Genomic DNA, 103,114 nt, shown 5'->3' on the forward strand with positions numbered 1-103,114 from the left:
CTCCTCCACACACCCTCTGTAATTACAACGCAAGAGCTCCGTACGCACAAGTGCTAATCAGACACTTAATAAGCCCTCAGAATACGGCCCCTCAGGAATTCCGTAAAGAGGGCGCCTTAAAAAGGGGAGGGGTGCGTGCGCCCCCTCCCTCCCACCATTTTTCTCTTTCTTTCTTTTGTTTAAACAAATAAATAAAGAGGGCGCGCGCGGTGCACTCCCCTCTGGATCCGCCACTGTGGATTTACGACAGTCTTATTTCCTTTAAACCCATGATCGATGTCACCACTTGAATCACGTGTCAATCTGGATAAGAAAGACAATAAAGAAGAAGATAGGAAGACAATCACAAGCCACGTTCTGGTCTTATGATGGTAATCACCATTTAAAAAAAACTGGGCAAAAATAATGAAATAAGAACGAAAATCACTCGACTGTATGGGCATGACAATAGGCACCAATCTGATATATCTATTCATACATTGTCATACGTGAGGATTACTGCATATCAGTTTTATTTGTCGGAATGTTGTCGAAAAGTGATAAAACCGGCTTTCTAAGAGGGTTTTAAACACTTTCACCATAATACCCTTTTTCACTATTTTCTGGACGGGATTGACTTTTGTTTGATATACATGTACTTTATCATTACGCAATATTTCATTTCACTTGATAGATAAACAAACAAAATGTAGCCAACATTATGTTCTAGTCAATGTACCCGTGGAGTGCCAGAAATCCTCTATGGGGATTCACCCAGAAATGGTCAAGGTCACTGGGTCAACGGAGGTCCGGTCCGATCTTGGCCAAACTCGCTGGAAGCATATTTCTAAGTAGGCGTACACCTGGGAATCTCCATATTATAAGTAGGCCTACATAGCGCCCTCTATCGGGTGTCTGATTATATTTCTGGGGGAATCCCCATATTAGTATATTAGTATATACATGTATATTTGTAAATATGTTCTATATCGTTATAGTATTATATTATGTTTATGTTATGTATACGTTTAAGCCTTTATATGCCTCCACGGGGCCAAAAGGTGTTATTCTCAATAAAGTTCAAGTTCAAAGTTCAAAGTTCAGTAAGCCTACATAGCGCCCTCTATCGGGTGTTTGATTATTGCAGCTGACGAAGATTAGTTATTTGACCTTTGACCCCAGTGACCTTGACCTTTTCAAAAATGAACCCCTTAAGGGCAATTTCGCGGTCAACCTGCATCCACCCACTAAGTTTGATGGAGATCGGATTAAGGACCTGGGAGGAGTAGAGGAACAAACAGACAAACGTTGCTCAAATTATAGTATGATGATTCCTCAGATTGCTCAGCAAGACGGCGGCATTGAACGATGATCTCACAAATGCACCAGTAGAATTATTTTGTCAGCTTGTTTATCCATCTCTTAAACTTGAATTCTTGGTTTTATCTTGTGAGTGAAGGTGCAGTTTTCGTACGCGAGGTGTCAGCCCACAAGAGCAATACTCAGGACGTAATTGTCTGAGATTCTTTGGCGCGGAGGAGTCAAAAGGCGAAAATACTGATGATCCCGTTTGCCATATTGTGAACATGGTGAATGTGAACGAAATCCTCAAAATATCTCTCACTTTCAACTCATGCATAACAACCATAATGCCAAGTTATTTCTTATACTTGTCTTTTCTATTTCAGTCAGATCTTAATGTACTCTTCTGTTACATGACTATGCAATACCCATGTGTTACTTGTACTAAGGCACTTGGAAACGACCAGAGAGGGTTACAATGCACCTACTGCTAAGCCTTGGTCGCACACAACATGTGCAGGAGGACAAAATGAAAAATCTATTAAATATGATGATGTACAATACGAATTGTTGGACCGGAGAGGTATATATATGTATATATATATATACATATATATATATATACACGTGTATGATATTGAAACAAAGAAAGGGAAAACTGACCAGAAACAAATAATAAATAGGGAAAACTTTGAGCAAAGAAGATGGGTTTTCATCCCGATGAAAACCCATAATCTTTGCTCAAAGTTTTCACTATATATAATAAGTGTATTATATATATATATATATATATATATATATATATATATATTATGTATATAAAGATAAAAAGAAAAAAAAGTAATTTAAATTTGTAGCTTTAAAGCCACAGTTCCAATATGTTAAGTGTGTGCCTTGGTGCGACAATGATCTGACCTGATGGCCATGTTTTGAGAAACTTCAGAAAGGAACAGAAAAAAATAAAATAAAATCTTGCACTGTACGTGCAGTTTCTAGATGTAATTGCTTGAGCGATGATTTCCCAATCTACACTACAACTGCACATACCTTTTCTTGATTTAAGAGAGCTATCATCTTCTACGTACATTAGTAATTGCTTTTAGATTTATCAAAGCCTGTCTCAGAGTCTGTCGAACAGTGGTCAACTCCAAACTTTCCTCCGAATCTATAACGTGCGGGGTCCCTCAAGTCTCCCTTTAGAACCACTACTCTTTATAATTAATTTCATATTAATGATTAGGTACAACATGTCAAAGTCTGTAAAGTGCAACTATATGATGATGATGCCGTTTTATATTTATTTTTTGTCATTCCTAAGTATCCAATATTGAACTTGCTCTTAATTTGGATTTGGAAAATCTGTATAACTGGATGTGTGAACTGCCAGAAACAGTATGTATGCTAATTGGAAGCAACCACATGATGTTCAAACAAAAATGTTTTACGAGTCTCTTTACATAACACCTCCCTGATTCAAGTTCGGCATTTTAAATACTTAGATCTGTGGTGTGATGAAAATTTAAACTGGCAATTTCATATTGAAAGTAGGTTGATAAGGATTGGAAAAATGGTAGGTTTTCTGGGTAGATTAAGACACTCTGTAAGTGAATCGATTTTGAAATTAATTTACAAATCATTGATTCTTCCTTATTGTGATTGTGGAGACACCATAATATAGGTCATCCTCGCTCAAGAAACACCTCGATAAAGTACAAAAATTACAGAATAGGGCTGGTCGAATTATATTGAGATTACAACCTGATTCTCATGTTTCTGTTCTTGACAATGCACAACGCCTTAAACTGGCAACTTCTTGACCAAAGAAGATAGCATCACTCTCTTACTTTTATGTTTAAGATAATGAACAAACTTAACCCCTTCATATTAAAAAGAAAAAAATGGATTTGAATTTATAACTCATTCTTATCCCTCTTGTTGTGGACAAAAGTTACGACTACCCAAACCTAGAACTGAATAGATCATTAATATAGATATGCTAAGGAATATAATGACCTTCCCATGGATCTAAAGATTTTCCCCAGTGTTCATTCATTTGAATCTAAAATAAGTATGTTTTAAGGTTACTACCCCGTTTATCTAATTTGTATTTGTTGATGAGAAAGAGCTAAATTTTTAGTACAGGTTATTATAACTTATGATTTATTATATTTCCCCTTTTTTTCCCGTGTATCATTTTCTTTTGTCATTTGCTTGTATCAACTGTAATATCCGATTTTGTTGTTGTTGTGTGTTTTTTTTTTTCTCCCAATATATGTACTTCATATTTTCACGTTTTCAACTTATGTATTTCATAATTCCATATTCTATTTGTATTTTTTCATGTTCTGGACCCCATGGAAGACCAGTGATGCCATGTTGGCATCGCTGAGTATGGGTCATTCAGCCGTTGTTGTTTTTATACGGAAAATGAAATCAATCAATCAATCAATCAGACGCATTCCCCCCCCCCTTTTTTTTTTTAGTCTTCACGTCAATTCAAGTGGTGCAACTTTTTGTTGGTTTTGTGATGCACGTTCACATAGGGTCACATCTTTGTATATAGCGCCCACAATGGGTGACCTTGGGAAATTTCAAATGTAGGGTCATGTAGAGTTTGAGCTGCTCGATCAACCCATGTGCCAAATATGATACATCAAATAATAAAGAAGTTATATATATGGTGGGGTCATTTGATATTTTTATTCTTTTGTTATTTGTCTCCCATTGCGGATGACAATACAATACAAGGATGTACAGCCTTTGTCACAGCTACCTTTGCACACAATATTTTGCATGTTTAAAGGTCCAGTTTACCTTTGGGAGCAGTGATTTAAAAAATGTTCAAGATATCACATTTGATGCATATGTGTAGGTCTGTAGTATCATAAAACATCCTACCATATGAAATATTTGCCATAAAACCTAAAATATAAGGAGATATCAGGGTTTTTCTCAATAAACCGTAACTGTACACGGTTTAGTCTGGAAACATTTTTATTATAACTATTGTTCACATTTTGTGTATTTAACAACACTTAACATCGATTATACGGATTCAAATTTCGACAGTGGTTGTTTCTATCCCTAACTCACATTTTAGAACTATTTTAAAGCACTAATGCTTTCATCTGCAAATGGTAAATTATGCCTTTAATGGGCAGTGGAAACAATTCGGTCGTGTATTCGAAGCATTGAGAGCGACACGGTGTCTGCATGAATAACATCTGTTTGCAATTATTATACCGACACATTTTGCAGGAAGTTACTGTATTACCACTGCCAACGCATACCAGAGTCATTATGTGCAAGCATTGTGACGATCCTTTGTTATCGGGTGGTGCATGCACACTGGAAAACCACACAAATCTTTTTCTGATCATGGACCATGGACTGATCTTGTATAGTTTTACAGCTATTATTCATCTGTCATGTCTGTCTCTCCACTGTCTTCCAAACTGTATGGCCTGAATTCACGAAGGCGGTACTATCTTTGTCCATGGTTTAAACCGTGGACAGAGACCGTAGTTTTTGTATGGGACGCCAAGTGTCGCATGGCCTATTTCGTTACAAAATCAGTCATTTTGTCGACGAAATGACGAAATAACATTTATAGGCCATGCGACACCTGGCGCCCCATACAAAACTACGGTCTTTGGCCATAGTTTAAACCATGGACAAAGATTTACCACCTTCGTAGTTCGGGCCTATGCGTCAATCCCCAGTAACTGCTGTAAACTGTTTCTTGTGTTACTGCCCGCCATTTTCGGGGTTTTGGTCACGTGACATTATACGCCTGATAACGAGTGGTAGCCAAAGAGGTTCTATTACATATAGAACCTCTTTGGTGGTAGCACCACAGTCGATCACACCTGCGAGTAGTTCCAGCAATCCAATCACCGTGAAGGCAAACTCGAAGGAATGTCTTTGGAGCAATGCACCTGCACAGTGGCAGTAGGGCAATAGGGAAATATATTATATATATATATATATATATATATATATATATATATGTATATATATTATACTAAGTTTATATATCACATACATACAAGAGGTTACTTCCAAAAATCCCTTGAAAAATGATGGATTTAGCGCCTTTTGGAAGCAAGCTCTTCTATACATAAATGTTGTGGCAGCCCATTACTCATTGCTACTCATCTACACGAGACTGCATGCATTTTGCATACCGCTTCACATTGCAACTGACGTTTGATCTCTACCGGCGTTACCAACATAATTCACACACACACACACACACACACACACACACACATACACGCACACACATCTTTTAAACACACCGTTACGCACGCATACACATTAAAATAATTGAATTTGATTACATACACGACATTTGCTACACCCCCTCCCCCGACCAAAAAAAAAAAAAAAAAAAAAAAAAAAATGATGTTACAGGTGTTACAAAAAAAAAAAAATATTGCCTACTTTTAATCCTTAATATTTCTAAAAACCTATATTTTATATCAGATGACAATGACATTGATATGAACAATAAATGAATAGTGTAAAATTTTTGTTGAAGGTGATTTAAAATGAAAGCATCAATCAGTTTCATTGAATTCAAGATTTATTTTTTTATTTACGGTTCAGATTTTGCTCTATTTTCACTACCCTTCTGTGCAAAACTTTAACTTTGCACAGGGGTCAATATTGGTGTGTATAGAAGTGTATGGTTAACAACCAAACAATAGTCCTGGACAATACATGCTCTATTCATACTGTATATATATTCATGAGAAATTCTACTACCACAGCTAGTCTTTATTCATCCTGAAATGTGGTGTATGCAAGCACACGAAAACGAGATGTTTACCTTTTTCATGTGCATGCATTTTACCCTTTACCATGAATTCAGACTAGCAGTGCCCAGTAATCCATTATGAATTATTGATAAACAGTGGCGGATCCAGTCTAGGGGGGAGCGCACCGGGCGCCCCCTCCCCCTTTATTTTTTTTAAATAAAAGAAATAAAAAGAAAAAAATGGGGGAGGGTGCGTGCGCCCCCCCCCCCCCCACTTAAATTTTCTAAAGGCGCCCCTTCTTTACGGAATTCCTGGAACCGCCCCTGATAAAGCATTCATGTGCCTTGGAGGGAGAGACAAGAAACCTAGTCAGCAGAGCTCTAAAAAAGGTGGTGTTCATGGTATTCATGTTTTCAATCTGAATCAGTTTATTGTTCAGGGTCATTGTAAGCATACATTGGTTACTGTGTAAAGTTCAAGTTTTGTAAAGAGGGTTCAAATTTGACCGAAATCTGGAAATTAATGACTTTCAAATTAATCATGTATACAATGAAATTTAATCATACTTTCATATTCAAATCACAGCCAACACAATCGTACACTATTCAGCTATTAATCATATCAATGATAGTGCTGTCTGATTTATATTTTTTGAATTATTAAGGATCAAAAATGAGAAAGGCTTTTTGTAACACCTAGCCTAGTCCTATCTCAGCACCGAACTTGAAATCACCCACTGTCTAAAAATTCCTATAAGGACTCTGTCGTTATTTTATACAAGTGTGCCATCTACGGTCAATGTTAGCATTATCGCCGTCGATGGTTCTATTACTTTCTTGTTCCGGTGTAGCCCCCCCCCCCCCCCCCCCCAAAAAAAAAAAGATCGCAGCATACAATGTTGTACTTCTTGTCACAGTAGGCCCTACATGCATTTCCCTTTGCTATAATGTTGCACTGTTTTTAACTATGTATATGTAAATGTTTTAATCATAATTGCATTTTTGTTGGGGATGAAATCAATTAGAGAAAAATTGAATTCTAAAAAAAAAAAAATACACGTCAAACGTTCAATTCAATCCTTGATATTGCGACTTTTAAAAATCATTATCATCTATAGCTTTCAGTAATAAATGTTGTTTCCTGTTGCCTCCCTGGTTGTATATACGTAATAAGCCAGTGCACAGTTAATTTGAACAGGGAGCCTGATTTGAACATGTGCAGATAATGCAGGCCTTCTCTTAGAATTGACCCGTAACTGAAGTATTTAAAACTTGGGTAAGTTTTTATGAAAACTATGCAATAAAGTACTATGTGCATACATGATTAAATCAGGCTGAATTACAGGTGAATTTGTATTCTTATCAACCAAATCACAAAAAGACTTTCAGCACTTACCACTTACCACTTATTACAGGTCAAATTACCACCTTTAGTTTAGCTATTTTTTATCTGCTCCTCTGAAAGATTATTCCACTTCTTTCGCCTCAAGAAAGAGAAAACGAACAATCCCTATATTTTCAAAGGTCACTGAAGACTAGCGGCAACGGTTACTGTGAACTGGTTTATACTTGAAACATGGAGCTACTTTGCAGTACGTCTTTCCAATCTTTCAGTAGGCATATAATGAATAGCGCCCTCACTTGGGTCTTCGGCAGACTTTTACCATGCTTTCACCTGTCCAAGTTTGTCTCCTATACGCGCCATTACAAGAAGTGGTGTGAAGTCTTATATTATTGTCCATGCCCATGTGACAAAGGTTTGCTTTTGCTGTAAACACAAGAACAAGTCTTGCGTCCTGATATTCAGGGAAGAGAAGATTCAAATAACGTCATCAGCTTTCATCTAGAAGTTTATACCGTCTGCACGAAAAGGCTACTTCCACTATTAATATTTCAAATCAGATGTCCTTCCCTGTGCATTTATTATTTACTTCAGAAAGCTCCACTCAAAACAAAGAAAGAAAAAAAGAAAGAATGGAAGGAAGGAAACAAGTCATCTAGACAGTTTTACGTAATAAATTGGAGGTCGAGAACGCAGCCATCATTATTGTTGATGCATCGTGGAATATCATTTTAACTGCATGTATATAATTATCATGCATGCACGCATTTATATGCATTACACACGTGCTGAGTTTATGCGTGTGTGTGTCTGTGTTGGCGTACATATCCATACATCGTTTCATTATGTTATTTTCAAATCCTTCCCAAAACAGCACGAGCGATGTCAAAGAGAGTTCGAATGAAAGGCGGAAATTAAGAGAGGGGACGTAATCACACAGCAGAGAAATGTATTGTTATCGCTATTAATAAAATGGAAGGGAAGGGGTAAGCTAAATAAAAGGGGAAACAGAGAGAGAAGAGGAGAGAGAGGGAAAGAAAAAAAAAAGAACTACTAGCAAGAGAACGGGTGTTAAAGTGGCAAAGGGGAGGTAAACAAAAGCCGTCTTGTTTCCGGTTCTATTCCGGTGAGCTACTCAGCAAGACTGTTAAATGAGTGTCCATTTAAGTAGGCCATTTTAATGCAGCACCCCATAGGATTATGGTGTTCTTGTGACCATGGTAACGGGGTATCATCCATTCCGAACAACACCCCCTCTACCATTGTACCGCCCCTGCTTGCATTTAAAGGAGCGATGAGGCTGAATCGCGAAGCTATTAACTCTGTATAAACAAATTCAAGGAGGAAATAAAAGGGCACAGGGAGTGGAGAATCTGTCAGCGTGAGACAATCTTACGGGGAAGAGAAGGGGAAAAAAGACAAAGTTGGGATATAAAAGACTCACTGGGTACTGCTAGGGCTTCTGCAAGCTGTATTTTGGCCTGAACTGGTAGGTGATTGCTTTGAATGCACCGATCAAGAGGAGAAATACAGGTGCCAAATCAGATTGTATATACTTTCTTTCCTCCCCCCCCCCCTTTTTCTTTTAGCTCGAGTGACGTAACTTTGATACTGTAAAAATGCCAGTGCCTTTAAGAAAGATTGAACGCGTCGAATGGTGAATAACAGATCAAAAGAGAGCTTTCGTTTGATTCCAGCCGACAATAATAACAACAACAAAATACCAATCATAATGATAACAAGACACTACCCCCCCCCCCAAAAAAAAAGAGGGGGTACCAACCAGTATGGTGTAATTTGCGTCACACCAGCATGATGCATGCTATTATGTCATAATATTAGCTTCGTAATAATAGTCATTATGCATAATTATTTCCAAGACGGCAGTGTCGTGCGCAAAACGTGAAGTCATAGTGAAAATATGCTTCTTTTTTTAACACACCGGGCAAAATTAACCTCTTCTTTATATCAGCGAATTTCCGGACTCTTTTGATAGTCATTGGTCGCCATTTAGTTGAGAGAATACATTATGCTTTTTTGAAATATTACCGGAAACATTTGCTGATCTATTACGTTCTTTTTTTTTCTGAGTGAGTGTTTCATTTTCTTTTTTTCTTTCTTTACTGGTTCTGATTAAATTTATTCGGGTCCTCTCTCTTGCCTCTCCAAATGCGATTATCAGAAAACAAAGTCGTTGATTAAAATCACTAACTGTAAGATCTTATGTAAATAAGGAGATATTGCTTTTTCAGGGGCGATTATTTGCAACGATTCCGCGGTCATCAGAAACAAAATCTTTGATTAAAATCACTCACTTTGATGTGAATGAGGAGACAGTATGCTATGTATACAGGGTTGGTCATTTTCAACAACTTTTGGTAATAGTTTTTCAAGGAACATAATATGTATATGTCTTGGTGTCTCAATACAATGCTTTCCGGAATATGACAATTTGTAACATTAGCTATAAAACATCATCACATGCGGTTCATGTCGCAGCAAAGTAAATTGCTAATTAAAGGACAAAATTCACCTTAATAAACATGTTTATTGAGAGAATGTTGCAACATCAGTAGTACATATCAGTGAAAATTTGAGGAAAATCAGACAATCTATTCAAAAGTTATGAACTTTTAAAGTTTCTTCGCGGTCACTGCTGGATGAGGAGACTGCTACAGTATGATTTCACATGCGTAGAACGATATAAGGAAAATGTAAGGAGAATTCCACAAAATTTATTTTTATTTCTGAAAAAGTACACATTAAAGATTCCTCGATTTGTTTCTGTGACGTATATGGGTGGTTTTTTTTTTCTTCATTATTCCCCTTGCCTTCTGAAAGACGCAAGTCAAGTGCTCTTTTATTAAGCAAGAAAAGTGAAAATATGTTGAATTTTCTTTCTGTTTTCTGTATATCCGAATCGTTCTACACAATAATGTGACATCACAAGCTGTAGTAGTCTTCTCATACAGCTATAGACGACACTGAAACTTCAAAAATTCATAACTTTTGAACGGATTACCGGATTTTCCTCAAACCTTCACTGATGACTTGTGTTCTACTAGTATACCGTGAGTACATTGCTGTATTTTCTCAATGCACATGGGTTAAGGTGAACTTGTCCTTTAATTCACTCTTCCACCCATTCATGACTTTGGATGGATTATCACTACGAGATTCTAACGGTTAGAAAGGTTAACTTGAGGTGACGTTCAGATGTCCCTTGGAAGAAACAAGTGAAGAAAAAGTGGGAAAAAGTAAGGAGATGAGAGACGAATGGGGGGGGGGGGGCTGGATGTTGATCGGATGGGCAAAATGCGGTCCTTAGTAAAACCGCGCTGGAAGAGAATTGGGTTTAATTAGTTCAGGTGTGCCGCTGGGTTGAGTGGGGGTATTATCATGCTGTGGGAAAAAGAAATTGCCTAACTGAACTCCGTTGCTGAGCCGTTACAGTCGTTTCAATGAGTATTAATCCCAAGTCTTTTCGTCCCAATTTCAATGTCGCTCAATTACAAGACTCGCTGTGAATAGAGAAGGGGGATTAAAGGGTACTTACTTGAGGTTGCAGTCTTCCTCGAAGGTTTAGAGCCAAAGGGGAAAAAAAAAGGAGAAGAGGAAAAAAAAAGAGAAAAGAAGAAGAGAGAGGGAATCTTGCGGTATATTCATCAAACACCATCTCCTGTTTAAAGTGTACAAAATTACTAGATGAATCTTGAGCTTCTACTGTTTGTTTTGTCAGGCCTTTTTTTCACCCATCACTACATCCCACCTCCGTTGGTGGGAGCAAACAAGTTGGTCAAGTCAAATAACAGTCGATTTAAAATGTATCAGTAAGGTAGCCAATTCATTGGTATGATGGGATTTTGACATGATTCCACGCTCTTTAGTTTTACTTATTGTTATATAATGTTCCTGAGATTCGGTTTGGAGGGTTCGTTTTATATTTCATTACAATCTATAGATTGTTTGATTTGTTTATCATCAATGTGTGTAAGGAGGGCCCTACAACATAAATGTGTTTATGTGTATGTGTGTTGTTAGTTGCTATCTAGCGTTTCTAACGCTGTCATGGCTGTAATTTTTGGCGTGTGTTGTGTCGTTTTGTTTTGTTTTGTTTTGTTTTGTTTTGTTTTGTTTTGTTTTTGCGGGATACTATTCCCCCCCCCCCTTATAGGCATAATACCGTGAGGAGGCTTTATGGCAGAAAAATTGAGAAGATCCCGCCCTTTTGCAAAAAAAAAAAAGACGGTTTTGGCGTTCATGTATATTGCAAACGCTATCATGAAGTATACACGTATTTATTTCCTTTACTTGAATTTCACTCTGGTGATTTGAGAGCAGTGGCTTAGACTTGGTTGTTGATTCCTGGCAGCTTGGTACCAGGTCAAAAAACAACAATCATTATTATTAGAAATGTGTCTATCTCAAAACTCGCATTTCATGAGAGAAACACATACATTATATTTGTGGAACACGACGGACTTGTCCAAGACCAGGGAGGTGAGCTCCCTGCCAAGACATATCATTATAGCTCCACTGTGTTCAAGCCCGCGTGTAAGACGGATTTGCGTGACATGCACTGAGTTGTTAAGTTGTTAAGTTGTTGTTGTTGTTGTTGTTGTTGTTGTTGATGATGATGATGATGATGATGATGTTTTCTATCAGGGGGAGATTGTCATAAAGACAACAATAATGTACTATTTGAATGAAACGAAATGGCAAGACTGTGATCTTGTAAGCGAGCCTTATACAAAATTGGCCCTATACATCTTTGTTACGACAGAGGTCGGCAGAGGTGGGGGGGGGGGGTGGTAGGTTGAGATGGTTAGTAGGATTTTCTTCTTATAAACAAAAGGGACAGATGTCAGATGATATTATAATAATGTGATTGTAAAAGTTATTGGGAAGAATGGTAGACGGTTTGACAATGTACCTATATTATTTTGAAAGGGGTTAAAGGGATGGTATTGGTTGAGATGAGGATTCAGTTTTTAACCTTTTGCAAGATACTAAGAAACCACTTGATATGAAATCGTAGAGAGTATATAAATATAAAAGGAAATCAGAGCTTATTTGATGAAAATCTATGTTGATATGGCTGGGATATCGAAAAAACAAATTAAAACAAAGTGATCCTAACAAAAAGTGGGTCCCACCTTTTTTTAGGATCGCATTCTTTCAGATGTCAACTAATTCAAAGCCAATGGGGATGTTGAAGGGGGGATTTCAAAGAAAAAACGTATCCTATAATGCAGTGAGTTTACTGCAATGATTCTAACACACATTTTGTAGCAAAAAAGAAACTGACGTATTACCTCATGGCAAACTTTAACAAAAGCATTTGTAATTGGTCGTCGTGGCACGGGTTTAGGTTTGTTTCTGTTTATTTTCCTCCTTTTACCTTATTTGCAAATTCAATACAAAATGTGCTATAGTGTAGCAAACCTTTCTTTTTCTTGTATTATACGGACATCATTGGTTTCTAATTAAATGACCAATTGTTAGGAACTGTATGCAACTTAGAGTAAAGTCGTACAAGTTCTAATCATATAGGCAACAGAATGTAACTGACTGTTTCTCGATTTGTAATATTTTATATCACATTTTATTTTGTTTTGTTAGTTCTGCCTTTCCAAACGCCTTGACCACAGTTATTCATTGTAATTCCACTCATTCATGACTGAAATATATACTTTTAATACAGCTGTCTATCATCAATGATTGTTTCTGAGTTTATGATTTGCAGGCCCCCACCCCTTACACCGTATACTGTGGTGACAGTATAGGCCTTGTGTCATTCGACAACACAGGATGACTTTCATCAGCCTAGTGTTGCGTGCAGTTTACATCATTACTGTGTAATGTAACGTTTTTGTTTCCCGATTATTTGTGTGCCTGTATAGTCTGCCTCTGTGGGCTTCCGTTACTTTAATTTATACTTTTTGTTCTTTTGTACAATTCCAATGTAATTTATGGAGTAGCCAGCATCTTTCTTTCGTAATATGAAATTTACGTTATAGATTACGCACTTATTTATATTTTCCTATTTCAAGTGTATGTTCGTTCATAATTTTTGCATTACATTGATTTGTTGCAATTGTTGTATCTGATTTTTTTTTTATAAATGTGATAATGGAAAAAACAATATACACCTGATTTCATTTTGAATTTGAATCACTGCGCATTGGCACTCTTATCTACATATTAATTATCTATACAGTAAGAGCGAATGAAAGAATCATACGAGATTGAGCATGCGTGTTCATTTGTTGAAGGAAAAAAATAGCATTATTATAGCATGATTTGTAAAGTGCGGAGGTCGTAGCTGGATTGATAGCCTACCGCAAGGACACCACACCCTTTCCATTACGATCCGAACAACAATTATAATTTACATCAGCCAGAAAACACGTGACCATTCTAATTAGACCGGCACGATCCTAAATCATCATCATAGTTTTTAATAGAGCCTAATCATTGATCGAGTGTATTGACCTCACAGGTTCATTGTCCCCACATTTTGACTCGCATCTCCGCAGCAAACACAAAAAGACTGCAATGTTGATTATGTTCGTTGAAATAACGATGCGGACATGCTATTCCGATCAGGGGAGGGATAGGAAATTTCCCAATTACGAGTGGAAGTGGGTCGTTAAAAAGTTACCCGATACGCGAAATGGGACAAGACGCGATATGATTGGGACATGTTAGGTGAGATCAACAAATCGATACACGATCATCCTCATGCCCGGTAAACAACTCTTAACCGGTCAATAATTCCCGCATTGGGTCTCTCCTCCTTATTCAAGGGCGTTCCGAGCCTTGACGACGGCCGGAGCGCGGAAGTGAGAAATCGGTGTTACCGAAAGTGCAGAAAAGCCCCAAACGCTCGGATAAACAGCGCTTCCTCCCGCAAATTTAATTTCTTCATTAGAGCTTCCGCCGCTAACCGCAACGATAGATCGCGATTGGCCTTTCCACAATTACGTCTACAATTCTTCTGTCGGAAGATGTTTCATGAAAGAATGATATTATAATTCAAACCTGGATTTGATTTTACTTCTGTCGTGAGCCTCCTACTCAGCGAATGTAGTTTCGCAGCTCGCCGAGGGGTCGCAATTTCTTGAGAAGAGCTTTGTTGCGCAATAGCGCGCAGCTCAACACCTACGTACATTCCTTTACATCACCGTTGTCTCATCCGTTGGTCTTTCGGCCGTGCATTATCTGCGTAGTTGGCGTGTGCTGAGAAGGCTTGCTCGCCCGCACGTTGGCCGCATCGGTGTCATCTCGCTCATTCACATATACACTGAGTTTTCCGACCCAAGGACAGAACTATCCTGCATGGAATTGGGGAGGTTGCGGGAGTCTTGATGGAGCACGTAGGTTCTAGCAGTGCACGAAATTAAGGAATTATGTCACCTGATCAAATGGGTGCAAAAAATATATAAATTTGTGGCAGTTAAGTGAAACAGTAAGACTTAGAGTATTACAAAAGAGCCGAATTGGTTGAAAGTTTGCCCCAGTGATTTTCAGTCAGAGCTCGGGTGAGGCACCGCGCGGTCAGCATCGGCGGAAGAGACGGCTGTTTTCTGGGTATGCAGCTGCGGATAGAGTGGACTACGTATATCGTTGCTATACCGGTACCCCTTTATCGAATTTGAACAGCTGTGCAGTGAAATTCTCCCCAACACGTCAAATCAGTTATTGGATGATGGAATCAATTATGACTGCTCCACCGAAACACCTGGTGAGTATGAATTCCATGTATATATCACTCAAAACAACATCTTAAATTCTTATGATCTCATTCAAGATCTTGTCTTGATTTGCGTTGTGACTTACGCTTTACATTGCAATCCAAAGTTTGTACAACCAGTTTGAGGGTCAAACTGGTGCTATAAAAATGTTAAGTTGTTTTTGTTTTTGTTTTTTAATTTCTCTAGCCAGTTACTGCATATTTTTTTTATTTTCTTTCTTGGCTTTGATACCTGTTTAATTGTATTCTATGCCAAACAATCTTTCCCAGTTTTTCCACCTCATCACCCCCCCCCCCCCCCCCACACACACACACATCCATTACAGGGCCTATCTTGTTCTCTTACATGTATAATTTATGGTGGCTTTAATCTTTTACCTCCATCATAAAACATTTTCCTCCTACTCTTTGTTCCAAGTGAGAGACAGTATTGTCACACATTCAAATAACACTTGCATACTTCCTCTCTGACCAGAAAGAGTTGTTTGAATGTTATTACATAACCCTTGTCATTTGCCATTGGTATGTGGGGTTATGTACTTTTCTATTCTTTTTTTTTTAACTTCTGATTTATTTTTTTCTTTTCATTTTTGTTTCACTTCCAGTCTCCAAGGCACCTGGCCATGTATGAAATGTCACGGCGAGAAATCCTGGAACAGTACATTCACCAGAATGGCCATGAAGAGAGTGATCATCCAGACAAACCGAGGAGAATGAGTGTGGATCCAGCCAGTGATGAGGAACTGGATCGTGAGGAGACGGTTGCCAAGGAGAGGGAAGAAGATGAGAGGAGGCGAGTGATGGAAGAGCAGAGACGCATCATCGAGGAGCAGCGTCGCATTGTGGAGGAGCAGCGGAGGAGGCTGGTGGAAGAGCAGCAGAGGCAGCTGATGGAGGAGGAAGATGAGGAGCGGAGACTTCTCATGGAGGAGCACAGGAGACGTCTTATGAGGGAAGAGAGGGAAGGCATCATTGACAAGAGCCGTGGGGAGGAGGAGGAGGAGGAGGAGGGTAACGAGGAGGAGATGCAGACGCGAGATGAGGAACTGCGGGTCAGACGCGATGCAGCCCAAGCCCACATCGACCTCAACATGATGCGTGCAAACTCACATCTGAAGGAGATCATCAACAAGAACCGGCGATTCGGCTCCCCTCCCGGTCCCACCGAAGACCTGTCCCCGCGACACACCAATGGTAGCATCCATGACAGCGACAGCGAGTCTTACCTCACGCATCGTGCAGCGCATGGCGGTAGTCCAGACCTCCCTCACTCATTTGTGAAAGCCTCACACCCCCTCATCAAGAATGAGGACAGCCTTGAAAAGACGGACATTGACATCGGCTTGAAGGATGACCTCAAAACTACCAGCATGGATGACCGGGATGGAGAGAAACCACAGACAGAGTGGTCATTTGAAGAGCAGTTCAAACAGGTACAGGATGTTGCCATCCCCTCATGGCTATGAATCTTGTAGCAACAGATCTTAGAAATAATGTGCAACACAGTGATCACAGAGCTGTGTGCATATCATCGCGTGAGAATGAAAAGGGTGTAAGTTGCCACTAAACCCACAGTGTTTGAGGCAACTTAACGCCCTTCTCATTCTCAGCCGACGATATAATGACACTTGAAATGTGAAAAAAAAAAAATATATATACAACATTGTAACCTTGTGAATATTGTAAGTTCAATGAAAACAAAGTCTGGCAGCTACAACATTGAATTTTCAGTGGAAGCTCAAGTTAACAATTGATTGTTGTAACTGTAAAAGTTGTTTTGTGAATTGAAAGACTGAGGTAATCAGATTTTCATCTTCAGAGATTCAGCAGGAGCAGCTGTTTAAAGATCTTTCTGTCTTTAAAATATTGTGATAAAATGTTCAGTCTATAGTCACTGCTTATGCAGTGGAACCTCTTTGTAAAAAAAATGTCAGACATTTAAAACAAAGCGCTGTCATAAGGGGGTAATTTTCCAGGCCCCAACTCTTTATATTTCTGTGTTTCTTCTACCCTGATAATATAGTCAGAAACCTTATATGATTTATAAGGTAATTGTCTTTTTTTTTAGTTCTTATTATCATGAAGTTCCCCTTTAACATACAATTAGATTTCTCTTTTTTTTCAGCTCTTGGATTTTTTGTTGGTTAAACAGAACTACAAATTTGTACTGAGCACTGAGGATTAAGTGATAGAATGTTGAAATCAAGTCTATTACTGGGGTGGTAATAATTCAAATACCCTTTGAATGCATAAATACATGTAGATATGATTCATTGCCTTTTTTTTTTTTTCATTCCCCTCATTTCCCCTCATTTTCCCAGCTGTATGAGCTATCGGCAGATCCTAAAAGAAAGGAGTTCTTGGACGATCTTTTTAGCTTCATGCAGAAGAGAGGTGAGTGACAGGTTTTCACTTTTTCAAAGTTTGATGCAGCAATTTCTCTTCATCTTCAAGAACATGTAGTTTTCTTCCAAGTCAAATACACTTTTTTTTTTCTATTCTCTTTTCCCATTTAGGGTTACTTAAATGGGTCAAATACTGATGTTAATAATACAGAAGGGTATTGTAAGCACTATATCCAGTAATCATACATCTCAGTATAGTATCATACATTTTTTTTTCGTATTTTTATTCGATCTTACCAATAAAAATTTGCACAAAATCATGATGTTAGTAACAGCCAGATGTTAGTTGTGATTTAATTAATACAATAGAAGGAAAATTAGTAGGTAAATGAGATGATCCCCCATTAGACCTTTTCTCTTTCAAGATCATCTGATGCAAAACACTTAATTGTATTTGCATCCAGAATTCTAAGCATTCATGGGCTTTTCTAAGATTTTGGATTGCTTGACAATCAGAGATATGCTGGTTGAATATGATATACCTATCTAAAGTGACATGGTAACATATTTATGAAACCACAACATCTGTATGACCAAACCCAGAGGTAGGCATTAATTGGCATTGACAACTCTTCTAAGTGCAAAATCAGATTAATTATGCAAATTTTTTACTCTGAGAGGGGACTACTTATCAGATTTAGCTCGGGCCAGAGGGGACTGAAAATTTATCTATTGATTCAGCATGGCCTTTGATTTCAGTCAGTCCCATCTTGGTCCTCTGGGATGGCAAATTAATGACATGATGTCAGCATGCATCAGATCAATACCAATTAGATGGATGTGCTGCTCTCTCATGAATGCTGCACAATCTGTCGCTGGAAATTGGAATGGAAGTGTACTTGGTATCTGCAGGTGGTATAATAGCAATCTGATTCAATTCCAACCTGGGCAGCTTCCATACTTTTAGCAGAAATGCATACAGAGTTTGCTTTGATGAGCAGGTTAATTCAGAGCATTGCAGTTGAAGTATTAGTGATAATCAAGCATGGTGTTAAAATTGTAAAGAAAAAAATAGTACTGGTAAACAAAACATAACAAATGTGATGTCTTAACAAGAGGCATGGTAGCAGCAAACTTTCAAAGCAAATGAGAGCCAAATATCTCTGTTAGTTAGGAGCTGTGTATAGCATATAACAAATTGAGAATTTGACAACATTTATCTAAGATGAAGATTAGTGTGAAACATTGCCATGTTGAGTTGTTTTTTTTTCTCCATTTCCAATCATATCAAAAGGACAAAAAAAGTTAATACCACCTCATTTTCTTACCTTTGAGCTGTAGGTTGGTCATCAGAAACTTCTGATTAGAATCGCCCATCGTAAAATTTTTCTCTTCTTTCATGTTCATGTGAAAGAATATATCCTGAAACCCAGAATTTGTGGAAAGATTTAATCTACTTTTAATGCATCATCATACATGAATTGCCTGCACAAATTTTGCCAATTTTGTTCATACAAAAAAGAATCACCACCTTCTTTCTATAAACTCATTAACTCCTAAATAAATTCAGCAAGAAACTTTGATAGCCAGTTACCAAAATAGCCAAAAAGTGCCAATCAAACTTATGCTGACAAAGCAAAGTAACATAGAATTTGACAATACATTGATTTTGATATTGTATGATGTCACATCTTCTGGTAGATTGTCTAATGATTTTTTTTTTTTGATTTTTTTTTTTTTTTTTTTTGGGGGGGGGGGGTGCATCTAGGGTTTGGCAAAGAGGGGCATGCTTAGTATCTAGAAAATGGATGAGAATGTTCTCTCAATATCAATGTAGTCATATTTGAGAGAGAGGAGATATTTGAAGCACTTGCTATGTACATCCCCCACAACATTCTTCATCATTGCATTGAGTGTATCATTGTTTACCCTTGGATGGTATCAAATCAAATGTTTTGACCTTCATGAGCACAGATTGTCTTGAGAAAAGTGGAACTGGGGTTGTTCTTTTTCTGCATTTGTGTTTGTGTGTGTGTGTGTGCGTGTATTTATTTGTGTATGTGTAATGTGCTGTATCTAAAGGTTCATCTCATTAACTTGCTTTTTGATGAACATTAGGAAAACACAGACACTTTCACCACACAATGTTTACATCAAATATTGCATTGTTTTCTCAGCATTCAGACAATAAACCTCAGTACAGTATACATCAATGGGTTGTGTTCATGGGAACTTAATGTAAAAGTCTGTTGTAGAAACTTTAATTCAATGTCAGCTAGGTTAAAGATAATAAAAAGTTTTGGTACCTCAAAAGTTTCCCTGAATTTCCGTGTTTCAGGTTAAAGTATCTATCATATAACTAACACTGTGAGACTTACTCGCCCCAAAGTGCTCTCATTTCTTAGTAATCATGCAATTAACTGCGACCAGCAGCCCCATACGCATAGCGACCAGCAGCCCCATACGCATAGCGTAATGGGGCTTCGCATTGTAGCATCCAGGATCATGACAGATTTAGTATCGCGGGCAAATATCAACTTAAAATCTACAAAATTCTTCAATTTGAAGACTTACCAATTAAGTTGAAGTCTTGAAAACAGGCTTCGGGCAACGTTTGGTTCTGCCAATAGTCCCTTTCTGTTCGAATTGATGACTGAATGTGACTCTGTCGAGAGGACCTTGGGAGAGCTACATACACTGATTACTACGGCCAGCGCATACGCACACATCACATGCGAACAAATTTCAAATCCATGAACGGATAAGATGTTTGTGTGCGCATGCGCTGGCCGTCAATTCAGTGTAGCTCTCCCAAGGTCCTCTCGACAGAGTCACATTCAGTCATCAATTCGAACAGAAAGGGACTATTGGCAAAACCAAACGTTGCCCAAAGCCTGTTTTCAATACTTCAACTTAACTGGTAAGTCTTTAGATTGAAGAAATTTTTGGATTTTAAGTTGATATTTACCCGCGATACTAAATCTGTCATGATCCTGTAAGCTACAATGCGAAGCCCCATTTAGCTATGCGTATGGGGCTGCTGGTCGCAGTTAGCTACACAGTGTGCGTATGGGGCTGCACGCTACTGGTCGCACTGATATTCGCACAATACGTGTAATACCTCGCCGCCGCCGTACGGCGGCGGCTCTGGTACGAAACCATTATTGCATGATTACTAAGACATGAGAGCACTTTGGGGCGAGTAAGTCTCACAGTGTTAGTTATATGAAAGGTACTTTAACCTGAAACACAAACTAAGACAAGGAAATTCAGGGAAACTTTTGAGGTAATACCAAAACTTTATATTATCTTTAATCATTTAATGCATATAATAAAAAGCAGGAGTGTTTGTGGTTGTTAGTAAATTTACCATTCCACATTTAAGTATGTTGTAATAGTGTGTACATAGTTGTTGTTTGTTTTTTGTCTTCTTTTGTTCTTCTCTGAAGTTGCTGTTTCTTTTAAGATCCAGGTTCAGTAAGAATCAAAGGGCTTCATTTCAGTGGAATAGTAATTACTCGGCCTAATTGCTAAAACAGAATCTGGCTTGGATGCTGAGAGCATAACTGTAATGGAATATATAATTTGAAAAGTTGAGGTTGTTGTAATAGTGCTGTTATGGCTTGATGTTCATGGACATGAAGACAAAAGAAGGAATTAATTACCAATCAGTGCTGTCAAACCCCCTGTTGGTCCTCGTAATTAGAAATAAATTGATTTCACTGGAAAAAAAAGGGCCAGCACTATCTGAGAGTAGCGTCTCGGATGAAAAGAAATGGATCAAAGAAGAGTTTGATCCAATGTAATGAGGGTGAGACAAGATGCTAAGTGGTGCTCCATGGTCCGTGATAACACCAAGAGTAAACACTGATACCGTGATATTATTAGCAGCATGCATCAAGCATTTTGTGTCAATGTAAGAGAGCTGTTTGACAAAATGTGGAAAATTAAAAAAGTGAGATGTTAGTCTTCACATTGGGGTTTACCATCATGGTATCATTCTAGAGTACCATGAATGAGAGATTATTTTCCCCACTTTCACTGAGTGATTGATGGGACTTTGTGGCAGTTTACTCCATTTTGTTGTAAGGGAACATGATATCCGAGAACAATGGAAGATATAGTTTGAGTCTCACAGGCGTGTGCTAGGTCAGAGCATGTAACAATCAATATCAATGCTAGAGCAACAAAAGGGTCCAGACTGCATACAGACTTTAGCCTTGGGTTCATGGATGAATTCAAGGGTTTTTAAAACCTTCTGCATTGGAAGATAGTTTCCTCCCCTACTAGAAAATCAAGTGCAAGTCTAACGCTTTGTGTTGATTAGCAAGTGCAGGGCTCACACTTACATTGTACATTTACTCTGATGGCCTATTATGGTCACTGTCAAAATATTTGAATTTGAAATTTTGGTGGCCCAAAGTTGAAATATCTTGTCCCGAAATAAAATTTTTGATCCAAGATTTTGATCCAAGAAGGATCAAAGTTTGTCTGTTTTTTCTCCATCTGACAGTGAGGAATTGCAGCAAACCAGCTTAACATGAAAAATTCTTCAAACTTAAGGGCATCTCTCACTCTTGTAATTTACAGAATTGTAGATGGGGTGCCTCAGCGCTTGTCACATTGGATTTTCCAGCGTGCATGAAATGAGAATAGAAACACAATTATCCCAAGAGTTTTTAAGGATTCATACAATCGTTTCCGCCCGGCTTTGGTGGGTAAAAAAAAAATATGCAGAACCCTTATTTGACAGTAAATCAACTCCCTCGATCCTTTGCTTCCCATTCACCGATGTAAGATTTCATGTACTACAGTCGAGTAGAGAGATACACCAACAAAAGATGTAAATTTATCCCTGCTTATCTACAAATTACAGTGGGTAAAGTGTATGGAAGCGCGTTCAATGCAGAGTCGGAAGCACTGCAAAAAGGGGGCTATTTGGAGGCATTTAACTGGTTAGGTTTGACTTAATATTATTCTGGAGAGAAGGAAGACTTCAAAGCAGATCTATGTCATCTTAATTGCATACCCCAAGAAAAGTTTGTTGTTGTACAGAGTTAAACTGGGGCAGCTTTATTCCCAGTTGCCTTTCTAGTGAACTTGTTCAAGTTTTGTGTTTCCGTTTTCACTCAAATACATCAGAAATCGTATTTACATTTATCTGAAGGATCACTCTAGATGCAAAGGCTGCCATTTGTGTACAAAAAGATTTTGTAGTTACATCTACGAAACCAAGGTTCCTTGTCTTCCTCTTCTTTAATAACTTGTGTAGGAGTGTGTGAAACACTTACAATGTAGCTGTGACAGCTTTTCAATATAATTCTGATCAAATTTGAAATAGATCGCGTTCTTTGATATCAGAACTATGTAACTATCACCTGCTATTCATCCTATTCACCCTTATGCTTAGGCAAGTTTCCATTTGGATTTGGGGGACATGCCACATGGATGTACTCCAAATTGTCGCTCATTTGAAAGCAGAGTTCAATTTTATATTCACATTTTGATAGACAGCCAGTATTTGTGGTAGAAATCAAACAGCATATAAATAAAATTTCATATTCAAATTACCCTGTAATATCTTGTCTTTTGCTGCCAGTTTGCAAGCTTCTAACTATAACTGACTGTGAGATGAGCAAGGTTGCACACTCTAATTGTGGCTGTTTAAAGGGGATGGCTAGTAACTGATCAGTGGGAATCAGTGGGAATGCTGGGGGATGATTGTTCCAATTCTTGTGGGATTCATTTAAGAGCACATTATATATTTATTGTTGTGTGAAAATTATTTGCTTCAGAATGGTCTCATATTCAAGTAATGTGCAGTTTAATAGCCCCGTCACTGTACAGGCATGCTATAAAACCTGGAAACATTAAACTGCACATTACTTGAATATGAGACCATTCTGAATCAAATGATTGTCACACAACAATAGATATGTACTCTTAAATGAATCCCACAAGGATTGGAACAATCATCCCCTAGCATTCCCACTGATTCCCACTGATCAGTTACTAGCCATCCCCTTTAATACTGCATAGAAAGAAACATCTACGAACATGGTGTTGTCCTCCGCCATCTTATTTACTGACCGAAAGTGGTTGGCTCTATTTGCTGTTGAGATGTTAGCAGCTTGAATGAATGTGGCACCTGTAAACAGGTACAGGGTGAAATACATAGAGAAACTTTTTTTTTTCCCTCTCCAGTATCAACTGGACGCTAAGCCGGCCAAATTAAGCTTTACCGCAAATTTTTCCTTCTAAGTATCCCCTGTCTGCTACCCATCCAGTGTTAAATCTAAAAGCTAATATGATGATGCCGTCCCAATAGCGCTACTGAAAATTCCTGTTTGTTTGAGTCACCGTGACAGTGGGTGTGTGAAAGGGAATCACACATTCCTCTTCCCCCTTGAGGGTGTTTGATCCGTCCAAAATTTGAGTTTGATTGTTCGGGCCCACTCCGTGTATTATCTCACCTAGCTGGTAGAATCGGCATCCCAAGTTTGCATCGAAGGAGCTCCATGAAAAAAACACGAACTACACCAGTAGTAATCCTCCACTTTCTCCTCTTTTTTTTTTCATTCCCCAAGTGGACTTATTTGTCACAATGGTTGGTGTTTAATCAAGGATTCATCCAGCTTCCCAATCTGAAGAAAGAGGTTTAATCTCTGGTACTATCATCCGGCAAATTTATTCCGCCATTGAGCAGTGGTAGCCACTGGTGGGCCTCTTAAGTTCTTCTTGCCACTGTATCGAGCTGGAATCAAAAGAGCTGTTTACTTCCCTTTGGCTTGTCCCATTTACCCACGTTTCTGGAGGGAAGTGGCTCTCTCTTTCACTTGTCACAAAAAAAAAAGAAAAGAAAAGAAAAGAAGAAACACAAATCACCGCCCAAGAGCTTGTGGTGGAGATGGACAACACAAAACAGAAGGAATTACTTTTCTGGGAATGAAGAGATGCCGTTGAACAATAGATTGGTCTTTGATTGGTAGGAAATACCTTGAGTCAGTTTGTGCAGTGGAAAAAGGGAACACTTTCACATAACATCACAGAATCAAATTGTATGATAAAAGGAAATCAATGAGATGGCATGTTGGTTGATGTGTGGTGGCTGGGAAAGAGACTGGCACTCTCGGCTGAGGTGCTCCATGATGGAAAGGTCTTCATCATTCTCAAAGAATGCACCTGTTAGGCTGCATTTGTGTGGTTTATGATAACATGCAAAGGAGCAGTGACCACAGACTGTTCCATTATACCAGCATAATGGCAATTAATGACTCAGTTCTCTTCTTCACTTCAACATTTGTCAGTCATTCACCCAGCTTAATTAATTACATCAATTGGGAGAACTGGAAGCATAAAGCCCCAAAATGACTCCAGTTGTGGGGGAAAATTGAAAGCTGGGATGGTTTCACAGAAGAAAGAGGAATTGTTGTCAGCCAGTGATCTCACTAAAGATAAGTTGATGCAGTCTAAAAAGCTACCTGATTTCTTGAGGATTCTGAGAATCTCAAATGTTTTTCTTCTTGTTTTGAGGAATACACTAAAAGCACCTGCACACTGGGTGCCCTGTGTGTGTAACCTTTGTGGTCACCACACAAATGGGTAATACTAACGTCGTGCTTGACTATCATTCAGTTGTCATTATAGGTATATCCACAGGCCACTTAGTAGCTGCCCATAGACTGGCAATGATATAATTAAAGGCATACTTTGTCATATATTACTATGGAAAAAAAGGCTTCTCACATAGCATTCCTCCTACAATGTCAAACTATGGAAAATCTTGATAATATCATGTAAAAATGTTACAATTCCCTAATACTATGCATGGGTTGTAACAATATTTGACTCTTGTTTCCTTGTTTTGTTTTGTTTTGTTTTTTCAGTTGCCCCCCTCTTCCATGTAGAAAGTGACATATGTGGGAAAGAACACTTGGACTTAAGATATTCACGCAAATAGGTAGCTGGCATTAGTGGAGGCGTCACTATAAAAGCACATTATATACTGTGGTTATCGATCCTTATCTTCCTACCTCTTACGGCCGAATTAAGCAGTGAATCCCGTCCAGAATCAATACGCTTCAATGCGGGACCATTTTGATCCCCTCTTATCACTCGCTTGGCCCTCCCGCCCGGATGCATTGAACTTGTCAGTGGTCCAGTGCGGCTGAATAGATAATTGATTCCATTCCAGCCAATTCAAAGCTGTTGAGGATTCCTGATTAATCCGTACTGATGGGAAACGTAACAGTTGCCCGCTTCACCTTTTTTTCCTCCATCTTCCCCTGTACGTAATCCCTTTGGAAAGAAAAAGTGCTGTACCACTTCTCCTAATCCCTCCTGAATCCTTCTTTGAATCTATAGATCCCTGGTAAGGACTTTCCCAGATATAAAGGAGGAATGAAAGGGAGATGCCCGTGTCATTGAACCCTGTAAAGCTAATGTCATTAGGGACCTGCTGACTAACTGAAGGGGGCAACTTTCAATTGGTGTTTTTAGCGTGTGAATTAAAACTAAAAAATCAATGCAAGGTATTCAATTTTCAGCAGTCTTTCTGAAGCTTTCAAACCAATAACTTTGTCTTCTGCTGATCATCAGTCTTACCCAGCCCAGTTTGGTCCACCCCCCCCCCCCACACTCTCAAATGCACATTAAAATAATCCAACTTTGTTCCTTAATCTATGCCTGAGACCACCCCCCCCCCCCACCAATCCAAATCGACAATTATGTTCTGTACACTGTGTATTTAAGTACTTATATTTTTCAAACTCATTATTACTCATTAAACTCAGAACAAAAAGAAAGATGTTTTTGAAAAGGGGAGAACATCACTAGAGTCATTCATGCTAATTCATTATTTTATTTTAATTTCTTATTTTTATGTTTTGCAGCCAAGATACAGTACTCTTTAATGTAGATACTGGCACCTTGTTAATTTTGTAAAGGGGGCACTCTTCATTCTTCCGTGAAGCAGTGAGTCATGTCAATGTTATGCAAATCCAGACTTGTGTTATTAGTAATAGTATATTCACAAACAACAGGTGTATACTTTAATACCGTTCTCGTAGGAATATTTGCACCAGTTATGTCCAAGGCTGTCACCGAGAGGATTGCACTTTTCTATCAACAAACAACAACAAAAGCATCATGAATCCATAGTTTATATGTCATTGAACAAGTCTCTTTGATTAGAACTCTGTTTGATCTTATTTTCTTTTAACGATCATTTAGTGGGACGTTTCTGGAGAGTGCTTTGTTGAGAAGTAACCATGTGTTAACCCAGAAAAGACAAAACATCTCCTGGCACTGGTTCTGCAGATAAAAAGTACATGTAGTTGAAGGACTGCAGTAATTACAGTTCTCTTCTTTAATCAACTGCTTTTTTTCTCTCTCTCTCTTTTTTTTTTTCTTACCTTCCTTTTGTCTGCTTCACCTGAGATGGCTGAATTGAAGAAGGGTTCTAAAGTGGCTTCTCTAGAGATCAGAGATCATTAACTAGCAAATCCTCCCCTGGGATAGAGGTGGTTTGGTGATTTAGGCGGGAGGAAAGAGGAGATTACGGGGCCCCAGTTAAACTTGATATCCTCTGATGAAAACCATTAAGTGGAAGTTGCAAAATATGATTATGACACAGGTGTTTTTTGAGAAGTGTTGATTAGTTGTCATTTATAGGCCACGCAAGCTCTGTCTTTTTTAAGATTTGATTAGTCAGATCAAGTGGATTTTTAAGCACTCCTCTCTGTTGCTAGATATGAATTGTTTCAAGAGGGTAGCTATTATATTAATTTTTGAAGTAAAATAGCGAAAGGGGCCCATTTTTTTTTTCAGTAGATTTTCAGTGCGAGTAGAATTTCTACCCCAAAAGAAATAACAAAATATTGTGATTACTAAGCATGCACGTCTTTGCACATGGCAGAATGTGTACGAGGTTCACATTCAAACCAATTTAATGTCTTTTACTTGTCCGTGAATTATACGTCAGAGTGAGATAAAGCAATACCTTTTGCAAGAAAAACAAGTTGCAGAAAAAAATATGCTCGTCAAATTTAGTTCAACGTGGATAATGAACAGATACTACAGACTGTAAACTTGAACTATCACAGAGAAAGAGATACGAGTCAGTTAAGTCTTTCTTCAGTGTTGTAGAAGTTGCTACCAGGGGGAATTGATGTCACTTTTATTTCCATGGATATATGATGGGGAATCAGTTTCAAAGTAATGGAGAGGGCTAATAGGAAACATATTTGTGGATCTAGAAAGTAATTGTCATACTACCCAGATTCACTGGAGGTGCCATGTTTACACTGCTTCCTGCCTGTGTGTCTGCCCAGGGCTGCGAAGACTTATTCCCACCATTACAGTGCCACGCCCATTGGCATGGTTTTGATTAATTCTCCCTTATGTTGAGAGGACGGCGGCTATTTGTCATCATCGCGCTAATTCGTGCCCTCTCCCAAGTTCTGATCAGATGATTGGACGTAGGGTCCTTACCGGATTAATCCTCCGCAAACTGGTGAATGCCTGCCATGAATTGTGGCTAAAATTGAATTACACGCCAGACTAAAGTCTTGATTCCCGATGATGGGCAGGTCGCACTCAATGATATTCGGAAATCTCCGGGAGATGACCTGCACTTTGATTCTGAGGCAGCTTTTGAGAGTGAGAAATCCTTTCTGACTGCAACACAATCTTTGTCAACTAAATTTTTTCAATTTTTCATTGTCAGTATATCCATCATGGCAAGGCACTGGCAGTGTTAGGTGAAATTCCTATTTTCTTCATATCGTTTACACTCTTTGTGAAAATGTTCAGATTAGTTTTTATACTTACCTGACTTATAGAAATGGAATCTCTTTCATCTGAAATTTTGTATGTAATTTGTAGTCTTCAGAAGGAACAGAAAGACAGACATGAAGAGGTGGTACATCGTGCTCTTCTCAAAGGCAATTAGTATCTCTTCCCTCTAGTGTAGAAATCATCAAGCAAGACATCCCTAGATACCAAACAGTGGATCACCCCCACATTATTATTGTTTGTCTCCCTAAATAAAAGGGGGAGGGGGGTACATTCCCCCTCCATGATGAGAGACAGTTTCCTTACACATGTGGTCGGCCAAGATAAGACATGAGATGTTCCTGCGCTCATAGGCTTTATCGGAAGCTGGAGAGGTTATTGCGATGAAAACATGCTATTGATACAGCGCTGGGGTCTATTAAGAGAACCAGGCTTTCTTACCTGTACACCTCTACCTCCTCTGAGTATTTCTTCCAAACTTATCTGTGCATCACGAAGTTGCCTGCGTGGAGTAAGGTAAGATCATCCTCTTAACACCCCTCTCAGATGACAAATGCCCCAATCTGATATAAGCATCTCAATCTCCAAGTGCTTGTTGGTTCATGGGATTCAGATGAAATTTCCAGCACAAGGCACTAAAAAGCAACAACAACAACAACAGAGTAGAAGCAGCAATAGTTGTTAAACATCGATATAAAAAAAAGAAAAAAAGGGGACCGCATTGATTACAAGCTGAGCAGAGGTAGCAATCTGAGACAATGGTTTGTAGAGAAGACAACAATGAGGTTAGGTGAATTATTGGAGCTTGTATCAAAAACTAATGGTGGAAGAGGATGAAGTCACTGAAAAGATCGAATCACTATTTCTAGGTTGTGGGGAACAAGAAATGATTGTTATGGAATACTAAAATTTAACAATATGAGTCTTTCTTATATAGTCATCTATAAGTTTTTAAATTAAATGGCATTATCTTTATTGTGTTTATTTCTTGATTTAGAAAAAGCATTCTTGAAACAAAATCAGACAAAATGGTGAAACTGACAATCTGCAGTTAAAAGTTGTTGCTGCCTTCAGGGTTTGTGGGAATATCCCAAGAGAAATGGCTTGTCCTATTGCACCAAAGTGATCACATTAGCATTAGCATTGTACCATTTAAATCTGTTCTGCAGTTGAGTACCAGTTGTGAGTTAACACGTGTATGAAGACTGTACATTGCAGCAGATTTAATGTACCATTATATAATTTTTAGCATGAAACAATTTTTCTCTCATTAGGAAGGCCTCGGCCAAAACAAAAATTTGATTCCCCAATATGCACCATGCAAATCTGAACCCCTTTAGAAATAATCAGCATGCAAACTGAGCCCTTTATTATTTGTATGGCAAGTTTCTATATTTCTCATTGTGCATTGTGTGGTCTCCATTAGAGATTTTTATTTCTCAGGAGTTTAGTCATCATACACGTTTGCAAGATTGAAATAAGATGCATTTGGAAAGAAAACCCCTGAAGCTCGTGTCCATCGATATTGTCTTTTTTTAGGGTGAGACAGGATTAAATTCATCCTTGGTTGATTAGAAACCATGGGAAAACATAAACCATGAATTGTCGCCTGGGAATAAAGAACAAGGAAGGTAAATATTCATTCCACATTTCAACAGGTATGAAATGATAAATATCTGTAGCCCCCTTCTCTTTCTCTGCCCAAAGCTTGCTGTGGAGAGATGTGGGTTATCGGAAAGCCTCCATTAATGGGAAGTACGCACAGGTTAGGTCGATGACAAGCAGACATTGATACCATAGCCCAAAAAAGGCAGTTGTCAAAATGTTGGAGTTATTTGATTTCAAGATCATGGCAAGCTTGGCTGCAAAGATTGCGGTCCATTCCGAGCGTGGCGAGTTCAATGATTACAGTGGAGGCTACCACGTTGTTTCCGATCATCCTAGGCGGAGTAAGGCGATTATAGGCTAAAATCAGACTCTGGTCCACCTGATAGTGAGCTGGAACTTACGAGTTTTGCCCCTTTCTCAATTCTTCTTTCAAAATACTCTATCATATTCTCCCATTAGCTTGTATACATAATTTTTTGTGTGCATGTGTTCTGATATCTGTATGGTATAAATCCAGATTTAGTAGCAAGATGGACTTTCCCCATGATATTTTGGAACTGTTTTCAAAGATCATTAAGTTTTATTGGTGTATACCTCCCCCTCATCCTGTACTACACGAATAATATTTTGCAACCAAAGTTCTGAGACACTTCTGTAGATTTTTTTATATATTATGATTTGAGATGAGGTTAGTACCGTAGAAGTTACGAGAAAGTATGTATGCTATTGATCGATGAATACAGTTTATATTAGATTGATTCAAACATGCGTTTGGCAAACTGTCATCAACAGATGGTATTAAATTAATAGTTATATCCACAAAATGAATATCAAACTATTCCAAGGAGAGAACAACTTTTATTTGATTTTTTTTTTTTTTTTGAAGGAGGGAATTTTTTTGCAAAGAATGTGATATGTTGCTGCGCATTCTGTAAAAAATGAAACTGAAGTGTGTTCATCTGTAACAAGTATGTGAAAGTAAAACCTCCAGAAGGACATGGGGATTGTGAGCCAAGAATTGAACTCCTAGCTTTGATCCAATATTGGTTATGGTGGCCTTCATGTTGGGGCACAAGCTTGTTTACCAGAATTAGATAAACAATAAAATTGAAATCAATAGGAAAGTCTGACGCTCCGTGGTGGGGCGCAACAAAGGCACATGAGAGATCAAATGAAAAATGTCATTGTGGTTTGTGAGGATGGTACACACCTGACAGATGGAGGACTTGTTACCCATTGTGTGGGAACATATGTCCTGTGCGGCCAAAGAAAAGAAAGAGAGTGCATATCGACAGGTTGGGACAATGGCCGAACAGGGTTAGCCATTAGAATTAAACCCAGGGAGGACAAAAGACTTACAAAGCACGGAACTCTCTCACACTGCCGGCAAGGATTGTAACGCACTCTCCAGCTCCTACTTTTCCCCCCATCAATTTTTTATCGACGTACACCATTGTCTTGAGGTTTTGATCCTTCCCGATTCAGTGGGCAGGATTTAGTCGCTTGTCAATAACTAGACAAGGGAGAATAAAGCCCCGCAAGGCAAAGGATTTCTTTCTTTGATATATCAGTGTGTGTTTATGTGTAAGCCCTAACCTCATCAGCAGGTTGATGGTGAAAAAATGTGGTGGATCTATATAACGTTTGTAGAGAAGATGACACCAATGATGTTGATAAAAATTGATGATGTTGATTACAGTGGTAGTTACTCCATTAAAGATATAGTCCTTGGGCATCCTGGCAAAAATACATCACTCAGTGTGAAAAAAGCATGTTCTCTGCTAATTAGTGTCTCCTCTGGTTTTCAAGCTGAATTAATCACCCCCAACCAGAGAAATCAATATCTTGCGAATGCCTGGCAAGTTGTTGCCCACATTCCTCTTCCATTTCTGGGCCAATCCTAACAAAGGAGCCGACGCATGTGCGGGAATTCACTGAAGTCACACAAGAGAAGAAAAAGAAGCAGCGAAAACTCCGCTGGCTTTGTCTCGCTGAGCTAAGTGGCCGCGCATTATATCGAAGATGCACAATTAACCCAGCTTCCTGTATCAATGCAAATGAATTAGGCCTTTGATATACAATTTCCACCTCCCGTATTTGAGACAATAACCTCCTTTTATACGGTTTTTCCTGCCATTGCATGGAGGTGATTAGATTTGCTGCGTGTTTTCCTAAACCCATATTTTCAGCATCCTCACGGTCTGGGATCTTGTTACACCTCCAGCTAGTCGTGCAATTTGTAGCACTCATCGAGAGCTAGCACTTAATCCTCAGCCTGGTGTTTACCACCGCTCTAATGAAGATTGGATTTGTAAATTATGCGCCATTCTTATCTTGTCATCGCAATGCATACCTCCGTATGTGGGCTATAATTGAGATGCTTAATTGAAACAAGATGTGGCTTTTTATATTTGTGGACACGCTTTTAGTGGGTCTAATTGTCAAAGCCTTGAAATTACAGAGAGAAATTAAAGTGAAAACAAAATGATCTTCAAAATTGAACGAATGACACCCTTGTGTGGTATGATTAGGTTACCCTAGACATTCGTGGCTTGATAATTTATGATGTTATCGATACATCTAGTCATTTCTTAGTGGTAAGCAGTGGTCAGAGTTTGTCAGATGAAGGATGTATGATATTACTTATTTTGACTCTTTTAATTTCATTTTCTCAGAGCAGGGGACAGGTTTTTAGTTGTTCACAGACACTGCAGAGTAGAAGCTATCAAAACACAAAAGTACATTGTAGATCAATGCTTTGAGGTTTTCTGCCAGTCTCAAGTGTTGATGTTTTCGGAAAGATCCTAAAAGACCTGGTGAACAGAAACCACAACATCTATTAGGGTTTCTTTTTGACTCAGTGTTCTTGAAGCAGATTTAAAATTTTACAGTGAAGAATTATCCTAATGATTCAAAAATATTCTCAGATTATATAAAAAATATATGCTTCTATGAAATTCATTTTCTCACACACAAAACCAAACAAGATCGATAAAGAGTACATATTTCCACAAACTTGAATCCCATGAAATGTAATGTTACCACGAAAACATGGCTAGGCAAACAGTAGTTCAACATTGATAACTGGAGTATGTACTACCACAGTGTTTGAATTATCATATTGATGCATTACCCTTCTCAGGGGCGGATCCTGGAATTCTGTAAAGAGGATGCGCCTTTACAAAATGAAAGGGGGTGCACGTACCCTCCTCCCTTTTTTTTTTCTTTTGATTTCTTCTGTTCTAACAAAAAATAAGGGGGCGTGTGCCTGGTACACCCCCCTCTGGATCCGCCACTGCTTCTACTAGTCATTTTCAAAAGGTTATTTTCATCTTTGTTTCTTGTCTCGATGCCTGAACTGCAGGGACGCCGGTGAACAGGATTCCTATCATGGCTAAGCAGGTGCTGGACCTGTATGAGCTGTACAACCTGGTGGTGGCTAAAGGGGGACTGGTAGAAGTGATTAACAAAAAGCAGTGGAGGGAGATCACTAAGGGGCTCAACCTCCCTGCCTCCATCACCAGTGCGGCCTTCACTCTCAGGACACAGTGAGTTCATCCCTCATCTCCATCTTATCTCTCACAAGTTTAACCCATTGAGGACGAGTCCCGAGTTAACTCGGGCAAGTGTCTATAGGAAATGCACGTTGTAGCAAAATCACATATATGTGGATTGAGTGAATGCAGCAATATCAGTAGAACACATCAGTGAAAGTTTGAGGAAAGCTATGAATTTTTAAAGTTCCAGGGTTACCTCCGCTGGATGAGAAGACTGTTACAGTTTACGGATGTCGAAAAAATAAAAAAAGAATTCCACAAACTTTCACTTCTTTAAGTACTCATTCCCTCTACTTTTTACCAACATATGTTAATGGGACTATATGCTCATTTATTATGCGAGAAACTTGAAGTTATGTTGAATTTTCTTTATATTTTCTTTATATCATTCTTCGCATGTGACATCACATCTGTAGTAGTCTTCTCATCCAGTGATGGTGGCACTGAAATTATAAAAGTTCAGAACTTTTTAACGGATTGTCTGATTCTCCTCAGACTTTCCCTGATGTGTTCTACTGATTTTGCTGCAATCACTCAATCCATTTCTATGTGAAGGTGAACTTGTTCTTTAAATGGGGAATGGAAAGTATGAAGGAAAGCAAAACCTGGAACAAAAACTTAACACTGAACCAACAAGGCTGTGCCTTCTTTTAAACAATCTGAATTCTTCATTTTCAACTTTGAATATACATCTATAGACCTGTAGTCATTCATTACTTCTTTCAGGTATTAGGCACAAACACTACAGAAACCCAGTGGTTGAAAAAGGATAATAAACTGCACACTTTGAAACTCACATGCATTTGTAAGAGCCAAGTATCCCCACCATGCTCTTAATAAAAATAATAAAAGTAAAATATGAAAAAAATGTATATATAACTAGATATAAATAAATATCTATATATTCCTCAAGGGTATGTGGCTGTTATATTTACAAATGTGGGCAGACAGGAAACTGAAATATTTTATCTCTTTGGTAGAAATCTTTTTAAACACTACAGACAAAGTTCAGATCCAGTTTTGATATTGTCACCTTCAAGTCTTGCACATAGAAACTCTCAAACATGGATACATTATGTCCACAGTCATTTTCAGTCAAATCAAATTTCAGATGTCATTTCAAGTGGAGAAATATGTCACTTTAGTAGCAAATCCAAATAATTTTCTCACATGATTTGCATCATATTTGTCTTTTATTGAATGAGTGAATTGTTCTATTTTCCATTTACCCTGGGGTAGATCTCATGGCAAATTGGATTGAGTAACAGCTGTGCTGTATTTGCTGATACATGTTTAGAATTGTATCATCACCACAATAGTGATCTGCTTTATCAGGTCTGCTGATGTCTTCAATTTTTTTTTTAATCTTTATTCATTTACAATATTGAAAGGACTTAGAACAATCAAAAAAAAAAAAAAGATGATTGGGGTCATTTTAGGAGCTGAAGCAGTAATTTATGATCTAGGAACTATGTCTGACTCGCAGTTATGAGGGATGTATTTTGACATTGTGGGGGCTGTGTTGTAACATACCAGTATTTTTCATAATGAGATATTTATGTGGGCAGTTCATAGAAACTGTAATGAGATCCTAGAATACTGTGCAATGTGGCAACCAGACGACTGAGGCATTTATAGAGCCCTAAAAATGGTATTATTAGATTTAGCATGGTAATTCATAAATGGTTCCGGAAGAAATTAATGAAGTGCAAGCACTTCAAGCAAAAAGTGTAGTAATACGTGAGACAAAGCCAGTTGGAAGATAGCATACATGTACTTATTTCATACGTGAACATCAAAATGAGAAATGTGCATCTGTATGAAAGTCAAAGTCAAATTCTTTGTGGGAACTTTGAGTCCACTGAAGTGACATGGAATGGAAGCATAGTGCTGGACATACAAGATTTGAAAGCTGTCAGGCCATAGCTCGTATAGGTTCTTGTGGTTGAAATGTATCTTTCACTGTTGTCCACAGAGACAGACCTTAAAGTTTTAACACCTGTAAAAAAAGTGGAGCAGCATGAACTCCATTGCTTTGTCATACCAAAGATGCTATAAGGCGTGTCTTCATCAGCCCGAAGTTTCAAAATAGCGCGCTATCTTGCGGTTACCAAACTAGTCCGATGTCAAAATAGCGCGCTATCTGTGTAGTGAAGACGCAGATAGCGCGCTATTTGATCGGGAAAATTTCCCCCAAAATCTTGGTCTAGTTCGTCAACTAGAGCGCTAATTCGTGAAATAGCGCGCTATCTTGGGTGCGTCTCCATCAGCCCGAAATTTTCTCGATCCCTCCACGCTTCTGGTTAGCCAGCTGGCAATGGAAAGCGCATGTACAAGCAGCTAGTGATTGTGTATAGTACATTACACGCACGGTGTATTCAAGGATCACATGTGTGTACTATAGGCCTACTGTTGTTGTCATCTTTTCAATTTCAATTCAATTCAATTCATTTATTTCATTCTCATTTTCTTTCCAACAAAACATAACACGAGGTAAATCAGAAAATCCATCATAAGCATGTATACAGTACAAAGTGCGAAGGATTAACGATATCCAACAAACTAATAGAGATGAATCATGTATACATACGGGAAAATACAAAGTTATATTTTGAGGAGAAAAAAAAAGAGAACTGAGAGGTCCACTAAAAAGCAGTGCTTGTAGATTGTGGACCACTCAAGAATTTCTTCCAAAAATACACATACAATTACAAATACATTACACATATGCACAACAACATGGCATAACTAAACTAAGGAGATCTTTAAAACCAGGGAGGTGATTTCTCTCACCTCCCTATTAAAACTCAGTGCCGTGCATGCTAGCTGTTTTTTTTTTTGTTTTTTTTTTTTGTAAACTTCTTCTTCTGGTCCACTCTACCTTATAGCTGAAGATTCTTGCAGATTGTGTGCATTTTGGATTTGTTTAAACATTGCAATTCGTTAATTTCATATAAGATGCCTCACTGCCACTGGACAGAAGAAAGAGTAGCGTTATTAATATCCCTTTGGAGAGAATTTGCTGTACTGCTCACCTCCCTGGTTGTAGAATCGTACATACGGTGATATAGGAGATTTTGAGCGGGGAAATCCACTTTCGAACCGCGAGCCAGGCAGAGTAATACTGCAAAGTGCGCATGCGTCAATTTTCGGACTAATTCCCGAAGCAGGCTGTTCGAGCTGATGAAGACGCACATTCGCTGTATCGGGCTATTTTCTCAGACCGCAAAATGTCCCGCTAGTTTGAACTTCGGGCTGATGAAGACACGCCTATAGAGAAGAGAAGGAGAACTTTTTTTAGGAAGTAGTAGGTGCATTTGATTAGGATTAATTCATCTGCAAAATACATGTCATTCAGAGCCTAGAAATGTTCTCTTTTGAATTAGAGGGACTATTTTGTGTTGGGATATAGATTCAGAAACACCTGACATTTTCTTTTTTTTCATTATGAAAATTATAGTCTTCTTTAAGGACCTGAGCAGAGTTAGAACTACAAGAAATAAAAGAAACCTATTTCAAATTTCAAGACTGAAGTGAAACAAATTTGTTCACTTTAGACACAAAACATGAAAGACATTAAATCTTTATGCATTTTGAACATTTTTTTCTTTTTACATTTGTCTGTGAAGAATCATATGCAGATTTGAGACTGGTATTACAGATCAACCTGTTCCTTACTTGATTGTTAAACCCACCAGACTTTGCATGGACTCACCAATTTCTGTTAGACAACAAATTGAGTGTGGTTTTGGATACTCATACTTGCCTTAGTAAACTGTGAAAAGCATTGAGTGTTAATATATTAATACTGTTTGATATATTTCTTCCACTGTTACCAAAGTTAACATTTCCTACATTGCTGCCACCTTTTGAATAATCAGATATGAATTCTTAAGCTGAAATGATACTGATTTGAGGATTTTTCTTTATTCATTTCCTTTGACTGACCTGTTAAAACTGGTATAGAATTCTCCTATCCAATTATATCATAATACCATAGAGAACAAGAGGCTTTAATGATGAGGAAATAGTTACAGTGGGTCTCAGAATAAATGGATAGCAGCATATAAAACTTCCAAAACTCAAGAATGGGGACAGTTTCCTCCCATTACTTTGCATAAAGGTGGCAGCTAATTAGCAGTTCATCACATCGACTGATTCACAAGTTCTTTTATCTGTATTACTGCTTCATATATATGATAGTGTACAATTGCTTTTTTTTTTTTTAATGAAAATTGAAAATGAGTTCATTTGCAACCTTAAATATTACAGAGTAAAATAATTATGAAATTGCAAAAATGTACAAAATACTCAGTTTGTTTGACGATTTATGTGGTGGCTTAAAACTAAAGGGATTTTGCTTTGGATATGCTGTCAATGCAAAGTTAAGTATGATGCAAAGATTGGAACGATCCTTCTCGTTGATAACATTATTGACAGAGTTATTGTGACCTTATTGCGACCCACATTTTTACCACCTGTGCCCGTGCTTTAAATAATGTTTGTGGTGTAGAAACAGCCCAGGTGTAACCGGGGGCTCTGCGTGTCTCGATGAGTGAGTGGCTCCACGGATCAGGCGGTGTTCGCACCTCTGGCACGCTGCTAAAAAGTTGTTTAATCTCGCAAAGTATCTGTGTGCCCTTTAGGAAGAGAGACTGAACAAGATCCAAGAGTCTCAACAAGGAGTATCAAATGAAAGATTACTGATAATGAACATAAGAAAGTTGATGCAGAAAGACGGAGAGAAGGAGAGTTAGAGAGGAAAGGAGTTATAGTGCCATACATGGTCAACTAAAGAATGTATTCTGTGCAAGGAGAGATATCTAAATGTACTTGCATACAAGAAGAAGAGATAGCAATAATAAATTGTAGAAGATGAATTTTATTGACTCTTTTGGCCCACTCTTGGGGTATGAAAGTACCAACAAACATTCAATATATACAACACTATAAACAGATTTGTGAATACAATTCTTGTCGATTATACATAAAGACACAAACATATGAGAGATAATATATTATATGGGAGTATGAGTATGAGTAAAATGAAAAGTGAAAACAACAAAAAACAAACAAAAAGTGAAAGGAAATAATATATGTGATAATAAAACACCGAATTGTACACAACTATAGAGCCTATACACAGACATTCTACATGTATAACAGTCTTTTACAAGCTAAACAAAGCAGGCTATTTTACCTTTTTCTTTTTTAACCATCTACGGCACTTTGACAATTTTCTTTCTCAGAATTTTTAGAAAATTGCAACATATAAGGCGAGTAAATCATGCTAAATTCTTCACCTGAGAGGTGCTTTTAGTATCAAAAAAGTTCCATCATGAATGTGCAGAGCACTTGGAGATATTCTTTGACATAACTCTGTGAGGCAAATACAAATGTCTCTCCCTTTGAAAATAAGAATAAACAAAACTATCTAATGAAATACATCACCTTTGTAAGAAGACAAGCAGAGTGTGCACTACATATCACAATATGGCGTATTCGCATTAAATTGGCCTTACAGGTGATTTATGTGATCAACAAGTACCTTGGTAAATAAATAGATGAATAGATAGAAGCTTAAGTAAACAGTCTATTGAATGAAGGTATTGTGGCATGTACGACAGATACAAAAAAGTGTGTGGGATTCAAGTACAAATGGCAGAAGCATTTCAGGTGTTTGAGCAAGAATATTTTTCTCCCATACTGGTTTGGAATGAGACCCCAGACTAGTGAAAAGAGATATAGATGCAGAGTATACCAGCAAAAGCAAATTCAGTAGGTGAAGGTGTTGAATAGCAGATAGAAAGTCTGCTTTGGTGAAATTCACTCTACTCAACATTGGATGAATTTCCATTTTGTTGAGAATGAGCTGATTTTGCAACAGCAAACATTTGACACAAACACCTGGCCGAGTATACTCGCAACTTGCCTTCAACAGGTTATGTAAAATGTATCACACCAAGCCAACTTTCTACCCTCATGTATCCAACCACCACCGGACAAATCTTATAATTCAGGCTTCCTCTTTATAAGCCCAATGGTGGTGCATGGGGGGTGGGGGGTGGGGAGGGGAGAGAATATGATCTGTGGAAAATTACATTTCCAGAAGAATATACTTTTGTACTCTCCAATACAGACTTTTCTCATAAATGTGTACAGGGGTTTTGGCCTAGACTGTGCATGCACCCACAGGCACTTTTGATTGGAGTTGACAGATGGTATTGTGGCATTTGAAATTACAATCTATGTCACATGACTTCTCAATGATTATAGGGCGTTTATCAATGTCACTGTTTAAGTAATTGTGTTTATGGTCCCTACACATTGGAAGCATACTATCAAGTACGGTACTTTGATATGCGACAAACTTTTGTATTGTACTAGAAATCTCATTTTCTGTGTGCTGCTATGAACTGTTTGAAGACATATAAGGGGGGTTCACACGTACACCAATTAGCGGGATACAAATCTCAAGATTTGCATCGCGATCGGTATCTCGAGTTTCTTGCACGTGTGGACAGAAAAACCCCGAAGATTAGCGCGATAAGCATCGCGATGCTAATCCCAAGAAATCTTGGGCTAGTTCCTCAATTAGTGGAATAATTCGCCCCGCGCTGGTACGTGTGAACGGTCGGGATTAGAATCTCGAGTTTTTATATCCCATCATGCAATGCGCACATCACAACAGCGAGGCCTCTGCAAAGAGGTCTTTCACCTCCTTGGCGCACCACAACAACGGCGCGCGAACCACACCACTGACGAGCATATAACAATGGACAAAGGGAAGTGCGCGCAGGCAGTGATAGAGAAGGGCACTGTGTGACCCAGTTTGCAGGCTTTGCTGTTATCTCGATCGGCAATTAGCGGGATAATTCGGTACGTATGGACACTTGCAAAAAACTTGAGATTCCGAGCGCGATCACTATCCAGCTAATTTGGAGCATGTGAATAGTTGCAAAAAATCTCGAGATATGGAGCGCGATCGTCATCCCACTATTTTGTATGTGTGAACCCGGCTATATTCTGTTTAGGATTCTAAAGAAGCTGTTCTTTGTAAGATTCTGAAGAACACGTTCTTAAAATCCAATTAATTTTGTACAAGATCTATCAAGTTCCTCAAAGGGAATGAATGAAATGAAAAAAAAAAATCTGGAAAATTCATCATGTACTCATATATCAAGATGCTTTAAATTCCCTTGTATATTAGCATAGAATGTTTTAAGGTTTTGCTACCAGCATTTAACTTAATTGATATCATCATACCCAGAACCTTAATACACAGCATACCTTCATAATGTTATTGACTCCTAGAGATAAGTTTACATCATGATTTAAAGCTACAGAATAATGGATGATTCATTGTTTCCTATGTCCCTGAAATGAAAGTGCCAAGGTGTTCCGTGTTGGTTATTCTAAGAAATCATAACCCTAACCTGCATACTATCATCATGATGTATAGGTTTAAATGTATCATGTTTGTTGTTTGTTTGCTTTTTATCAAACTTCAGCCCAACAGCTGAACTTTGCGTTATGCTTCAATGTCCTTTTTGCCCTAACTTGATCTTGCATCTGCTTTTATGTACTACCAGATACATGAAGTACCTGTACCCCTATGAGTGTGAGAAGAAGAACCTCAGCTCTCCCTCTGAGCTTCAGTCTGCTATTGATGGTAACCGGCGGGAGGGGCGTCGCCCTTCCTACCACAGCCCACACATGCACTCCAGGCCCCCCTCACTGGCCTACCATGGGCTGGATCTTCACACCCCTACCGGCTCTCCTCCACCTACCATGATTCCACATCCATCCAGAATTCCCACTCTTCCATCCAGGTTATCACCATCAACATCACCAGGTATAAATCAACAACAACTACCACTAAGAGTAAGACTATATCGTACAGCAGTATCACACCATTTTTTTTTATGTATAAACATTGTGTTCACAGTTGTGTAAAGGTTTGCTTTAAACTTTATCTTACTGGCAACTTTGTAATCATAATTCATTTGTGGTAAGAAAAATGCCAGTGCTTGTGCCATGTACTCTAGATGGAGGGCTCCAGTGCCCTTTTGGTGTAGCAGTTGATCTTTAGGCTCTCTTTACCATTAGCAACTTGTTTGCAATATCAGCATCACACAGGACCCCTTTTTGAAGAGTCCAGATGTTAAGCCCAATTCTGAATAGGGTCTGTTGTTGGGTGTACTCTTTCTGAGGGAATAATCACAAAGAAGTTATGGTAATGTGAGATATGTTAGATTATGTTTGTTTGATCTGTTATACCATTTTGGAAGAGATGATTAGATGCACAAGAAAACAGACTGCAGTCAAAATGATTGAAATAAATGGACAAAAGAAAAATGCTATCAGTGGCCATAGAGTGAACAAGAGTCGTGTTTGATGGGTACATTTGTGTAGGTGAGATAGCATCACAAATTACATCGTTGTTGGTTGCTTGGGACATTTTTATTTTTCCAAGCTTTTGTCATTCACACAGAGAGAAACTCTGTAAAGATGCATTCCTCATTTCAGTAAATGAAGGAAAAGAGCTGATCATGGCCCTCTTGCCTTGTCCAGGCAAGTTTCAGAGTTTCAGAGTTCAGAAATTCCCCTTTAACCCATTGAGGATGAGTCCCGAGTATACTCGGGCAAAGTGTGTAAGGGAAATGTGTGTTGTAGCAAATCAGCCCATCCTCACCGGGTTAAAAATATATTGTTCTTGTCCATTACAGGGGAGGATGATCACATCCCCCTCACCCTGCCCAGGCAGGGCAGCCTCAGCCACGCAGCGATGCTGGCAGAGTTGGCAGAGAGGGGTGCAATCCCGCCACCATCCAAGCGCTCCCTACTGGCAGAGGAGCACCACCAGCGCCTCCTTCAACTCCAGCAGCAGCACCTGCTTATGCCCACCGCCCACCTCAAAGTCAGCAGTGCACGAGGTATGTTGGCTAGTGTATGCACTGACACACACACACACACACACACACATAAGACAATGTTTATAATTATTTGATTTAATATCTCTCACTTGTATTTGTGTACATGTGCACACACGTACACTGCACATTGAGTATTTCTTATACACGTACATAAGCAATGAACATGGAGTTTCTCTCTCTCTCTCCAATACAGACAACACAAACACATACAGTAGCTGATGTACTCGTGGCATTGAAAAGACATCCAGGTGTTTATAACATTGATGATGAGGATTGTAACGCTAATGATCAGATACTGACTTTTGTACATCACTTTTCAGCCACATTGTGCAGTCACGTGCTAATCACTTTATCTTTTGATAAAAGATTGAAACAAAAACAGATACCAGCACAACGAAGTTCTCCCTTCATAAATCTGTACATATGACGTCTAAACATATGATATATATGTATACGTGATTATATATAGCGTTGACTGTTTGTGACTATATTTCGTATTTACTTTCTCTGAACCTGTTCCAGCCCATCCCGAGTCTGGAATGCCTCTGTTTGAAGTGCGAGGTGACAACTCACTGGTAATGAGCATTGAGCTCAATGGGGTGTTCTACCAAGGCGTGCTGTACCCCAGGGGTGCTCCAGGACACCCCTTGATTGGCATACCAATCCCGCGGTCCAGTGCTTCTCCCAAGTAACAATCGAGAGAAAGGGACGTTTAAATTGCTGTATAATATGTGTAAAGTACTTAAAAGAGTAAGAAAAGCCAAGAAAATGTAGAGGTAAAATAAGTTTTGATAGTACTTTAATTTCTGCATTTCACATGACATGAAACACCAACAACCCACGTTGTTGTCCAAGCAAGGGGCCCTGATGAATTTGTGGTATGGTTTTGAATGACAAGGTCTCTGCACTGTTGTGTGCTATTTTCATAAAAACAGTTAGAGCATGAATCATGCTGTAAGGAGGAAGAGACAAAGTTCCTACCATTGGTTAATACTTGTGCCCAGTTATCTGTGTGCTGAACCATGTCATGGAACATTTCAATAGGCAGCAGAATGAATAGTCCATGAATGTAGCATCTATGACAGTAAGTAGTTTCCACTGAAATCAGTTTGAAATAAAGTCTTTTGCAGAAAAGGGTAAAGTAAGTCTGCTTTGCTTTCTTGTTTTAAGGTATGAACAAAACAAAAATCAAAAGGGAGATGGAACAGAGAGTTTAAAATTGCTATCATACCTATAGTTGTGACTTACTTATTCACCTATGGCTTCAGAGAAAAGAGGCTGAGTAGGATTTGGTGACACTTGAGCTTGTTGAAAGCTAGGTACAGGAACACTGTCAGATATAAACATTCCTGAATCGAGGCAGTGCTATCTTTCCTCTATCTCACTACTGAGCATAGTTTCAATCAAATATTTCCTGAAATGAACATGTTGTACATATAGCGTATTTTGACAATCGATGAATTTTCTTGGAAACAATTTTCTGTTTGTATTCATTTGTTCAAGACTTTGTGAATGATGGAAATGTTATTTATTTTGATATTTGAATTAGGCAGTTGTATTCATAATGATTTTGCTTATTCTTGTGTTGTGATAATGAATTCATCTGAACCATTAATCAACCTGTTGAGGACGAGTCCCAAGTATACTCGGGCAGGTGTCTATGGGAAATGTGTGTTGTAGTAAAATCAGTCCATCCTTAACGGGTTAACTGTTACTCAAAGACTGAACATGAGAAAAAAGATCATTGTTACCTCGTGTTGGCGAAATGCATGGAAGCATAATACTGACTTTCAATTCTATACCAGCACTTTTTAACACATAGTAATGACTTGACAACATTATAGACCAAAGTCATGTGACATTGTTACATGACCATATCATGTGACCCAATGAAGAGACTACAGGAGGTATGCTTCGCCAAAGTTGTCAGCCGGAGATCTTTGTGCATTGTCACGATTAGATCATGATGTTCAGTGAACACTTACTTCCTCATTTTCACCCGATCGAAATCAGAACAAGATATGAACTGCAATTGTACTGTGATGACCTTTAGAAGACTTATTCATCTAGTTAGTTTCCTGTGTTGTGAAAAGAAGATTATTTATGAAAGGTACATGGACAGAAAAAAAAAAAACACAGCACAAATCTCAATAACCAATTTGTCACATTCAGTCCCTCCCACACTTCATTTCTCATTGGCCCTACAAGAGATAAACAATTTAACATGAACAACAAACAGAAACCATGAAGCAAGCAGTCTTGTGCATTATTATGCTGTTTTCAATTTTATTTTCTTAATATAAAGCAGGTGGAATTATAGAAATGGAAGAAGTCAAGAGACGTGCGCCTACATTGTATTTTGGTTTCAATTTGCAGAGAGACGATCAGAAATTTAGCATATATGCTGCCTGAGCTCAACAGTGGGAGGAAGTATTTATAGTTGAAGCTGAAGTGCAATATGTGTATTTGTGTGTTTTCCAATCACGTTATAAATCACTCACGTTATGGATGAGACAAGATATGCGCCACACAGGACTGGACGTATTTGTGACAATCATTTTCTTATGAGAGGGTAGAATAAAAGATAAGCTGCAATATTGCTTAAGTGGAATTATCCACGTTTTCTCCTCGGATTTATGTTCGCTATGCATTCAGCCTTGAGACATGTCTCTTTACATAAGTGCAAGGTGATGTACATTATTGATTGAAGTCCATTATGCATAAAGGAGTAGAGTTACGCTATCTAATTCATTAGGAGTATTCCTGATAATGAGTTTAACTTGCTCAAGTGTATTATAATGTTTCAGGGTACATTTCATGTTCGCTCAGCATGTCTACATTTTACGGCACTAGTGCGAGTTCAGATGAAAATTATAGGACTTGCTGTTACGAAAATGATCACATATTTTTATTTTAACTGTGTAATGCTGTGTAATTTGCTTAATTTGAGGGAAATGGTTCTGCCTTATTTTGAGGTGCATTTTTAGTTTTGTCACGATTTGAATGTGTTGTGATCAGGGATAGAGTGATGCAATATGGATTGAGTGCTACACACCAGTTTTTTGTTGAAAGTTTTTGAAGAATGAAGTGCTGGTAATGGTGATTTTATTTGTACTTTGCTTTATTTTCTTTGTATGCACATTGAGAGGATACTTCTGGTATAGCTTAAAAGTGTGTGAGGCTGTATAAATCTTATTGAAACGAAGTGGCAAGCTTTAAAGGGTGTTTAAAGCAAGTAATGCTTATATATTAGCGTACGAGGTCATTGGCTCAACCTTTCATTCAGTATGAAGGTTATATCTCATATTGGTTTGAAACTACATTTATCAGATTATGATATTGATTCCATAATTTTTGATCCACCTGCCTGGGTTAAGTTTGAATGAAATTTGTGTGAAATAATGTATTCGTATTTTTCTTTATATGTTTATGATAAGCAAACCATTCAATGTAATGCTTTGACATGCCAGCTGACACACTACTTTATGAGTGAGTTGTATGGCCGAGTTAAAGAAATGGCTGACCCTTTTCCATTTCAGCAAAATTGCTTCAGTGTGCCAAAAACTGCTGTGACAAACTTTGTCAACATCCTCTGTGAAGTTGAGAAGGGCTTTCTACCTTAATAGTTCGGTGCATTGTGCCTCCGATCTAGATTTGCAAATGCATGCTATGGAGAAAAAGCACATTCATCTTCATAGCTTGTGTCCCTTAGCTGAAAGAATGACATTTTTCTCTCATATCGTATATTCTTTAGTCAGTAGATCAGCAGAAACACTATGATATAAAAAGAAAACAATCTATAGTTTAGATAATGCACAGAAATTGCTTTGTGTCTATTCTATATACCACAGTTCTAATACCTGGCCTCTACATCTTCACAAAGTTTAATCCTGAGATCATAGATGGCAGGAACCAATAGTTGCAAGGCTTGAAATTATTCTTCCTCTAGTTTTTGGAATATATTATTAGTTAAAAGCTCTTCCTAGAAACATATTCAATTTTCCTAAAATGCCAAATTGCAACAAGTGGTTAAGATAAAGCCCTTGTAAAGAGTTGCTTTATGAGTATAGGTTGCTATTTTCGGTTGTCGCCATTTTTTTTTTTTTTTTTTTTTTTTTTGTGAAATAAACATTGGGTATTCATTTCTAAAAACTTTTGTACAATTCCTTTCATTGATGATATGTCAGTGTTTGAGAAAGGAATTTCACATGTAATATTATCTGCAGTTTAAAATACATCAAAACAGGTGTGTAAAATATTTCAAGCATGTGATACTGGCTAGGATTGATTTATTTCTTGATTTCTCACAAGCTGTTGGCAAGAAAATACAAGAAATAATGTCAAGGTTCTTAAATCCATCTCCATTTTTCAATCAAACATTTTGGAGGAAACTGTCATGTTCCTAGATATCAAATATGACAATCATTTTTATAACACTGACTCAGTTATGTTGCAATTCCCTTTTAATGTGACATTGTTTAGTAATGTTAGCAGCAAAATGACATAATATGATTCCTTTTTTACATATATACTTCTGTGATGTTCTTACTTATTTCAGGCATGAAATATTTATCGCTTGATGCATATTCACATCTACCTTACTTCTATATTCTCATTTTGAGGATGTTTTGTTTTATCCCATTTTTTTTTTGTCCAGTAGAAGTGTGTAGAATTACAATGTTATGCAACAAGTAGAGACTGTAAATACAATAGTACTACCGTATTTATGTGTCACATTATAACAAGAGTTGATACTGTTACGAAAGTAAACTGTGTCATTTAGATGCAGCAAATGTTATTAGTTATGTTACATGTATTTGCCAATCCCACCAGTATTGGAGTTATAGGTACCTCTCCATGTTATGTGCTATTTTTTTTAATCATTACTGTGATCAGTTTTGTCAAGCTTTTGTGGTATTTATTTTGTACATTTTAAAGGCACAAGGCCTTTTTTCTCATTATGTTTTATTATATGAACCTCATAGTCCAGATTCACGGTTGATGGTGTGAGCTTCCTCAGACATGTTGTGCGTACAAATTGAAATCAATATAACCCACAAACTGGTAGGGGAGATGGGGGTAAGAATTCTGTGTTTCTGATGATTTGTTTCTTCTATTTTCAAACAGCTTTACTGTGTGATATTCTTAGCTTCTCTCAGTCCTCTCACACTTTCTCTGTTTGGGGAAGAAAAGTATATTGCATACTTGGTGTATTCATCTTAGCATTATAGCAGAGTCCATGAAATATCACTTGACATCACCAGAGTATTGAACTTTTGACCGATAGGAGGGAGAAGATAGTCAGATCAATGATGCAAATTAGACGAGATTCTGATATCTGTGTAGACATTGTACAGTGTATACTAAATTTGTCACAACCATTTTTCCATAGGAAAAGGGTTCAAATTATTTTACATCTGGAGAAGGATGCTGGTATGTACATGTAGAGTGCATAATTGCCTATTATTACTACGTCATATTTTGTATCATGACCAGAATTGAGAATGGCTGAAGTTGTGGCATAACATTTTTGTTACTTGGTAGGAAATGACAAGAGGCTTCAATAATGTGATAATATCGTTTTATTTGGTATGAAGTACAAGGCACAATATGACAATCTGTGATCATGGTACATTCCATTTCTGTAGAAACTTACAGGTAGGTACATAGTAAGGCATGCATGAATGTTCACCCAGAATGCATTGTTGGCTTGATTGAAAAAGACTTGCCAACATAAATCTCCAGTTTTTGGTCACACTGCAAACCTGTTATAGATTCAAGAAAGACTGTACAGTGGTTTAAGGGCAGATACATGGCTCAATACGATTACAAAAATCCTATATTTACTGTAGTAATAAATCTCTGAACGTTTTGCTAGATACACGTACTGTATAATATGCAAGAAAGATGTCAAATTATTTTGGTGTTCATGATATTGTTCTCCACACAGCTTGTACCAAATTGTGTAATTCTCATTGTGGAAACACACGAGATGGGAAATAGACTATCATTGACGATACCTATACACAGTATTATTTGTACAGAAGTTTAAGACGATATACAGTGCATCTAAAATATGGATAGAAATAGTCCATGCCTCATTATTGCAGTACATCTCCTGGGCCGTGGAACATTTCTTGGAGGAGGTGCTGTGGGCCTATGGGAGATGGTGGGGGGAGGGGGGGGGGGGGGGGTTAAGGGTAAATGTTGAACCCACCCACCAGTTACAAGAGTCAGAGTCATACATTTTGTGATTTTTTTTTTCCCAATCTTTGTGTTGTTTCAATTTTTATTTACTGTATTTTTTTTTTTTAGAAGAACCAAAAATATAGGTTGCTACCACTCCTCCCCCTCCAGTCCAGTTCGGCAGCCCCTTCATCTATAGAATGGTTTCAGAGTTCGTAAATGAATTAAGGGAAAGCCTCATTTTTTCCTCTTTCTCTGGGCGATTATTGCATTGTACAAGTATACATGACCGTCATCCTCTTTTCATTCATGTGGAATATGTGCCTTAATTGAGTTGAAGTCTTTCAAAGTGTGTTTGGCAATACTGTGCAATCTCAGTGTTCTTCATATGACAGGGTGTTCTTTTTTATTTCACATCTTCTGTTAAAGTATTATTTGTGCTGCAGGTATTTCAGTATTATGCAATCCCAAATTTTGAGTCATGTAGCCCACTAATCTGATACATTGTGGAGTGAATTAAGCTCTTATGGAGTGGATTATTGAGGTAATTCTCAGCCTTTTTTTTTTCTTTCTAAGACTTATTGTCGTACACTAACTTCAGACAGTATTTTTTGTGAGACAGACTGAGGTGGATGTATAAGAGAGTCACAGGCTGGCCTTATGTTGTACGTTCTGTGTCCGAGACTCTTTTGAGTGTTACTTCACTGTCTGTTATGGACAGTCGTGACGTGCGACTTTGTAAATAAAGAAATCACCATTGTGGGTGGTTTGCCTTACCAAACATTAATATCTGAGTATGACTGTGGTTGTTCAGTATTATTATTCAAAGTTTATGTGATGGAAATTGGTTTTGAAGTGGCTGAGATATCCAAAAGCAAAGAGGTCCTGATAAAAGTTGGGACCCACCTTTTATTAGTACCACTTCATTTTACTTTGTTTTTGGATATCTCAGCCACTTCAAAACCATTATTCTTATCAAATAAACTTTGAATTCCTCTTAGAATCATATGCTCTTTGATATTTCATAAGTGGTTTCTAATTATCTCACCAAAAGTTCAAATCTGAATTCCCCATCTCAATCAAAACTATACCATCCTTTAAGTCACACTCACATGCTTTTATGTTGTCGAATGCCTACGGATCAGAATAACTGTCGCCCTTGAGCAAGTGGATAGAGTACAACACAAACAGATTTATTGGTACATTATGATTTGTGTTCCATGAATCATGAAATCAGGTTTGGCAACTGAGTATTTACTTTCTTTGCACTGCCTATGCTTAGATGAAACAAATATCAATTTTAATCGTTGAAAGGGCTGGAGCTGCGAGTCATTTCATTCACTTGATCTATGCCTTCCCACACCATGAGTAGGTGTGGAGAATGAACAGGGGATTAATATATGGAACAAGAACAAATTTTGGAAGTGTGGCTATTATTCTGTATGAAAACAACTTACTTGTGGTAAAATGGATTATGTTTGAATACATGGCTGACAAGATTTCTTAGTACACCTGCCTTTGTGCATTGGAATTAATGTTCTGCATGAGAAACTACAGTATTGCATTTGAATTCATAATGTTTAATACTTTTCTGATAAGCAACATTACTTTTACATTCTTTATTGAATACAAGAAACGACAAGTTATCAAAATAGTCCACATTTGTCATTTCAACTTTGATTCAAGTCAACTCAATCTAGTATTCTATGGCACAATTTGTTTCTAAGTCCCCTGAATTTGAATGATAAGATACTAACAATAACAAGAAGTGAGTCTTAACAAATACTAAGAAGGAAATCTAAGAATTGTACATGATAAAAAACACTTTTGTAACTGAATTGTAAGTAACAGAATATATGAAGAACATAATATGAGCCGTGTATATAATGTGCTAGAGGTAAATGGGATTGAATGAATTCGACATTACCAATTACTTAATCTACCCTCTTTCACATTTTAATGGTTTTGCATAGGCTTTTTGTATGGTAAAGAAAACCTTTTACAAGGATTTCTTTCTTTAAAATCAGTTGCTGATGTGTATAAGGATAGTACAGATTCCCATTTTAACAAAGTCCTCGTGACCGGCAATTTTCTTTCGTTTTATTGAAATTTCGGTATAATGGAATGAATAAACAATTAAAAAAAAAAAAAAAAAAAAAAAAAAAAAACACAGAGCGGATAATATTGCGGCTAGAAATTATATTTCGTTATAGCCATGTTCGTTGTAACAGGAGTGGACTGCCAGACTGTAATAAAGTGCAGCATGAGAAAAATTCTTAATAATTCATCAGAAAATCATTCACGACATGTGAAACATTGCATCATGAGTGCAATCAAAATCCATCAAAATAAGTCATCAAACATGTTTGCACACAAACAAAGGGGACCAGGGCTCGGATGCATGTGTATATAACGAGATCGAGAATACATTATCACTGGTAATCTATTATTGTACCCTGTGTTTCACTTGCACCCGTCCACGCCCACAGGAGATACTCGTCGTAGAGGGCAGTACACTAGTACACTACTTATAGATGACAATGTACAGAGTATTGTAGTTGAACTTCGATAAAGTATATAACTGGATGATCGAGGCATCCCTTGCTCATTATTACCGTGAGAAGTATCGTTTCACTTATTCCAATCCATAACACGTCATAACTGGAAGACTATCGTACAATATTATGTCATGACATACACACACACACACACACACACACACACACACACACACACGCACACTCTATGATTATAAGTAGAATTCCAGATGCCCCATTAGTGATGTGTGATGAAGTTATACACTGCCTTCTCCAGGTTCGTCATTCGCTCCGTCAGCTGATCCAGCTTTCTCCGGTTCTCGTTGTCATAGCGACTCTGCTCTTCCGACCGCGTTGCAAAGGCATCCACCCTATAAATTCAGAACAAATCACAGACTCCTCTAGTAGATGTCACAACAAAATGACCACGGGAAAAGATAACGGCAACAAAGAATACGACAATAATAATAATAATCATAATGATGATAACAATAATAATAATAATAATAATAATAGTAACAATAGTAATAATAATAATGATAATGATGCTAACAATAATAATAATAAGAAGAAGAAGAAGAAGAATGATAATGATAACAATAATAACAATAATAATAATGATAATAATAAATGATTTCTTAAAAAAGAGAAATAATTGAAGTTCGTCCTTTCATACCAATGATAATTATATGAAGTAGAAAATGATCTATGATAATGACAACACAGTACTTTCCAAAGAAACTAGAGTCGACTCGATAAGACATCCGTGGTTCAATTCCCCTGGTGGCGGCCGTTATGCCCCTAACTAGGCACTTGATCCTCTTTACCTAGTCCTTCTAGGGACGTTGGTGTCTCGTAGTGATATTTACAAGCATTTAGTGTTTTCACAGAAACGAACACAACGAAAAACCAAAAAACAAATAACAGCAAATCATATATAACACAATGATGCAATTTACCGTTCACTGATTTGTTCAATGGTCCCACTGATGGACTGTTGGTCCGTCAAGTTTTCCTCTCTCAAGTGATTCTCTACGATGTCTTCCATAAAGTTATAGAGCAGCTGCAGAGTGTGGTCGTCAAGCTGTATTTCTGCGGGGGAGGGGCACACACAAACACAGACAGACACACACAGAGACAGACAGAAAAGGGGGAAAGAGAGAAAGAGGGGAGAATAGAGGCAAGCCCAATGACAAGGAGGAACTGTTTGTTTCTTGCAATACAACGTTATCTGGTTAAGACGAAAACTGATACATTTTTAATCCAAATGAAGATTACTTTGCTTCAAAATTGTCCGAGTTCATGTTACTCAAGGCTTTAAATCAAAAAGTCCAATGATACTTTTATTACTTGATATGCACTATGAGAAATATTGGTTGGGCCGAAGTAAATGAATAAATAGTATTTGTGTCAATCCATTTTAAATATATTATACTGTTCTTGGTTTTTAACCAAATTACTTGAAAATTGAAAGGTACTGAATAATCACCAGAGATTTAACAGGCTCTATGTCGATAGGTACTATCGAACTTTATGAATTTCACAATATCAATGAAGAGTAGTTTTTATGTAGGAGAAAATAATGTGCATTCAGGCGTAAAATCTACCTGCACGTCCATCGGGGGTGCAGACAAAAAAAAAAAAAAAAAGGTGGAATGAAAGCCGTCATTAGCAATAATAAGTGTGTTTCTGCCCTAACTCGAAGAAGTAAGAGTATATGAGAGTATGTTTACTATTTACGTTGGTTGATACTTAGTTGACATAAAAGGGAATTCATTTCAGATCCTACAATATTCCCATCATAGAATGCGCATGGTGCGGATGATGATACAAAAGCAAATGAAATATTCGTCTAAAATGCAGCGCCCCCACCCCCCCCCCCCCTTGCGCACTCAATATAACACTGAAGAAAAATAACTCGGACATCCAGAAGATTTCTATGACTTACTCATTTCAGAGACAGGCTTGGTCCTTCGATGACGATAACACGATGTCATGACTTTCTTGACCACGAGGTAGACGTGGACGATGAGGATAAAGGGCGGGGGCAGAAAGGGGCGTTCGCTGAATTCCATGATCAGACGATATCGCTGGAACTTCCAGATCTCGTTCGCATTCTCTTGAACCCTTTGGAAGGTGTTGCTATGGGATACGAGACCAGAGGACAGAATCTATGCAACTTTTGAAATTCTTGGAATGTTTAACTGTTCACGACTGCTTTCCACATCTCACGATTCATAGTAAAATGGTTATTGTCTGACGAAAACACATACTTGCATCGACCAGGTAACAGGACTACCAGAAGAAGAAAAAGAAGAATTCTCTAATAACTACGTCTTTCTCGGTCACTGCGAGTACGTGCGTGTTGAATCTGCTGTTTAGTATTCATAATGTGCAAAGTCGCTTGTACATCATAATAATTATTTCTCCCCTCATCGCGTGATTGGCTGACTATGGGTTGTAATGCTTACTTGAAAATTGCGATGAGCATGTTGATGAGGAGGACGTTGGCGATGAGGAGGTAGATGCCCATGATGAGTCTCTCCAGGACGATCCCCACGTGGCAGGTTTCCAGTCCCCCACCGGGAAACAAGGAACAGTTGTGGATGAACGCTGGAGGAAAGAGGGGGGAAAGAGGACATGGATGGTGGAGCGACTGCAAGATATGTTTTCATTAAGATAGTGAGAAGAATTGAATGAAGGAAGAGTAAGAAGAGAAGAGGTGAAAGAGAGAGGAAAGATGGAATAAGAATAATATAGGGTGAAAGAGCAAGAAGTTTATTAAGAAATGAAGAGAAAACAAAAAATCGAGAAAAAGGAGGAAATTATGAATATACGCCAACAACACATAAAAAAAAGGAAAACATAATTATGATGATGATGATCAAAAACATTTTTATCGCGCCATATTGCAGAAACATTCAAAGGCACAGACTCCTCCAAGAGAGTTAGCAATTGAATGCCTGGTGCAAAATCGGAGTCTTGAGTGAGGCTTTGAAGTGCTCCAGTTTGTCAATTCTCGAAGAAAAGATGGGAGGGTTACATTTAGGCCTAGGCGAGGAGCGATAGAGGAAATGTGAACATGATTTCATGTCTGATGCATTTTCAGACTACCTCTGTTCGATATCCTAAAGATGTTTAAACAATGAGGGCGCTACTACTTTTGACTTGGGGGATGGCACACAGACCGGTGACTTACGATCACTCTCGTCAATGAAAAGTTCGCCGTAGATCTGCCAGTACGGTGTGTAGACGACATCGCGAAGGACGTTCCAGTCCCACTCTTTCATCGGGCTCATCAACGCTCTGCTGGCCACACCGTAGCTGATGAGGAAGACGAACAGGATGACGATGAACTTGGCAGTGTCGTTCATCTAGAGGGGAAGTAAAAAGTTAACCGTGGGGGGTTTTTCAGTGATTGACGCCATTAAAAAAAAAATAAATAAATAAAAAAAAAATTAAAAAAAAAAAATATATATATATATATATATATATATGGAGTTCTTTTCTTTTCTTTTTTTTTTTTTGCTCGCTATATTCATTACGATTTTGCTCTCTGAATAAAAAAGATAGAGATAAGCAATAATAGTAGAGTTCAGATCCATACGAATTGACTCGAGAGTATTGATGGTTGATTTACATGGTTTGCAATAATATTAAATTCTTAGACTGATAATCGTCTTCTTTGTGTGAAAATCATAACATAGCGAACGAGTGCATAAAAACGCGCTATTCCTGCTGTGAAAATGCGCCTGGATCGCTGTCACTATTAAAATGAGGTTTTAGATTATTCAATGAATTATTTTCAATGTTAAAGGAAAGAATACATTTCTTTCATAAACAATCATAAGGACGTCTCCGTTTTAGTGCCCTCACCGTTCACTCTAACATGGTCTTTCTCTGTAAAGAGCATGGAGAAGGATTACCATAATCAGTGAATCTGGAAAAAAAAAAAGAGATAAAAGTGAAAGGGTCGATCTCACCATTCTGCCTATCATGTTGACGTAGGGTCCCATCAGTTTGTTGACGCTGAGGATGTCGAGGATACGGACGTACCAGACCATGATGTCGAGCGTGTAGAAGACGCGGCCGAGGTCGAGGTTTCTTTCCCACAGACGAAGGACAAAACCTGGAAGAGAATTTAGGGGGAATTCAATAAATCATGCGCACCAACCCGGCCTCCCTGGGTCAAGGCATTCATTCACCATTAATACTAGTAATCCACAAAGTTTTTTAGTCCAAGTTTTACAAATTTCTACAGTAGGGACTACCTATACTATTGGGGGGGGGGGAAGAACATAATTATTGGAAGATAAAAGGGAAATGAAAGACAAAACAGACTGTGCATTCATTGCAATCTGGCTCTTATAGATGCTTTGATTGTTACTTCTTAATAATGCTGCTTGCCAGCACATCCACCTGACAGCAAAAAGTGGTATTTGGTATTACAAATTTCTACAGTAGGGACTACCTATACTATTGGGGGGGGGGGGAAGAACATAATTATTGGAAGATAAAAGGGAAATGAAAGACAAAACAGACTGTGCATTCATTGCAATCTGGCTCTTATAGATGCTTTGATTGTTACTTCTTAATAATGCTGCTTGCCAGCACATCCACCTGACAGCAAAAAGTGGTATTTGGTATTATTAATAGAAATACATTGTTGATACATCTGATGCAAAATAATGAAATGGATGCTTTCCCAAGGGTTAATGGACGGATCATTCTGGTCATCTGGTCTACGCAAGTTCATCCCTTGTTTGAACAGGATTGAGGAATCCAATAAATTGTTACGTAAAGCTTATGCATTATGACGCTCTGAAAACGAGTGAAGTGCCCCTAACCGACTGAGATAAAAGAAAGGTCATTCACACCAATATACCAATGATCTAACTCCAAACTGGTTTATTCATTAAACTACAATAATTAGTACATTTTGACGTATAATCGTACTAATATGTCAAGACAGGAGTATGGAATGTACGTACTGACTCGGGATGCGCTTCATACCTTATATAGAATTCTCCCTGGCTGGTTAGATTTGTGTTTATGTGTGATATTAATCGGACCACTGATCAATGAATTTGTCCATGTATAATTGCAAAAAGACTAGAGGTTGAATCAACGACAGTGTGGAAAAGGGCATCTTACCGATGGAGAAAGTGATGATACCGACAAGATCCCAAAGGTTCCACCTGTCCGAAGCCCACATCCTGCACTGTTGACGGAACGTCAGAATTTCGCTGTCTCCTTGCATCACCAACTATGAATGAACAAATCAACCAATATTATATTCTTAAATTCGCTCTCCTACACAAAACACAACATGGAAGGTGATAGGCTTTAGTGATTTTTTCATAATCCTCTTAAACTTATCACTTTTTATACGAGACAATCACCTGAAGAAACGAATAAATCATCAACGGTGTTTATTGTGATTCTTGTCAAAACATAAAAGGAAGGAAGAAAAGGAAAATGTTATCTATTTTGAATAAAAGGTATCTTCATGAAACTTCAGGTCCCTAAGCCCGATTTGATAAGCTCTTCAGGTTCTCAGCCCGATATGGTAATTCGTTTTGACTTACGTTTAGTTTAAGTCTCTGTCACGTAAAGTCTTCTTGGAAGTAATGATACACTGGGTGTGGGCTAAAGTCTAAGAAAATAAGTTCAACTTTGGACCTTTACCAGTGTCACACTGGGAGAATCTCTACGGGTGCAAATTTACACCTTTCAGGTCAGAAAGATTGCTACCTGACAGATGCAAAGTTGCGCCCGTAAAGGTGCAAAGTGGAACTTATTTTTCTTAAAAGTGTGAAGGGCTATCTTCTCATAGGGTCATAATTCTGTCATTACGATATACATAAGGAACTTCAAAGGAAGTACGTACGATATGAAAAAGACTGGTGGATTTTTTTTTTCACTGTATCCTAGACCTCGCCTAAACCTCGGGGTTTTCGCATAAAATGAAAAGCGCCCTCTCGAGGTCGATGATGATTTACTTGTCTTATTTCCTCCGTGGCGAGACTGAAGACGGTCACGACAACGAACCACTCGACGTACGGGACTTCAGGCTTGAGCTCCATCAGGACCACGTAGGTGAAGGCAATCAGGAACAGGAAGTAAAACATCTGGCGACAGAAAGGTCAGGACGGTGGGGTTAAAGTAATATTACTCAACTCTGCAGGAGCGATTGGTCTTGAACTTCGTAGATCTCAAAGCTTCTTTCATTTATACAAGCTACTTAGCTTAATGAAACAGCTTACTAAACCTACTTTGCAGATTGTCAGGTTAAACTCAAATCGACCAGTTTTAGCGACAGTGGATGCATAGATGTAATACAAGGACAAACATAATAGAATACCAGAATAAACGTTTTAAGTCGATCCAGTAAGTTATTAACTAACAAGGTTGGAGACTTCTCAGTGATGGTGTTTGGTGTTTTTGTCCACTTGGCACTACCAGATTTGTACAACACAACGAACATTTATTATTTACCAGTAATCTGCTTGATTTGGCTTACTACATCGTGCTTACTTTGCATGCAAATACATGACAATCATTGTTCAAGAGCAAATCATGCGTGCGTGCTTTATCAGGTACTTATTTTGACAGTAACTGTCAATTGCCAACTGTGCAGTCAGGTGTTGATGTTTAAACGTTATTTTGTTAGTTCATCGAATGAAGTTCGACACTATTAACTATAGCATTTTGCTTTTAATCGTGAACTCACAGCATTGATCCAGAACTTGACGATGGGGGCGGTGAAGATGATGCGGACTTTCTCCGGGTATGATTCTTGCCTGTCATCGGTCGAGAGGTGGAAGGGGCTCCTCCTTCGGTTTCTTGTTGCCTGGGAAACCCCGCTGCCACCGCCTCCTCCTTTGTCTTCGGACCCCAGCGAGAAGCGGATGATGTTTCGTCCAGGCTCGTAAAGCTGTTTCCATGGCAACGCAGAAGAGATGATAAGATACATTATGAAAATAGAGACGTAAGCTGGAATAGGGAAAAGTAGCAGAAGCAGTGGTAGGCCTGGAAGTAGTAGCTGTAGCAGGTGTATAGTAGTCATAGTAGTCACAGTAGTTGTATTAGTAGTGGTGGTGGTGGTGGTAGTAGTAGTAGTAGTCGTAGTAGTAGTAGTAGTAGTAGTAGTAGTAGTAGTAGTAGTAGTAGTAGTAGTAGTAACGTTAACGTCATCGTCATCATCATTGTCGTCATCACTAAAATTTTGACGATGACTCTTTGATGCTTACCACCTTGGGCGATGTTGGCTCGGAGAGGTCTGCTGTGCTGTACTGTCGGGTGTTTCTTCTCGACGTCACCCGGTATTCGTGGCCGACATCATCGTCCACATCATCATTGGTGCAGAGCAGCCACTGGAAGAAGGCCTGCAAACCACCAGCCACGTAATTACGAGCATGATAACAGTAATGATAATATTAGTGTCGATAATTATGATAGTGATAATGATGATGATGATGATGATGATAATAATGATAATGATAATAATAATGATAATGATAATAATAACAACAATAATGATAATGATAACAATCATAATAGTAACAGTTATAACAATCGTCTTCATCATCACCATCACCATCATGTTGTTGTCTTACATGAAATTGTACTTTCGTTTAGTTCCTTTGTCTGTTTGTAATTTAATTTTGTTTTGTTTTTACAACTATTTGCAACATTGTATTTCCATTTTGTTTTGACACGAGAAACGGATAATGCAAATAAAGAAACCAACATTGCCGACGCTATCTCTTGCATCGTAAATTCTGATCTAAAAAAAGTCGGCGTAATTTGATTAAGAGAGCCATTTGCATTATTAGCAAAGATAAAAGCACTTCTGAATGGAAATAATCCAGAACAAGATTAAATTATACCCACGGTAACACTATGATAATAGTTGTGATTTTTCCACGCTCTTGCTAAACTTGCTCACAAGGATGATGACAAATTTCATTATATAAATCGAGTATAGGTTTTATGCTTATAGTTGGTATCAATCTGACCTTTAACCCAGGGATGGCCTTCAGTTGACCGTACCAGTGGTCATTCAAGAGCAGTTGAATAGAAGGGTGAGCGATGAAGCGGGAATGCTTGAAGTTAGCCGCCAGCGACAGGCATGTCATTCGACTCCAGTTCCCGAGCTCTGCACACAGCAGTAGTCGGGTGTATTTGGCATCCTCTTCAAAACACTGGGTGAGAAGACTAACCGCCAACTGTTCATACAACCTTTCGGAGATGGGCCAAAAATATGATTACGCATTAAAAAGAAAAAAAAATATCAAGCAAAATAACAAAATTCCCATTTCTTCCTAAATAGGCCTACTCAAATTAAGATTGAACTGAATAACGGGAGAGGGAGAGAGAGAGAGAGAGGGAGAGAGAGAGAGAGAGGAAAGAGGGGAAGAGACATGGAGAGGGGAAAAGGCAGATGCACCAAAAGAGCGGGAAAACTCTGGACTCAGGATTAACTAAGCCTATTAAGTTCGATTACTACACATGATCTTAGCCAAAAGGCCGAGAAGCGATTACCACCCAGTGTGAATAATCTGAATAGCATGCTATGCGTACATTGTCCATCTTGAAAAAAAAAAATAGGTATCCAGCATTGCCAGTTAATAATGATGCAAGACATCGCTAACTGGTAGAGCAGTATTAACACTGAAGCGATATTTTGAGTCACTGATGCATTTGTTCTTCCACGTTAAGAGGCAGCATCTGTATAGTTAGTTAATGACAGCCTAAAACCACACATAGTCATGATGCGCTGTATAATAACTTATTAACGTAGTGACTGCATTCTTTCATAAAGAGTTGCGATTGATCTTACGCTCGATTTATTGAGCGTAACTCGTTGAAAAAAAAAGTGTAAAATCAATATTGAGCGTATGTCCTATTTCATAAAGACACTTAGGGTCTACGCTTGATTAAAAAAAAAAAATCAAGCGTGATTTTCAGTAGATTGAGCGTTATTTGCGATAAATTGCAAAGTTGTTTATGATCATGCGATTGATTCCAACTTACGCTCAATCTTTATGAAATATCCCAGAGATGGTATAAGCTCAAACCTCGATTGTTCGGTGAGTCTGTCGGCGGCGTCGGTGTTATACTTAGATCTCGCCAGTCTGGCCAGTGAGTAGAAGAGCCTGAAGCCGATCAGAGCTTTGGGGAGTGATTCTCTGCCCAGCTGCCACATCAGGTAAGCCATGTTGTACTTTTTGGTCAGCACTGACCAGAGGAAGAGGTCGTTGTAAGGGAAGAGGTTGTCATCGTGAAGATAAGCAGTCTCAGGTTCGCCCTGAAGGACAGGAAAAGTGCCATTCCAGACGAATGATTTTACATCAAGTGTTAGTTCGTTAATCGATAGTGCCATGACTGTGTAGATTTGTGGAATTCATTGGGGTCCTTGAGCAGATATTCCAATACTTTGAAATAAGCCCAAAGCATAATTGAGGATGATGATGATGATGATGATGATGATGATGATGGTAATGGTGATGATGATGATGATGACGACGACGACGAAACAACATTATGCATGCTTTCTTAATTCTCTCATTGTGCTGTCTTGAACATCCAGTCACGCATTAAGTTTTTATGTGAAGCTGCTATGTCGTCATCCGTGTTCATTGTGATTTAAATGTTGTGAATGATTTTGAAACATTCCTGTAATTCCTCATCCTTGTCTCTATGAATTCTGAAACTCTGCATCCAGTTTGACCAATTTACGGATGTTCAAAATTCAAAAGCCTGAAAGTTATCCGGAAGTCTCCTTTAAATCATTCACAAAGAGGATGGCATTGTATAAAACAAGCCGTAGTGTTATGACGGTAGCTGCTGGGGCTAAGATCAAAAGTTGTTGATACAGAAAGGCTTGTGTTTCTTACTCTCCTTCTTCTGCCTTTCACCAAAATTACATTCTTTCTTTATCCTTGTCCCTCCTTTCTCCCCTCTGTCTTTCCATCTTTCACTCGTTTTCTCTCTTTATCTATTATGTTCAACGATGTAATTATCTATCTACCTATCTACCTATCTATCTATCTATCTATCCATTTATCTATCTTTATATCTGTGTGTGTGTGTGCATATGGGTGTGTTTGTTTGCGTCTGTTTCTGTAAATATGTGTCTGTATAAACACGTAATTATGATGATGATGATGATGAAAATGATGACAATAATAACGATAATAATAATAACAGCAATAATTGTAATAATGATAATAACGATAATAATAATAATAATACACTATATCAGATTTCGGTTTTTTTTTTTCCTCTGCCAGTTGCTGTCACGATTTCAAAGTACTCGTTATACTACTTGATTGTCTCTGTCACTCTTTCCATCATCTCCACTTCCCTCTCAAACACAACTCTGAGTTCAATGTCGATTTTGTGTAAATCTTTTCTTCTCTTTGCCCGTGGTTTGAGAGACGCCATCTAATCAGTAACAAGGATGGAACATTTTAGTTATATCCCTCCCCTCATCCCAAAGTCCCTTTCAAGAACAATCCAAGTAGGTCCTACATTTAGCAGAAAGTACATCACATGAGTCACACATCCTGCGCCATCTATTCTGTGTAAGTGACCCCAGAAGAATGACCTTTAACCATTCTTTTCAGTTACAGGCGAAGCCTCAGTGAATGCAAACAGCGGATGAAGTAATATTAGTTCCTTTGCAGCGATAAAACTGAGCGGAAATTTGGGTCTTCCTTGCAAAGAGTGTACAAACATTCAGTACTATGTGACCTCGGCCAACACTTCTTATTTTTTTTTTTAATCACTGAAGTAGTAAAGCAATCATAACGGTTCTTTGGTATGACTAATCAGCATTATTTCACGTTCCTCACACGTGAAATAATTAGCAATGAGTTAAGTGACTCCATTGCACAGGCAGGCGACAGTATTTTGTAGTCGTCCTTGATCAAACAGTGAAATCTACCAGAATGTCAACTAGAAATAAATCTACAAGAAACCAGAAAACAGCAAATGAAAGTTGTGCGGCAGACTCGGATCAGGAACATGACGACGCTACGTCAAGCACTGCGGGGAGCCCCTCCCATGCTGTGGGAGACCGTGGGCCGGCAGCTGAACATTCGGACCAAGCTGACACCACTGCTACTATTGGAGACATTGCTGAAATGATTTCTGAACTAAAACAGGCAAATGAAGCTAACAATCGCCAACTCAACTCAAAGATAGACCTACTCATGAGCGACGTGGCCTCCTTAAAGCTGGACCTCATGACCACCAAGAAAACCGTTTCCGATCTGGAGGTGAGTGCCACTAACACCAGTAGTCGACTAGACGAGATAGAGTCTACAAAAATGCCGAACATACTAAAAGAAATCGAAAAGGCCAAAAGTGAGCTAAATGAAAAACTTTTGTTATTTGAGATCCACGAACGCAAACTCAACCTACTGCTGTACGGGGTGCCAAAGGAATCCAACGAAAATGTCCTGAAAGTGTGCACGGAGGTCTTCGCTATGCTGCTCAACATATCCCCAGAGGAAGCGGCCCGAATTCCCGTAATCAATGCACATCGTCTTCCCCGGAGACAACCAGCCCGTGGACCCAACGACCACCAACCCCAAACATCGCCCGGTGATGGTGTTGCGAATCCCGACCCGATTATCGTCAGATTTGGGCGAATGTGTGACCGTGAGCGTATCCTGCATGCATCCCAGCGTGAACGTCCAGGCCCCCGGCCACCGCAGGCTGCTGACATGTCCTACGCCAACGCAGCATCGAGCCCTCAAGCGCGCATAACAGTCAGGACCGACCTACCGGCATCGATGAAGAGAGAGCGCGGAAGGCTGGCAGCTACCGCCTACCGTCTCAGAAAGGAGCAAAAGCTGGCTACAAGAATCATAGTCAATGGAACCAAAGTAATTTTGCAAACGAGAAAGCCAAATGAAAATGCAACCCCATTGCCTTGGAAAGCCTGGAATGACTGAGAGTCGCCTGCGCTAAAGTAAGAATTGACAACCTATACTTAAATAGCATAGGCTTTAGAACTTTGTCATGAGATTTTGTAACTTTTCATCTCACCAATGTCTCAGAAATATTTTACGTTAATTTGTTAAATCATTTTTTGAAAAAAACCCCAAAGGTTAGAAAAAAGTTCTCATTCTGCAATTTCTTATGATATGTGTAATAATGAGTACATCTGTTTTGTCTGATTACCAGATAATGTTCGTGGTTGATTTTGATAATCTTTTTGAAGCTGCAGTTTAATCAAATTTATTCAGTTGTACCAGCTACCCACTTACTTACTAGTAACAAACATGTTTTTATTCGTTTTTTGTAGGCATAAGATATCATGTCTCTTATTGAGTCTGGTAGACGGATGAGACAACTGCAATCTCATACCCTTTAAAATGCACCCCGTTGTCAGATTAACCTACTTACGCAACTGCCGTAAAAATTCCCATACAAAGTGGAAAATAAGAACGTATAAATAACTGTATACATTTTTCTTTAGTCATTTTCAAATTCTCATTGTTAGTTTCAAGAATAATAAGTCTCTTGAAGAACCTCCATCAGCTCATTTCACTATCAACTGTAATGACTGTTGATGATTTGCGAATTGTTTCATTTTATTAGTGAAACATCATATAAAGTACAAATAATTGGTGAAGATGAGATTCTTTAGAAAAGCAGCCTTTCAATTTATACACAGGCAATGTTCCATTTTTGCTTCTTATTTCTACATTTTTTTAAACAAAATTTTTATGTCAAAAATTTTCTCTGCAACTCAGTGATTTACTCATAATCACTATATCGCATTTAGTTATGTGTGAATGCAACATATACTTTGATAGGTGTACGGGCAGTTGAATGATTAATGTGACTTGAGAGAAGGAAATTAGATGTATCAGTTTTGATCCAGCATTGCACTAAGCAAAAATACCCTTATTTTCCCGGCGTAATCACGTTGTCGCTGTTATTGTTTTTCACATCTCTCTGCAAGCAAGACATATCCACCATCTAAATTGCATGTATCTATTATAAAACAATTTTGTAAATTACTCTTATGTCGGTATGTTTGCAATACCAAGATAATATGAAATGGTTGTTAGTTACATCGTTGCAAATTAGTGCATTAATAGGAAGACTTTTTTGCCTGCCAGTATATCATGATTTGCAAATACTTCTCATTCTCCCCAATATATAATCCTTGTTATTTTATAAATGTCGAAAATAGAGTAACCAATTACGCGCCGGTGGCGGACCGGGGTTTGGGGCTGGCGGGGCGTTGGAGAGGCGCACATGGTACCCCTCAGGTGCTTTGTCTGCTCCGGGCCTCGGTCTGCCACTGGCACTGTACATCACCACGTTTCACGGTGGAACGACACGCAGGAGAATTCAACACTCGAAAAGTCACAGAGTACTGAATGGTCTGGTCTGTTAGTTTATTGTATTACAGTTGTTCAGGTACTTTTTCATCTTAATCCATTTACCTCATGAAGTAACTCAAACGTAATGTAATGTGCACTCCTGTAATGAGTGGAGTTTCTTTTTTCTCTGGGCTATTCATACTCATTTACGCTGTGCCCTCTTTATTTTAAATGTTCTTCATAATGACAACGTAAGGTCAATGAAACGCGTTTGTTAACTGAAAACATACGCTGAATTTTTCTTTGATTATCGAAAAGACACGTAATCATTATTTCCATGTCATAGGCCTTCATGTTACGATACTGAAGTCTTATTTTTGGATTTTGGTTTTGGTCGCGTAAATGTACAAATTTTGGTGTGTACACTATCTGTGTGTTTTCCTTTTGTAATTTCTTGCTGTTTTACGCATACTATAGCTCAGAAAAAAATTTCTGTTACTCCATCATGAACTGCTTCACATATTTGTTATTGCCTCTCTGTACATGTCCTTAATGCTTTTTAGCACACGCGTTATTTATTCACGAATGCAGTTCTCTTTTGAGCGAGCCTTCTGCTACACACCAGAAAACGTGTCAATTCTTTTTTAAGTCACTGCCCTTTGTAAACATGTCGGCAAGCAGTACTTTTTCGACTTAATTTGATTTCACTTCCTACCCACATTTCAACGTATATGCAATTTCAGAATTCCAACCTTGCTGTTGTTACTCCAGCTTTCATTCTCATGTATGCTTCCTACATGTTTTTGGACATGCAATGTCCAAAAATGTTTCTTGTCATGCATGTTTCTTGTCTTACGTAAGTCCTCCAACAAATGCTTTGCAAGTCTTTGAACTGACAAGACTGATACGCATTCTTTTTAATCGACCCAATTCCCAAGTTCAATCTTGTTTGTTCCCTGTCCCAGATTTGTTAAGTCTTTTGTTTGGCGATGTCGTAGATTACCAGGTTCACTTGGAGTAGTTCGGAAGTATGTGGTTTTGCAATTTTAAACTGGTTATTCTTTTCTTGCTATTCATACCACCGTATCCTACTTGTTGACACCTTTCCTTCTAACATTTTTTTTTCTCACTCTCTTTTGTTTTGTTTTTCTTTATATTCTTGTCTTACGTAAGTCCTTGACCCTGAAGTTAAGTAAGTTCTTGAACAGCTGCACATTGATAGAATAATCGTTGATTTATGTCAACACATCGACAGAATATTCAGCTTTACGTGCATTATCACATGATAATCGTACATTTTTTCTCTTTCTTGCTGTTGTTAGTCTAGCATTCATTCTATACTTCCCACTCGTTTTGATATGCAAATTTCTGGTCTTACGCAAGTCCTCTGACTAAACGCTAATGCTTAGCAAGTTTTTGAATCGATACACATTCCCTTTAATAGATCCAATGTCCAAGTACAAACGTTTTGTTCCCTGTTACAGGAACTTTTCCCCGATTTTTGTTTGTCTTGTTACAAGTTGGGAATAGGTCAATTCCCTCAATTCATTATCCTTGTTTAGTCTTTGTCGATGTAGCAGATTACCGGGTTCAATTGGTGCTGTTTTGCCCACACCCAGTTCAGAAGTATGCGGTTCTATACGTTTTACTTGCTGACACCTTTCCTTCTAACATTTTTTTTTCTCACTCTCTTTTGTTTTGTTTTTCTTTATATTCTTGTCTTACGTAAGTCCTTGACCCTGAAGTTAAGTAAGTTCTTGAACAGCTGCACATTGATAGAATAATCGTTGATTTATGTCAACACATCGACAGAATATTCAGCTTTTCGTGCATTATCACATGATAATCGTACATTTTTTCTCTTTCTTGCTGTTGTTAGTCTAGCATTCATTCTATACTTCCCACTCGTTTTGATATGCAAATTTCTGGTCTTACGCAAGTCCTCTGACTAAACGCTAATGCTTAGCAAGTTTTTGAATCGATACACATTCCCTTTAATAGATCCAATGTCCAAGTACAAACGTTTTGTTCCCTGTTACAGGAACTTTTCCACGATTTTTGTTTGTCTTGTTACAAGTTGGGAATAGGTCAATTCCCTCAATTCATTATCCTTGTTTAGTCTTTGTCGATGTAGCAGATTACCGGGTTCAATTGGTGCTGTTTTGCCCACACCCAGTTCAGAAGTATGCGGTTCTATACGTTTTACTTGCTGACACCTTCCCTTTAAACATTCTTTTTTCTCTCTCTCTCTCTTTCTTATTTTTTCTTTCTTCATATTTTGTCTTACGTAAGTCCTTGACCCTGATGTTGAGCAAGTTTTCGAACAGCTGCACATTGAAAAAAAAAATGATGATTGATGTCAACACGTCGATAAACTGCTCAGATGTACATGTCTTATTTCATGATATATGCACATTTTTCTTAACCTGTACAGAGTTCTTGTGATCTTCTGTTTTTATTGAATACGTGTCAAAGTCCCCCAAATCTCTACCCTTTCGAAGCCCTTGGGTTTATTCGGTGTCATTCTGCATATTCCAAGTCCACTGAGACGAGACTCTCCCCGCCGCACTTATTTCTTTTCAAAATACAAGGTGCTCTGACAATGTACTCTCACTATTCAGCTTCTTAATCAATTATCCCACTTTCTGTTTTCTCCTCTTCACAACGGCCTACCTCATTCCATGTATCTCGATATAAATCAGCTGTTGATGTTTTTTTTTAGCACTTATTGGCGGGAGCTCTACCCGCAACTGGGATTACACCCTCGTTTCATACGAGAAATTTACCTGTACTGTAGTGTATCGTGTTAGATCAATGTCCATCATGTGTATTTTCAACATTTTGTTCTTTTCTTTTCTAAGTATGTTGTGTTTTATAACGAAGTGTAAGCCTACAGAGACATTAGCCATGTTTTATATTTTCTTGACTGTTCAATGCTCCTCTTATTTCCTTGCCTCTAACTACTCTATCTGTACCCCTGGTTTTGCTGACAGCCAACTAGCCCGAACATTTTGTTTGTATGCCTGTGAGAGGCACGTACCTTTCATTGACACACGTGGCGCCAGCCTACCATTTCACTTTGCGCAGAATCCGGTGCGGTATCTGCCGCGTCGACTTTGCTGTTATGCCTTTGCTGGTTTCTCCCTGTTAGCATCATTTGCGCGCTCAACTGTCCGAGAATTTCTCATTCAAAATGGCTGAAGGGATAAATGTGCCTTTTCATTCCGTATTGGATGATGAGTTTTTTGATCTATTTAGACCTACTACACCAGAATATGATTTCCTAGATGATGTAGTTTCTCATTCGCATACATCTTTTTATGACAAGTTAGTTGCCGATAATATGAACTCAACAGCTGAAGAAATGCAGTATGATTTTGATGATATAACCCAAGCCCCATTATGTAGTTATGTTACTATGAATCAATTTAAAGAAATTCGTAAGGGTTTATGTAAAGACACATTTTCGTTGATACATTTGAATATAAGAAGTTTAAGTAAGCATTTTGATGAATTACAGTTATTGTTGGATAACCCAAAAAACCCTTTATTTACAGTGATAGGATTAACTGAAACGTGGCTATCTTCATGCCCCAAACGATCTTTCTCGCTTGAAGGATATAATGTTTTTGTGAATAACAGACCCGATCGTTCTGGCGGTGGGGTTGCCTTATATGTATTAAGCAGTTTTGAATGTATTGTTTGTGAAAAGTTGAGCAAAACGAATGATATTGTGGAGTCCCTTTTTGTTCAAATTAATGTTCCTGGTAGGAAAAGTATTGTGATAGGTATTATTTATAGACCCCCAAATTCTAATAACAAAGATTTTTTATCATATCTCACCGAGCTGCTCACAGATCCTTTATTTGCTAACTCAGAGTCCTTTATACTCGGTGATTTTAATATTGATTTGTTAAAACATACAACAGACAATATACCGGGTGAATTCCTTGATACATTCTTATCCTTTTCTTTTTTACCTCTTATTTCCAAACCAACACGTGTTTCTAGTCATTCGGCTACTTTGATTGACAATATTTTTTGTAATGTCTTAACTCTCCCAGATTCTTTTATAATTTTGTCTGATATGACTGATCATTTTCCTGTTATGACGCATTTTAAGTATAATCATAGTAATGTTAATTCATTTCATTGCCAGGAAAGGCGTAGAGTAACTCAAGAAAATTTGTCTTCTTTTTGTGCTTCTTTAGATAATGCTAATTGGGAATGTGTGTTTGATACAGATGACATTAATTTGTCTTTGAATAATTTTTTTGATGTTTTGAATAATCATTTGGATATATGTATTCCCAAAAGAAAATACAAACGGGGGAATTATAAAACAACACCAAGGCTTCCTTGGATTACAAAGTCCATTTTACGATCTATTAATAGAAAAAATAAATTGTTTTACTCATTTAAGATGAAAAGAACAGAGCAAGCACGTTTGAAATACACTTCGTATAAAAATACCCTCACAAAAATATTACGTATAGAAAAGAAAAAATATTATCATAAGCAATTGCAGAGATATAGATATGACATAAAAAGTACGTGGAATGTATTAAAACAAGCTATGAATACATCAACCGAAATCTCTGGTATATCAAAAATTCGATTTGATGACAAGGTTATTGATAATTCTCAAGATATTGTAAATATTTTCAATAAATATTTTACAACTATTGGAGAAGATATTGCTCAAGAAATTCCCAATACTGATAAACATTTTACTGATTTTTTGAATCAGTATAATACACATTCTATATTTTTTACTCCTACCACTAGGTATGAGGTTATTGATATTGTTTCTGGTTTGAAAAATAAAAAAAGTGCAGGTTATGATGATATAAGCAATATGATTTTAAAAGGAGCAATATATTCTATTGTGGATCCTTTGGTGTATATTTTCAATTTGTCAATGTTAAATGGTCAGTTTCCGGAACAAATGAAAATAGCAAAAGTTATTCCTATATTTAAGAATGGTGATAACTTAGATATTAGTAATTATAGACCTATTTCTTTATTATCTTGTATATCAAAAATCTTAGAGAAAATTATATATAAAAGAACAATGAATTTTTTGAAGACGCATTGTGTTCTAACTAACTCCCAGTTTGGTTTTCGAGAAAAGCACAGCACCTCTCATGCATTTTTGAATTTCATTGATAAAGTAGCACATGCTTTAGATAATCACTCTCATATGATCGGTATCTTCCTGGACTTCTCCAAGGCCTTCGACACTATTAATCATAATATATTGCTTTATAAGTTGTCCCACTATGGTATACGTGGGAAGGCCTTGGAGTGGTTCAGGAGTTATCTAACTGATCGTAAACAATATGTTTCAATAAACAATTATAACTCTGATATGAGAGAACTAATTTGTGGCGTGCCACAAGGTAGTATATTGGGGCCGCTGTTGTTTATTGTTTATATTAATGATTTATGTGCTTCCTCCCAAGTGTTATCATTCATACTTTTCGCCGATGACTCAAATGTGTTTTATTCACATGAAGATCCAAATACTCTTGTGCATACAGTAAATTCGGAGTTACAAAATTTACGAGATTGGATACGAGCTAATAAGCTGTCCCTGAATATCAATAAAACCAAGTATATGTTTTTTAGTAACACTTTAGATAATTTGAATATGGATATTTATTTTGATGATACTGTCTTAGAAAGTGTTTCATATACAAAATTTCTTGGAATCACAATAGATAATAAACTTTCTTGGAAATTTCATATAGATTATGTTTGTAAAATTATTTCACGTAATATAGGCGTCATTAACAGGTTCAAATTGTTTCTTCCCCAACATTCTTTATTTATACTGTATTCGTCTTTGATATTACCTTATTTAAATTACGGAATTTTGGCATGGGGAAACACGCATCAAACATTATTAGATAGGGTTTTATTGTTACAAAAGAAGGCACTTCGAATCATTTGTAATGCCGCTCCTTGCTCTCATACAGCTTCTTTGTTTTCTGAAAATAAGATTCTGAAAATTAAAGATTTGTTTTTATTTCATTTAGGACAATTTATGTTTAGTTATAATAACAACTGTCTTCCGTTTATATTTGATTCTATGTTTCTTCGTAACCTGACATACCATAGTTACCCAACAAGACAGTCTAATGAATTTCACTTGCCCCTGCTTAGAACTGCGTTAGCTCAGCAGACATTCATTTATACAGGCCCAAGACTCTGGAACTCCCTTAGTCCAGACATAAAAAATGCTCCTTCTTTGTTTTCATTCAAAAAAAGATTGAAATCATTCCTCCTTAAGTCTTATAATGTAACAGAAAGAAATTAATTTTGTTTGTTTATCTTTTTCAGTAAGTAGGTTTTGTAAGCACCAGGATGCTATTGATTTTTCATAGGCTTGTTATAGGTCGCGTCTTTCGCGGAATTCCACATCGCATCCCCTGTTTTTCTTACTCCAAACTTGTACATTATTACACGTGCCTTCACAGAGCAGATAATATGTTCTGCTATCAGCAATTCCATACAATTGTATATATCATTTTCTCGTCGCTTTCAACGCTCTACACTTTTAATATGGCTAATAGTCTCTGTTGGTTTGATCTTGAATGTATCGATTGATCTAGGCTTTTTGTTTTTAGTTGTCTCGTCTCTTTATTTGTATTTCTGCTTCTTCCCTTTCCCCTTTTCCACTTTATTTTTTCATCCCGCACATATGTAGTTAAGTTTTCACTTTTTTTTTCCTCCTGTGAGGTGCCCACGTTGTACAAGCATAGTCTTTTGAGTGGGTACCTCCACTTTTTTTCGCAGAATGTATGTCTGTATGAAAGATACCTAACTTTGTAATGATTATTGACAAATGTTATTCTTTGCTATGTATCATTCCTTATCAAACGCATGTCGAATCTATATTTTTTGTACATTCTGTTGAAAGAAGTGAAAATAAAACCTTTGAATTTGAATTTGAATTTGAAAACAGTAAGTCATGCATTCTTTGTCTTCATTACAGACAAACGGTGTTTTGGACGGGTCGAAAAGACTTGTTCGTCATGGGTCAAGTTCCTTAATGATGTAAGATTTCTTCGTCAACAGGACATCTGCCTTAATTATATCGATATTTGCCCATTTGGGTCAATCGTTGTAATCCAATTTCCTGCCTGCTGGTCAGTGAAAGTTCAGGGTCACTAATGTGACGACAACGGTGTCGCGTATGAGAATTAGTCACTGCCAATGATTGTGCTCTTGATAAATGTGCATGAAGAACGCTTGTATTGAGACCGACATGACTAGAAACTTGCACAGGAAGAGATGATAATGATGAACAAAAGAATAACTAGAGGAACGACAAACAAAAACGGAAAAGAGTGGAGGACTTACACCCCATCGCAAAACTTGTATTTGGCACTTGAAATATCATCATCACCACCATCACTATCATCTTCATTATCACAATTTTTTTCATCATCATAAGCACAGTCTACAATATCTGTAATATTATTTATGCACTAGAATATAAAACCTAATGCATTGTATACATGTTCAGGTCTTTTCCCCATTCTGCTAAAGAAATTGTATGTATATTTATACTCTGTCCTGACCCCCCCCACCCCCCCCCCACAGGAAGGTTTCTGGACTGCCACGTGTTCAAGCGAGCGCTTATAGTGGCAGTCTTTCTTCTGCATAATTGCATAACGTATATTTGCGTTGTAATTGCAACGCAAACATACGTTTCTTTAACATAATTCCAATATAGATTGGAATTATGTTAAAGAAAATAAAATCAATCAAACAAACCAACGAATACTTTATCGCTTTGATTCGAGTTTGGTGTCAGCTTATCGAGCTGGTTAAACATGATAAAATTCAGACAACTTCATCGTGCCATTAGCCCTTTGTAGTATCATTATACATCTGTCTTACTCATGCTTGCATCTCTTTAGTCCTTTGATTGATATCAATACCAACAAAAGATCGATTAAAGCCACTACAACAAAATTCTGCTTTAATCTGTGGAACTCTCTACCAATCCCACTTCAGAATTGTAACAACCTCAATACCTTCAAATCTGAACTGAAGAAGCATTTTTTCCAGCAACTTTGTGAATGATGTGATGTGACACATTGTGGGAGCCGGGCGCCTTTGAATGTCCGTACAAATAAATGACCCTATATAAATGCAGCTTCATCATCACCATCATCATAACAATCGCGAAACCACTTCTAAACTAGTTATGAAAAGGATACACGCTATGAAAATAGACTATTAGTGATGGAGAGAGGAGATATCATGGTCAAAGATGATGTTGATTACCTCTTATGTTTAGAGTGCAGTCAACTGATGCGTAAAAAAAACTCGTAATTTTCTTACATTATTGTATATTCTATGGGGGAAGAAAAGCGTAAATGAATTGAATTGAATCAAGACAAACCACCATCAGTCCTCTCTCATCATCCTAAAAAAAAAAAGTTAGAAAAGCACATGTGGATAGACATTACTATCTAAAAAAACTACTAAGGCATACCTCACAACATGGATTTCTCGTGATAGTTACACAGGACGAGGTGGAGTGGTTGCTGTGCTTGGTATAGTTGGATTCGAAGCCCTTCCCGAGTAGATGCTCGATGATGCGACCAACGTCGTTGAGAGTTATCTTCGCCTCACTCTTCTGCGGAGAAGAATCACAAAACGAGATTCATTGTGTGTATATTGTGACATTCCTGTCGCTATTATGACGTTTTGTGACGTATGTGATGTATTTGTATTTAATTATTCAATTTGGTATTCATCATAAAAGTCACCGTTTTGTCTTTCAGTTCACAGTATTTTCTTTGAATACAATGTGGTATTGATTTTGTGTAAGTTTATGTATGTAGATGTATATTTCATCTTTCATGGAATATACATAAATTAAATGAAAATAAAAAACTGAAATATATGCATTTGTATAAACATATATTATATAGATATAAGAGAGAGAGAGAGAGAGACAGACAGACAGACAGACAGAGATAGATAGAGAGAGAGAGAGAGAGAGTGTGTGTGTGTGTGTGTGTGTGTGTGTGTGCGTGTGTAATTTGCATGCCGTAAAGGGACATTCCAGACGATTTTCATAATTTCACATCATGTAGTACATAAATCGACAACTCCATGTATAGATTTGTGGAATTTAATTTGGTTCCTGAGCAGAGAAACAATACTTTCAAAAACCTTTACAAATTACACTGAACAAGGATGATGACATAGGAGGTTCACATATTTCAGAAATGTAGCAGAGTAATTCCATTACAATACTGCTTGCTTGCGAGTTCACCTGTGTATAATCTATGCATGCCTTCTTCTTTTGTTCTGCTTCCTTGAGCCCCAACTCATGCATTCTTATGGTGACTCTGCTATGTCATCATCCTTGTTCATTGCAATTTGTGCTAAGTTTTGAAAATATCCTTATTCTTCTTCCCAATTATCACAAATTCTGAAACTCTGTCCTCAGTATATTTAATTTATACTTGTTCAAATGTAAAAATCTGAAAATCATCCGGAGGTCTCCTTTAATGATAAAGGATATCGTGTAAAATATGTCTTGAGTTACCTCACAGCGCCTCGATCTGCGAGAGTGACCGTTGTTGATGTTGGCGTGACGAGACAGCAGAGCAAGGCCTGGGAAGGGGTCCACTTCCTGAAACATTCAAAAGTAGACAAAATTAATCAGACACATTCCCTGGTTTGCATGACTCTCGCTATATAACTTGTGACTGAAAATAAATATTTAATAAGAACGATGCAATATGTGGACGTTTTGTTGCTGTTGTTATTTGCTTTTCCTACTTTTTGGCATTTAATCTGTGAGTGTTACGTCATAATATCCATAATTCAGAGAGGTCTCCTGAAGAGGCCATGAGGAAAAAAAAAATAGTGCTTTCTGTAAATTACCGAGACTCAAACTCGAACCTAAGACCTTGAGATTAACTGCCCTGGGTTTGATCCTCCAAGCCACAATGTCAGCTTCTCATCAAACCTGCTTACAACGAGAGTGTCGAGGATTTTGCGTTTCGGAAAAGTTTACTCCTGAAAAGGAACTAACCCTGTAACGCTGGTATAACCAGACATAAATGTAAACACACCATCACACACATAGATCGCACACAAACTTTTTTTTTTCAATAATCTTTGACATTCAAATCAATGCAATTGTACTATCATCAGCTGATGCCGCTGTACAAACAGAAAAGTCACCCTTTTTGGACGCAAATAACAACAGTGTTCTACTCAGGATGTACTACCTTTCTTGCTTAAGTATTAATTTCTTAAAAAATGAAATTAAACTTAATATTTCAACACCTGCCATTCAAGTCATCAAAAATTGATCAAACACAAATACACACGCACGCACGCACGCACGCACGCACATAAACACATGTTAACGTTCATATCATGGAGCTACAGTTGTATCACCAGTTACATACTTTAAATAAAGAGACCGCTTACACCTAAATTCGACAAAATTAATATGTATGCAAAGTCATTGGATCTAGAGGGTTAACGCTATGACGATCATAAGCGTGAACAAACAAAAATAAAATCCATTAAAAAGCTTATTAATTTGTGTAACTGGCAGACGTATATACTTACCAGTGTGTTGTACAATGACACCAGACGTTCTCTCGTGAGGAATTTCTGCATGTATAATCCTCTCTCTAAGAGAAGCTTGACGAAGCCGACTCGGTCCATCTTCAAGGCGATGTACATAGCTTCCTCCAGGGCCGATTCCTTCAAAATCAGTCAAAGAGAGTCTTGGGTTTTGTTTGTTTGTTTGTTTTTAGTGATTCTCATGGATTTCCTATCCTTTATAAGAGAAGACACATTGGCCCGAATTCATGAAGGTGGTACGATCTTTGTCCATGGTTTAAACCATGAACAAAGACCGAAGTTTTGTATGGGGCGCCAAGTGTTGCATGGCCTATTTGGTTACGAAATGTTAACATTTCTTTAACGAAATGCTTGATTTCGTGTCGAAATAGGCCATGCAACACTTGGCGCCCCATACAAAACTTCGGTCTTTGTTCATCGTTTAAATCATGGACAAATATTGTACCACCTTCGTGAATTCGGGCCTTTGAGTGAGCTTCTGCTTTATGCGGTATGCAGTTCCCTAGTACCTAGATCCTAGTTCCTACATCTATCATTGATTCCCATGAGTATTCATTTTACCCAAGAGTCATAAGACGTACTATGGAATCGCCTGCCGGGACCGGTAGTAACCACTGCCGACTCAACATTATTCCAAGGAGCTGCTTTACCCATCCTCAGAGCAATGCAGCCTCCTGTTGGATCCTCCACGATGTAGTCGGATCCGCGCTGTTTTTACTTGCACTTGAGCGCGAATACTCATATTTTACCGTATGATACATGAGACTGTTGTGCATGCACCAAGTATTCTCCTTAAGACACAGCCTAAGTTTATCATCCCAGTAAAGCTTCGTATAAGAGCTGCAAAAAGGGATTACTGCATCAAGTAAAATGTATAATCACAGGACGTCTACATAACAAATATGTAATACGATGTTAGCATCAAATCAGAGAAGAAGATGAAGAAGATACGAAGGGGGTAGAAGAGTAGGGCATGAAAGATGAAGAAGAGAAGAAAGACAACAAAAAGTAGGAAATGATGATTAAGAAGAGGCAAATATTGATGTTCAAGTTTTTCGTGAAATCATTGAATGCGCAACAAACGAACCAAAAGTGGATCTATACAGAACCAGGAAGGTACTTTTTAGGCAACAGTACTTTTTAGGCAATAATACAAACATACTTATGCTTTTACAGGAATGACTGTGAGAAGTGTTAAAACATTCAGAAAAAGACTTTATTTGTTGATCAAACATCCAATTTCAGAAAACTCTTTATTAGGCCTCAGCTGAACCATTCGTATAATAACGTCACTGATCAGTTATTGGTCATGCTTTGAATGCATTATAGTCATGACGTTTGGTAATATAAAAGTGTCTTTTATTAATTTCTCAAGGAGGTCAGGGGAAGTGCTGCAAGGACACACTAAAAGCTTCCTAAAATGCTGTAGCATCAACCCGGACACATGGGAAGCAACGGCACAAGACCTCTCAGCCTGGCCTACCTCCGACATTCCCATGTTCACACTGCACCAGATATTTTGGGTGCACGTCACGAGACCGACACCCACGAGTCGTACAACCCATGAATTCGACACTAAGCTAACAAGGTCCACGAGACCGACACATAAAGCCCCATGTCGTATCTGTCGAACTCCTGAGCTGTTTTTACCTAGTGTCGAACTCATGGGCTGTCTGACTCGTGAGCTGTATGACTCATGAACCTCTTTCCATTGTCGAACTCGTGGGCTGTATGACTCGTGGGTGTCGGTCTTGTGGGATGACCCCGATATTTTAGGGCGAGGATCGGACTGATTAGCCATCTTCGCACTCACGGAATGTAGTGATACTAGAAGTTGTGGTCGTCTTCGCCAGCGAAGGACGAACATCATCATCATCATCATTACTTTCAGCCAAACAAGAACTTTGTTATCAGAGTTCACCGACGTGTTCTTTGAATCTCTCTCATAATTGAAAGGGTGTTAGTAGAAGGAAGAGCCTCGATGATACGGTCAATGGACATCATTCAAAACCTACCTCCCATCTCCTGACATTCTTGAAGATATGTTCCTTAGCGAAGTCCACTCGGTTCCAGATGAGGGACAACTTGAGCTGGTCAGGGGCAGAGAGGTTGCTGGCTGTACAGAGAGCAAACGAATTAAAGATTCCCCGCGCTCAATCTTGGTACGTTTAAGCACATCATCATGAATATGGGCTACATGACTTATCATTGTTTGAAAATGCATTTTCTGTGGTCTCAAGGTCTCTGAGAAAAACTCTCCTCCTCTGTTTACTCTTCTCTCTTTTACGACGGAACCAAAAAATGGTAAGATTAATTTATGACAATCATTGTGTGATTATTGTTGGTCTGCTATGAGTATGTATGTTCCCGGATGCTGTCAAGTGGATACACGTTGATTAGGGAGTGAAACGTGAGTGCTGGTCTCAACAAGACGTGGATGGAGTATCGATAATTGTGATTTTTGTTAGTTTAGATGTTTACCTTTCAGTAAAGCCGACAGGATGGCAGAGTCAATGTCGACGTTGTTCTCAGCCTCAACGCTGAATATCGTTATCTGTGTCAAATTGGAAGAAGAATATAATAGACGGAGAAAAGGTGAAAATTATGTCAGTAATGATGTTCCCTATATCTTTACGGGTTTTTTTTTTTTTTTTTTTGTTCATTACATCTTCCCTTATCAATAACTTGGTTGACAGCCTTTTTAGCCGCCTTGGTTTAATCTATCGACATTTTGAACTTCAACAGCGATTAGCCCTTAGCTCCTCTCAAACCACAGACCAGGTTATCCTATCCAGTTTTGTAAAATAAACATGTCTATGGTTAGCTCGCTTTTTTTTTTCTTCATTCGAATTTGCTCCTTGCCTGCGATAGAGCTTTTCCATACAGACAAACGCACAAGGAATGTTTTTAAGATAATCCATGAAGAAACGCACGATTACATACATACACACACACACAACATAAACACACACAAAGACAAACACACAAATGTCCCAACTCTGGTGCGCGAAAGCCTAGTTCCTGAAGTAAAATTGTCACTTGTCTAGGTAAAGTTGGAATATTTCTTGGACCGTCGCATCTTATTCTGTTTTTTTTTTTTTTTAAGGTAAGGGGGGTTACGAAAATCACAATGTCAGCTCTTCTTTATTGTGAGGTTACTGTCAAAAAAAAAATTCCAGGCTAGCTCTGTCAGGGCTTACCATGTTTCTCTGCCTCACGACTTCTAGAAGTTCCTGTAGGATCTTGTTGCATATGTTCTTCTCCCTCGGGAACGTTTCACATATCTTCTTTTTTAGCTGCTCTTGAGCCTCCGGAGACATTTGTCTGTAATGGATAGAATCAAAAGCACGGATTTCTCATATATTTTGTTCTTCCCCTCCGTCTGTAATAAGCAGAAATTGGCATCAGAGGCTGCACAAAAGCTTGAAAGACGCAATCTGTGGTTATCCTGACTATTGATATTATATTTAGGCGGAGAAGTCTACAGCTATCTTTAAAAAAAAAATAATAATAATAATAATTATGATTAGATTGTGACAAGATTCGATGGGATATAGTAATTAGTGAGTTATAGTGAGAGAATTAATTGATATTGTAGAAGCCTGTATGTAACCACCTGCAGTAAGTGAAGGTAGATGCATTCACTTTATCCACAAACCTCAGATATTCATGGAACAGTTTAATGTTCTCCATCTGTTTATCTTCTCATTCTTGCCATTGCTACTGTTCATTTAGACTTATATAATGCCATTATCATGACAGTTATTACTATGACATGCTAAGTATGTCTGACCCTGTTTTCGACGAGCTGTGCCTGTAAGCGTACGCGATGAGATCGGCGGCGCGGCCGCTGCCTTCAGCGATGACAACCGGAATGGGCGGATCATGGGTGACGTTCTCGAGCACGACCCTGATAGTATTTAGACCTCCTTCAAGAGCGACGCATACGGCAGGAACCCCTCGATCACCTGGTCGACAACAGGAGAAGAGAGAAGAAAGAAGGTAAACAGTGACATTCATAATGGCCAAGCATAAAAGATGCTTTCTTTTTGTAGCAAGTAAAGGTATTGATAACTCAACCAAGATGATTCAAATGGTATTCATCCGAGATATTCGATCAAATCACCTCGCCTTGAGTGCATGCCAATTGGATTTTTTTAATACACAATAAAAGGAGAGAGAGGGAGGGGTGTGTAGAGGGTTGGGGAATAGAAGGTGAGAAGAAAGAGGAAACAATAAGAGCCGATAGGTTCATTCATTCATTCATTCATTCATTCATTGCAATAGAAACATATATGAATATCTGACAGAAATTACATCACAATACATAAAGAGAAGTTTACAGAATATCTTTAACTATACGGAAATGTTGGAAATGGGGATTAATGCTAAAAAGCAGAGCTCTTAGGGTGCACCTCCCACACGTAATACAACAAATTATATTATGATTGATATACTAAATACTAAATGTTGCTATATACTAAATGTTTTCGAGTGCAGATTTTCTTCTTACTGGTGGCATCAATTTTCTTGCTCGAGATGAGTTTCTCCAGCTTCGATCTCAGCGAGATCTCGACGCCGTAGTGGCCAACGGACCCATCATCAACCAAGATGAAATGGGTGTGGTTTGGATCCAGTGACGCCCCCGATCCCCGATCCGAACTGGTCAAACGGTAGTGTTTGATCCTTTGCTGTATAAATCAAGAAAAATCAGTAACACTATGAATACTCATCAAATTGATATCGACGTTCTGATAGATATGTCTTGTTAACAATCTCATCCCTCGCGAACTTCTTGAACCAAATGTTTTCCCCACGTGTACATTGTACATCTATTTTGTGACCAATTATAAAGATAAGTACCAGGAAATTATTGAATAATAATGAAAGCAAGCTTCTGTGTAATAGCAGCCCAAATACCGAAGAGGCTGATCTTATAACAATTGACATTGCACGCTGGTGTTTTTTTTTTCACTACTTTTTTCTTTCCATAATCTTTATTCATCAACATGCAAACTACACAAATATATTATTATCAGCTGATACCGTTGTACAAAGTAACACAATAGTAACACATTTTTTACCCAAATAACAAAAGTACTAGTGTGTACACACACACCCACACACACGCACACACACACACACACACACACACGCACACATAGATTATAATATATATATATATATATATATATATGCTTTGTGTATATGAGAAAGATACGTAGATAGCCTATATATCATGCTCTCGTGTTCACCCTTGATATTCTTTCCAAAGTCAATAAGAAGAGACTAGATTTGACTTCTCTGACGTCAGCAATAGATTGATATCAATCAGGTAAACATGACGCATAGAATACATAACGTATCTGCCATATTTTATGTTCTCTCTACATCTCTCTCTCTCTCTCTCTCTCTATACATATATATATATATATATATATATATATATATATATATATATATATTTACGTATATTTCTCATATACACAAAGCATGCGTTCAGTCAAATTCCCCAGACTATACCCTTGAGCTCTAACGAAATGTAAAGACCGTTTGATTTGTGTTTTTTCCCTCGCGTTCGTTACTCTTACGTCACGCACCTGCTATGCTGTATCCATGTCATTGTGTATTCGCCTACTTTTTGACTGTTTCTTTTACTCTTATTGCAGTGCTTTGATATTCTTTACTTGTTAATTTGTTCGATTTGAGTCGTGTTGGGTGTAAAATGTGGAGACAAAATAATGTAAAATGAAATAAAATGACAAGTGAAGATTCCAATACATCACACAATTGCAATCAGTTTTCCGAAGAGAACTGGCTTGTAGGCAACTCTGTCATCGTTTAGGCCTGTACGAACTGTGAAAAGTTTTAAGAGTTTTAAGAAACTACAATTCGTCCCTTACCACTGTGGACACCTCGGATCGTGTCTCGATGAGATCCTCTCTGTTGTCGACGATGCCCCATGACACGACACCGATGGCGGTGATTTTCTGGCGGGATCGTAGCGTGTGCTCTCGTACGGCTCTTCCTACGTGTCGCATAACACCTAATGCGGGCAAAACAACATAAATAAAATAAAAAAGGTGCGATAAATCATCAAATTTGTATACATATATGTAGCAAATGTGGTATTGTATGTCGCTATGCTTCAGTTTCAGTTTTTGTGATGTCTCTGCATGAATTTGCATGTAGTTTTGTTGTAGTGTCCAATTAACCAAAATTTGCATTGTGAACAATAAAGTAAATCAATCTATCGATTAAAAACTGTACCGCAGCTCAAACTTTACCATTACTGACCTGGCTACTAATTTGCCTTTGTCTATTGAGAATTTTCTTATAAGCATATTCATTCACACATTCATAGTAATGAATACGGTCTTCTTTATATTAAGGGTAGCCTCTTTAGTGCTGCCATACTCCTCTACCAGAGGACCCTGCCATTATTGTTACCTTTGCCAAGATGGTACCCATTTATACAACTTGGTCGAGACTCGAGAGGCACTGAAATGGTTTAAGACGACTCGTTCAAGAACGCAGGCACTTGACGGGATTCGACCTCGGGCTCTCCTAATGAAAGTCAAGAGTCTCATCCACAATGCCACAGCGCCCCGACACATTCATCAATTTAATCAGTGGGTATAGGACCGAACTTGTACATCATCCTGACCTGTGTGGGTGCCACCCGTCAGGATCCAGGCATCAGTTGAGACAGCAACTCGAATGATGCCCTTGCTGAAGATCCTCTTCAGTTTGGGTTGGAGCACGAAGTCCTTGGCCCCGCCTGTGACCTCGATGAGGAGCTTGGGTACCTTCAGTCCCCACAGGTCGGTGAGGAGGTTGAGTACGTCTTCGGCCGGTGTGTCGTGAGCGAGCCGTACGTACTGACAAAGGGCAAAAAACAGGATCACGAACGAAGAAAAAGAGCAACAACGGAGTTACTTTCTTTCCTATTGAATATATCATCATTTTTATTCATATTCTGACGCAGATACAGTAGATGAACACACACACACACACACACACACACACACATTGAAAGTACCAATGAATGAATGAAGACTTTTACAACTAGAGGTCCGACACGTATGGATGACCGTTAATTAGCCTGTTTCTTTTCTTTAATCGTTTTCAGAATGCAATATCATCACTAAAGTGATTGTAGGTTCACGTGACATTGGCTGTTGCCTGTGTCGCACTGTGTACGTGTGAATTCAAGGCCTAAAAGTGCATCGAAAAGTCAGCTTGTTGAAGCTTTCCTAGACCCCTTCTTATGGATGACGAGACAATAAGATGACTTGTTAAAAAGCAAACTAGGCTTGGTACTTTCTGGGGATGAATATTCAAGAAGGCGACTTAATAAAATTGGCCAACACGATTTTTTTTTTTTTTTTTGTCTCGAATAAGGCTCTCAGGATAAGTTTGAGAAGTCATCCTCTTGTCTACTCTTTCTGAACTAGGACCCATCTGATTTTCGACCACCTGTTTTCACCCCTATCGTCATTATGAAGACGCCTTAACGAATTCGAATAAGTCATCCTCGCGCCAAGGCGAGTTTTGAGAAATGGCCCACCGGTCCTCTCGGCCAAAGCAATGCACTTTTACTTTTGACACTAGTTTCAGCAACTCGCCCTCTTTCCGCAAGTGTAATCTTCGGCAGAAATAAGACGTACTTTTGCCCGAGTGGCGGTCAATGGTCCCTGGAACTCCAGATCGCCGTAGGCATCGGTCTTCAGGGCCTTCGTGTGAGTCTCCGGCTTCCATTCGTCGCCTCCTTCCACGTCTTCACTCTCATCCGTATGGTACCGGCAAAGTCGACCGCACTGGCATCTGGGCGAGAGAAAGGTTGATCGTAACCAATTCAACTTTAAAGAGATGGTATAGTCATGGTTGTGGTCCGAATAAAAGGTGGGACCCACCTTTCATAAGGATCATTCTATTTTGGGATATCTATTTCAAAACCAATATCCATCAAATCACTTCTATGAAAGTTCATACAATTCTAAGAGGAATTCAGAGCGTGTTTGATGAATATATTTTTTGAAATGACCGAGATATCCAAAAACAAAGTCGTCCTCATAAAAGGTAGGACCCATCTTTTATTAGGACCAAAACCAAAACTATATTATCATCCTCTTTAAGATTATGGAACGGCACTTATAAACCATGAGAAATAAAGAACACAATTATCGGTATTGAAGTGTGTAAAGACTGTACGTGATGGGACTATGCTTGTTTTGATTGGCTTGTGTCAATTCATTTACGAAGCTTTATTTCTCATTTCGCTTCCAATTAAATGAGGGGCGGAGGTTTTAATCGATGTTAACGTGCACTTTGCTTAAATACGAAAATGTAAGTTCAATAATTTCAGTGAAAACAGACATCTGTATACCACGACAAACGTCATTGCTGCAGCACTGATTACATGAGTCAAAGTCTTGTAGCCCTCCCATAAACCCCGAATCTGCGGTAGCCATAGTGTGCATCACATAACCACAGGCCTTAATCTCTGTCGCTTTTGATCTGGCAAACATGACGCGTCAATATTTTACTGGGTATGTTTTAGTCCCCGATGTTGTCTATACCCCCTCGTTAGCATCCCTTTCTGCTGGTACTAACAGCGTTGTTTCCGTAAGCTTAAAGGCATAATTTACCATTTGCAGATGAAAGAAAAACACAGCATTAGTGCTTTAAAATAGTTCTAAAATGTGAGTCAGGGATAAAAACAACCACTATGAAAATTTGAATCCGTATAATTGATGTTAAGTGTTGTTGAATACACAAAATGTGAACAATAGTTATAACAAGAATGTTTCCAGACTAAACCATCTACAGTAACGGTTTACTATATTTTAGGCTTTATTGCGAAAATTGTATATGATATATGTTTTGTGACACAAAAGACCTACACATATACATCAAATGTGATACCTTGAACATTTTTGAAATCACTGCTCCCAAAGGCAAACAGGACCTTTAAGTTCTTCAGAACCCACATCCCCTTGGGTGCACCTGTACAGAGGTGGTCAGAGCAGGAAATCATTGATTACATTTGTAATTAACAGTTCCAATGAAATCGTACTCACAAGGTCTCGTCTGATGGTGAAGGGACAAAGTGCACACACTCTCTCTTGTAGAAATTCTCCTTGATGTACGAGGCCTCATCTTTCGTCTGGATGGCCTGCATGGAGATTGAATGAGCGGGAAGTGTGCATAGCAACGGTTACTAGACAGTCTTCAGATGAAATGATGAATCGATGATGTAATTTATTTGCATGTAATATCAAGAGATTTCATAGTATAACAGTCATAAAGTGACGTCACATTTGTTTCTTTTTTTCTTCATAAGTAGGGGATCTTACTCTAGAATTGATCAGTTATTTCACTGTGTGACGATAGAGAAAAACTGTTTGGAAGAACTCGGACATGTTGGGTCTAAAATCACTGACCGAAGAGGAGACGAAAGGAATTAATTGTGTTGACATAGGCAATAGTAGGTCAGTCGGGGAGATCCCTCCAAAATGGTTGACGAAGGACAGTAACCGTTGTATCGAAAGGACGTGAAAATATTTCTTTCGGGTGAGAACAATCAGTGCAATGAAGAAATGTCGTAAGAGACTCCACTATCTAATAATACCGTAATAATACTTTGTGCCCGATACCGAGAGAAGAACTATCTATTTTGTTTCAATCGCGAATTGTATAAAGAGTGCAACCGGAAGTAAAGCTAATCAAAGTTTAATCAAAACTTAAGATGACTACTCCAGCAGATTGACAAGCCTTCTCGTTCTTGTCTTATCACTATCACGAAAATATTGAAGGGATTGATGGGTTCTATCAACGCATAAATTCCTCGAAAAATGTGACGTTTTCCTTGTGATTTGATCTCAACCTGCCACCTTTAACGTAAAGTGCATTTTCAGCACACACCCGTAACACTTGTTAAAATGTGTGAAAACTGACACTCAAACAGACACACAGACAGGCAAACAGACAAGCAAACACACACCGTCAGGCACCATATTTATAAATAATCCAAAGACTTGGAAGCTGATGACGTTGAGAACACGTCAGAACAGAAGATGGGATGCACAATCAAATTGATGGATCAAAAGGTATGCATCTACTCAAACTTGCCTGACAAAAGATGTTACATATAGCGTGTCAGTTTTATTCTGTTGTATAATTATTATCATGCACTTTGTTGCAGACAAACAAGGCTTACTAATACGTCAGAAAATGAGATCACCTCGTGGTTGCCACCACTATTACGAGTCATCGTGGCGGAGATAGATTTGAGGCAGTAACAATACGAAAAATTAATCATATTAGAGCACTGGGTATTGACACAATGCCAAGCAGGACAATACAACTAGCCAAATGAGACAAACACAAAACACATACTGCGTCATTGAGGGAAATGTTTCCTGATTGCTGTTTTCAGTTCATTCCTAGAACATGAAAAAAGGTATTTATTTAGGAGCCTGCTTCGTTCCTGGTAACCGCCCAGAAGCTTTATAAATAGCAAACATTTTGCTACTGAGTGAAGTGCAGTGACGGTATAAAAAAGAAAGAAAGTAATAAATCCATCTGAGAAATATATCTACTGACACATCAGAGCATGGAAAAAATATTAGGGTCATTGTCAATTTGAACTAAAAATAACGAATTGTCACAAAGCTTTCATGTACATTATTACTTTTTGAACAGGAGACTCACTGTCACTTTTTTTTTGTAAAATTAAGTGATGAAAAATAAAAACAATAAATAATATGAAAAGATAGTTTATTATGATGAAAAAGCACTGAAAAGTTTAAGAATCACTGCCACCGTGTAAGACTTTAAAGAAATATCAAATCCATTTCTAGCATATTTTCTGGACAACTCAACAATATCGAATATCGCTTTCGTTTTCGTTTTTGTTTTGTTTTGTTTTGTTTTGTTTTGTTTTGTTTTGTTTTGGAATGTTCTTCTTCTGTGTCATATTTGCGGAGTTTTGTCGGTCAATCAGCCGATAACGCGCTGTGAATAACTCACTATTAAGCTTGCCGGATAGAACGTATTACCGTCTCCTAGCAACGCTATGATGGAACAAAGAGAGCAGACTTTTTTGAATGACGTGGGATACACATTATTCTCAGCTAGACTCTCTCTGGTGACCGTCGACGAGCATAATTGGGAAAACTTTGCAAAGCGTATGGGGTAGTGTTTTTATTTGAGCGGAAAATAAGACACTTCAATCATACGTCGGATGCATTCAAAAGTTGCTCTGAAAGTATCTTACGACAATAACAACGATAATCACGATAACAATGACAACGATGATAATGATGTTAGTGATAAAAGTGACAATGATAATGGTAGTTATGATTGAAGAAGGATTATGGAAATAGTAATATCAGCAAGAACTGCAAGATGATTACAAGAACTAGCAACACAATGCCGTATAATCAATTTAATTAGATAAAAAAAAAAAATTATATACAAAAACAACATCTCCGGATCTAATATTAGCTGCCAAACATTTTTATTTAACCATTCAGACTCTGACCAAGTTGGGAAAATGGTGATGATAATTACAAATGATTACAATGATATCAATAACAATAACAAAAACTCTAAATGATGCTCATAATAGCAACATATCAATAAACATAAACAAGGTATTTCAACAAGAAGAAAAACGACCAAAAAGTCTGCATGGTTTTAGCGGCATTGCTTGCTACATGTTATGTCTTGTTCCATTAGGACTTTGACTAACTGGGGCTGTTGTAGCCTTTTTATCTGCCATCAATGTGTTTATTTCATTAGAATGATGTAAATATTCAAACATGTAATACAGTGATACAGCCATGTGATGCAGATAAGCTGAAGTCCAAAATTAATTGATTTATAACCCAAATCACATTTTCACAGAAAACACCTCTTTGCATACCTCATATTACATGGAAGCCATCACAGCACGAGGAATGGTTCATATTCATGTTTATGGACATGAAAACTCAGCAACCCGAAATGAATCAAAATAAGATAGACAAGTGAAGTTGCATCTACAGCGACTTCACGTGAACTATCTTAAGCAATGAACTGCAAACGATTAGTTTTCCAAGTTTTCTCAGGCGACGAGAACCTATAGGAGAGGAATTTCCATGACGACAAACAGGTGACTCATACCCTCATTCAGTGGGCATGCCTCAATGAATGAGTCCCTGCCCCCTCCCTCCCCCTGTTCTTCCGTCTATCTCCTTCTCTATCCCCCCCACCCCTTCATGCTGCATACTCATCGTCTGTATTGATAATGTGTATGGTGTCAGTTCAAATGAAGTAGCAGTCGGCGCGGTGATCTAGTGGAACTGGCTCACCCATAAAGTGACACTTCAGACAATGATAAGACAACAAAACATGGGAGGGGAAATTGATATCAACGGCAGTCACTATTACTGGTATGATATCACAGAGAGCAGTGATCCTAAAATACCCTATTGAAATTAGGGTCTAACATTGTCTAATGAAACTTCCAAGCTACCTAGCAATATTGATGCATAAAAAGGAAGTGACTATTATTGCAAATGAAAACTTCACGTGCATGGCATTCTTATTATTATTGTTCGCTTCCTCCACGTTTAGGAAGGACGAGTATGGAATGTCGTCATAGTCTTTTCTTGGAGTAACAATTATTTTGTTCAGGGTAATGTTTTTTGACAAATTTTGGGACAGTTGCATTACCATTTTCTTTCTATATTTTTGTCATTGTTGTAGTGGTTAAAAAAATGTCCCCCTAGTAGCAAAAAGTAATTTGCCCAAACCCAGTTGGCCCAAAAAATACTGACATCAAAGCTCACGATATTATATAGACAGCTTAAACATCATTAATATTACATGACAAGGTATTATATAATGCTTATAAAATGTCTCTGCTACGAACAATGACGAAAGAGCTCGTTGTCATCTACATTCAACATGAAGTTTCTAATAATAATAAATATAATAATGATAATAATAATAGTAGTAGTAGTAGTAGTAGTAATAATAATAATAATAATAATAATAATAATAATAATAATAATAATAATAATAGCAAATTCTTATATAGCGCATTTCAGGCTTGAAAAGAATTTCAATGCGCTTTATAAGCAAATTATACCATAACACAAATATAACAACAAAAACTGCAGTCTACCAAATGCAATATATTACTCTACAATAATCATTTCTTATACGTACATAAAGGGTCAGAGTTGCCAATACATCTGACATAATTACATCAATAAGTTCAAATTTAACAAACATATGGTATTTGTATAAAATAAATAAGTTTTGAGTTCTTGTTTGAAATTTTAAGTAATTCAAAGGTGTTTTTTTTTTTAAACAAGTGTGTCTTACATGTCTTATGAGCGAAAAGTCTCTCCTAAGACTTTCATAAAAGGGTCCCTGCCTGTAAAACTTATTCAATACAACATTTAGCAATTTTATTGTTTTCAGACAACGAGTACTCTGTTTCTTCACCATCCATTCTTGAGATAACGGGTGACAGTATTTTTATAAAGCTAACCCAGCCATTAACCGTATATTTACTAAGAAAGAGTTTTCCAAATTTCACAACATCTCATTTCTCCTCCCCCTATTGCGATCAGACTGGTACCTGTCCTTCAAAACTTGAATGAGACACCCCTGTAAGGTTTGAGTCACATTTCCATAAGTGGGATTCTAGCATCCTGTTCTGGCAACAGACTCGGGGATTCCTAGCACAGAGTCTGAGGAAAGGGCATGCGTATAATATTTTGTTTTGGTGCTTTGTTTCGTTTTCTTTTGTTTATCCTTAAGGGTGTTGTTGTTGTTGTTTAACAGGTTTTAGCTGCCGCACACGTTGAGAGTGGAAACATACATTGTGGAGACATTCTCCGGATTTAAAACCACTCAAAATTGAAATTTGTCTCAAAGCAAAATAATTTCAAACAAATATATCTCAATCGATAAATGAGAAAATTTTCGTTGATAACATAAACAAGTAGACAAACAAATAGATTACAAGTAATTTGATTTTCTAAGTATGGCATAGTAGTCAAACGCTTAGAACTGTGAAGAGAGTGTAGGTATTTGTCGAAAGGACATTCTAGGATCTTTTCAAGATGTGCGGGCACAAGTAATATTGTTTGTTTGTGTGTGTGTGTGTGTGTGTGTGTGCTTAAATTTCACTTCGATTTTTATTGCACAACAAACTTTGAAAAAAAAATCTATTCATGACATTTCAGACTAACAGAGTTGGCAAGAACAGCCAAGTCACCTGTACAAAACAAAGTGTCAAATGGATAGTGAATATCAATTCTCTTGTACACTTATGCCGTTGTGAACGAACATTTTTTTTTTCATTTTCTACTCACAATAAGGATGTCGGAACAGCAATAAAACAATAAAAATGTACAATGTCAACAGTGCCTCCGTTCGATGTTAATTTTTGCTCGAAATGAAACATAGGACTGTAGGATCTACACGTCCTACACGTATCTAGCCATTCTGTGAAATAAAGAGATTAACTATGCTGCCTCCATTAAGAGTAAGTGTGTAATGACGTCCGGAATGATTGTAGGACTTATTTCTATTTTCAGTTCTAACTGATACACTCAACATCTGATATGCGTTTAATATTGTTACACGAAGAAATTGCGACATGTTCCTGCAAAGTCTAATATGAGCGCATGCACGGCTTCAAGAAAGTCATTAGAAAACCCATACGCAAGTTGTTGTTTTTTGAAGGGGTGGTGTCAGATGTAGAAGTTTTTTTGGCAACAATATATAAAGCAACACGGTAGAGTCCGTACGCACAGTAAACATTTTCACATTGAACTGTTGAAACAAAGAATACCATTCATGCATTCAGTGTGCGCAGCAAATTATTTTTTTTTACAAAACTTACTTGTGTGATTCTAGCCATAACCTGGCCAAAAATGGCGGCCTCGGTAAGGCTGTAGGCCCGCATGAACCTACGATTGTGGAGCCCATCCGCGTTCGGCATGCTGAAAGCTCGGCCCGTCTGCATCGTACCCGTATTCGACGGGGGCTGGGACGAGGGTGGGGCCGAGGTCGACTCCATGGTCGACTGCCAGTGACACTTCAGGTACTATGAAGTCTTGCACAAAATAGTTCACTCTCAAAATGTTCACTATACGATGGAATGAAAAGCTAAAAGTTGGAGCAGACTGCTCAGCGGAAGTGTTCCAATACTGCGAAGGGATAGGTGTTCGTCAACTCTTCGTGGCCTGGTTGATACCGTTGGCAGGAGTTACTTCTAGTACGCTCATGTATTACACAACCGGAAAAGGGGGGGGGGGGGAGTCGGAACGTTCAACACTGATGATCATCTACTTACTAATTGGCAAATGATGGGGAAAGGGGGCTATTAACTTATCTCGGTTTTGAGTTAGCTCTATCTGTCTGAGAAACGTGTCCGATGGCCCTCTAGCTTTCCTGCTTGCACACAACGATGGAAACTTCCCTGGCGTAATACTCGGTCAGACCTTTTCGAAATTCTGCGGGTGATAAAATCCCTTTCCAATGTCAGACGAATCGGTTCGTTTCTGGTGGATGACATCAAAACTTTCACAACACTAATCTGCCTGTAAGGTTGGCAATTCGCCCCATATTATAAATTCAACCTCTATCCGCTGACCGATGTGAATTATGGTGCAAGAAGTGGATATCCGAAGGGTGAACTCTAGAATGGCTGGCTCACGGTCACTTTGGATTGTGGATAACATGGACATGATGGAGGGAAAACCTTGCCAAACCGCCATCTTTGGCAAGCCCTCATTAGTCTAGTGATTCAGACAGCTATTTGAAGAGCAATCGGAACATAGCCACAATTTACGTGTCATTGTTTAATTCATGCCTTTTGAATCCTAAATATTACATGGAATAGATTGTAATATTCTATAACATTATGAACGCGTACATACAATTATAATAAATGTATAAAGATATACATATGTGTGTATATATATATATATATATATATATATATATACACACATATGTATATCTTTATACATTTATTATAATTGTATGTACGCGTTCATAATGTTATAGAATATTACAATCTATTCCATGTAATATTTAGGATTCAAAAGTATTGAAACAAATTCATGCGCGGTCAACCGCGTGAACTTGTTTCAATGCTTCTGTTTAAAGCTCTTCCTTTGAGGATATCGAGCCCTCTTCATAGTAGGATAGAATCACCAAGTGTATATATATAATTATATACCAATACATCCCTATGAAACGCATGTATTGTCTGATGTCACAGTAGCATAAGTTAATGTTGTCATGTAGGAAACTATAAGGCATCGCATTACAACGAATCAGTATAAGAACGGCCAGGCAATTTGAAGCACACATGAGCGTAATGTGAGTTGCACAAAACAAGCTGCTTCATTTGTATTTTATCAGGGATTTTTCTGCTGGTATGCTTTTCGCCCTGGTCGAGATTTGACCCCTTCCTAATGGTCATCCTGGTCACTCTTCTACATAATGGATTCACACCAATGAATGACCACTCCACCAAAGTATCATGTAGCATATCTTATAGCTTCTACTCGAAAAATATTCAGTAATCTTTCACCATGTCACCTTAAGACTTGCTCAGATTTGTCACAATATTTTCATTCATTTGATATTTTATGAATATGTATAGATGAGTCCATTAACCATAGGAGAATATGTATATATATATATATATATATATATATATATATATATATATATATAATGAACGGGAAAAGACCTCGAAAGTCAAATATCTTCTATTGCTGTTCCAAGAGACACGTACGGAATTACAAATAACGAATTGTGCACAAAATTCTCGGAGTGTTAGGAAATTTCTGACAGAAAAATTGTAATGTTGATATATTAAGAAGCCAATCTCAGATAATGTAGAACAATGTAGAAGAAATAGAAAACTGGGATACAGACACTATTCATTCTTACAAATACCTGGCATGTTCACATTTTTACTTTTATATATATATATATATATATATATATATATATATATATATATATATATATATAATGGTATTATTATCCGCGTGTTGGAATAAGAGCATGAAGACGATGAAGACAAACAAGTTGACATAATGCACCGAAAATTTGGTTTACAAATAAATGAAGTTGGATTCTAATGCATTATGTCAACTTGTTTGTCTTCATCGTCTTTATATATAAATATATATATATATATATATATATATATATATATATATATATATATATATATATATATATATATATATATATAATGAACGGGAAAAGACCCCGAAAGTCAAATATCTTCTATTGCTGTTCCGAGAGACACGTACGGAATTACAAATAACGAATTGTGCACAAAATTCTCGGAGTGTTAGGAAATTCCTGATAGAAAAATTGTAATGTTGATATATTAAGAAGCCAATCTCAGATAATGTAGAACAATGTAGAAGAAATATAAAACTGGGATACAAACACTATTCATTCTTACAAATACCTGGCATGTTCACATTTTTACTTGTCTAAATGTGTAGTATTGCTGATTTCTTTTCTTATCACCTGATCTATAATTCAGATGATCTTATCATGTAATATAATGACTGGCAAGCAAATTATGTTGAAGAGGTGTTTTATGATCATTTAGACTTTAGGTAATTCCGATGAAATTGCATGCCTATTTAAGACATTTTCTTGGCTATAGAATACTGTAGAATACTTTATTGTGTGGCATTATATGTTTAATAGGAGCTCTAGTGGACATTTAACCGGCAAGGTAATGAGTGTGTAATTTTCTATGACCATTCAGCTTAATATTGTTGCCGATTTATGAAAAGTATTGTGAATGCATGAATTAAATCAAAATTTCTGAAACAAAGTCATACCAAATTTGTAATCAGACAGGGGATATTTAGTCAAATTAACATTGGCTAAGTATGGTGTCTGCATAATTCAATAGGTACGTCAAGAGAAGTTGTATGTGAGAGATTTTTGAAATTTTGCCAAGAAGAATGTTCATCAGGATGCCTAGAGAAACCCTCCACTAAACCGTCTTTCACACGAGAAACTGCTGACCGATATTATGTAAACGCATACTCTACAGGCAATCCCATCGGCAAATCAAAATTGTCATGGTTCCCATACATTGATGTGGACACGAGATCTTTTGATCTCACTTCAATAAGACACGAGTTAGTGCATTCTGTAAAGGGGTTCTAGGGCAATTACCCCCTTGGCAATATACCTCGGACCCTTCCCCTGACCCTAACCTAATCTCTAACCCTAAAACCCAACCCTAACCCTAATCTTTACTCTAACCTTATCAATAACCAGTATTTAGCAGGGAGTAATTGCCCTGATATGGCACCAGGTAATGACTGAATTGCGTGTAGGATGCTGCGAAAGCAGATCCTCCCCTTGACTGGTCTAGTTCCATTGTAACCCTTATCCAGAAGTCCGGTTCGACTTACGACCCCAAGAATCTTAGGATGATAGCTCTCACGTGATGCGTTAGCAAGCTACACCACCAATGTACTTGAGGAGAGGGTCGAAAATTTTGCCATCCAAAACGTTCTTATCAACCCTGCTGTGCAGAAGGCTTTATTGAGAGGTGTCAGCGGATGTATCGGGAATATCCAAGTCCTCCATGAAGTCCTCAGTCATGCAAAGAAAACAAAACTCTTCATATGACGTTCTTTGATATCCAGGAGGGGTTCGTGGACCCCAGTGGTCGTCCTCTAAGTTCGAGTTTCACAGAGGTGTGTCTCAAGGTGATCCTCTCTTGCTGTTATTTAACCATATTCTCAATTATCTTCAATCAGTGGAAGATAGTTTGGTTACAACATGAACGGAACACCGTATATCAGTGTGCCATTCGTAGATGCTCTCAATCTAATCACGGGTCATAAACGAACACATCAACGTGCTATGTATGAAATTGCTTTCACACACTGGCGCGCGTATGCGCCGACTTATCATGGTTCTTTGGCGAGCAAGGTGATTGATAATTTAAAGTTTATTGATATATATTGTAATAAAATGTGTTATGTTCAGTAAAAGTGAAGTTTTATCTAATTGTTAGGGTGGTAAGATTATGTATAATAACGTATCTCAAATTTCGGTGAACTAATTTCGGGATTAGTTGTCATATAATCAGTTACCTGATGTTTTGTCTAATATTTAGTTGTTTTATTCTCAAAATGAATCCACCTTGGCACGCCGCAGGAAGGAATACCTTTTTTCTCCCGTATATATATATTTTTTTTTCTGATAATAATGACGGTGTGATACTTTTGCCCCTTACAAATCTTTCAGAAGGTAGATGCTGCCTTAAAGAAAAAAAAGATAGTGGTCATGTAACGTATATTATTCTTAAATTATGGACGTAGGGGGCGTGATAATGTGTATGCATAAGGGGATAAGAGGAAGAAGAAAACTAAAGAAAAGAAGCCAAAAAAAGACCATCAAACAAAACAGAAAGAATGTAGCCATGTGCACTTGGTTCTTGTCATCGAAGAGGAAGCTGTGAATATCATCCTTTCAGTCACTCTTTGTCATTAAGAATAATTGCTTGAAGCTGACTAGTTCTTCGTTCTTTCCAATTGTTATGCAAACGAGTCCAACTCCAAATAACATTCATTCCACACGTCTGATGACATTCTATTCAACTGCGTGCTGTATGACCAAGTGAGGCACGTGACTAGTTTCTTTTGTTGTTGCACATATTGCGAGCTCAAGCAAATCTGTGGTGAATGCTCCGGATAGTTCGCGCGGGAAATTTGAAGCTAGCACTGCGCAGTGAGACATTACAGGTCCAGTAAGAGATTCCGGTTACCATCCACGTTCTTTGAAGGGCAACGTTCCTGTAGATGTATTTCTCTTGTCGCGAATGATATCTGTTCCACGGTATCAACATCGAGATATAACCTTATCTTCGAGTATTCGACAGTGGTTCAAGTAGGTTCAAATAGATTGGATTGGAATGAAAAGTAGCGACGAGCCTGGGAGAATGGGTGAGAAATTGGACGAATCTCGTAATTCCTCGGATGGCGACAAGGATTTGAGTCACATCGACGCCATTTTGAATAGCAGTGGCAGTAGCGGCGGCCAGGAGAATGGGGAAAAGACCCTAGCAGACAGGCGGATCTTGGCCGCCAAGCACAACATGAAGCAAGACAGCCTGCTGCTGCGCCTTTTTAAATTCGTCTTCTACATTCCACTGAAAATCCTCTCCCTCTTCGGTCTGAACATCTTACAGGCAAGACTTGAATTGTCCGAAAATGGTAAGAATCACTCGAAACATCTATTTAAACCTGCACCTTTTCATCCATTTGTGTATTTGTTGTACAAAGTAATAGTTAACGCATTTACTAGAATGAGAAGGGAATAAGGAAAGACTTCCTTTTAAGACAGCCACTCCAATCACACTAATACTATATAAGTGCAGATCTATACAACTCTACCTAGCCTAACCTTGCTTGCGATACGCACGGAGCACGCACTCACTTTTGGGTGGCTGTCTCAAAAGGAACTCTTGCCGGGAATAAATCTACAAAAATGAACAAAGTCAATTAATTAAAGTAATATTTAGAAATAGTTTTATGGTGTCTTGGAATGACACAAATAATGCCCATTTTACAACAAACATGTTAACGTTTCTTTGGTACAGTGTATTCAATTTAATTCACACCCGTTATAACGAAGTCCTCGGGGCCAACAGCTTTCTTTCGAACAGAATGGTGTTATAAAGATATGAGTTGATAATTTTAGGACCTTTTATTTTTATTTCCATGCAAGGAGAATTTCGTTATAAACGTGTTCGTTATAACGGGAGTGCACTGTATGCCACAATCGTGAAATTATATTGGTTCTCCGCTCGGCAAACACATTAAAGTTGGCAAATACACTACCCATATTGATTTACTAATCTACTCAAAGGCTATCTGGCTCAACACATCATAAGAAAGTGTGTAATTTCAGTAAGATGCCAACTTATTAGAGTAGCGAAAATCAACGCATTTCTTCCCTGTGAATGTAGAAAAACGAGCCCTTCAATTCCAATGGAGATCTACTGATAATTTGGTGATGCGTTGGAGATAGACTAGATTTGGTACATAATAATTTTACTAATGCCAAGCTATATAGGGCCTATATCTTTCCAACAGGGTGTTAAAATAAAAGTCTGTTTTGTCTATGTCATATAACCTTCACAATGCTAGGGAGAAAATACCCATGTTAAAAAACATACACCACTTTCCTATGAAGCGCATTTTCCAGCATATCTTGTTACAATGTTTACCAATACTTTTTTTTTTTACCATGACATCAGCTCTGCAAGCTCCAATCAACTTTGAGCACTGTTCTTCTTGCTTGTTGTAATGGCCACTTGAAAATTTGAATGACTGCAAATTTCGGTATGGCGTTGTTACCATGTCAACAATTCCTAATTTACTCTCTTGTCCGAGAGACTTTCTAAAAGTTTGTCAAATTTTGTCCCCAATCACTCTACAACCTATCTCCATTTTAGCGAAGATCAACAACAGCCCACTCCGACCGGCATCGACATCACCGCAGAAGAGAAAGCGGGACGACCGCGATGCGTCCGATGTCGAATTCGACGACGAGAACGAAGTTGCCAAGTTGCTCGAGGAAGATGCTGACTACGATTCGCAGCAGGACGACGACTTCAAGGTAAGGTGTTCCAAGAGGTGAATGGAATGGAGGACGATCTGGAATGATAGACGTGAAGCTTAATATACAAGAATGATGCACAGGCCAGCATGTATCTGTGAAAATTGGATGCGAGAGTTTAAGGAACTGTTTAAACCTACGAGCGCAGCGAGTAGATTTTAGATTGTTCCAGAGTTCATGAATTATTCATGAAATTCATGAAATACAACAATTTTCCCCAACATCCGTCCGGTACACTACGTTGTTGTTGTTATTTTAATTTAAAGGCGCGTGTCCTTTAAATACTACTTTATACACTATACTAGACTTGAGCAATGCGTTCGTATTTTACTTGACGCATGGCTCAGTGTGGATACTAGTAAAAAATCAATGCATGACAATTGACCAATCAGATTGCAGAAATTCTAAAGTCCGTTTTGTTATACTGAATATATTCCAGGCTGTAGTCTGAAGAACAGATCTTTTGTCAGCAACACACTTAGTAGATAATTCACAGGACTCCAAGGTATACTACAGCAAACAGCTTCATTGTCCGTTCATTTATGTAGGTGGCGGTGCAAAGTGGCTTAGCTGACAGCTATGGACAGAACATCACGATTTATAACATAGTGTATGAAGTTATTGTTAATTACAATAAATGTATATTTACTGGTAACAATGTAAGCACTCAGAAACTAAAACATTCTTTGCGACTGATTGACAAATTGCCCCACATCGACGTAAATAAGCACTGAATTGATCAGTGTTTTAGTAGTAGCCATGTTTATCATGGCTACTACTAAAACACTGATCAATTCAGTGCTTATTTACGTCGATGTGGGGCAATTTGTCAATCAGTCGCAATGAAAACATCTCGACGGAAGAATTTCATGAATTTGAATAATAAAACATTCTTCTTGCTTACCGCCATTGTGACTGCGTTTTTGGCAACTTATTATTGTAAACCCTTCATGAAACAGGCGTATAATCTTAAATCGGCTAACATCTGCTTGACTATACATGTTTTTGTTTATAATTATACCAAGGTAATCGACTAAGGGGGAAAAAAAGACGCGTTGTTGCATTCTCAGTGGAATTGAAAAAGACCCTCATAAACACATAATAACTCTAGAACAGACTAAGCCTTCTCTTTTCTTTAAAAGTAGACTAACTTCTTCATTAATCTGATCTGACTGCATAAAGTGAATAGAAGTGTGTGCTTTCGATCAGGTCGCTTTGTAGCGATGAATGCATATCTCATGACAGTGCGGCTTTATGTGGAAACCAAACGCTTGCGACAATTCATTGTAAGCTTTGGACCTATTCATCTTTGCTCCGATTTTTTTTCCTCTTTCTCTACCTCCTTGGCCCTCAACCCTGATCCCTCCATGATCACCGAGTAGCCTGGCGAAGAGAGTTCGTGTAGCGATGAGTACGCCGAGGGCGACACCGAGGGTGAGCTGTCCAAACTGAGCATCGAAGACGTGTCCGAGCCTCGCCCCTCCTCGCTCCGGAATATCACCGTTGTCGATGACGGTGAGAAGAAGGATAAGGGTTCGGAGAAAGCCGACAAGGTAAGGAGAGGGTGATAAGAAATTATTAATTCCGCTCAGACGGTGATTCTCAACCTCGAGGATGAGCTAACTTCGAAGATGAGCTCTATGGGGCGCCAAGTGTCGCACGGTCAATTTCGTTACGAAATCGACTGTCCGGCACTTGGCGCCTCATAGAGTTTACCCTCGAGGTCAAGGATCACCGTCTCAACGTCTAAAACGTAGCTACATTGTACTACGATTTCTTTAACTCTACAAATCCCAAGCACGACATCATTGTTTTGCAAATCAATCTTCTTATTATGCTTGCCTCTGTGACATTTTGCTTTTTTTTTTTTTTTTGTAGACATGGAAAGCATATAACATGTTCTTAATGGTCCGGATTCTACCTTTCTAGCGGTGAAACTTGACCATTGACCATCATTTCCATTATTATGGCTTAAAGTATTATTTCTGAGCATATTTCTTTTCCGATTAACACTCTAGTCAATCTTCATACCAGCACACATGTACAGTTGACACATCGATATAATCCCCCCCCCCCATGACATTGAGGTGTGTGATATGTAATTGTATACCCCAGTGTTACGCAGCCTTAGCCACTGCGTCACGTAATGGTGTAACTTAACCTCGTTTCTTGACAGATTTCATTCATATTCGGAATGTAGGCATAGATTAATGTGAATAAGCGATCTAGCCGCTAATAGCTTGTGGTGAGAGCGCCATCACTTGTTTCGTCTTTACACACAAAAAGATTGATTGGTTCAAGGGTCTGCCTGGTTGTTTGCACTCTGCTAGCCACATTTCTTGACGGATTTAGTTCAAATTTGGTACAGATGATTAACATACTGGTAGTCAAATCTGAATCTCATTATTTAACGTGACCCTCATTATTACGCGTTTAAAGAATCAACGATTGCAACCATGTTATACCTTTTGTGTGTGCCTTGCAATCGTTTCTGTGTTTGTTTTCTTTAAAATTTGTATGGAGGTGAATCATACTGAAATTAAGACCCTTTGGCTCGAATTCACGAAGGTGGTACAAATGAAACCATGGTTTAAACCATGGACAAAAACCATGGAGCGCCAAGTGTCGCACGGAATATTTCGTTACCAAATTGGTCATTTCGTCGACAAATTGACCGTTTCGTTAACGAAATTATCATTTCGTGGACGAAATGTTCATTTAGTTGCAAAATGTTGTCATTTCGTTATAAAATAATCATTTCAGCGACGAAATATTCCATGCAACACTTGGTGCTCCATGGTTTTTGTCCATGGTTTAAACCATGGTTTCATTTGTACCACCTAGGTAAATTCGAGCCTTTTAGTTTATGGGGTTTTTGTTCTGCTGCCCCACTGTTGCGCCATTTATAAGGTCAAGGGTCATACTTTGGTTGATGTCTTGTGTGTGGCCTATGGGCTGTGGTTTCTTTTTCTTCCTTTTTTTTTTTCGGACGGATGATGGCATTTTGTACTCGGGTGTGTAATGCAGGTCCGTCATCCATATAGTATACTTTTTAAACCTATATTCTAACGACCCAGGGGGGATATTCACTTCCGCTGCGTGGCAACGGAATACCGGTCGTCGACGGTCGTACAACTATGAGATGTGCCTTTGTCTTATAATATTCATATTATGTAAAACAATATTGAGTCCCATTGAAATGGGAAAAAAAAGTCTCTTCGTTTCCTGTGGAAGCTACCTACATTGTGCTATTGTCACAACTCAACCCAATCACTACATCCTGACAATCAAAACGTTCCGCTCCATTCTAGGCAGATTGCACCCAAACCATGATAATATTAATGTTGCAAAACACCATGATTGTGAAGCCATGTCTTGATCTGAGCGCTATAACTTGCTGCCGACCACTTTATTCGCGTTAGTCTTGTTCAAGGCGCATTACACTATTATGTTCTGATGTTATGCCTAACTTTGTGTACATATGCCACTCCTCGCAGGCCGACATCGAAAAGAAGACCGTGACTACCCCAGCCGTGGTCGTTCCGAAGTGTATCGACGAGCCGATCTCCAAGCCGGAGATCACCCCAGCCACTGTGGGCGTCATGGGTTAGATCACAGCAAAAGAAATAGCACCCTCTACGTCGGCGATGCTGCTGCAAAGCGCTCCCTTCTAAGAGAATTTTGTTCAATCAAACGATGTATGAGTGAAACACAACTTCGGGCCACTGGGTAACATCATGCACTTTGGATCTAATGGGTAGATACAGTGTGGGAAACAAATCTCACCGAGTGGTGATCAAAAGTATTCAGTGATTGTAGAGGTCTGTCATTTGTCAGTTTTGTTGCTGCGTACATACGTATAATCATAAATAACCCTTTGATGTTACTTTAAAGTTTCAAATTGAGGTTAATGAAGTCTGACTATTATGCAAACATGATATCCCATTTTGCATGTTTGTTCTGTAAGACCTATTCTGTACTGTGACTATTACGAGAATAATCTCACATGTGATGCTTTCCGTTCATTCAGTGACAATATAGCTACAATATTTTAATTTGGCAAATCTGCAGGATGAGTATTTTGGCTCGGTTCTGTTATACCCGAAAGCTCTGATCTGGTCAAAAACGCATAATACTAGTATGCATATTAGAAACTTCACCGAGAGAGAAACTGATTGATTTAGGTATAAAATTGCTGATTGATTGTCACAACGAGAAGAAATTATTGGAAATTACATAAGTACGTGTTTCAACCGCCGTGCCAAATTGTGTTTGACTAGAAAGAAAGAATATCTTTGTTCTATTTTGTTATCAGTATTTGTGCGTAATCATGTGGATGTTTAAATTGTCGATTGTTTATACGTGGCTTTTTGTTTCTCTGGAGCTGATTTATTATAATGAAAACACAGAAATATCATGATTTATTTAGTCTATTAAAAAATGTTGTATAGCTTGTGTTTATAGATCTGAATTTGTCAAATATATTATAATTTGTGTGTGATTGATTACAGAATTGGTTGGTTTGTGCTTCAAGAATGTTTTGATTGACGTTGAAATAAAGAACAATAAAGGACATTAATTTTCTTTCACATTGTTTATTCGTTTTCATGTAAGACACTTTGCTACCAGGCTCATGTTATCAACAGATTACGTAGGGTATATATTGTAATCATATAAAAGAGCATTGATTAATTTAGAAACATAAATCTCATAATATACAAAATAGGTATTGCATTGAATAACATTAAGACTGCCTGTCAAACAACACATTGATAATACATGTATTGAATTACACGGCAGAATTCTATCACATTTTCCAACAGCATGATATTCAAGAGGGAAGAAGAGATTAATTTGTTTTGCTTTGTGTGTGCGTGTGTGTGTGTGTGTGCGCGCGTGCGTGCGTGTGTGCGTGCGTGAGAGAGTGTGTGGGTATAGTATATCAAGGAAAAACAAAAAAAAATAAAAAAAGTGGTGGTGTGTATGCCTTATAATTAGAATGTAAGAGAGTGTATGTTGGTGGTGTGTGTGTGGGTGTGTGTATGTGTGTGTGTGTGTATGTGATGTGTATGAGGGAGTCTGTGTGCGTGTGGTGTGTGTGTGTTGGCGTGGCTAACTTGGGATGTTAGTTTTAAAAGAGAAGAACAAATGGAATGCTTCATGACAGTACAATTAAAACGAGGAAAACGTTGTAGAGGGTATGCGAATATGCGAACAAAAAAGCGAAGTACCTTTTCGAAGTAAACAAAATGAATAAATGAAAAGAAAATTGATCTTTATAACCCTTGACTCCTAGGCGGATTCAAGAAAACCTAAAACATAACAAACCAGACATCTGTGTGCAGTGAGATGGTTTTCTTTACCCACAAGAGTCACAAAGTCAACATGTTTTGCAAGTAGCGCATCGTACAAAAATATATCTGTTCATCAGGAGACATAATCTTATAAACATGACAAAATGCAATCATTGCAAGGAAAAAATGGTTGTTTTGATGATTCTGAAGAACGTACACGCCGATACAATGTTTAACCATTAATCTGCATATTGATATGATTAACCTTCAAAACATTAATTACAGTTTTCAGCTATCAAGTTCATCAGATTTCACCATTACGCTAACGCTGTACTCTCTTTCGTAAACACCTAATTCCGTACAATAATTTACTGTTCTGTAGTATGACGATAATTAAACAAGAATGAACGATAACGTCAATTTATTAAGGTTATTATATACGATATATATTATCATGATGAAGCTTTTCTTGCGAAAAGTTTAAAGAAAAAAACAACAATGTAATTGCCTTTGCATAACATCTCACATTACCTCGTAGTTTTGTCTCTGTATTTACAGCAGAATGATATATAGATGCCCCCCCCCCCAAAAAAAAATATGTATATACATACTATATATATATATATATATATATATATATATATATATATATAAGAAAAAAAATGGAGAGGCACACCTAACAGTATCACACTTCCAGTCGGGAGTTTGCTATACATGTAGTACTAATGGCAGTATAAACATGTAATGTTAAAAAAAAAAAAACAGTCGTCTTAGTAGTAGCAGTAGTCAGTAGTAGTAGTAGTCAGTATAGTATAGCAGTAGTAGTAGTAGTAGTAGTAGTAGTAGTAGTAGTAGCTGTAGAAGTAGTTGTAGTAGTAGTAGAAGTAGTAGTAGTAGTAGTAGTAGTAGCTGTAGAAGTAGTAGTAGTAGTAGTAGTAGTAGTAGTAGTAGAAACTCGATACTCGAAACTCGAAACTCGATACTCGAAACTCGAAACTCGAAACTCGATACTCGATACTCGAAACTC

General features: G+C 38.0%; 3 protein-coding genes across 3 annotated transcripts; 2 read left to right on the top strand and 1 right to left on the bottom strand.

The window, feature by feature from the left end:
• The first annotated feature begins 15,096 nt into the window (after window positions 1-15,096).
• On the top strand, window positions 15,097-43,587 carry LOC140230855 (protein dead ringer homolog). The gene is made up of 7 exons (XM_072311001.1): window positions 15,097-15,132; window positions 15,747-16,574; window positions 17,463-17,535; window positions 33,253-33,436; window positions 41,038-41,300; window positions 42,175-42,381; window positions 42,904-43,587. The coding sequence occupies exons 1-7, from the start codon at window positions 15,097-15,099 to the stop codon at window positions 43,071-43,073; spliced, it is 1,761 nt and encodes a 586-aa protein (XP_072167102.1). The 3' UTR covers window positions 43,074-43,587.
• Window positions 43,588-51,342: 7,755 nt separating this feature from the next.
• Window positions 51,343-90,179, bottom strand: LOC140231246 (transient receptor potential cation channel subfamily M member 3-like). Its single transcript, XM_072311394.1, has 25 exons — window positions 90,003-90,179; window positions 84,175-84,269; window positions 82,762-82,918; window positions 81,759-81,972; window positions 80,998-81,137; window positions 79,605-79,782; window positions 78,885-79,059; window positions 78,292-78,415; window positions 77,573-77,645; window positions 77,107-77,207; window positions 75,074-75,211; window positions 74,034-74,120; window positions 72,969-73,112; window positions 60,188-60,417; window positions 59,126-59,348; window positions 58,358-58,492; window positions 57,838-58,041; window positions 57,107-57,235; window positions 56,259-56,370; window positions 55,088-55,233; window positions 54,304-54,478; window positions 53,576-53,717; window positions 53,053-53,246; window positions 52,064-52,196; window positions 51,343-51,475 (listed from the first exon to the last, which is right to left on the bottom strand). The coding sequence occupies exons 1-25, from the start codon at window positions 90,177-90,179 to the stop codon at window positions 51,343-51,345; spliced, it is 3,759 nt and encodes a 1,252-aa protein (XP_072167495.1).
• A 4,749-nt stretch (window positions 90,180-94,928) lies between these two features.
• LOC140230810 (uncharacterized) lies at window positions 94,929-100,592 on the top strand. Its single transcript, XM_072310951.1, has 4 exons — window positions 94,929-95,385; window positions 96,630-96,793; window positions 98,176-98,346; window positions 100,291-100,592. Exons 1-4 carry the CDS (start codon window positions 95,085-95,087, stop codon window positions 100,402-100,404), a joined length of 750 nt encoding a protein of 249 aa, XP_072167052.1. The 5' UTR covers window positions 94,929-95,084; the 3' UTR covers window positions 100,405-100,592.
• Window positions 100,593-103,114: the final 2,522 nt, after the last annotated feature.

This window comes from Diadema setosum, chromosome 7, assembly GCF_964275005.1.
Source record: "Diadema setosum chromosome 7, eeDiaSeto1, whole genome shotgun sequence".
Lineage (NCBI taxonomy): Eukaryota > Metazoa > Echinodermata > Echinoidea > Diadematoida > Diadematidae > Diadema > Diadema setosum.

Excerpts from the sequence above, each read along its gene's own strand:
- LOC140230855 (XM_072311001.1), top strand. The coding sequence starts at position 15,097 with ATGGAATCAATTATGACTGCTCCACCGAAACACCTG. Across the intron at positions 15,133-15,746 it reads CTGCTCCACCGAAACACCTG|TCTCCAAGGCACCTGGCCAT; the intron begins GTGAGTATGAAT and ends TTTCACTTCCAG. Across the intron at positions 17,536-33,252 it reads TAGCTTCATGCAGAAGAGAG|GGACGCCGGTGAACAGGATT; the intron begins GTGAGTGACAGG and ends CCTGAACTGCAG.
- LOC140230810 (XM_072310951.1), top strand. The coding sequence starts at position 95,085 with ATGAAAAGTAGCGACGAGCCTGGGAGAATGGGTGAGAAATTGGACGAA. Across the intron at positions 95,386-96,629 it reads ACTTGAATTGTCCGAAAATG|CGAAGATCAACAACAGCCCA; the intron begins GTAAGAATCACT and ends TCTCCATTTTAG. Across the intron at positions 96,794-98,175 it reads AGCAGGACGACGACTTCAAG|CCTGGCGAAGAGAGTTCGTG; the intron begins GTAAGGTGTTCC and ends ATCACCGAGTAG.
- LOC140231246 (XM_072311394.1), bottom strand. The coding sequence starts at position 90,179 with ATGGAGTCGACCTCGGCCCCACCCTCGTCCCAGCCCCCGTCGAATACG. Across the intron at positions 60,418-72,968 it reads CGAGAAATCCATGTTGTGAG|GGCGAACCTGAGACTGCTTA; the intron begins GTATGCCTTAGT and ends CCTGTCCTTCAG. Across the intron at positions 58,042-58,357 it reads AGCCAACATCGCCCAAGGTG|CTTTACGAGCCTGGACGAAA; the intron begins GTAAGCATCAAA and ends CCATGGAAACAG.